At 38.1% G+C, this 144,179-nt stretch overlaps 3 protein-coding genes and 1 long non-coding RNA gene across 5 annotated transcripts; 3 read left to right on the forward strand and 1 right to left on the reverse strand.

Moving 5' to 3' along the window:
- The first annotated feature begins 9,701 nt into the window (after positions 1-9,701).
- mocs3 (molybdenum cofactor synthesis 3) lies at positions 9,702-23,175 on the forward strand. Its single transcript, XM_082143685.1, has 13 exons — positions 9,702-9,912; positions 10,270-10,402; positions 10,488-10,580; positions 16,361-16,481; positions 16,559-16,650; positions 16,754-16,854; positions 17,980-18,088; positions 19,006-19,068; positions 19,184-19,347; positions 19,760-19,807; positions 20,054-20,150; positions 21,512-21,613; positions 22,977-23,175. Exons 1-13 carry the CDS (start codon positions 9,820-9,822, stop codon positions 23,132-23,134), a joined length of 1,374 nt encoding a protein of 457 aa, XP_081999811.1. The 5' UTR covers positions 9,702-9,819; the 3' UTR covers positions 23,135-23,175.
- A 691-nt stretch (positions 23,176-23,866) lies between these two features.
- prkd3 (protein kinase D3) lies at positions 23,867-107,694 on the forward strand. The gene is made up of 19 exons (XM_082143453.1): positions 23,867-24,268; positions 24,653-25,312; positions 73,809-73,947; positions 83,888-84,019; positions 87,706-87,863; positions 89,842-90,034; positions 90,131-90,202; positions 90,293-90,476; positions 91,848-91,971; positions 93,263-93,340; positions 96,111-96,402; positions 99,612-99,664; positions 99,907-99,979; positions 100,298-100,404; positions 100,552-100,713; positions 102,238-102,336; positions 104,118-104,385; positions 106,190-106,275; positions 106,365-107,694. Exons 2-19 carry the CDS (start codon positions 25,025-25,027, stop codon positions 106,536-106,538), a joined length of 2,682 nt encoding a protein of 893 aa, XP_081999579.1. The 5' UTR covers positions 23,867-24,268; positions 24,653-25,024; the 3' UTR covers positions 106,539-107,694.
- On the reverse strand, positions 107,536-109,220 carry LOC309479515. Its single transcript, XR_014199253.1, has 2 exons — positions 107,766-109,220; positions 107,536-107,731 (listed from the first exon to the last, which is right to left on the reverse strand). It is a non-coding gene; the product is annotated as an uncharacterized lncRNA (long non-coding RNA).
- A 26,865-nt stretch (positions 109,221-136,085) lies between these two features.
- Positions 136,086-138,671, forward strand: foxa2 (forkhead box A2). 2 transcript variants are annotated; one of them, XM_082142656.1, is made up of 2 exons: positions 136,086-136,523; positions 137,213-138,671. In XM_082142656.1, the coding sequence occupies exons 1-2, from the start codon at positions 136,452-136,454 to the stop codon at positions 138,371-138,373; spliced, it is 1,233 nt and encodes a 410-aa protein (XP_081998782.1). In that variant the 5' UTR covers positions 136,086-136,451; the 3' UTR covers positions 138,374-138,671. The 2 variants fall into 2 exon arrangements, with proteins under 2 accessions (XP_081998782.1, XP_081998783.1); XM_082142657.1 differs by lacking the exon at positions 136,086-136,523 and adding an exon at positions 136,561-136,943.
- The last annotated feature ends 5,508 nt before the right edge of the window (positions 138,672-144,179 follow it).

Here is a 144,179-nt window from a genome sequence, read left to right on the forward strand (position 1 = left end):
AGCGTGAGTCACGCGTGCTTCTGTGTGTGTGTGTGTGTGTGTGTATGGAAGGCCAAAAGGGCCAAAACGTGTGAAACTGTCGCGTTAACGCGTATTCACGTGTTAACACGCAATTTACGCGTTAACACGTCATTACGCGTTAACGCGGATTTACGTGTTAACGCGTAAATGACGTGTTAACGAGTACCTAAATTTGGGACATTAGCACCACCTACTGGTTTGGTGCTGCTCTTGCTCAAACACAGAGAACCTAAATTAAGCTTGTAAATAGCAGTTTTTAAGGTGAAAATACATGTTCAACAATGACTTTTCAGAATAATTACAGCATATTTTAAATGGGCATATTTAGACAGTTAACTATAACTGTTCAAGCCCTAAAAGTCATGACCATTTTCACAATCACAATAGAAATTGTGTAATATATTTACACATTTCTCCAAACAGTATTTACATGTACACTTATACTGTAGCATATTTCTAAAGTATCTTTTTATAATTGAACCACTATGCATTATTTGTTAGAGAACCCCTTCTGTTAACACCATTAAGCCTTGAATCTGAGAATTTAGAAGAATCTGAGATTTGAGATGCATTGTTTTGCAGTATTTTTCGAAGATAACAAGCTCAATAAAATATAACAAATAATATATATATATATATATATATATATATATATATATATATATATATATATATATATATATATATATATATATATATATATGCTATAAAGGTGGTTATAAATTAGAATGTCTTGGAAAAGTAAATTTTTTCAGGAATTCAACTTAACAGGTGAAACTGTCCATAAGCAAAAGTGGCCCAAACCAAGTATTGAGTACATATGCATTATACTTTTCAGAGAACCAACATTTCTGTATTTAAAATCCTTTTTTTGTTGATTTCATGTAATATTAAAATTTTCTGAGATTTTGAATTTGGGGGTTTCAAAATCTGTAAGCCATAATCATCAAAATTATAACAAATAAAGGCTTGAAATATCTCACTTTGCATGTAAAAAGTGTATATTAGTTTCACCTGTAAAGTTGAATTCCTGAAATAAATGAACTTTTCCACGACATTCTAATTTATTGAGAAGCACCTGTATGTATATGTGTATATATATATATATATATATATATATATATATATATATATGCTATATTACAAAGTTATATTACAACACACACTACACACAAACACAAACACACACACACATGCGTAATAATAATAATCTAAAGTGATTGGCTTGAATTTTTAATAAATGAAATGAAACAGAACTTCTGCTTTTCTTTTTTTACAATGGATATTACATTGTGAAATCATGAATATAGGACCAAAAGTAATAATATATATTTTATTAATACTACACAGAACAAGAGATTAATCTATATTCTCGCCAAAATGTTGGATAGATTTGGAGTGCTAATACACTCGTGATCTATCTATTCAGTTTCCTGGAAGTTACCCTTCCATCAGTGTCGTTGCTCATGATGGCTCGTGAGGTATGTTCAGCGTAGTGCTTGAGTCACTCTATCATGAATAATTCAAATAAAATAAAGGTGTTGTGTCACGGTGACACCGCCTGTCGTTACTGTTTGTAATCATTCTCATGACTATTAATTTGGTGACGCACACCTTCGTTTTATTGTATTTATTCATGAGATTGCGAAAAAGCGCTTACCTCATGGATACGATGAGCCTACGTCACCTGGCATCTTCCGTTCGGTGCGCGCCCGTGATGAGAATCATATAGAGAGACGGGAATCCATACATCGTTTTTCCAAATTATATATTACACTTCTTTACAGGTAACTGTGAACAAACTAGCTTTCGGTTATAATAAACACTGTTAAACGGTGGGTTGAAAATAGTTTTTTTTTTTTACTTTATTTAAGTTTGTCATGAGATTGTTGCTTCGCAATTAGCGCGACAGCCTGCCATTATATGCAATACATCAAAAATACCGTTGCATGGAATCCATAAGAGTTGATGTTTCAGAGTTATGCATTTTCTTCGACTCACATATTTGGTCATTTAACCCCCTGTGATATGTCTATTAACAGCGAGTTATAGTACTAGAATAGGCTAGCCTATGTCTTAACACATTTAATCATTTTTTCCCCCAGAGTTTCCCCACATTTGTATGGTATTTACAAGATAATTAAATAATCGATATCAATTATATATAAAAAAATAAATACTTTAAGGCTTTTACTTTTATGGCACAACTAATCAAATAAAATGATGACACAATTACAAAAAATCTAGAAATTGGATGCAGTTATTATAAACTTTATTATAAACTGAATAACACAACAAATAAGTAAAGATAGATAGATAGATAGATAGATAGATAGATAGATAGATAGATAGATAGATAGATAGATACATGGTTTTACTACAGTTCTATTGTATCAATACAGTAAAACCATAGTAACCATCACTGTAGTAACCATGATCTGTTATAAACACGAAGATTGACATTTCGTTAATAAAATAAATAATAACACAATGTTGTAAAAAAATAAACAACTCTAAGTTCTGGCTATTGTCACAACGCGCTGAGTGGAAGACAGACTAGAAAAGGATGATGAAGAAAGTTTCTTTAATACTCAAAATAATTTCCAGAACAGAGAGATACTCACACACATGTAGCCAGGGCCGTTTCTAGGCATAGGCAAACTAGGCAGTTGCTTAGGGCGCAAACAGCCGGGGGGCGCCAGTAAGAGCCCTAGTCACACCAAGAGATTTTTTTCTCACCCAAGCAAGTGGAAGAATTTTTTTTTTACATTTCCAATAACAGACAGTATATTTGCACAAAATTCCTGTGTTTATGACAAAAGGACACCTGCCACTAAATATCTACAGTGGGTAGGTCGTTGGGCGCGAGGTGATTGAAAGTAGCTTTTTTTTACACATTATAATGTATAATGTGCAAAGTGTGTGTTGATATATATACGATATATATCAGTCAGATTCACAAGGCTTAATGTGTTATCAGAAGGGGCTCTCTAACAAATAATGCATAGTAGTTAAATTATAAAAAGATGCTTTAGAAATATGCTACAGTAGGAGTGTAGGCTACATGAAAATACTATTTGAAGGAAATGTGTAATATTATCCTAACACAACTTCTATTGTGATTGTGAAAATGGTCATGACTTTCAGAGGCCAATTTAAAATATGCTGTAATTATATGTAGGCCTAGTTGTAACCTATATTCTGAAAAGTCATTGTTGAACATGTATTTTCACCTTAAAAGCTGCTATTTACAAGCTTAATTTAGGTTCTCTGTGTTTGAGCAAGAGCAGCACCAAACCAGTAGGTGGTGCTAATGTCCCAAATGTAGGTACGCGTTAACACGTCATTTACGCGTTAACACGCAATTTACGCGTTAACACGTAAATACGCGTTAACGCGTAATGACGTGTTAACGCGTAAATTGCGTGTTAACACGTAAATACGCGTTAACGCGACAGTTTCACACGTTTTGGCCCTTTTGGCCTTCCATATGTGTGTGTGTAGTGGAGCACACTGAGCGCTCATTCCCAGAGACGCGTAGAACAATTGCAGTCTCTTTTAGCTTTAATATTCATAGACACTAGTCCATATCGAGATTTGATTCATTGTACAGCAGCTACTTTTGATTTATTCATTCAAAAATAGCCTAATTCCGTGACGTTCTGCTTTATATAGCAAGTTCCATTTGTGACTGGATTCCGCGATTCGATCCGTCGCTTCGCAAACACAGACGGGGTGAATTTATGAATGAAAGTGTGAAAGTTCTGACACAAAACGAAGTTGATACGTATCCTCACGCTTTTTTTAAGTGGGTATACGCAAATCCTTGGCCTTTTCTAGTGGGTATACGGCGTATACCTGCGTATCACGTAGACTACACCACTGCTTGCCACCCCAATCACATCAAATGTTATCATGACCTCAAAGTTACCTCTTCTGACCTTAGATCATAAGAGTTCGTAACAGATGTTACTCACGCAAAGTGACTGTGGCGCTAGCAATAACAACCCAGACATTATAGCTGCTTATTACCTACAGTGTGCCACTCAATTTGGAGTCATACCAAAGCTTCTTCGCACAGACTGTGGCACTGAAAATGGAAATATGGCTGCAATCCACTGTTCTGGGATCAGTCCACACAGATGATGACCTTGCAGGGGCTTCAGGCCATATGTACAGTGTGACTCCTCAACCACAAACCAACGAATTGAAAGCTGGTGGTCATACTTCAGGAAAACAAAGGTGTAATAGTCCACACAGTCATGATATTTAGGGGGTTTATTTAATATACCTTTTCTTGCAGAACTTTAAATTAGTTTGAATTTAATATTCAATTAAAACACGTTATAAGAAAATAGTCTATTAAATTTATACCCGGCTTCACAGACAAGGCAAAGAACACTCACACCATTAGGGCAGTTAAAGGCACACTACGCAGTTTCCATTTTTGTCAAACATCGACCCCTAGAGTCGCTGTAGAGTACTTGTGTTTAACATTACTGTCGTAAATAGCACTCACGCAGAGCCGTCTCTGCACTCTTCCGACCACGCTTTCTTCGTCGACTCTGCCATGATCACATCTGAGGGTGCTTTCACACCTGCCTCATTTAGTTCGGTTGAATCGCACTAGAGTTCGTTTTCCCCATTGGTGCGGTTCGTTTGGGCAGGTGTGAATGCGGCAATCGCACTCGGGTGCGCACCAAAAGCGGACCAAACAAACGAACTCTGGAGCGGTTCGTTTGTGGTGAGAACGTGATCCGACCTCGAACAGAACCAACTGCCAAAGAACTGCACATTTTTTAACTAAACCAGTTGCCGTAGTCAGCTGCGCTGTGCATTATGGGATGAGGAGAAATGTTTGTTGACAGTTTGCACTTTAAGCATGGCAGCTCGCGGACACACTTGGAGTTGTGAGGACTTGCGGAGCCTGATAGATATTTGGTCTGATGACCATATTAGGTCCCAACTGTCAAAACCCCACAAGAACAGCGAAATATTCGCTTTGTTTAGCAAGCAGCTCAGGGAAAGGGGATTTAACAGGTCTGTGGAACAGTGCCGGGTTAAAGCAAAGAAACTTCGCCAGCAGTACATACAAGTGCGGGATGCACTTAATAAAACAGGCAGCTCAGGTAAGGAGAAAGACAAGTTCCCCTGGTACGATGACCTCGACAAAACACTTGGGACAAAACCTGACGTTGATCCGGTCGATGTTGTTGAGTCCTGTCGTGGAAATTTTAAACTGTATATTAAACTAACCATGTTTCTAACATCTAACCTTATTTGAACAGGATGTACTGTACGAAACCAATGGAAAACTTGTGTCTTTGACTGTGTGCGTATGTATATGTAAAAATAACAAAGTTTGGGAAATGAAACTAGACAGTCTGTTAGAATCTTGTGATTAACGAATTAAGTCATCATTAAAACAAAGTTTGCTTGTGCCAGTGACAGAGGAAAAGGGTTGGGGCTTTTGAACCAATTGAACCAATCATATTGAAAGTGACATGTTAGTCTTATTTGTTTTCTCGATTCTATAAAAACTGTTGTATATGTGTTTTACGGTGGGATTTCTCAATGGAATTTGTCTGAGATCCTCCAGCCTTGCTTCTTGGGAGAGATTCCCTGAGAACAGCTAGAAGACTCTCTTGGCCGTTATTGAAGCATTTAGAGGACATTTGCTGATGTCTGTCTGTTCATTTCTGCTGTGCAGCAGGTCAGTTTAGGGAAGCAAGTAAATTAGGGTAAGAGACTCGGCCAGTTGTCGACTGAAGACGCAAGAGCTGGAGTATAAAAGTTGTTAGGTGTCGATTTGTAGACGCTCTGTGTCGATGAGTAGACGCAACAGTTTTATTCTAAATAGTTGGGTTAAGGGGGAAAAATCCACTACAGTCCCATGATAGTTCAACATTGCCATCGTCAGATTACAATGATGCTACTGATGCTAGCACAGTTGACCGGGCTATACCGCATCTGACACAGAGGTTGACGGTGAGTTTATTTAGTTTTTGCACTTTTACAATACCAACCACTTGTTTCAGAAGTTATGGCGTAACTTTAGGCATAGATAGTATACTTTCCCTTGCCAATATGACAGCCAGTTAGGATACTTCACATTAACCAAAAGCAGCTAAATAAACCTGTTGCTTGTTTTCATGTTATATTCTCTTCGTTATACTCACTCACTCACTCACTCACTCACACTGCATTGTGTATGTAGCAGCATGCATTGTGATATATTTTTTTCTGCATTAAAATGACATGAGTAACACAGAGAAATTGTGTATTTCAACAAACAGTGGGAGATTCAAGCAGCGTTTCCTGAGATGTCACAAACACCATTGCTGATGCAGGACTGTCTACTACAACATTTTATTTTCGAAATGGAGAAAAAGAATGTTTGTTCAGATGTGTCAACTTTACATTTGTTACTAATTAAACAGGAAATAAAACAGTATTTCAAACTAAAAAGTATTCCCATCCCATCCATTTTAAATCAGACAAAACTGGTTCAGTATGTAGTGGTTCCTATACTAGCACATAAGAATAAGTGAAAATGAACTCATCAAGGGAGATAACACACCTTAACTATTTAACATAGTGAATACTAAATGCAGAGTATTTGCAGGTGTTGGCCATTCATATAGTAGTGAAGTAGCTACACAATGCATTTCTAATGTCGTGTTGCTGCTGTGCGTGTCCCTGCTCATCATGTACAGATCCTTCTTCCTCTGCAACGGTTTCTCCCTCCAGAAATTCCTCCTTCTGTATCTCACAGAAATGATGCAGCACACAGCAAGCAGACACAATGCGGCTTACAAAAATGATGTGGGTCTCATTTTCTTTAAGAAGGCAACGCCAGCGTCCTTTGAGGCACCCAAAGGCACGCTCAATGGTCATACGGGCTTGGCTCAATCTGTGGTAGAAGTTGAGCTGCTGTGGTGTTACTGCTCCTCCCTCTGGGTAAGCTTTCATGAGCCAAGTTAGTAGAAGGTAAGCCGAATCACCCAAAAGAAAAACAGGCACGTCGACCCCCTCAAACGTTTCAGTCCAATGAGGTAAAAGAGTGCCTGCACTGCCACGCTCATACAATGAGGAGAGGGAGAAAACACGGACATCGTGTATCTTACCTGGTCGTCCAACATTAATGTCCCAAAATCTCATTCTATGGTCCACCACACCTTGCAGAATGATGGAATAGTCTCCCTTCTGATTGTAATAACAAGATGAGTTGTCAGGTGGAGCTCTGATCTTGATATGGGTTCCATCTATCGCACATGCCACCTGAGGGAATCTCCATTTGTCATGAAAACCCTGTATTATCTGCCTGAATTTATGGCAGTCACAGCCTCTTGGGTGATAGTGCAACATGTTGATAACCCAACACCAAACAGTTGTGAGATGGATCTGTACTCCAGGTTTGTGGATAACCTCCAAATACAAATTGCAACACGAGCCTCTATAGGCACAGCCTGTCTGAATTGAGTGGTCTCTCATGTCAGCCAGGGCCGGAGAGTGTCAGTAGTTTGAAACTGCCTCTTCCCATTCTGAAGTTTTTCAGCCAATCATCGTCTGTCCAGGTGGCGTTGATGTGGGGCCACCAACTTTCATTATGTGGGTGTGTCCAAATGGCCCTGTGTTTAACAGAAAGATGAAATTGGTCATCTAGTCATTATGATAACTTTCAGAAAAATAACTCTTAATTTAAATTATTATTATCATCATAGTAAACTGCTTTCATTAATATTGTTAGATGAATTAGAGCTATGTTATTTTTGCTATTAGGATTTTACACCTTTAATAAGGTTTCTCACTTAACAAAATTACTTTATGCTATAACATATGCCTGTAATCTGGACAGATATTTTAAACTGTTTAAAAATCTTAAAACGAGCTTATATAAAAATTGAGTGCACCTCCAAGAAAGCTGCCTTTTTCTCATCTGTTTTATCTTCAACTGTTCCATTAATGCCAACTCTCCCAGTGAGGTGATCGTCCACCACCTGGACCACCGTGAACAATAGAAACTGCAATCATCCGCCCAGCAAGGAAGTATTCATCTTCTCTGGCAGCTGTAGTAAACTGTTATTGTCCAGTTAGTATAAAACAAGACAATTATGAACAGGGCAGATAAAAGGTAGATGTACAGTAAGTAAATCATTTACTTGTGTTGTTAAAGGTGAGAAATCTCCTATTTTCTGGACCATCAAAGATTCTCCGTGCCCATAAACAGTCCATTAGGAGGGTTAGAAACTCACGTTTGGGAACACCTGTGTCCACTGCATCTTCAGTTGTGCCTTTGTCACCTGTGAATTTAACAAGCATGTTGTGTAATGGGTCGTACGATGCTTGAATCCACGAATTGCTCCATCCCAAACATTGGCTCTATTTATGTTGAATCTGCTGCAAGACGTTTTTATGATCTTCAATGAGAGATCTGACACAATATCTGCAGCAGTTAATACATCTGTGCTGTAATAAATAAAGAGGTTTTGATTAAGTTAATGATGAAATTAAAAAAATAGTCAATAAATTTGGGAACATGATATTGAGACGGAGTAATTAATAAATGAAATTAAGAACCTTTCTTCTTGAACATGTTGTCTGCTCTCATCTGACTCTTCCCAGTCACTTTAGATTATTATTGGTGCATAGAGACGTGTGTAACTGCTGTAAAAAGACAACGATTAACAGGAATTTACATCTATGGACATATAAAAGTAATTAGGCTACTTGTAAAGCAATCATGTGTGTGTTCTTGGATATTTGTTCAGTTTTTTCCTGCTTCCTAGATTTGTCAGAAATATAACAATTATTAAAATAACATTAGAACTGACCATTATAAAGACAGAATAAATTTTTTCATTTGTTGTAACAAAGTAACTTAGCAAGGTACGAACATTATGAACTTACTTGGTCCAAAAAAGGCAGAGAGAGATCAGGGGGTCTGAAAAACAACAACTATGGGTAACACTTTAGAATACTGTATCTTCACTCAAAAATGAAAATATTGTCATCACTTACTCACCCTCAAGTTGTTCCAAACATCTATGAGTTTCTTTATTCTGCTGAACACAGGATATATTTTAAAGAATGTTGGTAACCACTAACCAGACACTAACGGCACCCATTGACTTCCATAGTATTTCCATAGTATTTTTTCCTACTATGGAAGTCAGGTACCGTCAGCTGTCTGGTTACCAACAATATTTAAAGAACAACATTATAAAATAAAAAATAAATAATTATAAAGATAATTTTATAAACTGGCGCATTTCTACGCCAAAATAAAGCAGAGTAAAATAATTCAAAGCGTTTTAGTACCATACATATTCAATTACAAACAATACTATTTACGAAAACTCTAAACTGCATATTAGTGATGTTAAAAATAATGGCAGTGATCTGGTGACATGTCCATTTTCACCCATAAACAACTGTACTTATTGGACAGTTCGCCTGAAGCAAAATACAGCTATAAAAGAGCTATTGTTATGTTATCTCAGTAACTTTTGTTCAGCTGCACCCTCGTGTTACTTAATGTTTCAGATTGTTCTATCCCTTTAATACTCAGTAGTCTTTTCAAAATAAATGTAATAACATTGAGTGGGTTATATATCTACATTAATCTCTGGGTCGCGCGTATTATGGATCTGTTGTAATCACGTGTTACTTGCGCTACACGTGGTCGCACACGCGCGGAAACCCGGAAGTCCTGTACAGTGTGATTTCTATACACATAATTGCTCGTCATAATAACTGCTTCTTAATAATAATTTGATATCGAGGTGATTGTTCGTGATGGATGATACAATTTTAAGTTTGAAGACACAGCTCTTGGAAAGAGAGAGAGAGATTGCAGCTTTGAAGAAGAAACTTCATCAAATGGAAAAGGTCTGCAATAGTTATTCTGTTAACTCTGCAAATGTTCAGATGACAAAAGTATTTGTGTGATTCTGTACCGTTATGTATGTAATGACTTTAACAACGAATATTTAATGCCAATTTATATGTGTTGTTGTATGGAGTGAAAACAGTATGACAATTTTTAGGTTTAGGTCAGACACTTAAACTCTATTACTATTATCTTTCTGAAGATAAAGATTTAAAAGCATGGATTGATAGAACAGCTTAAATCATTTATTAATTGTTGGACAGAATAGTCTTTTGAAAGGCACCAGTGTCATATGACACATAATTATGGTCAAATATCTGAAAACTGAAAAGGCTTCTCCCCCCTTTTTTTTTCAGGGAAACTCAATATTAACAGAGTTACAGGAGAAGGTTACCAATCTTTCACCACTGAAATCAAATGTAACGCTGAGCAATGATGACATCATGAGATACAGCAGACAGCTTATCCTACCAGAACTTGGTGTTAAAGGTTAAACAATATTTTGACTTTAACCTTTATAATGTAACTCTTTTCTTTTCTTTTCTTTTCATAAACAATCTTCTTTTCTTCACAGGCCAGGTTGCCATAAGTAATGTATCTGTTCTGGTTGTGGGATGTGGAGGTTTAGGTTGTCCTCTTGCGCAGTATCTGGCTGCAGCTGGAATAGGTAAAGTGGCCATGTGTGTTTACTATGTTCATAATGCTGTTAAGTATAGGAGTTTATCTGTACAAGTTAGGTCCTGTTGACACCTGGTATTAAAGGGATTGTTCACCCAAAAATAAAATTTACCCCATGATTTACTCACCCTCATGTCATCCTAGGTGTATATGACAATTTTTCTTTCAGACAAACACAATTGGAGTTATATAAAAAAATGTCCTGGCCCTTCCAAGCTTGTTTTGAATTCCATAAAAGTGCATCAGTCCATGATAAAAGTGCTCCAGGCGGCTCCGGGGGGTTCTTAAAGGCCTTCTGAAGTGAAGTGATGCGTTCGTGTAAGAAAAATCTCCATATTTAAAACTTTATCGACTAAAATAACTAGCTTCCGGCAGACGACCGTACGCCACAAGAGTAACCAGTGACGCATGTATGATGTAGGATGTAAGTTTAGACGCCTCTCGCGGTTCAAACAAACATGGCTCGGCAACATTCAAGCTCCTCCGACATTTCTCTTTAAAAATTGTCGTTTTAGACTTCTAATTCGTGAGTGGTGTTTTGTTTTGCTCTATCTTCTGTGCTTCCGCGGTCGTCATTAGGTTGTGCGTCAAGGTCAAGGGTCACTCTCTCGCCATAAATCGATACATATGGCCGTCTGCCGGAAGCTAGTTATTTTAGTCGATAATGTTTTAAATATGGATATTTTTCTTACACTAACAAATCGCTTCACTTCAGAAGGCCTTTATTAATCCGCCAGAGCCACGTGGAGCACTTTTATGATGGATGGATTCACTTTGATGGACATCCAAAAATATACGGCCATTCACTGCCATTATAAAGCTTGGACGAGTCAGGACATTTTTTTATATAACTCCGATTGTATTCGTCTGAAAGAAGAATGTCATATACACCTTAGGATGACTTGAGGGTGAGTAAATCATGGGCTAATTTTCAGTTTTGGGTGAACTATCCCTTTTTCGTCCTTTAAAGAGTTTTCGTCAATCCGATCACAAGTGGACGACGCTAAATGCAGATGTAAACGGGGTCTAAATTGACCACTTCCAGAGGTAGTCGAAAATGCAAAATGTGTTTGAACAGCCACAAAAGACCGCCTTCTCCGGGATGGATTAAAACACCAGGTTTAAAGGGGTATGTGTCTCCCTTGTCTACTTGTGATCGACCAAAACGCATCTTAAAACCAGGTGTAAACAGGGCCTAAAACATTTTGAGCTTGTCCACATTCGACCACTTCCAGAGTTATTGCATTGGTAGAGTAGATGCTCATGTGGTTGAATCATTGGTTACAAGTAGGGGTGGCACGGTTCACAAAACCCACGGTTCGGTTCGTATCACGGTTTTAGGGTCACGGTTTTCGGTTCTGTACGGTTCTTGTTGTTGTTTTTTCTTTTAATCTTTAACACTCCAAAAATTTACTTCAGCATATGATATATAGCTGAATTATCTAATTATTAATTTATTTATTTCATAAATGGGGTGTGTTTGCAAAACGCAGCTTCTCATTTCCCGTGGGCTGTGTCGGACAGTTATTTGTCACCACTTTTTGCCAGGGTTGATATTATGTCCCAGCACGGATGTACCAATACAAATAAATAAAACATTTCCAGTTAACTAGCAAAGTATTCGTTTCGTTCGTTTGTTAAATAAGAAGCAATCTAGCGCTGAAATGTGTTTTTTTTAATCAAGTGATCAAAGTGCTCGTTGCCGTTGCGATCAGTGGCGCTGATACAGTGTTCTCGTGGCTTGCGCACACACCGCAGCGGCCGCACATTCTTCACTCAGACGCGCGCTTCAGTCCGTTGAGGAGACTCTAGGCTACTCTATTCGTTCCGATGAAATCACAAAACAAAATTCATACAAATCTGTCCCTGCTTGATATACAACCGCTGATAAACATAATCGGTTTTGATGAAAAAGAAAAATATATACGAGTGCAGATTAGAACTCAGAACCTTTGACACGCTTGGCAAGTTCTGCCACTGGACCATTAAAGTACATACCGGTACGTGGAACAGTCGATCTATGTAGCCTATTTATTCACGTGAAAAAAACAACATATAGCCTAGTGGAGTTGATCTCATTAAATGTCTAAGTAAACCCAGTGTACTATTTAAATCGATTGCTGGACATTGTAATGTTATTCTACATTTGTCTGATTTATGATTTAGCATTGTATTAGCAGTAGCACGGGCACAAGGCTACATTGCGCATGCGTCGAACCGCGCGACGCACACACGCACCGAACCGAGACAAGCGAACCGAACGGTTCGGATGTTTTTTCATGTACCGTGCCACCAGGGCCGGCGCGTGCACTTCTGCCGCTCTAGGCGAAAAACATTTGTGCCGCCCCTAGGGCTGGTCCGAACAGGGCCGCGGGAAGTGGGGGTGCTGGGGGTGCTGCAGTAAACACTTTAAGTGGGCTATTTAAATGTTTTTATTTATATGTTAAATTATCTTTTTAAAACATAAGCGCAGAGTGTTACGTAATATTGTGTGTGTGTGTGTGTCGAAAGAATTTGTCCGCAGCTGCTAAAAAAAAAAAAAAAAAAACCCGTCAAAAACCCCACTGTCAGTGTTTTGTAAGGAACAGGCAAATATGTAAAATATAGCAGGAGACATTTTAATTGTTTACTAATAAAACAGTTATTTTTTATGTCATTGTCGGCTAGACAGATGAAGTTGACGACTCGCGATCTTCGCAGCGCCAGAGAGAAATGCACATTTCATACGAATTACATAAGCAGCGCAGTCTGTTTTCTTTCGTTTTGAATTGTTCTGCTTAAAAGTAGACATTTCAAGCTATCTATATGTCTCAGGTCTGTGAGGCAATAGGCTACCTTATAGGCCCACGGTGAGTTTCGGTTCATTTATGAGACGAGCTCCAGGTTCGCCAGCGCCTCCGTGTCCTGATTATCTATTTTCTAATAGCTTATATATTCTTCTTATTTATTGAATCCAGACAATTGGTTGATGAAACATCGATTAAAATTAAGATACAATTAATACAAAACGAAATTAAATTTAAAGACAGACTTTGTGCTTTCAGTTTGAGGTCTCTGTGAAAGTTTTAAAACATTCTTTTAGTGCCGCTTTAGAGAAATACATGTAAAAAAAAAAAAGCGACTTAAGGCCAATTTATACTTCTGCGTCGGGTGCGCGTAGAAGGTGCGGCGTAGCATACGCATTGACGTGTACCATACGTCGTACCCTTCGCCGTACCCTGACGCGCACCTCCTCAAAAATGTAACTACGCGTCGCAGCGACGCGGACCGCAAGATCTGTGATTGGTCGGCTGGATAGCATCGCGTTTCCTCCTACACTCTGCACCGCCCGCCCGCCATTTTTAAATTCCGAAGATCAGTGAAGAGCCATGGAAAAAGACCAAGTGACTGAGAGATTGCTTGAAGAAGTGCGGAAATACAGCCATCTGTATGACTCCTTCAGTCGCCATTGCTCGTAGAAACCTAAACTCAAAATAGCCGCGAGGAATGTAAACACAGTGGAACTGGAACATTAAAACCCACCCGCGCCAACTAGCGTTTCGGCGGTGTAACTGCACATCAACACAGACATTCGCAGAAGTATAAATGCTCACGACGGCGTCGCCTACGTGCGTAGCCTACGACGTACACTACGGCGTACACTCGACGCAGAAGTATAAATTGGCCTTTAGTCCAGTGCGACTTAGGCTATATATGTTTTTTTCTTCCTCGTGGCGCATTTTGTGACTGATATGCGACTCCGGAGCAATAAAATAAAAGGGACTCCGGAATAAAAGCAGAATCAATAAAGTCAAAAATGTGATGTGCAGTCAGGTTTGAGAGTGTGCGCGTTTTTTGAGGAGTTTTATAGTCTTGATATTGTTTCTTATTCAAAAGTGGTGACGCCCCTATCCACGCTGCACTAGCAATATAAAACGCACACACACATGTCTGTTAAATTAAGCAATACTTTAAGGTAGTCTATATTTTTCTGACTAACAAATTACTGACACAGTAAAGGGTAGATTTAAATTAAGAAAAACAAAATTTCAATAAAGAAAAACAAAATTTCAATAAAGAAAAAAACTAAATGTAAAATTTAAATAAAGAAAAAACGAAATTTAAATAAAGAAAAAAAACATTTAAATAAAGAAAAAACAAAATTTTAAATTTAAATAAAGAAAAAACGAAATTTAAATAAAGTAAAACGAAATTTAAATAAAGAAAAACGAAATTTACATAAAGAAAAACGAAATTAAGTTAAATTAAAATCGAGATTAATTTAGATTGATAATAATGGGTAAAAATGCTAATTGCCTATATTTTGTTTCTATTATTCTATTTTCCACAATGTCAAAGCAACGCAGCTTAACCCAAAACACAAGCTCAGGCATGCACTTCTGTCCATACAAACTCCGCTGTTCTGCGCTCTAGCCAGAGAACACTCCCGTTGCAGGAACACTTTAGGCCAAGAGGAAGCAAATATATACATACCGGTATACTATGCGTAGGTGGATGTGATCGGGGATTTTGGCTGTGTAACATTTAAAGCCACTTAAATGAACGAAATGACTCAAATAAAGATTCGTTCATTTTTATGAACGAGATCGAACAAGAGAGTCAGTAAAATTATCCGAACTTCCCATCATCGTGAGAGCAGGGGGCGGGGCGGCGCGGGGCGGCGCAGGGCGGCGCAGCGGCAGCTCAGCAAATCATATAGCCTATTTTGTGAATTGTTCATTCCCGATTGGCACACATTTTGCCGCCCTTACAAAAGTGCCGCTCTAGGCAATTGCCTAGTTCGCCTATATGGACGCGCCGGCCCTGCGTGCCACCCCTAGTTACAAGGTAGTCTGTGACGTCAGAAACACCAGCGATGTCTTTGGTTCACTGCAGTTTTAAGGTGAAAATACTCAGCAATGGTGTTGATTCATGAGTTTGCACATGTTTTGTCTTAAAGCATATTAAAAACACCACATAGACATATAAACAACATTATAAACTTGATTTTCACCACAGGGGGACTTTAACAAATTAACAAACACAACTTTTGATTTAAAAAATGCATTAGTAAATGTTGTAATTACCATTGAGTAAGACTAGTAAGTGTAACTAAATAAACCAATGTTAACAAATTGTATAGTTTAAATTATATATACACTACCAAGTAAATAATAATAATAATAATAATAATAATATAGTAAAAATAATAATAATACTATATGATGCATTAAATGGATCAAAAACATGCAAATATTTACATTGTTACAAAAGATTTCTATTTCAAATAAATGCTGTTCTTTTGAACTTTCTATTCATCAAAGAATCCTGAAACTAATGATACCACAAAAATAATAAAAAGCAGCACAACTGCTTTTAAATTATAATAATATTTGACAATATTACTGTTTTGAGATCAAATACATGCAGCCTTGCTGAGCAGAAGAGACTTCTTTCAAAAGCATTAAAAAAATCGTACTGACCGGAAACTTTTGTACGGTAGTGTATTTCAAACATATTCAGCTGTAATAGTTAGAGAGAGTCTATTTTTTAAATGAACTTTTTAATTTAAAAGAAATGCACACAAAACAGAAGTTACCATAGTTACCAGTCTACAGTAAATGCTAAAGTAGAAGAGATGAAGATTGAATCTGCTGTTCATAATGGGTCCCGTGAAAACCTTCAAATCTCATTTTAGTTTGTGTCCCAAAGCAAACACTTGCATGAAGACTCGGCTGTAATTGTACTATGGCACTAGTTGGCAGTTGTTAATGTAGTTTGTGTTTTCAGGACGTTTGGGCCTGTTGGACTATGATGTGGTGGAACTGAGTAACTTACACCGACAGGTGCTTCATTCAGAAGTGACTCAAGGTCAGCCTAAAGCCCTGTCTGCCGCCCAGGCCATCAGCAGGTACCATCCTACCTCACGAAACCAGCACAGGTGAACGCCTGAACGACAGAGAGTTGACTGCTTGTGATCTCTTCCAGGTTGAACTCCACAGTTCAGTGTGTTCCCTATCACCTCCAGCTCTCCAGAGACAACGCCATTCAACTCATTCAACAATATCCACTCATGAAATGCTATTGAGAAGTTAATCTTGAGCTTTTCCACAGTTCTGTACAGTGCAAAACCCATTTATTTGTCTCCTTGACTTTGCATCTTCATGTATGACATTGTGGCAGACTGTTCAGACAACGTTCCTACACGGTACCTCGTGAACGATGCCTGTGTCCTGGCCGGCAAGCCTCTAGTGTCAGCGAGTGCTCTACGAATGGAAGGACAGGTGAGCTCATCTATTCAATATCTCAATCAAACCTGCAGACAGTGAGCTGTACATTGATATTTGACGTTTTTATTTACAGTGGTCGCAAGTATTTGGATTATTTTACACATTATTTTAAAGGCACACTATGCAAGATTTGTACCTTAATATAACAGTTTCGAATAGGCAAAACCAGCAATGCAAGTTTGAGAGGTGGCGCGCCGCCAAATCTCGCGAGAATCACGACTTGCTTTACGGCACGACGTCACATGCATCAACAACATATGAAGCAGCCTCTATGGAAGACACTAGCACGCATTTCAGACGTGAATCATGGCAGATTCGATGAAGAAAGCGCGGTCGGAAGAGTGCAGAGACGGCTTTGCATGAGTGGTATTTACGACAGTAACGTTAAATACAAGTACTCCACTGCGACTCTAAGGGTCGCTGTTTGAGGAAAACGGAAACTGCATAGTGTGCCTTTAAAGGGACAGTCAGCCAAAAATGAAAATATATATACTGTATATTTACCTATACAGGAAGTCAATGTGATGCAATGCTTTTTTTACCTCAACGTTCTTTAAAATATCTTTATTTGTGTTGCGCAGAAGAAAAAAAGTTGAAAGAAAGAAATGATTTTTAGTGCGTGTATAACACAGATACCCATACTGCAATCTTGATCTTCTCCCAATACAGTGAATGGAAGAGTTTCCATTTTAACTTAAGTTTTACATCCTAATATACTGTCTGTTCCTAAAATTAAGTGGCCGTTTGTCTTTAGAAAACCAGGAATATAGTGCATGAAAACGTTTATGGTGCATTTATAATACCGTTTTAACCACAGACACAATTGTTCATCCACTGACTTTTCACAAGAATAAAGGGGCAGCTTTTTTATTGTTATTTAGAAGACTTTTTATAAATTTTTTTGCAACCTAATTTTAGTGTGAATTGTTTTGAATAACACTGTCACTTTTGATTAATTTAATGCAGCCTTTCTGAATAAAAGTATGAATTTCTTTCAAAAAATAAAAAAACAATCTTACTGACCCCAAACTTTTGAACGAGAGTATATATGCAGTTAGATGTAGTGTGTCTTTTGAGTTAATTGGGAGATTTTGATTATTTCAATGTTTTCTCTTGTAGCTCACGGTGTACAACTACAGAGGAGGGCCGTGTTACCGGTGTTTGTTCCCCTCTCCTCCTCCTCCTGAGACTGTCACCAACTGCTCTGATGGAGGCGTCCTGGGAGTGGGTCAGTCTGACTCTACTTGATCTGCTTATACTCCAAAGCTTCTTCCTCTTCATCATCATCTTCTTCTCATCATTCTTCTCCACAGTGTTCTATATTTCTTTCTGCCACAACTACTTGCTTATTGTACAAACTTTGTTTTGTAGATAGTTTCAGTCTTCTGTAGTGGTTTGTTCAATTTAAAGAGGACCTATGCCCTTTTTACAAAGTCTTGATTTTGTTTTTGGGCTCTACTAGAATAGGTTTTCATGTGTGAAAAAATTCCTTATTTTTCACATATTTTACATTATTGCATCTCCTCTCTTCCCAGTCTGTCAGTAATGCTTTTTAGTTTCCTGCATGTCTCTATGAAGCCCCTCCTTCTGTGCTCTGATTGGTCGGCTGGACCAGTGTGTTGTGATTGGTCAACCGGTTCGAGTGTATTTCGGAAACACACTACTAATGCAACTCAACCAGGCCCCGCCCCTTTTTTGTATATGCCTTGTGCAGGAATCATTTAAATGATGTGACATTTTACATTCCTGCAAGAAAACTCAAGACTACAGTGACCCTGATATAGAGAATAACTCTTAATAACTTTGTGCTTTGTAACTTTCAGAGCTTTTTCATCCTCAAACAGCAACATTACACTATAAAGAAAGATGAACATGTTTTGAACATGAGTGTCTTGACAAAGACCGTCTCTCTCATTTTCTTAAAACTGAACCCTAAGTTCTTTGCTTATCTAAACCAACAATACTGTTTCTTTTTTACTGCAGATCTTACCTCAAAAAACTATTTTTAAGTTATTTCTGACTTTAAAAAAAGTGAATATGAATTCTTCTTCTGTAACGATCCCATAATCCCATAATTATACGTTCATGTTGCAGTGTTCAGCATTGTGGATATGACTGTGAAGTGACTTGTTTTGATACTTGCAGTTCCTGGTATAATGGGTTGCCTTCAAGCATTAGAAGTTCTGAAAATTGCGTCCGGTCAAGGATGTATCCTTTCTACCCTTAATGACATCCTAAACTGAAACAATTATGCTTTTAAGCTCACTTATTACCATACTGTAGGCAGCACATAATGAAGGAACTCCTTAACTGGTCTGTTCAGCCTCATTTGAGCAGCAGCTGCTGATGTTTGATGGCCAGGAGGGGCGTTTCCGGTCCATACGTCTGCGGGCCAGGCAGATCGAGTGTGTGGTGTGTGGAGAGAAGCCCACGCTCACTGAGCTCCAGGACTATGAGCAGTTCTGTGGCTCTGCTGCTACGGATAAGGTCTGAGCATGAGGAAATCTCACACTTTCCTTCCTATAGTCATCCTTGTGTGTGTGTCAATGATGCAAACTAATCAGCTGTGGTTAAACGTCCACAAGGCGTCACTCTCACACACTTATTTGGAGAGTGTATTTTGCAGAGACATGCTTCTCTTGAGCTTTGAAAAGCATGCAGTTATTCAATTCGTCCACATGCACCACACATTCAGTGTAACTGTATTATTAAACTTAGGGAAAGAGAACTCCTTTCAGCATTCAGTCAAAAATCAACTCCAAAACCAAAAAGGTTTTAGGTCACCTGATCAGACATGGCCTACATCAGCATTTATTTGTGGTGGTTTTGGTTTAAACGTTGTGTGATGAAAACCAGTGCTGATTTATTCTCAGTTATTTCTGTTTTATTGCATTTACAGTGTCGGAGACTGAATCTTCTAACCAAAGAACAGAGAGTCTCTGTGCAGGTAGTACAGTGATTTGTCATAATTCTGGGCATGCAGAGGAATGTAATAAGGGGTGTTTAAATTTCCATTTGGTAGTTTAGATTATATCTTTAGCAGAACCGCTCTATGTTAGCCAGTTCATTACTGAGCATTGTGGAAGTGTGTAGCTGGTCATTATATAAAGCAGATCTGATCTGTCATCTTGCATTTCTGTGCAGCTTCCTTCCTCAAATATTGCACATATATAATATTTGTCTTTCATTGCAGGAGTATAGAGCCATTTTGGACAGCTCAACCCCTCATCTCCTCCTTGACGTTCGACCCAAAGTAGAGGTGGACATTTGCCATATGTCAACCTCACTCAGTATCCTTTCCCATGATCCCTCTTTAACAGTTTAGTATTGGACATTCGCTTCATTAAAATATACATCAGAAACTCTACATGTGAGTCAGTGCACTGGAGTTTCAGATTTTCCTAAATTACCTTTATGATTAATGTTGTAGTAGATTAACTTTTTTTTTTTTTAAGCTTTTTATAATATCTACTCTCGTTAGCTACACTACAGTTGTCAATAATTGTAAAACTAATTTTTTATTACCAAAATGACATATTTAAAAGTTTTTTTCTGTGAAACAAATTCTTCATGCCTTAAATGTATAGCGGAGGATCTTTCCGAATTTTAGATAAGACCCGCCCTCTCCACTTTTTGAAAAGTTTGATTGATTCACCAGAATGATTGACAATTAGGAGGACCAATAGTATAGGCATTCCACCCGGAAGTAAAAAAATCCTCCGCTATACCTTTAAAATAACTTGAATATAACTCTATACCCTTGCTTCATTTAGTATATGTGGATACATGAATATGCAAATTAGCCCCGCCTCCACTCACTCACACCAGCTCAGAGATCCACTCGATGGATCCACTTCACTGAAGTAACCGCTGCACAGTTGTATCGCTCACAACGTATGATTACACAATATGATTAGTCTTTTGCTTGACTATGTAATCAAACATCTAATAATGTGTTTAGATTAGCAATGTTTATACATCAGGCCCCAGGTGACCAAATAGAACATTTAGCCGCTTGGCATAAAGTCAAGTCGAGTCACAATACAGATTGTTTCAAAGCAGCTTTACAGTGATAACAGGAAAATAATGCAACAAAGTTTGTTTCCAGAAGATAATAGCGTTATAGTCCAGCTTAAGTAAGTTCAGTGATGTTTCATTTTATTGTGAAAAATATATTAATTTAATTTATATATATTATATATATACAGCAGCTCTGGAGAAAACAGTGATGTCATCATCCAGCTCTAATGGTGTCAGTGCCGGCAGATCAATATTATTGTTGAATATGTAAGTAAATGTTCAATTTAATGTCCCCAACTAAGCAAGCCAAAAGCCAATGGCAACAAAGGCGAAAAAGGCGACAATGGCAAGGAACCAAAACTCCATCAGTGACAGAATGGAGAAAAAACCTTGGGAGAACTCAGGCTCAGTCGCTCAGTTCTCCTCTGGCCAATGTACGAACAGTGTATGATTATGATTCAGGCAGCATTACAGGTCAGAATAAACACTTGTTCATTTCTCGTGCTCTGGTTTGGAGGCACTAGCACTCGTCTCACTGCTGCTGACGTTTCTTCATTCTTCATATTTAGTGTGAGATTTAGTAAAAATCAAGTTAATTCCTTCAGTTTAATTTTCTTACCTTGCATGACAGACATTCCACTTGCTAGTTTAGAGGATAAAAAGGCTGAGCACATCACACTTTTAAAAGATACAATTAATAACCTCAAACAACAGACCAAATCTCAAGTCCCAGGTAAGAATCTTTTTTTGTTATATGCCGTTTTTTGTGATTAATGTTTAACACTCCCTTCTCCTGCACCTCAGTTCTTTCTGCTCTAATAAACGTGGTGCAGAAACACTAAACGTCACTATGCGCAGGCATGAACGTTGATGGTGTTGAGCCATACATAATGATCCTATCTTTATCCACAATAATCGCTCGTCTGAATGCCAAATGCCATTGGTTTTCTCAAGAAAGTCATCAGAAACAGCTGACCTCGTTTTTTAGACTTGTATATTTCGATTTTTTAATGAGATGTGAATCTATTTAAACTAATTGGATAAGCCTTGATTTCACTTGAGATAGATGCTAAGTGCCTAAGAAAAGAAACAGCCTAAAATTATGAAACTATATTACTTGAATATTCCACACCAACATCTCAAGGAAAAGGTTATAAGAAGAAATAGAAGAATATAATCAAAGAAAGAAATAACCCTTATCCAGCAAGTACACAATACATTGATCAGAAGTTATATTAAAGATATTCATAATGTTACAAAAGATTTCTATTTCAAATAAATTCTTCTTTTTTTTTTACTTTCCATCAGAGTACTGAAATAATTTCACGTTTTTCAGAAAAAAATTAAGGAGAAAAAACAGTTTTGAACATTGTTTGAACATTGTTAATAATAACTATTATTAGTAATTAAACATCAATAAAAATTAATAACAGAACCAGTTCAGCCAATTACATTTTTAAATATATTTTTTATATATTCATAAATATTCATTATAGTTATCATTATCCCATGGTAAAATGTATATAGTTTACATACACATTTATCAAATAAATGCATCCTTTGTGAGCATAAGAGACTTGAAAAAATTATTCCAGTTTATGTACGCATGTGTTTATTATTTATATGTATTTGTTTATACACACACACACACACACACACACACACACACACACACACACACACACACACACACACACACGTTTGATAATACATAATTTGGTATATATATATTATTTGGTAAAAGAAGCTTCTTTGTGTGCCGTATGATTGCTGTGAATAAGCTTACTTTGTAAAACAAATTTTTTACTTTTATAAAGAGAAAGAAAATGATACTTTTATTCAGCAAGGATGCATTAAATTGATAAAAATGTCAATAAAGACATTTATAAAGTTAGATAAGATTTCTAGATGAAATAATATATAAATAATTTAATTTGAGATGATTTTAGTTATTTTAAATGGCAATAATTTACAATATTTTATATATATATTTGGTCAAATAAGACTATTTGTATGATTGGAGTAAATGAGCTTGAATAGAGTGAATCAGCTAACTTTATCTCATTATCTGTGTGTTTACCTTTATTGTCTTGTAGTGTTTGTGGTGTGCAAACTTGGCAATGACTCCCAGAAGGCAGTTCAGCTCCTGGAGAACATGTCTGGCCTTGAAACTGAGCAGATCACTGTGAAGGACATCAGGGGAGGATTGATGGCCTGGGCCAAGAACATAGACCACTCGTTCCCTCAATACTGACTCATTAATGAACGAAAGCAATAAAGTTCTAATGATTTTCACTTTGTCTATTTATTTCCTTTATGCTATAATTGGTTCGATTTTTTATGGCACCTCATCACTCCCCTGCATTTTTGTGTTTCAATGCATCTTTTAATGTGTGTAATATAATCAGAGTGATTTCTCCATTTATAATGATTCTAGTAAGTTATTCCTACTCTGCACCTTTGATTTTTTTATTAGGTTCTCAAATAAATATTCATTATAGTTATCATTATCCCATGGTACATTTTATACAGTACACCTGAAGTGCTAATTTATAATATAATTGTGATAAGGAGTTTACATATTAAATGTTATACTAATATATTGAGTGTGTAAATTTTTTTTAGCTATAATGACTATTTAATTGTAGCTATCATTATTCATTATGTCATTACAAACATTATACAGTGCAGTCATACAGGTATATGACTTTATACAGGTCATTAGTTAATGTGAATTGAAATTATTAGAAATGTAATGCATGAACCCCCCCCCCCCCATTTTTATATTCCAATGAACTACTAAACCCTTCCGTTTACATAATAGTAATATATTTGTGATCAATGCTATAATTATGATGAGCAAGAACAGCTTGAGCTTTGTGGACAATCACAGATAAAGGCCGCTACAATGTATCATTCAGGACTCTATAATGCTATATTGCGTCATAGTGGCCGTGGAATGACGCCGCTAGAGGGCGCGCACACGCGGAATACTCACATAACGGAAACTGCGCGTGAGAGACATGCGCGTACGCCAGTGAGAGAAAGAAAAACATTTCTGCACTTTTGAAGCTCAACTTCACTTCTTCAGCTCGACAGACCTGCCATTTCCTTCAGCCTTTACTTTCTCTGTCTGTGCGGCGTTCGTTATTTGCCCGCGGAGATGGAGAGCGCATATTAAGACGCGTGTAATGTGACATGAGAAGAGGTTAGAAAGTTTTCAAATCGAGCTCATGTAACGGAGCCTGTAACCGAGCGATGGTTAACTGGCTAAATGAAACACCAGGAGCTTTAAAAAAGAAACCCCGAAGCTTTCAAGTCCTCGTTTTCCATTGATAGTAAGCTTAATCTCTTCACTTGTCAGGGAAACGCCTTTCCAGCATTAAAGGTATGTGTTCCTCTCTTTCCCTCCTCTGTTCAGTGTGTTTATTTCGTCTTGAGAATCAGTTGTTAATGATGCATGGTGATAAAGCTCGAACAAAGACATTGTATAACTTGTTTTGCTGGTATTTGTGGTCTTGTGCCAGTTATGCGATCTAGAGTGGGAGGGTCTCCAGATGTGTTTCCAGATGTGAGCTGGAGTTCTTCATAGCAAAAGACAAAAATGTGCAAAACTCCTCCAGAAAACAAGGAGTTTGAATTTACACTCTGATTTGGATATTCAATAACTTGCTATTCTTATAGATAATGGCCGAATGAATGAGGTCTGTAGGTCCCAGTCAGGGACTTGTGGAAGAAAGACTGAAATTAATCTTTTTTTTGTTTCAAACAGATATGAGGAGCTGGATTACAATGGAAAGCACTTTGTCAAGCATCATGCTGGCATCCTGATCGCTCAGCCGTGGAGTGACACTATCAATTCAACATGTGCTGGATAATGCACATACGGCCATGAATATGCTATCGGGAATTCATGTTTTTAGAGGGCGACGTAGTGAAAAATAGGCACCTTATTCCTTGCTCCAATTCTGCTGCCTGGTACACCACGGGTTGCACATGACTCTGCCAGTTCTGTTCACCTGCCTTAGGACAGAATAACATTGTGTTTGATTAAAAACACAACCTTTTCCCTCATCGGATATCGGCCACGGTTTCCAAGCTTGTCCGTTTTACACAGTTTACTCTCAACCTGTGGAGGTAACTAATGTCTGCCAGTAGTAGCACCTCTCCTCTGACCTTACCTAAACCCTTCGTCCACTCTCAGCATCAGACTGCCCCCCCGACCCCCTCTCCATCCCCCAGCCCTCCGGTGCCACTCTACGTCCGCCTCTCCAATGGGAATCACAGTGTCCCGAGCCCCACCAGCTCCCTTCACGGAGGAGTGTCCTTCCTCCTTCAGATCGGACTCACCAGGGAGATGGTCACCCTGGAGCCTCACGATCTGTCAATCAATTCTGTCAAGGATTTGGTCTGCTCCATAGTCGATCAAAAGGTAATAACGTTTTATTTGTGTGATGATCTCTCACTTTCATCAAGAGTCATTCTGAATCTTGCCTGGTCACACATCACAACATCATTTGAAAGAGTGTCCCTATTAAATCCCCACACATAGCCCACTGTGTTCTTGCTTAATATTTCGAGCACATGATTATTTATGAAATTGAATTCTCTTAATTTTTCTAAAAGGGTGAGACTAATTGACTGATGTGAGTTTATTCCTGTAATCGTCAGGAAGTTGATTTAGGTGGATGAGCATGAGGAGCATTAGTGATTGATTAAAGAACACATTTTCATTCAATCTCATCTAAATCTGCTTTTATCCACAAACACGGCAAATGAGGTGGGATGTGTGTGTTGTGCAGCACATTTCTGCTGGTCAGATGGTTAGGGCAATGGCTGGGAATTTTTAACCTCAGTCGTAATAGTATTATTACGTAGTATTACAGTAAACATCTTACTGGAATGAAATAGTTACACTGTAAAAAATGTCTAACCTCTCCAAGTCAAAATTTTCTAGTGACTGGTCACATCAAAATTTTTGAATTGGCCCAAGTGTAATTCTTGTTGCAATAGTCTGTTAACATTGGCTCAATGAGAAATAATACGTCAGACTAATTGAAAAATTTAGATGTAACCAGTCACTAGAAATGTTTGACTTGGGGATGTAATTTTTTTTTACAGTGTACTTAAGTTGTAGTTTGAAGAGAGACTGAATATTTGAAGAATGTTGAAAGCTGTGTGGTTGCTAGGGTGTTGCTAGGCCATTTCCATGGTGTGTGTTAGTGGTTTCTAGGACAATTCTAAGTAGACGAGAGAGAGAGAGAGAGAGAGAGAGAGAGAGAGAGAGAGAGAGAGAGAGAGAGAGAGAGAGAAGTGTTGATAGTTGATTAAATTTAAAAGGTCATATTTGTCATTGACCTATATGTTTTAGTGTTGTTTGCATTAAATGTCTTCAATTGTTGTGATGTTATAGTTACATATAGGCATGCATGTGTTATTGTTGATCAATTTGATATTGATATTTCAAACAGAGGTCTAGTGTTTTGGAAACACTATTATTATGTGGACAAATAGAACACAGTGACTCTCGATCTGATATTTGGATAGTACAAGCACATCTTTACCCTACGATGTGCTTCATGAGCTTGTGTGTCTCAGTGTCTGTGTGATGCATGAGGCAGATAAGTGCATGCGTGTAAAAATCTGTTAGAACGGAAACACACTTTTTCAATCAGACAGCAACCAAGAGGTTTTAAGCGTTTCTTTAAATAATGTCACACATTGTGTAAACATGCTCTTTCTTCAAAGATGTAAAAATGCAGCTATATTTTGAATGTCTTCAAAAAAAAAATATATAGGCATAGGCTATGTATATATATATATATATATATATATATATATATATATATATATATATATATATATATATATATATACAGTATATACACACACACACACACACACACACACACACACACACACACACACACACGTGTATATATATCATTTATTTATTTTTTGTTTGTTTGTTTTTGTGTGTCCAACAGTTAGGCTAGGTGCATATTTAAAACATTTACATTTATGCATTTAAGCGACTTACATTACATTTCAAGGTAAAAATGTATATATATATATATATATATATATATATATATATATATATATATATATATCACATGATTCAGAAAATCTAGAAGGTTTATTCTGGCCTGGGTAATTTTAATTTGGTCAGATATGACAAAAAAAAAAAAAAACATTACACTGATCAACACTTTGTGTCAGAACAGGCTGAAGGACTGTGCCAAATGTGTTTAGCTGTCTGTGAATGTCAATGCTAAATGGTCTGCAAAGTCGAATGTGCACGATACATATAGTTCTACTCTCCCAAAAGAAAGAATCAACTCTGAACATACGAGTCGTCAGGAATTCCATTCTCGCTTCCATGATACGTAACACGGTAACACATTTGCATAATGCTCACCTATGGTCTTCATTGGCTGCCCGCATGCCAGCAGGAACTAGGGGTGCTGAGGGTTCTGCAGAACCCCCTGACGACAGCTGTTTCACTACATTGGCATTTAAGATGACATGACTTTAAATAACTTTTTGTTTTTCAACATGTTTTTTAAGAACACCTTCTACCTTTTATAAAATTAATCTAAATATTATTTCATTTTTATATGTTGTCGAATATGGTTTTATGACTCTAAAAGAAATTAATAGGCTATATCAAAAGGCAAAAGCCGATCTCGCATGGAAGTGATGACGTGACACTGGTTGAGGACCAGCATCTAAGAACTCATTTGACACTCATTTAATGCATGTTCACTCAGACGTCGGTGAAAAGATTAAATGTAGATGTCTTGATTAAAGCATTCTTTGGCATTAGGGGCTGTTCACACAGAACGTGTTTTTCCATTCCACTCTGCTACTTTTCCATTGTTTTTCAGTGTGAACACACTAGCCGTGTTTAACTGTTGCGTTCGCGTCTCACGCATGACACAGCGTTCTCAAAACGCATCAGTTAAAAATAAGTTAAACTAAAACACGCCTCGAGACCTTGCGTTTTCGCTTAAAAAAATTATGCATTGTGTGTGAACCAACTCCTGAGCGTCTATCATAAGTTAAGATGCAGATTTTTGTGCTGTGTTTTTAAAATTTATCATGAGTTCTGAGCGTTCTCACATAACTCTGTCCTCATTCATTTGTATATTCATCTTTTTGTTTGGGCTGTTTAATATTAGGATTTTGTTTTAAATGCTCTACCAGCACCACCCTGCAATATCAAGCCACGCCCCATTAAGCCCCGCCCCCAGCACCCCCATGATAAAATATGTTCCCGCGGCTATGGCTGCCTGTGAACAACGTCTACTCTGGCCTGCCCTCAAACACTGTAGCTGGTGTTGTGTACATGTCGAGAGGACACTGTTTTCTGCGCTGCAAAAGTAAACTATCTTTGTAAACACTTCCAAAGTATGAGGATGTGAAGAGTCAGTGGTTATAATGACCACAGCGGTACAACAGCAGTATAATCTTTTATACTGCTTCTCAAATTTCCATGGCATCTCAATGAGATTTACAAAACTCTTATCCATTAAAGATGGGTCAGTAGCCACCAATTGGACCAACCCTCAGAATCACAATCTGTAAATATGATTAATTATTGATGTTTATATTTTCTACTGGGTGTTCAAAATATGTAGTTTTGTGTTTTATATTGTGTAGGTCTCCGGCTAACAGCTAATCAGCTGTGTGGGCCACTTTAACTTAAAATTACACCCATAAATGCAGATTGTCTGTTGTTCTTACTACTCTGAGGAATGATAAAGGATGGAGCAAGATTTGTTTTACAAACTTTAATGTTACATCAGTCATTAATGTTAGTGCTCAGCTAAAGTATGTGCTGTTATTGATATGGTTAATGATATGTTCCCACATGTGTGCACCACAATAAATTAAAAGTATACGTGATTATATGTAGAAATGTATTGGTTTGTTGTGGACATACAGTACACTTGTTAAAGGGTTAGTTCACCCAAAAATTAAAATGATCCCATAATTTACTCACCCTCAAACAATCCTAGGTGTATGACTTGCTTATTTCAGCCAAACACAACCAGAATTATATTAAAACATGCCTGGCTCTTCCCAGCTTTACAATGGGAGTGAAAGTTTTTTTTTTTTTTTTTTATCCACAAAAGTGCATCCATCCATCGTAAAAGTAGTCCATACGTCTCCAGGGGGTTAAAAAGGCCTTCTGAAGCGAAGCGAAGCATTTTTGTAAGAAAGATATCCATAATTTGAACTTTATAAACTGTAAATCACTAGCTTACGGTAATGCGATCCATGCGTTCACAAGAGAGTTGAGTTCCGGCGTATGACGTAGAAAGTAACAAACTCTAATTCGTGATCAGTGTTTTGTTTTGCTCTATTGTCTGCGCTTGGCTGTTACCAGAAGCCAGTGATTACAGTTTATAAAGTTATAAATATGGATATTTTTCTTACAAAAATGCATCGCTCTGCTTCAGATGGCCTTTATTAACCCCCTGGAGCATATAGATTACTTTTATGATGGATGAATGCGCTTTTCTGGGTTGTCAAGTCATACACCTAGGTGGCTTGAGGGTGAGGAATTACAGTTGCAACATCTCATAATGTCAAGTCAAGTCACCTTCATTTATATAGCGCTTTTAACAATACAGATTATTTCAAAGCAGCTTTGTAGTGATAATTGGAAATGAATGCAACAAAGACTGTCTTGGTTGTACAGCAGCTCTAGAAAAAAGTCATTGTACAGCTTAATTCGGTTTTTGATTGATTAAATTCTATTGTAAAACTCATTAGGCCTAGTTATTAACTTAGGGGCCACTTACACAACACTGTTTTCAACTGAAAGCAGAAAACTGTAGGCTATACATCAAACTGAGTAGAGTATTTCTGAGAAACGTCCTGCTTGAGTCATCCTTGCGATGGAGGTTCAGGTTGAATAACAGTTCTTCCAATGTTTCATCATCGGACTCGCGCTCGCATTGATATGGTAAAATTGACGGCATCGTCATTGTCTTTACAGTGTGAACAATCGCTGAGCTTTAAGAAGTCTCCGGACGGAGCTGAAGTTCAGTTATGTAATTTCAATGATGAAAGTGTTTATTGACCTTTGATGTATGTAAACCTGTTGTAGGAGACTCCAAACATCATAATAGCATAATAGGGGCACTTTAAAGCCGCATGAAATGGAAGTTGCTTTAGTCTTCCCTATTGTGATGTATATCCGTGTGAAACGGCCTCTCAAACAAGAAAAAATGTTTTTTTTTTTTACACTGTCTTGTTTTGGCCATTTTTAAACCTAAATCTCAGGCTTTGGCTTTTCCACCAACGCTTAAAAACTGTGTAAATAAAAGATATCCATTTGAAGTGTGAAAGCAGTGGCATCATATCATGTGGTGGTGGTGGCGGCGCAATGGATAAGACACATGCCTTTGGTGTGAGAGACCCGGGTTCGAATCCACTGTGAGACACCAATGTGTCCCTGAGCAAGACACTTAACCCCTAGTTGCTCCAGAGGCGTGCGACCTCTGACATATATAGCAATTGTAAGTCGCTTTGGATAAAAGCATCAGCTAAATGAATAAATATAAATATAAATATAAATATAAATATAAATCATATCATGCTCTTTTTCTGAGAGCATCTATACGGTCAGGTGACCTGTGAATGACAGTAGTTGTGCCATTACACTCTGGTAAAAGCCACTGAATATATGCCACATGTCAATATGCCACATAAGAGCAGCACAGTGTGTTAATGACATGCTTCATCTGGCTTGGTACAGTCTGTCCAGTGAAGTTTCCAGGGGTCAAGTTCACATTCCTTCAGGCCAGTGCACTGCTGCTGCTGCTGTTATTTATGAAGTTCATAGGTGCTGCAAAGTAATTATACAGAGGGGAAAATACTGCACTGATATTTTATGGAATCTTGTAAGATGTTGGCATAAAGGCAAAAGAATGTTGGACAAAGTCCTTGTACCGGCATTCTGAGCAAACATCTGATCTGAAAACAGTCTCGGTCACTTGTGAGGGTTCAGTTGTGCTTTCACTCTTTTTTTTTTGTAATTGACACCCCTACCAAATTCCACTTAACGCAAAAATGTATGAGAATTCTTGACCAAAATCAAAAACTCTGGACACACTGGGCCAAAAAATATTTTAAGTTTGTTTGCACTATTAGGAATAACTTAACAAATTCGAAATATTGTATGTATACACTTGCTCTTCCTTTTGGTAGCATTATTACCGCACATCTAAGCTCTAATAACTTTAAAAAAAATAATAAAAAAACAACAACTTTTTAAAAAATTTTTTTACACATTTTACTTGCTGAAATGCTTAAGAATTCTAAAGGAAAGATTTTAGAGTTTTCACATGTGAGAAAATCAAGAGAGCGATCGCTTCACTGCAGTTGGGACTATAGTGTGCATCTAGGAAACGCAAATGCTAAATTCAGTTGCAGTCGCTATTGAATTTTTTGTTTACATAAGCTGAAGTGATTTTATTATTTATTTCTGCTGTTGTGCATGTTTGCACGTTTGTTTGAATTTCTCTTCCACACACACAGGTAGTGCTTGTAACTGCCAATATATCATCCAATCATCAGAAGCTGTTTACATTAAATGAAATTGTTGTTCATTTCATGGCTTTTTCACGGCATCCCTAATATGAGAAGTTGTATTACACTACCGGTCAAAAGTTTGGAATAATTCCGATTTTTTAATGTTTTTAAAAGAAGTCTCTTTTTCTCACCATGGCTGCCTTTGTTTGATAAAAATACAGTAAAAACAGTAATATTGTGAAATATTATTACAATTTAAAATAGCTGTTTTATAATTAACATATGTTAAAATCGAATGGCAAAGCAGAATTTACAGCAGCCTTGGTGAGTACAAGACACTTTCATTTTCATCAAAAACATTTAAAAAAAATCTTAATTATTCCAAACTTTTGACCGGTTGTGTATATTGTGAATTTTCTCTGATAAAGTACTTTTCACAAAATAGCATGACAATGAGTGCATAAAAAAAGATTTTAATTGAATTTTTTAAAGCAGTCATTCAGATATTACTCGAAGGCAGCATCAGCTTTTATCAGTTAGGAGTCTAAAACTTTGACTTCATATTCAAGGTATGTGTCAATGTTTCAGTGAGCAGAACAATAAATAAAACCAAGAGAAGGTTGTTGTATTTATGTTGTTCCCTAGGTGTAGATTTCTGTTAATTTGCACCTTGGTCTCTACAACAGTAAATCCATTTTCTGATACAATCTTGGAAACACTGAGGAGAATGCAGGCCAGGAACGTTTTTCAGAGCTGTTCTGCATCACTCTCTCCAAACCCAAGGGATGAACAGCAAACGCCATCTGCTGAGATCCAGTTGTGCAGGATCATATGGCTTTGATATCGGTGGAAAATATGACTCTGGTTTCTCCCATCATCCTGGCCATCTTTACTCTCACACACACACACACACACACACACACACACACACACACACACACACACACACACACACACACACACACACACACACACACACACACACACACACACACACACACACACACACACACACACACACACACACACACACACACACACACACACACACACACTGTGTGCTGTTACTAATACAGTCACTCAGCCTCCCCAGTGCTCTGCTGGAGGAATTTGACCTGACTTGGGAAAGCATGAATTCTAGCACTCAGCAGAACGTAACGCTGCCACAGTCAACAGGGAGCAGACAGGAAAGTGTTTTATATGCTGATGCCTCATTAGATATGCTTTTGGATGAACTAAGTCTCTGGTGGCTATTATTTACACGAATGGAGGACACTCATGGAAGCCTTTACACAATACATTTATTCACAAATACAGCAAGGCAGATGTGCTGTCCATTCCAACTTCTTATAGTAATATTCAAGTCTGGTCAGGACATTTGCGGCCAAACTGATACTCAAATCACTAAAGGGCACCTATTGTGTTTTTTTATTTTATTCTAACCATCCTTTATTGTGTAATTTCATTGTGCTACTAGACCTTTAAGATCGTCTCAGAGTTTTCTTTTAAAGTCCCCCTGTAATCAATTTTATCCCTTAATCTTTGATCACCAAAATGACATATTGAAAAGTTTTTTTCCCCCTTAAAATAGCTTGAATGTAACTCATTATATTAAACGCGGTTCTATGAATATGCAAATTAGCCCCGCCTCCACTCACTCGCACCAGCTCAGAAATCCACACGTTGATTTGATTTGTGATCAAATCAGTTTGTGACGTCAGAAACACCAGCAATTTCAAACATGAAACACACAGTTTGTCTTAAAGCATATTAAAAAACACTACATAGACATATAAACAACATTAAAGTTTAACAGTTTAAAACTAAAGGAGATTGTGCCTTCTCAGTTCCTCTGGAATTGCCTCCCTCTATATTAGATCCTGTGAGTCTCATTTGAATGTGTTAAATCTATGTTGAAAACACATCTCTACTCTTTTGCATATAACTGACCTTAGGTGTATGGAGACTGAATAGTGATGAGTATTGTGTCTTAGGTCTATGTGTATCTGTTTTGGTAATTTTGGGAGTGTAAAGCACTTTAGTCAACTTGTGGTGTTTTTAAATGTGCCATAGAAATAAATGTTGATTGATTGATTGAACTGTTTGTGCATGGAAACGATCTGCAGAGTTAAAAAGCACAAAATCGTTCCAAAAGGACTTAATCTCTCTAGCAGAAAAGACCAGCCTTAAACGCCTGGTTTGTAGTTCTTCCATTAAGCCCAAAATATACTTAATTTTTCACACAGTGCACATAGACTTTTAAAGTATACTCCATTTGACATGTACACGTGTACAGGCAGGCTTCAGCCCCCCTAAACAAAATGTGTTAAGCTCTATTATCTGAACACAAATTTGTCATCGCCTCCTTTAAAACTCATAAAAACGGCGGCCGGCTTCAGCTCCTCCCCGTCTATTAGTCACTGTTATTCATCGTGTTCTTCAGTCCTCAGCGTCAGAAGGACAAGGTGTGTGCATTTATTGGTAGAGATAGTTATGAGATCTGCATCTGTGCAATTCTTTGTTATAAATGCAGTTTACATGATGTTAAGCGATACAAGAGTATAGAAGCTTGTTTCCGCCCACTGAAAAAAAAAGAAAAGAAAGGAATTTCAACTTTTTATCTTGCAATTCTGACTTGCGTCAATTGCGTGATATAAACTCGCAATAGCAAATTATAAAGTAAGAATTGCATGATATAAAGAATTTTTGTGAAATCTTCTGAATTTTATTCAATTTTAAAATTAAAACAACATTTATTTGCATAAAGATTTGTGAAAAGTTATGATAAATCATGAAAAAAACCCTGCAAACTGCCTTTCAGAGTGAATGACAGATGCAGAGAAACATCATGTGGAGTTATTCTGTTCTCCTAAATAATGACCCAGCTGCTGATTGTGGCATTTGGGATTTGTAGTTTTTGATGTCACTTTGAATTATAGAAGTGGCAAATTGATAGATTCATGTGCTGTTATTTTTTTGTGAATGAAAAACAAAACATTAATGGTTTAAAATAGGACAGATTCAAAACAATCTATAGACAATTACAGTATGGGTTTGTCTATATTCTAAATGAATATTAATGAATATGATCTGGTCAGTTAAAAATAATTTGAAATAAAATCAATATTCAGGGGTTGACTTGATAGGTAGTGTTGAAACTATTGTATGTATTGTTCCTTCCTATTATAGTATACAAACAACATATTTAATATATTTTTGAATCATACCCTCATTGGGGGCTGAGCCCCCTAATATTGAAATCCTAGGATCGCCTCTGGTTGATCAAATGGTATTTTCTAACCTCCTTGCACAATCTCTCATCCACGTAGCCATCCATTAATGTTGTCGCTTGTACGCATTTCTGAATCTTCCATTTATTCAGTTTTTTCTTTGACTACCTTTTGAATCCACGGCCCAGGGGCACTGCTGGCACATTGTAGACTAAATTAAATTCGATATCCTTGTATGTGCAACCTGCATACATGCAGTTAGAAAAATCAGGCTTCCCCAAATATTTTTCCCAAATATCCACACGATTGCAAATGTGACATTTATTTTATACAACAGTTCAACAAACAAAAGGATAATATTAAGTATTGTTTATTTTAAATACAGCATTGTTTGCTCTATTTTGCAACAAAATAATAGTTCCAACGAAAGCCACAGCAGAACTGCAACACAGCTGTGTTTGTGAACGAATCTGCGGCTTTGAACGAATTGATTCAATGACCCATTCATAAATACAGCCACTTGCTTCGTTATTGAATGAATGAATGAATGAATGACTTGGTGGCTCACTCATTAAGACTGTGACTTACTGCCACCTACTGGCGGTTTTAGATTAATATTTAAAAGTATCACTTTGTTTTTCCCCCCCAATTTTTTCTCTGTTGAACATTTTTTTTTATTTAAAACATTTATTGTACAAAGGTGTTTAATGCACTTTGAAATCAATTTAAGGGGGCATATATTGTCCCTTAATGGTAAAGGTAAAGAGAAGGATGTTAAATGCCTCAGGGGGTACGACACTTTAAACAGTTTGGAAACCACTGCATTATGTGTGATTTTCTTAAATGAATGGCCCAGAATCAGAAAAATTCAATTGCGACAAGTGAAAGGCTATTGTGTTCAGACCAAAACATGTCATCAACTCTTGGTATTAATTTTTAGATCTGTAGTTTGATGAGAAGGGCACTTGATACCACATGAGATTCTGCTCCTGAATGCAAAAAACACACTACTTGGCTCTCTATGGAGAGGGATGAGCAATAGGATCACTTATGAATTATGTAGGAATACGGTGATCTGCGCTCCGCGTCACTGTCACCCTATACTCTCATTACCTATCAGTGGACTCATTATGACTTTGACTAATTCTACACAAAGGTCACTGTTCATGCTTCTGCACTGCTGTGGCCCTTTTGTTTCCTGAGCTGATGGACGTGTAGTTCAGAATGACTTGTGCAATAAACATCTGATAGCAAGGCACTTCCTGTTTTGGTGTCACCCAGGCTCTTGTCTGCAGTCACGGAGGGAGGCATCGTAAAACAAGAGTTCATCGCTCTAACACCGGCATGCAATCAGCGTTCCTCACATTCCTGAGGCCTGATGTCAAATCCAACATCTCAAACTGACCTAGTGTGAATTAGGTCATTTCTTTCAACTGCTGCTCTCGTTTCAGGGACAGTCTATTGATTTGAACTGCATTTAAAATGTTGGGCTGCTGGACAGCTGGTGGATTGTGGGTTGCAGTTCTCTGCTCTGCTTCACAGTATAAAATAGTGAGTTTACAGTGTTCTTTGGCCTAGAATTTAACAGTCCGACTTCTCCTATCAGAGAATGATAAAGTAAGCTCAGGGGAAGAAAATGCGCAGACTTATTGGCAAATTCTTAAAAAATATATAAAAAAAATAGAATATGTCATTAGAATATGTGGGGTTATCTAGTTTGATTTTGGTCAGTAATATTCATGAGCTTGTTCTCTAGTAAATGAGTAAAGCCATACAGTTGATTAGGGGTGAGTAACATGACCAAAAATGATACGAGTAATTTTATTTCATGATGTATATATAGGCTACATATCACAATATAGTTCTAGCATGACAACTCTTGGAGTGTTTGGCATGGTAATGTATAGGCTCTCTCAGGTTTCATTAAAAAATATCTTTAATTTGTGTTACGAAGATGAACTAAAGTCCTATGGGTTTAGAACGACATGAGGGTGATCATTTTTGTTTTTGGGTGAACTATCCCTATAACCCTGTCAGTGACCCAGTCATCATCATTCAAATAATGATAGATGCTGAAGAAGAAATAAACTTGACGTTAATGTCCTGGTAAAAAAATCCCTCAAAAGTGTGTGTTTGATATGTTTCCAGAGGGGAACGTCGTTGTCTTTTCGCAATCCAATAAATCCTGACCTACTTTTTTCCGCTGACTATTAGCCTAATTTTTGTTTCGCTTGTAAATGCATCGCGTTACAGAAATCAAATTCATGCAAATTCATATCGTTGCCATGCTGTTTCAAGTTGACTTTGCTGAACGTCTTTTATGTAAAATGGTTACTTTTTAAGTGTTTGCGTACTTTACTGGTGCAGTGTTTATTTGGTTCTCAGTCTAATAGTTTTAAACACATCTGGTCATTTTAATTTCCATGGAAAATCCTTGCAGATATATAACACCAGCAGCTGACAGGAAAAAAAAAAAAGGAAATCTGTCTTGTGTTTTTTGAGTCACTTAATCATTATAAGTTCATTGGAGGTTAGTTGACAATATCACGGCGTTACCATGGTGACAGAGACCTGGACATGGACTGCAAAAGAACTCAAATAGTGAAAAAAATAGATAAATAGAGGGTGCACTTGGAAATTGGAGTATGCTGTGTTCCCACTGGCCAAAACTAACTGCAAAATGGGCAGGAAATAAATTTCCCCCAGCCCAACCCCAGTGGCCCATATAGCAAGCACACATCTGCTCTCTCCTATGGAAGAAACCATTTTTCATCTACTGGCCAGGCTGCTATACGGTTCCTGGAAACATCCACATTAAAGTAGTTAATGAATTTCAGTATTTCTTTTTTTATTCAGCATGTCCCCTTTTTGCTTTAATGACAGCATGCACTCAAGTTGGCACGAACTTGGCATGAAAAGCTGATGATTCATGTTATGCCAGCATGATGAGAAAATTTTCCAAAGGGCATCTCGGGCACTTCAGTGGAATTAAGGAAATGTGATCTTTTGACTTTCCTTTGTAATCATGTTAAAATGTCTCCTCCCCATTTACAATCACACCCTTATTCTGATTATTGCAAATAGGCCTAATTCATATAAAGCAAGGTCTGAAAATAACTGGGCAAAAATGCCACTAAAATTAACAAAAAATATTAAAATCATTCAAATCAAGGGGACATTAAATGCCCTTGCACAATTAAACTAGATCAATGACAGCATGAAAAGGGTTGATTGTGGCTTTACTTTTAGTTCTCTTTTTGAATGTTACACTCTGTGGATTAATAACAAAGTGCAGATATGATGTAAGAGATTCATTTCACATTTTAGGCTAAACACTTTCAGTGATTTTTTTTTTTTTTTGCGAGAGTACAGAACTCTTGCTAGACTGAAGTCATGACCAAAACCATTTTGCTTCTCATGCTACTAAAATAGTCTATAAAAATAAAAAGTGAAATCTTGATTTTCAAATGCGTAAAAAGCAATAAACTAGGCCTAATTCATAAATGGTTCTTAGCTTGTTTTGTCAAGAAAATGACTGAATAAGAATAAGAATATGTCCAGAATAGGAAGTGCCATTTCCCCGGGCACAATTATTATTTTTTGACAATACAAATTTTGTCATAACCTTGCTGCTGGACCTTGTTTTGAGTTCCTGTATTTAATTTTGTAATAATTAGGCTATTGTGTAAATATATATGCCACATTTGAACAGCATTAAACAGTCTGTGTAAATAAACATAAATGCCATGTCAGATGTAGCTTCTTATCCACCTTTGCAGTGTAACACTGTGTCCTAACCAGACGCGATGCGATAAGATTCTAGCGATAAATAATTTGTCCTGTCCACACCAGAAGCGATATGCAGACTGCGAGATGCAGACAAAATCAATCAAAACCCACAGCCAATCAGAACAGCGTGTGGGCGGAGTCTAAGATAAGTACATAATAAAATTCACAAATATTACACCATTTAAACATTATTAAAAATACATACTGAGTTACTAAAACAATGTTTGTTAAAGAATACACTTGTTCACAGTTTAAACGTTCTCAATCCATTGTTGCTTTTACAGCTACAAAGCTGGAGCACTAAATGATATTCAAAGTCACATTACATGCTTTTAACATTAAATAAAGCACATAAACAGTACCTGAGATTATCATTGCCACACTTTGTGTTTGTTGTTCCAGTGCGACGTCGCAGAAAAATAGAATCGTTGCGGCTAGTTAGGACAAAAACTCTGATTAACATGGAAAAGATACCTTTTATCACGCGTCGCGTGCAGTTAGGACCCGGTGTAAAGACACGGGCTTTTGTTGATGTTGATTATCTTATTTGTAATAATCTTTAGTATTTTGGTTGATTAAAATAACACATTAAATGTAAGTATTTGACATAAAAGACAACATACATACATTTAATAAGGTAATTATAAAAATGGCCCAAACAAAAAAAAGTTCCTTAATGGAAAGGTTCATTTCTGACCCTGGTGTGAAGGTGCAGTCACATTTACGGTTGTTTACTCTATTTTCGACTGTAAAATCAAAAATTTCAGTAGGAATCTGTGCAATCTGGAATTTGCATCTGGTTCAAGTTGGTTTGAAAGGAGCTGGTCTTCATATATCACTACGTTATTGTCAATAGACCATTTTTGTGATCATACCTTAAAGAATATGTTTACAGGACATGAGCAAACCTCTTCAATCCCATTTACAAGCTTGTCTTATTTTGGTTATCCAATATAAAGTTCTTGATTTATTTTGTAATATGTATAGTAGGGAGCTCAGGAAATAGTTTATGCTTGGAGCTTTTCATGACGGATGGACATAATGTGTTTTATTAATTGCCAAGAACATTTGAATTGAGACATTTTAGGGCGACATCGCACTGACTGGCTTTTTAGATGATTCTCAGATAAAAACCTTATTAATCATTGAATCTCTTTATTATTGAACTGAATTGAATAAAAATTTACCCTAGTTGAGCTAGCCTAAATAATGACACTCTTGTTTTCTGTAGAGCTGCTTACGGCAGAATTGAACTCATTTCATAATTGATTAACTTTACACAGCCAATGAACCAACACTGAACTGACTTGAGCTGAAAAATGACATTTGTCTTTTAGAGCTGCTTTAAAGCAGAATTTGAATTTGTCTTGTATCATTGCCTTGGTCATTCATGGTTTCATTGTCTAAAGCCCTATTAGTACAGTACTAGTTTAACATGGAGAGGTGGGGTAAAGTAATAACTACCAGAGCTTCTCTGTGATTTTAGTCCCGTCCGAATGTGCATCTCAGTAATCATTACGGACAATGTCAGTAAAGATTACGGCGACTTTTACCTTCAGTAAAAAGGTCCGGAAAAATTACCTCAGGTAATACTAGTCCCGTGCGAATAGACCCGCTGTAAATACGTACGTAAATATTTCGTCATTTCCCTTTTAAAAGTAGTTTTACTGAGATATCTTACCTCGTGCGAATTGGCCATTAATATTACAGACGTCCTGTGGTAAAATTACATTACATTAAAATTACAATGCTGTATTCTGCTGGCAGGCCATTAGATGAAACACTATAGACTGAGCACATAATACGCATGTGCATGACGTCATCGTCTTCAGAGATTCGTATTTTTCAAACTCGCACTTTGAAACCTGTTTTCAAAAGTTTGCGTTTTCAGGCACCCAAAGTCAAGTCAAGTCAAGTCAAGTTTATTTGTATAGCGCTTTTCACAATACAGATTGTATCAAAGCAGCTTCACAGTATTAAATTAAAATAATACAACAAAGTTTGTTTCAAGAGGAATATTATTGATTGATAAAATTAAATTAAATATCCCCAAAATATCACTGTTGTCGTGTAAATGAACGACCAAAACTAATAAAAAGTTGTACGTTTTTAGTTGAAAATGGTCGTGTCGTGTAAACAGCCCCTCAGTTAGCTTTGTCTTGTGTCAACATTGCTAACTGGATTGTATCTTCGTTTGTTATCTGGATTATCTTTGTTTCTTGGTTTCTGTTAAATGCTCCTAAACTGCTCTTCAAGCTTCATCACTCTGGATCAGCCAGCCAGCATTAAAAAAAAATGTAGTAATTTGTACAAAAACAGCAATATTGAATCCGATTCTGAAACTGAATATCGAATTGATGCATCTCTAATTTTGGCAGGGCAAGTAAAAATCTGAACAACTGGCTAGAAAAAATCCTTAGCATTGAGCCCTAATTTGGAAAAAGAAATGTACCAGTCACAAAGCCTCAAAAGTGGGTGCCAGCTGTGCTTCTGGAGGGGAATTCCCACCCTAAATTTTTTTTATTATCATTGACTACTGGTTTCTGTTTCATTGGTAACTGAAACTACTTCCAGTTTAGACATTGATTACAATCAGATTGAATTCATTTTGAGCTGTTTAGAGCTGTTAGTTTTCTGAAAAAGTCTGTGTGTGAAAGTGACTATATTGAAGGAATCTTCTCTGAATCAGAGATTTCTCTGGAGAATGTTCAGTCATCTGTAGCACAGGTGTGTCATGCAGCAAAACATGCAAGCAAATCTCAGAATGGTTGAACAACAGACAAAGTTTTTATTAAAAGTTTTTATAAAAGCCCGGCTTTTTACCTGAAACATGGAGTTCATGCTTGAAAGCCTGCAGATGTCACATGAGCTGAAGCAGTTCTGCTTGGAGGAGGGAGCCAACATTACAGGAAGTGTTTGCTTGCAGTTTTCGCTTCTGAAAGTGGTGCAGCATGTTAGTGACTTACTTACTTCACATGGGGGCACTGGGTGTTTTATAGTTTTCTTTAACAAACGCTTGAAACATGAAGTGTGCACTGTGCATTCAGTGATTCTGGTTTAAAATCTGATGACATTTAGCAGAAAATGCAAAAATGCAGAAAATCAGGACCGTGGTTCTCATTTGTATCTACCTCTCATTTTCGGTTGTTCTCCCCTGATGTAGCGGTAGATGACTCAGAGCCGATGGATCAGCCCAGTGTGTGTGTGTGTGTGTGTGAACAGGAGTTGGAGTTAGTATGTTTGGTCATGTGTGTTGCATGATGTGTGATGTGGATATAGATGGAGTGAAATGCAACTTTATATGCTTGTGTTTCTTACTAGCCAGTAAATCCTATAGGCGTAAGTAGCAGATTTCATGATGTTTTAAAATGATAGTTCACAAAAAATGAAAATGCTCTCATCATTTGCAACTCCACTCCAGCAACACGTTTGCAGATATGTATTTTAAGAATAATTTTTTGATGGCCGATACCAATATCTTATGGAGAAGGGTGGCCAATGTAAAGCAGATATGTGTGATATCACACTATTTTTTATTTTAAAGGAATGGTTGATTTTGATTATGATTTCACTTTTCTAACTTTAGTTAGTGTGTAATGTTGCTGTTTGAGCATAAACAATATCTGCAAAGTTACAACGCTCAAAGTTCAAAGCAAAGGAAGAATTTACTTTTAAAGAAATCGTTTTTTAAGGACAACAACAAGCGGCTGGTAGGGACTACACGACATTCCTCCTGGGTTAGTGACATCAGTAACCCGAAAATGTACATAAACCCCGTCCCCAGGAACATGCAGTCCAATGAGAAGAGGAAGAGTTGTTGTAGGAGAGCACATTTGGGAGTCTACTCAAGCGGTCGCATCCTCCTTTTCACATGCAATACAGCTGGGAGAAGCAGCTCATTTGCATTTAAAGGGACATACACAAAACGAAGCGCTTTTACTGACCCTCAAAAAGGGACAATTTTAACATGCTGTAAACAAAAGAACTGTGGGGTATTTTGAGCTAAAACTTCACATACACACTCTGGGGACAACAGAGACTTGTTTATACTGTAAAAAGGGGCATTATACCACCCCTTTAATATAGAAAATACAAATGCATAATAATTGCTAAAATGTATAGTTATTTTACATAATATTTACTAAATTAGAAATAAATCATTTAATAATGAATTATAAGAAAAAAAGTTGTGAAAAAAAATTATGATAAAAATGAATTCTGTAAAAACAAAAGATCTGTAATACTATTATAGCATTCATGCATTTACAAATAAATAAATTGTTAGAAATTTGTACAAAACTTCACCAGTTTGCAAGGTTTCTAAAATGAAATGTTTATTAGAAATTCAAAGACTTGTTCAAATTATTTGAATGCGTATTTGCTGAATTCTGATGGTAGGTGAAAATGGGTTTTAGTGTTTGCCTTTCTATTACAAATAATAGCAAAGTTAACGTTATAATAATATTATGTATACCATTTATTTTGTTTGTTTAATAGACTTTATGCCGAACAAACAGGAAAACAGGCTTGCATCCACTTTTTGAAGAAAGTGTTAATTGCAGTCCGAACTGACAGCGATATCTATGGACTTTTAAGTAATCAGCTAACATAGCTAGTTATTTTTACTGTTGGTGTTTTTTGTTTGACTTAAGTATAGAAATGTTAAGAGAAGAAAAAAAAAAAGCTCATATTTGCTCAAAACGGCTCTGTATTTAAAGCTGCATTCCGTAACTTTTTTGGGTTAAAAATGATCCAAAATAAGCAAGTACATAACCAGCCAGTGTTCAAAATTATCTGCTCGATTCAAAACGGTAAGCTTGTAATAATGTTTTTAATTCCAGTGGTACTGGTGGATTTCCGCGGGAAATTCGAGCATGTCTTTGCGTCATTACGTCACATCTGTACACATAAAGAAGATGTCCCGGCTTGTAAACTATATTGCGTGTGAGGATGTTGGAGGTGGAGATTTATGACCTTTTCTCGCAGCACTTGGTATAATTAAACTTATCAATTTGATTGTGGATCCAGAAAGGTTCAAACTACAATCACCAGTGACAACTGGAGATTCACCCGTTGTAAAATGCAAAAGACTTCGTTCGGACTTCAGAGTGGCTACAGAAAAAAAGAGACTGCAACCGGATCATGCGAAAACAAGGATAAACATCGGAAGGGCATTAAATGTAGTCACGCAATGCTGATGTTGTTTACATGAACAATTTGAGAACAAAGTATAATTTTCACGGTTTGACGTGATATGATAAGCGATCGGTAGATTTAATCAGCGCGATTTACTGCAATGCTTTTTTCCCCTTTGTTGGACAGAACAAAAGTGGATGTTACTTACTTGTTCAGACGACATTTGAAACATGTGAAAATTCTTATGTTGGTCATACTTCCAAAAAGTAGAATCTGTGATTGCGAATGACAGTATCCACACCGGCTGACAGCCGCACATTCTCCTCAAAACATTGGATTCGTCCGCGCTGTGCTGTGCCGAGGCACAACCCACGTAAAGTTGATAATTCCGCTAATAACTGCAATTGCAGATTTCGAACAGAGATGTCGATAAAGAGGAAAAATGTAACGAAGTTGAAGCTAAACCGGAAGTGATGCAACCTATAATCAAAGACTTTAGAAAGACTGCTCACTCCTATTACTTACGAATGGGAGAAACAGCAACACAATTCTGCAATATGGTTGAATACGTCCCACCTTCTAAGTAAAAGAGCCAATCACTGATTGGGAAAGTCATAGCATCACTGCAGCTGCCGTTAGAAGCTCCGGTTCCCATAGAAACCTGAGACTCGCGCTTAGGACTGCACATGCGTATTGACTGGTCTGGCCTGAAAAATACGCTTTTTTAAAGATATTTGAGCATAAGAAACAACATTTATGAGACAGTTCATGTCAGATTTTTTGCTGATTTGAAATGTTATGTCATTGTGAGTTTGGCCAGCAGTTTTTGAGATTTCAGGATTCCCCCATTCAAATAGACAGGACTTGGTCTTGGATGCCCGAAATGGCTGCCTGAAGACGTTGCAAATATGGCCGCCGAGTGAACAGACTTTCCTTGAAAAGGACATTGCTATAATGAAGAAACTAATGGAAATGTAAAATAGAGCTCATCCGCTGGTGTTCTCAGCACTGTCAAAATAAAAGTCCCATTTCCGACACAGGTCTAGCAGAAAAAAAAATGATGACGTTAGTTTGCACCAGGGGCGTAGCCGGAATTTTATTTTTGGGGGGGCCCCATCTTAAAATGAGGGGGCAACTAATATATATATATATATATATATATGTATATATATAGCCTAGGCTATAGCAGCCTACGACATAGCTCGGCGATTATTATCTTTTACATGATTCTACGAGAGCGATTATAAAAAGTGTCAATGATGTCATCTTACTTAGCAAATATATGAAGAGTTTGCTTCCAAAACGCGATAAACGTTATATATAGGCCTATATATAGCCTATTTAGTTCCCGCAAAAATCTGTATTGTATCTGGTCAGTGTTGAAAAGTCCATTTTTAATTTTACGTAAAATGCGATATCCGGCGTGTTATTCTGTCATGTTTTCTCCTTTTCCATTTCCCTTTCTCTGCAGAATGCGATACATCCGCTCAACTAATCACAGCGCAGTGAGCGCACCATTCCACGCTTTGTAAACCGTAACGACGGCGCTTTGAATAAACCCGGCATCCTAGTTTTCCTTCTAGGCTAGCCTACTTTGTGATCCACATTTTTTTTTTTTTTTTTTTATAATAATTTTGACGGCATTGGTGACCCTGTGGTGGTTTCTGCGGTGGGAAAGAAACGTAAGCCATCGAAATCTAATCATTTAGGCTACTTGAGGAGATTAAGATGAGGTATGCGGGAGGAGGAAAAATGCAGACTGTTGCTTGTTCTCACACGACAGCATCAAACTTCTGTCACGCTGACACGTTGACCCCAGGGGATCTTTTGAAAAACGTTCAATTGTTTTACTCAGTCAACGAAAACCGAGCAGGACCAAGCCATTTTACAGCTGATCGCCGTAAAAAAAGTTCAGGAGGTATTTCTTAGCGATAGTGATTTAATGTCGGCTATTTTTAGTCCAGTGTCTGTAAGTTATATAAGATTAGTATTGACCGAGTTCAGAGGCTGTCATATGTGGATCAACTTACTTTGTTGTGTATTTTCAACAGTTAAAATATGAAAAATAACTTTTATATTGATTCAATGGATTAATTGCTTCACTCGCTGTCGTCTTGTAGTAAGCTGAAGCAAGCTCAGATGTAGATGGCTTATTTTCTCCTTTTCGCTCATCTTTTCGTGTGTAATATTGTACTTTACACAACGCTGCCATTGTCACCGGCACCGCATGAACTCTCACGCGAAGATGACAGAGTAGGTTACGCACAACACGTCAAATCAAGTTTGAAAACAGCCGCATTTTACCGCGCAGTATTTTGATTGGTCAATCTATCAATTAGACTAACATATCAACAATTTCTTATTTTTATTATTTTATTTTAAGCAATCAGAAATCTGAGGGGGCCGGACATGTAAATGAGGGGGCCTAGGCCCACCCAGGCCCCCTCGTGGCTACGCCACTGGTTTGCACATCCATAAAACTAAGCTTCTACTGCCATGCGTTTGTTGTTTTACATCCTGATGGCAATGAAAGAAGTCCGAGACTATTCAAGTTCTGCGATCCTCTAGAATGTGTGTCAAGAATTCAGAAAAGCTCAACCCCTTCACAAAGTCATGGCCAGTTACAGAATGGAAAATATGATCAACTCTTTCCTTTGGATGTTCTCCAGAGGAATCTCAAGTCCAAACGCCTCTGAAAGATGCTCTGATGAAATGACATGTCCTTGCATCCAGCATACATATAGGACATTTTGTGAACTTTGACACATTGGGATGTTTACATTTTTAAGTACATACTATGTGTGTCTGAAAAAGAAGGGAAATGCATGCCAATTAATGACTTGACTGTTTTTTCTTTTGTTTGATTTTGGAGCCAGAAACCAGTTAAAACAGCTTCTAAGGCACCATATATTGCAGAACTTCAATGGGTGTCATGCACTGATGGCCAGATAAGTAGATCACAGGTTTTGGAATATGAAATTATTTGAGATGCATGATTTAAGCCAGGGATTCCCGATCCTTATTTGTCAGCCGGACTCCTGAAATATAATATTTTCTTGAAGTACTCCCTGAGATTTTAATTTATTATTTAAGTATTTAACAACAGCGACAAAAACAGCAAAAAATACGAAAAATTATAAATAATAAGGATAATTTTAACTCTAATTATAAAAAATTTATTTAGCAATATATTTATAATATTATAATGCATTAAATCATTATTAGCTTTTTATCAAATCACAAACCCCCTGCAATTCCCTCACAAACCCCCATTTGGGGAAACTGCTTTAAGCTAAATAAGCTAAAAGTGCTTTCATGATATAATGTCATCATTTCAGGCCATTTTTCTCTTTTACACATTCTCCAATTCCAAGCTTTTAGAGATACTCAAGTGCACTTGTAATGCCATTTATAATTGCTTGGTCTAAATACTGTAGAATTAAACAGTAGGGCCTAAACCTTTTTTTTTTTTTAAGCCTTTATATATAACACATTATAAAAGTATTTTAATGCATTAATTATGCCTTTTAATAATCATTATAATGCATTTTATGGTCTCATGAATAATTGTAACCACAGTTATGATACATTATAATACTTATCTATTAATTTTTACACCTTTAGAAAATATAATGCATTAAAACACTTAACAAACAACCAATTTCAGAAGGCACTTTAACTTTGGTTACAATTATTTATGAAAAGATATAATGAATTATAATGTACATTATGAATACCTTTATAATGCTTTATACATAATAGCTTTAATTAAAGTGTCACCAAAAATTCTGTCACCAAATTTGTATTTTTTCTCAACCAATTCGGAACCGCGTGCGATTATGAGATTTTATAGGCAATGCTGCCCTCAAAAATGTATTATATTAAGACATCTAAACAGACAGGATTTTATGTGAACATTGGATTCAGACTTGTTTTGATGTTTTCCTTCAGATACCGACAAAGCAGCATGTTAATTTTTTACCCATTAAAATTGTTGTCATGGTTTGCATATGCAGTCATCTTATCTGTGATTGGCAGATAAATGTTGCGTACATCTCAAATTTACACCATGCTATGGTGCTATAGTTTGAAATCTCATACAGATGGTGTGACACTGTCACGTTTGTACTCTTTCTGCCCAAAAAGAAAGACCGCTGTCAAGATTTTTGTTCCATTAATGTCTGTTTGCGGCTCAGAACCAAAGACAACAACAACTTCTAACAGAAAAATACCCACATATCACGGAGACACAACAATGGAGCCACTGTTAGTGCACAAAAAATGGAGATTTCCTCCTATTATGTTAATAGTGGCAGGTTCATACAATGAAAACCATATGGAGGCCTCACTTTTCTCAGAGTCCTGAAACATGCTGCTAACTTTATCGATGAGAGTAGTTTGCACAGATTGACTAAACTCTGTTATGAGGTGTTTGTGTTTCCTGTCTGTGATCTGCACAGCTGATAATCACACTACAAGGAAGTTTAAAAGGCCTTCAGAAGCTCAGACACAATCTGGTCCTGTCTGAAAGGGCGTTCACAATGACAGTTCTTTGCAGTGACTAAGCGACCCGAGGCCATTGGTGGTATGAGGGCATGTTCAGTGACGCAGCATAATTGAGAAAAGTCTATCTTTATACCAGTGGACGAAGTACACAAGTCAAGCATTTAAGGAAAAGTATAGATACCCTATTAAAATAGGGACTCATTTTCGGGTTTACTTTAGTAAAAGTACAAAAGTATTGTTTTTTAAACATACTTAAGTATTAAAAGTAAAAAGTACTGTTTGATGAACCATATATTTATTCTAGCCAGCACTAGTCAGTAAATAGTAAGACTTTTATTTTATTTTATTACGTCACATAATATTACTATCAAAACATTAAAGTTTAAAATACTTAAATGTAAATTTACTGATACTGCAAGTGTGCAAACTAGTGAAATAATAAACCATATAGGATTTTTAAAATGGAGAAAAAACTACATTTGTGTCTTATGTGGCAAAAAAATAGTTTAAAAATACTATGTATAGATGTCACATGGGGCCAAATGTGTTTACATTTTAAGAGGAACATCGCAATATGATGAGAAAAAACAGGAATGCTTGAGCATTAATGCTGAGTTACGTGCTATGAAAGCAAGAGACCGACAGCTGGAACGTCTTTATCGGAAAACCAATCTAACTGTACACTTTCAAGCATTTTCGGACCATATCAAGCTTTACAAAACCGCCTTAAATACAGCTCACTCTTCCTATATCGCTAAAATCATCAATAACGCAAACAACAGGTCTAAAACACTATTTAGCATTGTAAATAAGCTTGTGCAGGCACCCGCGCACAATGCCTGTCTACAAGAATCTGACGACTTGTGCTGTTCTTTTCTGCAACACTTTCAGGGAAAGCTGGATGCTTTACGTGGGACTTTTAGTGATGAACCAACCACTTCTAGTTGTGAGCAAGCTCAGATACAAACACTTAATAACTTTATGTTGACCAACCCCATCTTGATTAGTGAAATTATACAGAAATCCAATTCTTCTTCTTGCCGGCTGGATCCTGCACCTACAACCCTTCTGAAACACTGTACCTCTGTCATTTCTGCACCTATCTCACATCTTGTAAACATGTCTCTTCTCTCTGCCTCTGTTCCAGTCTCACTAAAGACGGCCGCAGTTACACCTATTCTTAAAAAAACAAATCTGGACCCAATTGACTACGCTAACTATCGCCCAATCTCCAATCTACCGTATGTCTCAAAAATCATGGAAAAGGTTGTTGCCACTCAATTGCAGTCATATCTATCTCTCAACAACAGTTTTGATTTATTTCAGTCTGGTTTTCGCCAAAACCACAGTACTGAAACTGCATTAGCAAGGGTTATCAATGACCTCTTACTCTTTGGTGACTCGGGAAACCTTTCCTTACTTTTACTACTCGACCTCAGCTCAGCTTTCGATACTGTCTGCCATAAAGTCCTACTCATGCGCCTCTCAGAGATTGGTATCTCAGGAGCCGCGTTATCCTGGTTTTCCTCCTATCTGACAGATAGGAAATACTACATCACTATGCACAATTACAAATCTCCCACTGTCACTCTCAAACAAGGTGTTCCACTGGGATCAGTTCTTGGCCCATTACTATTTATTATTTACATTCTGCCTCTTGGACAAATCATTCGCCGCCACGGTTTTCAATACCATTGCTACGCCGACGATATCCAGATATATACTGCTTGCCGACCAGATTCTATTCACCAGACCACATCACTATCATCATGTATTAATGAATTAAAGACCTGGCTCAACTCCAATTTTCTCAGTCTGAATCTGACTAAAACAGAAATATTAATCACTGGCCCCCCATCTCTAACAAAAAATGTAAGTAACATTCCCAGACTTGACCTTGAAGCTACATCAATAATTCCATCTACCACTGTCAAAAATTTGGGTATCATTCTTGACCCTGCACTGACGTTCGACTCTTACATTAGTCAACTTTGTAAAGCGTCCTTTTTTCATTTGCGCCGTATTGCCAAACTCCGTCCCTATGTCAGCCCAAAAGACGCTGAAGCACTAGTACACGCGTTCATCACATCTCGCCTCGCCTACTGTAATGTTCTTTTTTCTGGACTACCAGCACACTCTATCTCACGTTTGCAATATATTCAAAACTCTGCCGCAAGACTACTAACTAACACTAAAAAAACTGCCCATATCACTCCAATTCTGTTTAAACTGCACTGGCTAGCCGTGTCATCCCGGATCACTTATAAAATTCTTCTGCTTACCTTTAAGTCACTCAATGGTCTTGCTCCAGCCTATCTCTCTGACTTACTTTCTCCTTATATTCCCCCTCGAACTCTCCGATCTTCTGGCTGTGAACTCCTCTGTGAGCGGAGATTTCGTCTGTCGTCTATGGGTGGCAGGTCTTTCTCTGTTATAGCCCCTAAGCTATGGAACTCTCTTCCGTTGGCTCTCAGGACAACAACCACGTTGCATGAATTTAAGCATAAACTCAAAACCCATTTGTTTAATCAGTATTATCAGTCATGAAAATGTTAATTTGACATAACACAGTCACAATGTTAACCTAGGTACCAATAATCTATTGCATCTTTACTCCAACTGCCCACCATGCTGTCTCTGTTTTATGTTTGTATTGCAAATGTAATGCGATTTGCAACTGCAATCGCCCATTACTTGGACTGGGCAAATGTCCATTGTCCGTTTATTTGTAAATTGCTTGTTATTTACTGTCATTGTGAAGCGTCCTTGAGCTTGGGAAAGGCGCTATATAAATTAAACTTAAACTTATTATTATTATTCTGTCCTTTTTAGAGTCTCATCTTGTGACATTGTGTCCTGATTTTGGTTCGTTTACATGTCTTTGGCCCGTTTTGCATTCATATTTGTTTCAGACCGCATTAGAGTTCGTTTGAAAGTGGACCAAGACCCATCTTTCAGTGATGGCAGTGGCAGTGTTCACACTTATTCAACTGAGCCATGCTAACAAACACCAGAGTTTGTTTTATTTGAACCGGTGTGAAAACCCTTAATATAAAGTGGGACAAATGTTCCTTTAACATGAATCAAGCTCCCTCAGAACGTCAAAGAAGTTTTCTGCACACATTTTTTTAATATATCCCAGCATGTGAGCAGAGACCAATCTTATAAAAAAATTTTTAAAGTACATTGTTCAAGCATCTGTACTTTATCAGAGTATTTTTATTTTGTGAAACCTTTACCTTTCACTATATTCCAAAGCATAATATCATGCTTTTTACTCCACTATATTCCATAAAAAAACATATCGTTCTTCGTTATTTCGAACTGATGAAATTGCAACCCCCTCTGATGAGTGATGTCTGATTTGGGAATGAGTTGATTCTTTCCAATTTACCTGCTGAACTGGTTCACAAATAACACTGAAAAATGTATTTGCGAATTGGACTGATTCATTGCTGCTGCTCTTGAGTGAAGAGCAACTCACTGATTCAACGACTCGGCCAAAATAAGCCAAGAACGGGGTATCGTCGGAACGACATGGAAGCCTCCTTGGACTTGCCTGTTCAATGTAAATAAAGATAAGAAATAATTCACGTACGAGGAAAAGTCAGATGTTATTTTACACCAATGAGGATATATTTATGAATAAAGACATTGATTTTAGCTAATAAAATACTTTAAAAAAAAAGGACACAGTGTACCTTTAACGAAATGCAACGGTTACAGTTTTGACATTAAAAATTTAATTAACAGCAGCTGTACCGCGAACAGCCAGTCAGCAAACAAGAAGCATTCTTATAAATTATTTCCCACGGAGAATATTAACAGGGAAAAAGCAGAATGATTTATTTGAACTTTCAAAATTGATTAGAAAATTAGTGTGAGCCCTGTGCTTGATGTTTTTCTGCTAATTTCTTTACTGCGGGTTGCAGAGCCGTAGTGTGCCTGAATGGCATGCAAGTCCAAGCGATTGCCTATAGAGCTGGTAAGTCCCGCCCATCCGTAAAACCCCACTGGACCTCTAGGTTGAAAAATCGTCAATGCAAGTGAATATGAGAAAATAATTATTTTCTGGTCCCGTTTGAATTGTGCCATGAATGTGAACATATGTTGTCTGTGAATTTTTTATATAATTTTTCATGTTACGAGTTTGACAGTATATTGTATGATTCTTTGGCTAGCAGAAAAGACATAACGAGAAAGACTACATGTCGCCTATGTGACGTCACCTCATAACACATTTTCCCTCCACTTGTCAAATCACGGTGCTAATGCTGCGATAATCTATGGAGACAGATCGAGATGCCTGTGTGTTTTGTACCCAAATGTCACCATTCAAACCAAATGGGCTGTTCTTTCTTCAGATTCCCGTCTGATGTAAAAACTAGGTTGTAGTCCACAAAGTGCTCTCACACAAAGTCTAACCGTATCAAACTTCTACCCGCTAAATTGTAGCATTCTTCACATGAAAAATTATATAAAAAATTCACAGACAAGTATGTTCACATCCATGGCAAAATTCAAACGGGACCAGAAAATAATTATTTTCTCACATTCACTTGCATTGACGATTTTTCAACCTAGAGGTCCAGTGGGGTTAGCGGAAGGGGCGGGACTTACCAGCTCTATAATCTTTTAACAAGAATAAACACATATGAACAATTAAATTATTATTGTATTATTAATTATTTTTAACTATCTTGAATCTATCCAAGCAGCGTTTCGCGCTCAGATGTGACGGCAGAATTACAGAATATATTTAAACTATCCATCAAATTGTCATTTTCTCCTTACAGTCTTGCGAGTTAACAATAATGCCTGACCAGTAAATTACTTGGTGAACAAAGAAAACATTTTGGCATTAGTTGATGCCTAACAATTTTAGTTTTACCTTATAAATATAATTTAGTTTAATTAATTTAAAAATTCGTCACCGTAGTGAATGGGAACATGATTTATTGAAAATATTTGAAAATATATAAGTGGTTCTTAAGTCAACTTCTTTAATGGCTTGTCAACTTTACATTCCTCTGCTGCATGATTCTAGCCTCCACCGGACTGAAACACATTCAGAATGCTGATTCTTGTCAGCGCTGATTTCTAGTCAGTGCTTGAGCGCGCTGGTCTATAACTGGAAAAATAATAGATTCGTTGCAAAAGAAACGATACGTAGCTTATATCTCGCATTAAACTGGCAGATTTTAGAATGTTGTAGGCAATTATTTTGCTAGTAATTACATGTTTAAACACCCTTTCAAAAATCTTGCTTCCAAAACTGCATTTGACTGCTTTTAAAAACTGAACAAGAAAATAGCATTGAAGTTCAGGATGTGGAGGAGCATATCATTTTTGTTTGGAACTGAATGAATAAACCTTTCACAGAATGTTTAGTGTCATCTTTAATAACCAAACAGAATGAACTGGAATGCTGCCTTCATGAATGACTGATGCATCTAGTTTGTGAACAAGTATCTGCTGAATGTCTCATGTGAGTCAGTCTCATTAACAACAAGCGGGGGCTGAAGAACTAGGAATGTACAGTTTATGTGGCTAGCCAGGTATGAGTTTTAACCTTTTACACCCTGAAGGCATTTTTAATGATATCATGTCTAAGTGACATACTTAAAAGTAAGGACTTATAACTCTACAAACAACAACAACAAAACAAGTAGGGCTGTCACGATTGCTCGTTTAAATTTGAATACTCGTTTTAAAGAAATTCTCAATTGCAATTTACCAATGTTGAGTAACCAGTAAAATACCGGAAGTTGTGCATTCCACGGACAAGAATCCATGAACCGCATTATTAGACTGTTTTCTAAGGGTGTGTTCACACTTGGCATGTTTGGTTTGATTAAAACGAACCCTGCTGTGCTTGCTCTGTTAGTGCGCCTCAATAAGTGTGAACACTGCCATCTGAACCCTGGTACACATCAAACAAGTGGACCAAGACCGCTGAAAAGATAGTCCACTTCCAACCAAACTGGTGCAGTTCGAATGATATATAAACGCAAGACGGACCAAAGAAATGTAAACGAACCAAAAACAGGAAGATGCAACCCTAAAAAGGACAGAATGTTCACGCATAGTACCTGTTTTTTTCTCGTCAGAATTGCGATGTTTCCCATCACAAAGCCGCATCTCCTCGCAGCAGATCTTTGTATGTGTGTGCTGTCAACTGCATCTGGGCATTTTGTGTTGATATCTCAAAGCAATCAAAAGTTATGGCATTTGGAACCAAAGGTAGCCTTATATCAAAAGTCCCCAAAATCTCTCCAAATAAGTCATAAGTGTTTAACTGAACATAATAACTATTTACATAAAAAAAATGATTTAAGGGGTATTGAAATCACTTTTGAATGTGCGCTCTCTTTTCACTTTTGCATTTGCGGTCATATGTATTCTATAGAGAGTGACAGTACATAATATATTTGTCAATGACGCTCAGGATCTGTTGCGCACCAAATCCTCCGCCATCGTCATGTCAGTCATCTCTTTTATTTACTCTCTTCACCTGATAAGTGAAATCTGACTCCTGCTGCGACTCTGCATGGAGCAGAGTAGACACTTTTAAGTTTTTAATTGTAGCGTCCGTTGTCCAACTGAATAAATGTTTTTTATTTCTATAAAAAAGCAAAAGGATTAAATATTGAAGACTGCTGACATTAACATTGAACAGTCAGGGACTGAAGTTTTCAAGTTTCAAATAGAATGCAAATGCAACATAGAAGCATTATAAAAGTGTCCCATGCAATGTATTCTAAGTCTTCTGATTTCAGACAATATCTTTGTGTAGGAAACAGCCTAAAATGTGCCTCCATACCATATCCAATGACAATCTTCCCTTAAGTTGTTAACGGCTGCGACAGAGTCATGGCTTGGAACTCGAGAACCATATTGTAGCAATGTTAAAGGATCAGGGAAGGAGGCGGCGGGAGGCGGGAACCAGCAAACTTTCAACAACTCTATTATCATAAAATAAACACAAAACGAAAGTAAAGCAGCAGCCCCTGATGGACGACTGCTGCATATAAACATAATAAAACATTAAACACAACGTAAATAGTCCAGGCCTGGTCCTCTCTCATGAGGATCGCATCCTTCACTGTCGTCAATTTTCTTTTTATCTATCCGGAGCTCCTCCATGAGGCACTCGCTCATGGAGGAGCAATGCACACTGGCCTCGCTCCGTTCCCACTGCTCTCGGCCCCGCACTGCTTGCAGCTCAGATCAGCTGTATTCATGAGTGAACCAAAAACATCATTAGCAAAATATGGTTGCAAGCTCTGTCATTACCATTTGCAAACAGCCTTGTGAAGTTGTGTGGTTGGAACTACAGCCTTTAACCCAGCTAACAGGGAACGTTCTCAGAAAAGTAGCCAACGCTATGAGCAAACATCTTTCCACTAACGTTAATAATGTCTTTAATAATGTTCTCAAACTGCTGTTCTCAAACTAATGTTTTTCAAATGTTTCAGAATACTCAGAGAACATTTCAAAAGTAACATTCACATATTGTTTGCAAAATGATAAAATGAAATCTTCCCTTAGCATTTGCATATAAAAAAAAGGAATGTTTTGAAAGTTCAGAAAACTGATGTTTTCATGATGAACATGTATTTGCTATCTGGGTTGAAACATAGTTTGACCTACGTGACATAATTAATGACAGTTTTATACTGTTGAACCAACATGGTTCAAATGACGAATGTGCGACAATGTTACTATTATTACGTGAAGCAGATTAGCTAGTTAATAGCTAGTTCATCTTTCCAATGATGCATCGTACTAGTTAATCATTGAGTTATGTTGTAGTATGGGAAACACCCCAGAACATTTTTTTTTATTATAACTTTTGATTGTAATTACACAGAAAAAGGAAATTTTTTCTCTTTTGTGTGAAGTGAAGTGAAAGAAAGAATGTAATTTGGGTTTGGAACAATATAACACTCAATAAATTATTTTATTAAAATTTTTGGGTGAATTATTCCTTTAACCAAATTTTTGGAGTCATAAAACAGCCTGACTGTACAAGCCAGATTCTGTCTGATAGTAATACTGCTTTTTCACCAGCTAGCAACACCTAAGTAATGTCACTAAATTACCTATTGTTGGTTCGATAGCATGTATGAGCATTATCTGGCCCAACCCAAAAAGTACAGTTTTTTTATTCTGATTTGAGTTAGGCTAGAGAAGCAAAATTATAAAAATTTTGTCAGATGTAATTGCTGATCAGGCACCGTATGCCTACCAGGAGACATTGCCAAGACAGCCAAGAGCGAAAGGACTTGCCTTAAAGGGACTTTAGTCCTGCCCCAAACTCATTCTATTGGTCAGAAGTTGACATGTTAGGCTGCTCAAACATCTTGTTTTGAAAGCACTGCAGTGTTTACACTGTCTGGGACAATCAACCAACAAATGGCTTGAGACTTAAATTATTAAATCCCATGACTTGCACAGTGCTTATGAGTGGGTCTGCATCTATAAATCAGCTTTATAAACAACACACACACACAGCATAAGTAAGACAATTCTTTCCCTTCATGCAAGTCAGTAACCAGAGCATATTTATTCTGTTTTTACTAGGGATGCAACGAAATGAAAATTCTGGGCTGAAACTGAAACCGAAAATTCTGGATGCACTTGGCTGAAAACTGAAACCGAAAATAACTTTTTTTCTATAATTATTAATTTCTTATTTTTTATTTTTTTTTATAAGTGTATTAATATTAAACTTTTTAATTAAATTCAATAATTTTATTAAAAATACAAGCCAATAAAATAAATACTTTATTTAAAGTAACCAAAATATATTAAAATTAAATGTAATATCAATGTATTCTTTTTCATTCAGTTCTATGGAAAAGAATCAGTTTTAACAGATTTATTTTTTACCAATTTTCAAAATCAAGCATAGTCCTACAAAGCTATTATTATCAGAGCATATGAGCCGAGCATAGCTTGGGGTGGACCAGTGAACGAGATTGTTGCGTACATTTTTGCAGCCTTTTTTCTCTTTCAGCCAAATCCCGAAAATGCCATTTTCGGCGGGCAAAATTTCGGTGCATCCTTACTCTTTACGAATTTTTTGTCTTGGTATGGGCAACATTTGCAACTTCTTTGTATCTCTATGGCAGTAGTCTGGCTCGCTGCGGTCAGTGGGAAATGTAGGGTGGAAAGTGTGTGGGCCGTGCCAGCCGGAGGAAGTTGAAGGGTCCAGGTCCAGACTTGGGCACAGAGCAGAGAGGAAAGCTCTCAGTGACTCTTCTCTCAGGAAGGATGCATGTCAGGAGCAGCCTGTAAAACTTCTGCGGTATGACATAAGTTAAAGCTGTAAATGGAAGAAGGTTTGCTCTTTTAAAGGAATCATGACATGGATTTGTTTTTATTGTTTAATATACTACATATGCATCTGGCTGACACCTTCAGTGTTTATCAGTTCATGCATTCCTGAGAATTGAACCTATGACTGTCTTTGCCAGCATCCAGCAGAGAGTTAACAACTGATCTTCTGTTGGTGTCTGTATGTATCTTGTATGTTGTACAGACAACTCCAGCTTAAAAAAAAAGAGGCATTCAGACAGCCGAGGGATGCTCATATACTGTATGTGGATGAAATGGGATGCAGATTAGGTCCAGTGTCCAGCTGTGTGAAATGAGCTTATATAATTCAACAGAAAGACTAAGGCTTTCATGTTTCTTGTACATTAATGGATAAAGCAAGCCTGGCTGCATGGAATTATGCTGGTTTCAACATGACCAAGCCATTTTATGGATTTCAGCTGCATTTTGCAGATTAGTTATTTTAATGTCGTTTAAGGAGTGAAAAGGTATTATGAAACTAATGGCTATGTTCGGGATAGCATATCGCCATTGATTTTACTCCTGCTATTTCTGCAGGATCTAGTATCTATTATGCAATGCAATGCACTCAGTGTGTAGCCTATATGGGCTTTTCAGTGTTTGATGCCAATACCAATGTCTAGAAACCAGGATGACTGTTCAGTATAATCAATACAATACTTTCGAATGGCCATAAATTGGCCAATGTATCCACTTGGCTGATAAATTGTTCTATAACTACACTATTGGCCTTAAAAAATAAATATCCACAACATTTCATTCCTCTCTTGACTCATTACTATATATATATTTTTTTAAATACCTGAAGAGATCTATCATCTCATAAATAAATGTTTACATTTTTAACCTGATTTTGTGTAAAAATGTTTAACGCTCGACAGTTTGATCGAATTATGAGTCAGAGAATAAATAAACATTCTACATTTTTAATGATACTTTATTATTTATCACATGGAAGGCCAGGTCGAGCGCATTGCATTATGGCCAAGGTGTACTTTGCTTTCCACAATCTGCCCCATTTTCAAAGACAGAAGATGAATATGTAAATATGTGCTGCACACTATAAACCTGAATAAGTTGGCAAAGCTCAACATTTTTGAGGCAACTGATTGCCTTACATTTTTTAAGTTAAGAAATTTAAAGTTTAAGCAAGCATAACTGGCAGATTTTAATTTTGTACTTAGCTTGAAATATTTGAGTACACTAAGGGACCGTTCGGTATTTATGGAAGGGGCCACCGGAGGAAAATAGGGGAGGGTCATGTCTTTTTATTCTTTGTTGAGGGGAGGGTCATCCAACTTTTTTTAGTCTAGGGGGAGGGTCACCCAACTTTTATATTCATGAAAACAGCAACATTTCAAAGTGGCTTATTTGGTGTTATTTTTTTTCCATTTAGCTCCATGTTGATCTCGCGTTATCAGCCCCCCTTCGATATCAGATGGGTCTGACCCAACAAAAATCCAGTTTGGAGCTGTTTGACTGTGCGTGTGCGGCGCACTTCAGTTCCCGCTTAGAAAAAGTGCATCATGTCAGAACAAAATGCCAAAGAAATGTTTACCCGGCAAAGCTTTAAAGCACGAGCAAATAATGAACTTTTGTGATTGCGAATAAGTGCACAGTGTCCTGTGAGTGTAACTCTACCACTGCATTAACATGTGATGTGAACGTCGAGTTTTACAGTATTGGGACTGAGGCGCCAGAACTGCAGCTGATAGAATGTGCGCTGGTAGCGCGATACTACCATATTTTAGTTTCCATTTATTTTGTTTCCACGATGTGTAAGATGTAGGGCTGAACAAGAGGAGTAGCTGGCCGCACACTGATCAACTCAAGACTTGAAGTCTACAAAAGCATATTTTTATTTTTCAAATTGCATTGTGCAAATCAAGTGCAAAGTGCATGTGGATTAAAAACAGACTGGACACCAGCAAACGTTTCAGCACATTGCTATCTTCAGTGCTCATTTAGCTAACAACATTCACCCTTTTAAAGTAAGTCAGCAATTAAGGATAAACAGCTGAATACAATCATCTCAATCTCAATTGTCTCAAGTAGAATTACAAACAGATATAAGTTTCAAATGAGCAGCTTCCAATGATAATACAGCATTGTAGACATACAGAAAGAAAGAATGTGTTTTACAAAAAACAGGAAAATTCAAGTTCTTCATTCATGCCTTCAGGAAATAAAGTTTTAAGTTCAAAGATCCAAAAAGCCTCCCTTTGCCCTAATTTGTAGGGCTACCACATCTTTAAATTACTATTAGTATTATTTAATTTAACATAATAAAATACGTAGACCTACACCACAAAAACTAGTTGAGGATAAATTTGTTAAAATTGGGCGATTCCAGTGTTATGGACGTGACATTTGCAGTCAAAACTTGAATTATAAATTCTCCGAAAATGCATTTAATACCAATATTTTGAAACGTCTGAAAGGAGTCAAGACATTAGAAAAATATCAGTCTACACATGGGTTTTATATTTAATATGAGGGAAATACACATGTGACGTGACACAAAAAATCTTTAACTTTTAGGTGGCAAAATATTTTTTAGTAATTCTATAAATTACACTGTGCAAACCAAAAGATATATACCCACCAGATGAATAAAGATCGGCCTCCACAGAACATAAAATATTATTTTTATTTTATTTTTCGTGTTCGCATTTATGTGAAAAAAAAACAAGAAAAAAAAAACAATGTTACGGGCGTGACAGTTCTCCATTACGGACATGACTGCTCTGAAAGCGACTTTAAAAATTTCACAGAGACCTCAAACAGAAAGCACAAATGCTCAATGTTTCATCTGGATTTAATAAATAAGAAGTAAATATAGTAGAAAATAGATATCAGAAAATAGGCGAGTGAACTGGACTCTTTGATACCAATCTTTCATTTGAAAGTCACGTGTCTAGTATCTGTAAAACTGCATTTTTCCATCTTAAAAATATATCTAAATTACGCTATATGCTCTCATTGACAAATGCGGAACAATTAGTTCATGCGTTCATGACCTCAAGGCTAGATTATTGTAATGCTCTACTGGGTGGTTGCCCTGCACGTTTAATAAACAAACTACAGCTGGTTCAAAACGCAGCAGCTCGAGTTCTTACCAGAACCAGGAAGTATGACCATATTAGCCCAGTTCTGTCAAAACTGCATTGGCTCCCTATTAAACATCGCATAAATTTTAAAATATTGCTGATTACTTACAAAGCACTAAATGGTTTAGCTCCGCAGTACTTGAGCGAGCTCTTAACGCATTATAGTCCTTCACGTCTATTGCGATCTCAAAATTCCGGCCAGTTGATAATACCTAGAATATCAAAATCGACTGCTGGCGGTAGATCCTTTTCCTATTTAGCACCAAAACTCTGGAACAGTCTTCCTACCATTGTCAGGGAAGCAGACACACTCTGTCAGTTCAAAGCCAGATTAAAGACACATCTCTTTGACCTAGCATTCACATAATACATTATAGACTTCTATAATTTAATGTTAGGCTGCATAGATTAGGTCAGCCGGAACCGGGAACACTTCCCATAAATCCTGATGTACTCGTTACATCATGAGAAGAATGGCATCTACGCTAATTTTAGTGTCTGTGTTTATCCCGAGGTTTTCCTGCAGCCTGCCGGATCCGGGCCGTATCCAGATCTGACGATGGACCTTCGCCTGGACCCGATGACAACGCAGTGCTGAAGTTTCAACTAGTCTGTCCCTATGGAGGATCCCTCTACCACTCTACAGATAAGGCGTTGTCGGGAAAATTCGTTTCGCGTTCCTACCCCTAAGCGACAAAATAAAATAAAATTCTTTATCAAAATTTATAAGGAAAGACAAGTACTTTTACTTTGGCTTTTAGGCTTGGCTTGTAGGGAAAATCCAAACCTGCGTAATTTCAAATGCACATAACTATAGAACCCATTCTAAATGCGCATGTGAACGCCATCAGCGTTTCTCACAGGTTCGCGTTTAAAGTCTGTGTAGAGGGAATGGTGTCGTCTTAGCGGCCCCTAATTTAAAAACAAATGATCGTTGCGACGGAAGCAAATCAATCAAAACTAACTTTAGATGGAAAATAACTTAACTCTGCTATAAAGCCAAAACAATCTCTGTTACCTTAAATTATACGCTTATCTCTGTGAAGCTGCTTTGAAACAATCTACGTTGTTAAAAGCGCTATATAAATGAAGATGACTTGACTTGACTTGACTTGACTCTTGTCTCATAAATGAACCGAAACTCAGCGTAGGGTAGCCTATGCTACTTGCCTCACAGACCTGAGAACTATATAGAAAGCTTGAAATGTCTACTTTTAAACAGAACAATTCAAAACGAAGGAAAACAGACTGCTTTCTGCTTATGAAATGTGCATTTCTCTCTGGCGCGTTCTGAGAAGATCGCGACGCATCGTCAACTTCATCTTTGCAGTCGACACAGAAAACACTTGTTTATTAATAAACAATTAAAATGTCTCCTTGCTATATTTGACATATTAATAATCATTACTTTTGCCGGTTCTTTGTGACAGGTTTTATATGCTTTGTTGGCAGCGCCACCCACAAGTTGAACGAGTCACACCGCATCAGCACCGAAAACATTTGTTTTCAAATCTAAAATCAAAAAATCGTGATACGAACCGAATCAGTTTTGGTCTATCGTTACAGCCCTAGTAAGATGAGAAAGCAAGAGTTTATGGTTTAAAAAAAAAACAATGGCTATCTGAACATCTTTGCCAAGCGCAAACCAGTACAGAAGTAGGCTAATCAATAAATTATCGGGGAGGGTCATGCCTTTTTTCACAATCATTTTCCCCCTCCTTGAACTGCCACCTTATCGTGGTGGAGGGGTTTGAGTACCCGAACGACCCTAGGAGCTATGTTGTCTGGGGCTATATGCCCCTGGTAGGGTCTCCCAAGGCAAACAGGTCCTAGGTGACGGGTCAGACTAAGAGCGGTTCAAAAAACTCTTATGATGCCAACAAAATTGAGGACCGTGACGTCGCCCGGTATGGCGCAGCCGGGGCCCCACCCTGGAGCCAGGCCCGGGGTTGGGGCTCGTATGCGAGCGCCTGGTGGTCGGGCCTCCCCCCATGGGGTCCGGCCGGGCTCAGCCCGAAGGAGCGACGTGGGGCCACCCTCCCGTGGACCCACCACCTGCAGGAGGGACCGTAAGGGGCCGGTGCAAAGTGGATCGGGCGGCAGTCGAAGGCGGGGGCCTAGACAACCCGATCCCTGGACGCGGAATCTAGCTCTAGGGACATGGAACGTCACCTCTCTGGCGGGGAAGGAGCCTGAGATTGTGCGTGAGGTTCAGAGATTCCGACTAGAGATAGTTGGGATCACCTCTACGCACAGCTTGGGCTCTGGAACCACACTCCTCGAGAGAGGATGGACTCTTCACCACTCTGGAGTTGCCCATGGTGAGAGGCGGCGGGCTGGTGTGGGTTTGCTTATAGCCCCCCAGCTCAGCCGCCATGTGTTGGAGTTCACCCCGGTGAACGAGAGGGTCGCTTCCCTGCGCCTTCGGGTCGGGGATAGGTCTCTCACTGTTGTTTGTGCCTACGGGCCAAACGGCAGTGCAGAGTACCCGGCATTCTTGGAGTCTCTGGGAGGGGTGCTGGAAAGTGCTCCGACTGGGGACTCCGTCGTTCTACTGGGGGACTTCAACGCCCACGTGGGCAGCGACAGTGACACCTGGAGGGGCGTGATTGGGAGGAACGGCCCCCCTGATCTGAACCCGAGTGGTGTTCTGTTATTGGACTTCTGTGCTAGTTACAGCTTGTCCATAACAAACACCATGTTCAAGCATAAGGGTGTCCATCAGTGCACATGGCACCAGGACACCCTAGGCCGGAAGTCAATGATCGACTTTGTGGTTGTTTCATCTGACCTCCGGCCGTATGTCTTGGACACTCGGGTGAAGAGAGGGGCGGAGCTGTCAACTGATCACCACCTGGTGGTGAGTTGGATCCGATGGCGGGGGAAGAAGCTGGACAGACTCGGCAGACCCAAACGTACTGTGAGGGTCTGTTGGGAACGTTTGGCCGAATCCCCTGTCAGAGAGATCTTCAACTCCCACCTCCGACAGAGCTTCGACCAGATCCCGAGGGAGTCTGGAGATATTGAGTCCGAGTGGACCATGTTCTCCACCTCCATTGTCAACGCGGCCACTCGGAGCTGTGGCCGTAAGGTCTCCGGTGCCTGTCGAGGCGGCAATCCCCGAACCCGGTGGTGGACACCGGAAGTAAGGGATGCCGTCAAGCTGAAGAAGGAGTCCTATCGGTCCTGGCTGGCTTGTGGGACTCCTGAGGCAGCTGATGGGTACCGACGGGCCAAGCGGACTGCAGCCCGGGTGGTTGGGGAGGCAAAAACTCGGGCCTGGGAGGAGTTCGGTGAGGCCATGGAGAAGGACTATCGGTCGGCCTCGAAGAGATTCTGGCAAACCGTCCGGCGCCTCAGGAGGGGGAAGCAGTGCCCTACCAATGCTGTTTACAGTGGAGGTGGGCAGCTGTTGACCTCGACTGGGGATATCACCGGACGGTGGAAGGAATACTTCGAGGATCTCCTCAATCCCGCCGTCACGTCTTCCATTGAGGAAGCAGAGGCTGAGGACTTGGAGGCGGACTCGTCCATCACCCAAGCTGAAGTCACCGAGGTAGTCAAGAAACTCCTCGGTGGCAAGGCACCGGGGGTGGATGAGATCCGCCCTGAGTACCTCAAGTCTCTGGATGTTGTGGGGCTGTCTTGGCTGACACGCCTCTGCAGCATCGCGTGGCGGTCGGGGACAGTGCCTTTGGACTGGCAGACCGGGGTGGTGGTCCCTCTTTTTAAGAAGGGGGACCGGAGGGTGTGCTCCAACTATAGGGGGATCACACTTCTCAGCCTCCCCGGGAAAGTCTATTCCAGGGTACTGGAGAGGAGAATCCGGCCGATAGTAGAACCTCGGATTCAGGAGGAACAGTGTGGTTTTCGTCCTGGTCGTGGAACACTGGACCAGCTCTATACCCTCTACAGGGTGCTGGAGGGTTCATGGGAGTTTGCCCAACCAATCCACATGTGCTTTGTGGATTTGGAGAAGGCATTCGACTGTGTCCCTCGCGGCATCTTGTGGAGGGTGCTCTGGGAGTATGGGGTTCGGGGCCCTTTGCTAAGGGCTACCCGGTCCCTGTACGACCGGAGCAGGAGCTTGGTTCGCATTGCCGGCAATAAGTCAGACTTGTTCCCGGTGCATGTTGGACTCCGGCAGGGCTGCCCTTTGTCGCCGGTTCTGTTCATAACTTTTATGGACAGAATTTCTAGGCGCAGCCAGGGGCCGGAGGGGGTCAGGTTTGGGGACCACACAATTTCATCTCTGCTCTTTGCGGATGATGTTGTCGTGTTGGCCCCATCAGACCAGGACCTTCAGCATGCACTGGGACGGTTTGCAGCCGAGTGTGAAGCGGCTGGGATGAGAATCAGCACCTCCAAATCCGAGGCCATGGTTCTCAGTCGGAAAAGGGTGGTTTGCCCGCTTCAGGTTGGTGGAGAGTTCCTGCCTCAAGTGGAGGAGTTCAAGTATCTTGGGGTCTTGTTCACGAGTGAGGGAAGGATGGAACGGGAGATTGACAGACGGATCGGTGCAGCTTCTGCAGTAATGCGGTCGCTGTACCGGTCTGTCGTGGTGAAGAAAGAGCTGAGCCGTAAGGCGAAGCTCTCGATTTACCGGTCAATCTACGTTCCTACTCTCACCTATGGTCATGAGCTGTGGGTTATGACCGAAAGGACAAGATCCCGGATACAGGCGGCCGAAATGAGCTTTCTCCGCAGGGTGGCTGGGCGATCCCTTAGAGATAGGGTGAGAAGCTCAGTCACTCGGGAGGAGCTCAGAGTAGAGCCGCTGCTCCTCCACATCGAGAGGGGCCAGCTGAGGTGGCTCGGGCATCTTTTCCGGATGCCTCCTGGACGCCTTCCCGGGAAGGTGTTCCGGGCATGTCCCACCGGGAAGAGACCCCGGGGAAGACCTAGGACACGCTGGAGGGACTATGTCTCCCGGCTGGCCTGGGAACGCCTCGGGGTCCCCCCGGAAGAGCTGGAGAAAGTGTCTAGGGAGAGGGAAGTCTGGGCATCCCTGCTTAGACTGCTGCCCCCGCGACCCGGCCCCGGATAAGCGGAAGAAGATGGATGGATGGATGGATTTTGGAGGGTCATAGAAAAATGTATTGCTGGCGAAGGGAGGGTCATGTCTTTTTTGACAACAGATCTCAAAACTCCTCCGGTGGCCCCTTAAATAAAAAAACGAACAGTCCCTAATTCACGAAACTAATTCAACTTAAAATTTTCATGTAACGATGTGAACATTTTTATTGGTATAAACTTATTCATAAGTGACATTATAGGCTAGTTCAATACATGCTAACTTGCTAATTTGCTAACATGTTATCAATGGCATGTTATAGCACTTGCTGTATGAGTGCAGCAAATTTTTTTATTTTTTTGCAGCAAAAGTTTTGAACATACTTGCTCTAAAACCAAGCCACATGCACCACTTGTCACCATCATGGTAACTATAATAAAACCAACATTAACAGATTTTTTTTCTAAATTAGCATTACAAAACATTAATCACATTAATCACAAAAAAACAAACAAACATTATATTACACTTAATTTGAGCATTTACTCTCCCTTTTGAGTGCCATGGGCAAAGCATGCTGGGAAATAGAAATCACAGCCATTTCAGTTAAACTTAAGTTTGTCTAAATTAAAAGAAATAATTTCATAAAACTCAAAACAATGAAACAGTTCAGTTTACTAAAAATATATAATTTCTGTGAACTTGAAAGAAAAAGAAAGTGCTAAATACTCATAAAAGTTATTTTGACTGAACTAATTAGTTTAATTTAACTTTGTCCTACTCAAACCAATTAATTATTTTGAGCGTTAGCGTTTACAGTGATACGCTTTCCTCACAAACAGCAGTTAAGAAAGCATCTGATCAAGTCAAGTCAAGTCACCTTTATTTATATAGCGCTTTTTACAATACAGATTGTATCAAAGCAGCTTCACATTGATAACATGAAAATAATACAACAACGTTTGTTTCTAGAAGAAAATTGCATCATCGTCCACCCATAATAAGACAGATCAATAATATTGTTGAATATTAAATGTCCCCAACTAAGCAAGCCAAAAGCCAAGGCAACAGTGGCAAGGAACCAAAACTCCATCAGGTGACAGAATGGAGAAAAAAAAACCTTGGGAGAACCCAGGCTCAGTCGGGGGCCAGTTCTCCTCTGTATGATTATGATCCAGGCAGCGTTACAGGTCAGAAGTCAGATTGGTCGTGTCTATGAGGCCTTCACAGGGCTGATGAGGCTGGCACTTCAGGATGCGTCATGGTTAGGTCCACCATCTGATCTGGATACGGCCGAAGTTCTGTGCACGATATTAGCAGCATTGACACAATATAGAACATTTTCATACTACAGTTATATGATGGTATGCTAATTAGAAAAGAAATTGGCTCACGATGTGGCTGTTTTGCCAGGACATTGGTTGGTGATTGTTTTCCATTTTATGTGTACATCCATCTCTTCATGATACAGTGGTATGGAAAAGTTTGGGCACCCCTGTAATTTTTCATGATTTTTCTTTATAAATCATTGGTTGTCTGGATAAGAAATTTCAGTTAAATATATCATATGGGAGACAAACACAGTGATATTTGAGAAGTGAAATAAAGTTTATATGATTTATGGAAAGTGTGCAAGAATTATTTAAAATAAATTAGGCATGTGCATAAATGTAGGCACCCTTGTCATTTCATTGATTTCAATACCTTTAGCACTAATTATTAGAACTCAAAATTGGTTTGGTAACCTCAGTGACCCTTGACCTCCATACACAGGTGAATCCAATCATGAGAAAGGGTATTTAAGGAGGCCAATTGTAAGTATTTCTCCTCTTTGCATCTTCTCTGAAGAGTGGCAACATGGGAGCCTCAAAACAACTCTCAGATGACCTGAAAACAAAGATTGTTCAACATCATGGTTTAGGGGAAGGATACAAAAAGCTGTCTCAGAGATTTAAGCTCTCAGTTTCAACTGTGAGGAACATTGTGAGGAATTGGAAGACCAGAGGCACAGTTCTAGTTAAGGCCCGAAGTGGCAGACCAAGAAAATCTCAGATAAGCAGAGGCGCAGGAAGGTGAGAACAGTCACAGTCAACCCACAGACCAGCTCCAAAGACCTACAACATCATCTTGTGATGGTGTCACTGTGCATCGTTCAACTATTCAGCCCACTTTACACAAGGAGATGCTGTATGGACGAATAATGCGGAAAAAGCCTTTTCTCTGCACACGCCACAAACGGTGTCGCTTGAGGTATGCTAAAGCACATTTGGACAAGCCAGCTTCATTTTGGAATAAGGTGCTGTGGACTGATGAAACTAAAATAGAGTTATTTGGGCAAAACAAGGGGCGTTATGCATGGCGGAAAAAGAACACAGCATTCCAAGAAAAACACTTGCTACCTACAGTAAAATTTGGTGGCGGTTCCATCATGCTGTGGGGCTGTGTGGCCAGTGCAGGGACTGGGAATCTTGTTGAAGTTGAGGGTCGCATGGATTCCACTCAATATCAGCAGATTCTGGAGAACAATGTCCAGGAATCAGTGACAAAGTTGAAGTTGCGCCGGGTCTGGATCTTTCAACAAGACAACGACCCTAAACACTGCTCAAATTCTACTAAGGCATTCATGCAGAGGAACAAGTACAACGTTCTGGAATGGCCATCTCAGTCCCCAGACCTGAATATTATTGAAAATGCGTGGTGTGATTTAAAGCGGGCTGTCCATGCTTGGAAACCATCAAACCTGACTGAACTGGAGATGTTTTGTAAAGAAGAATGGTCCAAAATACCTTCCGCCAGAATCCAGACTCTAATTGGAAGCTATAGAAAGCATTTAGAGGCTGTTATTTATGCAAAAGGAGGATGCACAAAATATTGAGTTAATTATTCTTTTGTGGTGCCTAAATGTATGCACATGCCTAATTTAGTTTAAATAATTCTTGCACACTTTCCATAAATCATATAAACTTTATTTCACTTCTCAAATATCACTGTGTTTGTCTCCTATATGATATATTTAACTGAAATTTCTTATCCAGACAACCAATGATTTATAAAGGAAAATCATGAAAATGTACAGGGGTGGCCAAACTTTTCCATACCACTGAATGTTGTGGACTAACAATGAATCAACAGTTCACTCTTATTTTTATTTTTGCCTTTCTTTCATGATTTCAGCTGATAGTCTTTCTGATATGTTAGTCTCTTGATAGTGTGTTTAGGTGAATTCATTGTGTTGAGTAAGTCAGTACACAGCTTTTCCAAAGCCAGACAGGGATTTCTGCCCACAGGTGACATTGGGGCAATGCCAAAAACAGTGGCCGTGAGTTTCATTGGCCCTGGCATTATGGGCAGTATTGTTTTAGGTGCATTGTGTGTCGGGACCCAGCCGGGAAGCAGCTGTGCGTAACCCCATCCAGACCCTTCACCAAGGGGCATCTTTGATCCTCACCCATCTATTCATGTCTCCCCCTCTCTTCCTATCCACCATCTTTCATCCCCTTGTTTCTGATATCCAATTTTTCCATTTGGCCTGTTGTGAAAGGCTTCAGAAACATTTCCTCAGAGCTAGCAAACTCCCCCCTCAAAAAAACAAAAAAAAACAAAAAATGTTAGACACAGAATGCTGGTATTAAACTGAACAGTAGTCAACATTTGAAGTGGATCAAAAAAGTTCATTAGAGTTGTCCTAAGACAAGAACGGGTAATGTTCAAAATTCATGTATAACTTTGATGAAAGGTTTTGATTCACTTCAAATGTTGACTACTGTACTTCTCTTTTGACATTAAAAGTGTTAAAGAGGTCATTTGGTCATATTTCATGCTTGAATGTTAAATACATTATTTTTAAAATCTTATTTTTCACATATTTTACATTGTTACAGCACCTCTCTTCCCAGTCTGCAGTAATGCTCTGGGCTGCAAAAAGCTTCGTAAGCTTAAGTAGATCGTAGAACTATTTCTGATTGGTTGGCTGGACCAGTGTGTTGTGATTGGTCATCCGGTTCAAGTGTATTTCGGAAACGCACTACTAATGATATTCAACACACTATCAACGCAACTCAACCAGGCCCCGCCCCTTTTTTGTATATGTATTGTGCAGGAATCATTTAAATGATGTGACATTTTACATTCCTGCAAGAAAACTCAAGACTACAATGGAGGATTTCAGGGAGTTCAGAAACAGAGCGCACTGATATAGCTCCCGCTGGAGGGACTTTGTGCTTTATAACTTTGCAGGCCTTTTTCATGCTCAAACAGAAACATTACACACTAAAGAAAGTTGAAAATGTAAAAAAAAGCATAACGGTTCCTCTTTACGAAGATTTCTTCTGTCTGTCATTTACGTTAAAATCAAAAATACCAATCGCAATTTCCTATTTCTTTATCTAAAATTCGGTTATTATACCTTTATAGTACCCTAAATGCCATGGTGTTGTTATGTGGCTATAGGGTGTTTTGAGTGGTTTCTGGACCGAGTCGAAAGAGCCCACCCTTTAGTCTCTATGATCCATGTATCTTCGAAAAAAAACTTGTCATTTATCACATATCCGACCCTTCTCATGAACAAAAAATGAATCTCATGTTGTTTTTTCTTTATTTTTATTTTTTTATCACACTTTGTTCGAATGCACCAAATCTCTTTCTCATCAAACAACCAGACTGAAGAAAGGTTTGACACAAAGCGTACTGTGACTACAGACAGAGCTTTTTTCCGTCTGTAGTCTACACGTACCAGAGAAATAGGCTATTAGCCTATAGGTATTTATTTTAGAAATATGAATGTACCTTGCATCTGCTCCCACATTACCTATTAGTCTACTTCTTTGGCACACCGCCTGTTTTATTTAAATGACCTGCTCTTCAAATTTGTGTGGCAAAGCTGCGTGACACACTGAACAGTGCGGAACGAATATACTTTTACATTGTAGTTAATTACAGACTAGTATCAATTCAAGTATAAATACGCTTCAAAAACATTCATAACTTGTTTTAGACAACACACAATAAACTGAGTTTATATCATTAGTATTCAGTATTAATTGATGTTACACAAAACAGTGTTTTATTTTCTCTGCCAACTAAACTTCAAAAGCAAAGTCACAGAACCGTTATGCGACTGACCCGCAGCACAGAGTGGTGTTTAGTTCCTGAATGAATACGAGTCTTTGAAAGAATCGGTTGAGTGTGTGATTCAACGATCCATTAATATATACAGACACTTGATTTTTATACCTGAATGAATCAGCGTTTTGAAAGAATCGGTTGAATAAATGACACAATCATTCACACAATGACTTGCCGCACTTACTGGCCTTTCATAAATATTTGATTTTGTCATTCCATTGTTTTTTTTGTTTTTTTATGTTATTTTTAAAACATTAATCTCATTGTATTATGCAATTGTAAGTGTTGTGAAAATGCATTTACTGCCCCTTGAGCATCATTAAACTGTATAAATAATAATAATAAAGCAACTTCAGATGCAGCATCTTTGTCACCTCTGCAGTGCAAATACTGATTTAATTGGTAACAGCCTATAATGTCATATTATTCTAATTTAATTGGTTAACATTAACATTTAACATTAAAGATTTCATACATATTTAATAAGATATTAAAAATCTATTTGATGGGGCATATATTGCCTGTTATGAAAAAGTGATTTTCTGACAGTGATAAATGCCTATACATATAAAAAAAAAATCTTCATCTCTATATTTATATTTCAAAGTGTTAGGCTGAGCGTGCTGCATATTCCTTTTTCTAGGAACCACAGCCTCACATTGTGTGTAAATGTCAATGTAACTTCATATAATGATACATGTTGTTCTAGTTGAGGTCATTTGTAGAGATAGGTGTAAAATGTGTCAAACAATGACTTAAGCCCTTGCAGACCCCCAGTCTTCTAAGTCATACACATTATTATTATATATATAGCCTATATTTTTATTTATTTATTTATTTATTTTTATGTGTGTTAATTAAAATTTGCATCTCAAAGAGGTTCATTTTCTTAATCAAATCATGACTTTAAATTCACAATTCAATAAAGTCAATCACTGAAACAACAGTAGCCTACTGCTTTGAGGAACAAATAGCATGTGTACATGTGTAATGTGCCAGTGGGATAATGACATATGGTAGCCTGTATTTGTAAACTTCTTTATGGAATAAACTCAAAATATATGGTCTCTAACAAAACTGTGACCATTGATATGAAATAATGTCATGTAAATATTTTCATATCTGTCATTTAGTTTCTACTTAATCCCTTGTCAAAAAGTTTGAGTATTGTCTAAAATAAAAGTTCTGTTGCGTATTTAAACTTAAATTGATACTGGTTTGCGTTTTACTACAATGTAGCCTTAATGCATTCGCTGCGCGCTGTCCAACTGTAGCAGTGTATGACTATTATTCTGTTATGCGGAACTGAGGAAGAACTGATGACGGCATGGTTTGATCTTTGGTTGACCAATCAGCAGAAAGGAGCGTTTCATTCCCGCCCACATGTAAAGATCGAATATTCAAGCTGTTTATCCATTTTGGTTTTCTTGTATTTATATATGGTGCATTTACACAAAGTGTGATGAAAACAAAAATAAAACTAAGAAAACACGACATGAGATTTGTATTTTATGATCACGAGAAGGGTGGAATATGTGATAAATGAGCAGTTTCTTCGTTTTAAAGACAATAACTAGAAAACAAATTATCTGAAGGTACACTGACCCTAATCTGCTAAATGCCACTATATGGTATAAAGATATAAACATCAATCATCATTAACATCATGATGATTTTGGTGTAAAGCTGCTTTGAAACAATGCGGATTGTGAAAAGCACTGCATGTACATTATGACACAAATACAACTTGACTTGACTTGCCATATTCAATTATTCTTTCTCTAAAATTCTTTAGCTTTAAAGAAGACCTGATGTAGATCCCAGAGATTCCGGAGTACACTAGAGACATATCAGTGTGAAATATTCTCAATGGGAGGGTGTTTGGTGATTCTTGATAAGAGGAAATACCTCAGAATTGGCTGTGATCACCATTTCCTGACAGGACTTCTCACCACTCTGACTGTGTGACTATTCCACTTTGGAATGTTTATGCTTTCCTCTAAACTTAACTAGTGTCATCTAATATATCAGGTTAATTGCTCAAATTCTTGACCAACACTGAAAAAAGAAGAATAGGATTTAACAATTTTCACTCAGAAATTGCTAGTATATTTGAACAAACACTTGCAAAGTAACAGGAAGTGACATATTGAATTAAACATTACATTTTGGAAAAGAAAGTCTGACATAGTATTTTCTTTTAAAAACTCTTTGTTTTATGTACAACTTTGAAAAATCATTTTACTGTGCATTTTATTTGTAGAGACACTGCTTGCTGTGTGTGCAAATATTTCACTCTGTCTTTATGGATGAATTTAAATGTAACTGGTTCTACTCGCACACGGTCCGAACTGGATTTGAACCGGCCTCACCAGCATGAGAGGCGGGAGCATTAACAAAGAGACTAAAGACCAAAGCCTCTAGCATCAGTCGCTAGTGCGCCTCTTGAGGCCAACAAAATTCTTTAAAAAAGGTCATATAAGCAAGGTTAATGAGTCCTTTCTATCTTGCAAATAGTTTTCCTTTTTAGAGTTTGGCATTTCTTCCATGTGGAGAAGAGCTGTGGTGGAGGAAGTGGAGAACAGTAGTGTGACTCATCACTGTGGGCTTGATTTCAACAGATGTTTTACAGACCTTCCCTTTGCAGGGCTAATATTCCAGGCGCTCTGCTCTGCATGCCTCCCAGCTTTAGTAATCTCCTTAGAGGGGAGCCATTGCTGAAAAACAGGGCCTGGATGTTCCTTTCTGTGTCTCTCTCTCTCTCTCTCTTGTCATATTGTCTTTGGCTCTAGGGTATTAGGATTCATCGCACATCTCTTGAATACCTGATTCTTACTGGTTGTGGGTGGCATTGAGTACTCAGATATTATGTAATGAGTGCTAATATTCCATAATTTTCCATAGCAATATACAAATGCTACTTTCATATGCTAGTCTTTTATATCAACACTCTCTAGATAGATAGACAGATAGTTAGTTAGATAGATAGATAGATAGATAGATCTTCTCAAAAGTTTACTATATAAAATGCAAAGTTCTGATGAAGAAAATAAGCTCCTTTGATGTTTGATTTGATATTAATAACATATCCCATCCTCCCCTCCTCAGTTCCCAGAATGTGGATTCTTTGGCTTGTACGATAAGATCTTGCTCTTCCGCCATGATCTGAACTCAGACAACATCCTCCAGCGGCTAATGTCGGCAGAGGATATCCATGAGGGAGATCTTATTGAGGTCGTCCTGTCTGGTGAGTTGTGCTAGTTGTGCCTTTAATAATATGCATTGTATAAGGAAAAAGTATCACTTTAAATTAACACCAGCTTTACCATTCTCATAAATTTCATGTATAGCATTCTTATGTATTTCATCTATCATACACCTCCGTTCAAAAGTTTGGGATCAGCACAATGTTGTTGTTGTTGTTGTTGTTATTTTCTTTAAATTAATACTTTTATTCAGCAAAAACGACATTTACAATACAAAATATTTCTATTTCAAAATAAAAACTGTTCTTTTGAACTTTCTATTCATCAAAGATGAATTGACTTCCACAAAAAATATTAAGCAGCACAACTCTTTTCAACATTGATAATAAAAAGAAATGTTTCTTGAGCATCAAATCAGCATATTGAAATTATTTCCGAAGAATCATGTGACACTGAAGACTGGAGTAATGATGCTGAGAATTTTTATATCTCACAATTCTGACTTTTTTTCCCCTCGCAATTGCAAGTTTATAAACTCAATAAAACTCTTCCGAGAAAAAAACTCAAAAAAGGTAATTGCAACTTTATCTCACTCTGAATTGTGATATAAATTTGCAATTACCTTTTTGGATTTTTTTTCTCTTTCTAAGTAATTCTAAGAAATAATGTCTTAATTATGATATATAAACTTGCAATTGTGAGATTAAAAGCCAGATTTGTGATATTAAAAACTTGCATTAGCTTTTTCTTTTTTCTGTTGAGAAAACAAGCTTCCATAGACTTAAGAGATTTATCATATGAAAAAAATATTTGAACGTTTGAACTGTAGTGTATATGTATACAGTGCTGGGGAGATATTAACAAGCTAATACGCTTATTGTGTCTTCTTTTTTGGGCTCTTTGTATAGAGTGTATAACAAACAGGTTCTGGGAATAAAAAAAAACTTTAAAATCATATCTCTATAGCAAAAGTGGCAATCACACATAAAGAACCAGATGCTTACAGTAGCTTCCTTATTTTTTTTAAAAGCAATTTGTAGTGTTGCCAGAACAGGTTATCTTCACTCAGTTATGCATTGATTTATAGCTTTGCAGTTACACTGATGGCCATATATTGCTCACATCTCTGCAAGACAGAGCAGATAAGTTTCACTCTGTGATTAGATTGTATTCGGTTGTGGCACATGTGTGCCAGATGGAGGGGCCCATGTTAATCTAGTCAATGTGAACTTCAGGTGGTTTCCCTTCAAATGCCTGTTAACACCGGCATACCAATTCCCATAAGACCACCTATCACAATCGGTTTTCTAATTTTACGACATGCTCAGTGTACAGAGCCATGTGTTAAAAGATTTATGGTCAATCATGTTGGCTCACAGGGTTCTGTTTACAAGACAAGAACAAGTGACTTTGTCAGATACATTTATGTGATAAATATGTTGCAACCAGGTCTATCCAGTTCTGCTTTCACTTAGTACAGTAGGTCTCCACCACTGAGGGTTTGAGCTCATCTCTGTTCCTGTGCAGAATGCTTTGTGCATCCTGTGTAGGCCTGCTGTATAAAACTGATCTTCCTGTCGGTGGTGTGTTCACATGGGAGCTGTTCAGCACACCTGCTCCTCACATCCTCCTCACTCCTCAATGGCAAACAGCACTGTCCAGCACTGGAAATCAACACAATATGCATGATTGATTCCAATCCCAATGCGGTCTCCCAGAACTCAGATTCTTATTCATGAAAGTTTTCCTTACGGTTAGACAACCGTGCTGAGAATTCCCGGCAGAGAATGATTTGTAATTGTGCTGTATTGAACCAAGCTCAAGTGGAAATATAACAGGAACAGTTCCTGTTCCGACGGTGGAAAAGCAGCTTGTGACTGCTGCTTTGTCCAGTATAGAGTCATAAATTATTGAAAAAGGAAATAGATAAAACGACTTTTTGATTAAACATATGCAGGATTAGATTGACAATTTCTCCTTTGAGTCTTAATAATTGGCAAATGGACAAAAAAAAAAACCCTCTTAGGCTATGTTCACACTTAGCGTCTTTTTTCAAACTGCCAGCGTCTGTTCTACATTATAACCCTATGGAGTAAACCGTTTTTTCAAAAAAGTCCTGAGCGCTTTTTTAGACGCCACCGCCGGCGTCTTTTTCTGCAGCTCAGAGCGTCTTTTTAAGTTGAAAAAAGTTCAACTTTTCTGAAAAGAACGCCCTACGTCAAGCGCCTTTTTGACAGCTGACCAATGACAAGCGAGTAGCGAGACCTGTCGTTTCCATAACAACAAGAACAACTGTCTGTCGTGCACCCACAAACGTCTTTGTGAACCGACATTCTCCTCCCCGGTAACTTCAAAAGCCAACGCAAGAGCCAACTTTCTCTTTCTCGAAATTTTTTGCATCACACAGCACTAGGCTACTGTTGCAGCTCTTGTTATAGCAGCCCGGTCTCACCCCAAAACGTCATATACTTACGCGTCTTGACCATGCGTCAACATACGACGAAAAGGGTACCCCTTTAACGTCAATATGAGACGCAGACAGAAGCGCACCAGCAGCGCCTCCTAGCGGTACCCTAACGCATACCTAAACCTACCCATAACCCGAATCGTCACATATGGACGTTATGGGGGTACCCTTTTCGTCGTATGTTGACGCATGGTCAAGACGCGTCAGTATATGCGCCAGCCACAAAAGACGCGCTCGGCTGCTATTTGTAACCGAACGCTGCCAGCGTTTTTTTTTGCAAAAAAAACGCCGTTGTCAACTTTTTCTTGTCAAAAAAGACGCTAAGTGTGAACATAGCCTTAAGCTGTCTTTACACTATGACGTTATCATCAGAGTAGTCAAGATTTAAGATGTTGACGTGTATGGCCGTTTTCGTTAGTTTATTTGTTAGTTTGTCCTGATTTTAGTTCTTCTTATACAATCAGTTTCACCAGGGATGAACCGCTGAACATTCGGCAGAACACACCACCCAATCTTCTAATGGTTTTTGATTATTCTTATGTTTTGTTGAACGTTGTAGTTGGAGGAGCAGAAGTGATGCTCAAGCACTTCGAGACGCGCAAGCGTGGGAACCGAGCTGGCACGCTAGTCAAGCTCAGACAGCGCGGCTTTAAAACTGCGCTGCCTTGTATCCATCCGGCGAATCTCCGCTCTCTACCCAACAAAATGGATGAACTTCCCCAACAAGTAAGGACTTTTCAAAGTCTGCTACTCTGTGTTTCACAGAAACGTGGCTGAATGGAGCCATTCCGGATAGTGCGTTACATCTGCCGGCTTCCAGCTGTTCGCGACGCAGAATCAGTGGGGAAATCGCATGGTGCTGGGACATGTTTCCACATCACTGAAATGTGGTGTACAGATGTGACAGTGTTTAAGATGTGCTATCCTGATCTAAAAGCGCTCTTCGTTATCTGTAAACCCTTCTATTCTCCGCGGGAGTTCCCTCGTTCATTCTCGTAAGTGTTTACATTCCAGCGCAAGCACGCGTGAGTGCAGTGCTGCAACAGCTGGTTGATCAGATCACAGACACCCGGACTCTCTTACTTTATTCTTGGTGACTTTAATCAAGCAAAGCTCACCCTCGAACTGCCAAAATACAGACAACACATTACCTGCCCTACCAGAGACAAAAATATTTTGGACCACTGCTAAACCATAGTAAAGGATGCATATCACTATGTCCCTAGAACAGCTTTAGGACTCTCTGATCATTATCTGGTTCATCTTATACAGACCTACAGGCAGAAACTGAAATCAGCTGAACCTGTAATAAGGACTGTTAAAAGATGGACTAATGAAGCACAGCGAGATTTACAAGCCTGCTTCGAGTGCACTGATTGGAGTGATTTTGAAACTGCTGCCACTGATTTGGATGAGCTCACAGATTCTGTCACATCATACATCAGTTTCTGTGAGGATATGTGCATTCTTTACAGGACTTATTTAACATACAACAACGACAAACCATGGTTCTTTGTGAAACTCAGACAGCTTCGTCAGGTCAAAAAAGATGCCTATGCCTATACCTGTAGGAATAGGGCCAAAAGGCCAAAAACACACTGACAAAGAGATTGTGGCTACTCTAAAAAGCTGGAAAATAGGTTTTCAGCCAACGAGCATGCGTCAGTGTGGAAAGGCCTGAAAGACATCACAATCTACGAGACACCATCCCTCAATTCTGTAGGGAATCAACAATTGGCCAACGACCTGAATGATTTCTACTGCAGATTTGAAAATCCTAGTCTCACACCCACTCTGATGGTCTCTCTGCACAACTAACAACACCTCCAGCAAACCCCACTCTTTCCCCCTCCTGCACTTCAAATCAGTGAAGAGGATGTGCGTCTGGTCTTCAGGAAACAGAAGACATGGAAAGCACTAGGCCCAGACGGTGTCTCACCAGCCCGTCTAAAAACCTGTGCTGGCCAGATGGCCTTCATCTTCTCGCAGCTTTTCAACAGATCACTGGAGCTGTGCGAAGTCCCTTCCTGCTTCAATCGCTCCAACATCGGAGTTGGCCTACCTGAAGCATCACAGGACCCTTGCTGGACCCCTTGCTGGACCCCCTGCGGTTTGATTATCAAGCAAAGAGGTCTGTGGATGATGCGGTCGACATGGGAGTGCACTACGTCCTGCAACATCTCGACAGATGATGTTCAGCTCGGCCTTCAACTCCATCATCCCAGCACACCTCCAGCCTAAGTTAACTCAGCTCTCTGTTCCTAGCTCTATTTGTCAGTGGATCACCAGCTTTCTTACAGATAGGTAACAGCTAGTGAGAAAGGGGAAATTCAAATCCAACACCTGTACAAACAGCACTGGCGCCCCCCAGGGGTGCATTCTCTCCCCACTGCACTTCTCCCTGTACACGAACAACTGCACTGCCAAAGACCCTTCTGTCAAACATCTGAAGTTTGCAGATGACACTACCATCATCGACCTCATTCACAATGGTGACGAGTCTGCATACAGGCAGGAAGTTGAACAGCTGGCTGTCTGGTGCAGTCATAACAACCTGGAGATGAACGTGCTCAAAACAGTGGGGATGATTGTGGACTAGAGGAGAAACACCCCAGCATTACCCTCTCTCACCATCATGAACAGCACTGTGGAAACAGTGGAGTCCTTTAGGTTCCTGGGCACCACCATCTCTCAGGACTTGACGGGGGACAATCATATTTTGCTCTATTGCAAAAAAGACCCAGCAGAGACTGTACTTCCTTCACAGCTGAGGAAGTTCAACCTGCCACAGGTGCTGCTGATGCAGTTCTACTCTACAGTCATTGAGTCTGTCCTCTGCACTCTGCATACTATACAGTATATATACATACAGATGTGTATGTGTGCATTTTATTTTAATATCTGTGTGCTGTTGTTGTCTCACCAAAACAAATTCCTTGTGTGTGCGAACATACTTGGCAATAAAGCTCGTTCTGATTCTGGTATTCTGTGCCTCATTGAAACATAGTTTAATATTATGACAATTATGAGAAATGATTTGGATGGAACCAGTCTTGGGTTCAGATCTGGATCTGGTTTAGTCAAAACAACTGAATATGCTTTCACACACTGCCCCAGGTGCCCCTCAATATTGTCTTGTCTTTCTCCTCCCTGCATCCATCGGCTGTGCTAATAAAACACTCTGCATCTTTTTGTTGGCGGTCAGCTCAAAGGCAAAAGCTTGTTTTTGTTGCAGTAGGTGATGGTCGTGCTTCTGCTGAGAAGAAACGGGGTTTGTGCAGAGCAGCTCTGGTTCAGTGAACAGCAGGACGCCTATCACTGTGAGCTTTTGTCTGAGATAGTGTGTCGACAGGATCTGCTGTAGTAGATATTGTTGTCCTTATTTGTGCTGTGTATTCAAGTGGAGTTTCAAACTGTTTGCTGTGTGTTTTGGTTCGATTTCAAGTTCAGCAGTGGAACAGATCACACTTTATTTGAGGAACTACTGAAACTGTTTCTGAGGAGGACTTTAAAGGAATTCTAAAAGACTGCATGTATTGTTTCTAGAGTAAGAGTTTAGAGTTTATTAACCGTGTTTGGATATTTTGCCTGAAGACTAATAGATGAGTTTTGAGATGCCGGGATCCTCATTTGTCATAATGTGTGTATTGTCTTCATGAATGCCTCATTATGAGCCTGTGTTCCAGTGCTCTGGACTGCTGCCTGCCATGTGATTCACTGCAAGCTCAAATGATCTACTTTCTCTCTTTGATGTTCAAAAAGGAATGCACTCTTTTTTTTCGTACTTGTTACCCGGTTTGATTTGTTCAAGTTTTAGATTCTTTGTTCCTTTGGTTTGTATCCTAACATCAGAGAAGGCCATGGTCAAAAAACACATTTGAATATGTGGCCTTCTAATGGAGACAAACAGTGAAAGGAAGAATCATCATTGTACAAAAAAAGATTAACATGAAAAAAAATTCAGATCTAAATGATTTTCAAGACCTTTAGTTCCATAACACTTCTGGAACATCTGCATTCTTTCGCCAATTTGAACTTTGCGGCGAAATAAAATATGCTTAAAATACAGTATATGCATCAACTCTATCCTAAACTTTGGCCTTATCATAAGGGATAGGTCGCAATTATGGGTGTATTCTGGAATATTTGATGTGCTCCACCTGTCTGCAATAATGACCAGCTGACTGTGCATTATTGCGCTTATAACAGTAAATAAATGTCACCATGCTTATTTTAAATATGTTCATTATTCCCTGCACATGAGACTTAATTGATATTTTAAAGGGTTAGTTCACCCAAAAATGAAAATTCTGTCAGTAATTACTCACCCTCATGTTGTTCCAACCCCGTAAGACCTTCGTTCATCTTCGGAACACAAATTAAGATATTTTTTTATTAAATCTGAGAGCTGATCACTCCTCCATAGGCTTCTAAGTGATTGAAACTTGCTGGCCCAGAAAAGTTATTAAAGAGATCGTTAATATAGTCCAAGTGACTACAGTGGCTCAATCTTAAGTTTATCAAGCGACGAGAATACTTTTTGTGCGCAAAAACAAACAAAAATAACGACTTTATTCCACTATTCATTTCCTTCTCTCTGGGCCTCCCTCGAGTTAGTTTACGTAGTGTTTTTGCGCTACGCGTCTGTGTTACACGTCACCACGTAGGCTCACTATTGGTCGACGCTTGTCATGTGTGTGATGCGTGGTGACGTGCAACACAGACGCGCTACGCTTAAACACTACGAGGCCCAGAGAGAAGGAAATGAATAGTGGAATAAAGTCGTTATTTTTGTTTGTTTTTTGCGCACAAAAGTACTCTCATTGCTTGATAAACTTAAGATTGAGCCACTGTAGTCACTTGGACTATATTAACGATCTCTTTAATAACTTTTCTGGGCCAGCAAGTTTCAATCACTTAAAAACCTATGGAGGAGTGATCAGCTCTCAGATTTAATCAAAAATATCTTAATTTGTGTTCCGAAGATGAACGAAGGTCTTACGGGGTTGGAACAACATGAGGGTGAGTAATTACTGACAGAATTTTCATTTTTGGGTGAACTAACCCTTTAATTATTGATTTAGTATATTTTCAGTCACAATATGCAAATCTATCACGCATACTCATTCAACAACCTACTTGTGTTGTGGGTCAACCCACATTTGATTTTTAAACCGCTTGAAACACTGGTTAGTTATTTTTTTTTTTATTGGGTGGCCATTTAGGGTAAAAAATGTGCATGCAAAGTTTTGACACAGATGTGTTTTGCAAAGGCTGTAAAAACATTTGTGACTACAATTGTGTTCGGGGTCAAATGGACCCCCATTGGTTTTAATGCAATTATCCAAAAATCAACACTTTGAAAGATAGCAACGAGTCAGGTAAAAACTTTGTTGCTCGTCAAAGATTAATTATGAAATGCATGCATTAAACTTATGAAATTGAATACTGAAATGTGTCCTCTAAATCATCTAAGGAGAATTCGCTGTGAAGTCTGTGAAGAGGAGTTTTTGGTTGATAGTTTTCTGGATCTTCATTAGGACCTAGCCGTCTTTAGGCAACCCACTGGCTAGTTGATTTAGAAAATATGTATTTTGCGCATCCCTAGTTGTCATGACATTAGCTATGCTTCCATCCAAAGTTGCGAATTTAACTTATAAGCAAAATTGGAGTTTCACATAAAACATTTGTGAAAAAAACGCAGTTTTCTTCCCATGTGTTCAAAAGAACAAAATCTGCACTTTCTGGGAAATTGATGCAAAATATAAAAATAAAAAATGGAATTTGATGACAGACTTTGGCTCAGGCATTTCAGAATGACCAAACCAACATTTGAGATGCTATGCAATGAAATTGTTCCCTGGGTAGTCCAGTTATGCCGTCCCATCGTGCCCCAGTTCCTACAGAAAAATGCATTGCATTGCAATAGGGTGGCCACATGCGGCGAATACAGTTGTTGGGGGAGATATTTGGCGTCAGCTATTATTTTTTTAAGGGATTTATTCTGTAAATGTGTTTCGATCATAGTTGATGTGCATGTCTTCTTATCGGATAAAAAAAATGATATCCCAAAATTCGCAGAAAAATAGGTGGATGGAAATATAGCTACTGTGGCATTCTTACATCTCACATTCTATTGACTTTGAAGAAGAACGAACCATCAACTTTCAAGCATGCAATTCAAGGTTGCTTAAAGGCAGTTTTATGTTTTTTATGCCACTTCTGTGTGTTTTAGTGGAAAGGCGCCTTATAAGAGTGAAACATTCAGCAAGGTCAGCGTAACATCCAGCAATCCACAAACTAGTATGTGACATCAATCTAATATAGCACCAAATCCACTTGGTAGTGATTTTGATGGAATGGGAGTGAGTTGATCTGACATGTCTTCTAAAGAGGAGTACTTTAGAGCCATGATATTGGACCAATGTTGGTTTTTGAAAGTGTGCTGATTTATTATTTGTTTTTGTTTGTGGCTTGTTATTTTATTAGGGATGGGGTTTTAAAAAGCTACCCCAAAAATTCCCCTGTCATTATTTACTGTCTAGTCTAATTATGTCACAAAATGAGGAAAAAATGTAGGAACTCTGTCATGTAAATAAACTGGGTGTGTATTTATAGTTTTCAGCAATGGAGAACAAGTTGCTTTTGAGTTGCTCACAATTTTGAGGAATACCATCCACCTGTGATAGAAATCTAGGACAGTTTCTTTCTCCCCATTAGATATACTGTGTGTTTTTATCGGAAACAAGAGATTGCACATTGTTTTCCAGACCTTATACTTTCATTTTAGGAGTGCATTTTATGTCCTTGGCAGATGCTTTCTTACTGAACGACTGACAAGAAAGTGCTAATGGTTTGTGTGTATCAGACTAAACCTCAGGCTCTGCCAAAAACAGTAATACTGCATTGCCAGCACAGTCAGTGTGTGATTCACACTTAGAGTAGTGGCATATTAAGATAAAACCACAAACTATTCAACAGGAACTGTAGAAACACATTTGTTGCACAGTGTTGTTCTACAGGCTTAAATGTTCACTTTCTCATTACACACATGAAGTGATATTCAGTTCTTTCATCCTCTGAATCATACCTCATCATGAATTATCTAAATGAACTCATTCCATTCTGAGTCACATCAGTTAATCACTTACCTTGAATCAAACTAAAGGACAGCCTTGTGTAGTTTTGTCTACGATTTTGCCTTCAGGAGATCAAACTGCTCATCTCCCATTGGTCCATAGACCGCTGACTAAAAAAAAAGATAGAAAGAAGGTTGAACCAGTTGTTAAAAAGCACATAAAACAAGTAGTTTCATTGTTCTTTGGAATGTTATGAAACATTATGACTGCTAGACTTTTAATTATATGCTGCTAATGCTGACTAATGTTTTGTCATTTTGTTCTTTTTTTTTTTTCATTTTTTTTTTTTTTTTCATTTGTATTATTTTGTCCAGTGTATTTTTGAATCATCCATTCTTTGCCTGAGTTGTCCTTTAAGTTGCATTTTGATTCCAGCTCAAGCTACAGTGGAAGATTTCCAGATCCGACCTCATGCTCTTTACGTCCACTCCTACAAAGCGCCAACGTTCTGTGACTACTGTGGAGAGATGCTGTGGGGACTCGTCCGGCAGGGCCTCAAATGTGAAGGTAGCAGTCATATAAAAACATTTATATTCTAAATAAATATTTGCTCCAATGGTTTTCATCATTGTTTAAGCATGTGAATTTAAGTAATGATTTTAGTATTATTGTCTGTAGAATGCTGCAGTTATGACTAAACTAATATCTCTGTCAACAGTCTACCACTATTTTATACTTGCCATTGCCATGACAATCATTGCACAAGGATTAACAATCATTGCACAAGGATTAACAATCTCAACAATCGTTCATGCACTTGACACATCATGTCCCACAATAGTTATTACTAAGTGTATACTGTATTCATGCCCCTTCTGTGCAAAAAGGTTATAGTATTATTATTATTAATTTTGTAAATTTATTTTCTTAATTCACTTACTTTGGCAGGTGTGGCAATAATAATTGTTATCCTCGTATATTATAGCCCTTGGCTAGTATATTATTTTATTTTACTGGCCAGACATTTTACATGGAATGCAAGAACAATGCTAATGGAAAAAAATCGATATATATAAAATATAAATCTCAAACATTAAAGACAATTATTCCATATTTAATATTGGTCAAAAAGAACCAACCATCACAAAACTAAACACTTTATGGCATACCATAAAAATAACCTAGTTCTCATTTCCAGTAGATTTCACAATGACTGATTTCTCATCTTTTTTATGTACAGTGACAGATGCTGGCATGTCAGAAAACACAGGTGTTTGATCCGCATTACCTATCTGATCCAGGGGATATGAATGTTTTTTCCTTAGGCCAATCACATAAAGCTGAAAAGACAGCAGTTTCTCCCTGAAGTCGGAGGGCAAGTGCTGGGCAAGACTTGTTCTGTGGCGTAATACTAATCCATTGCACCGCATCATTCTTTAATCGAGGCTTTACGGTGCGTGTCCACTGGCGCGAAGCGAGCGGAGCGGATCGAGCATTTTCAGTTAAGTCCTATTGAAGTTGAGCTAAGCTGAATTGAAAACGCTCGCTCTGCTCCGCACCAGTGGACAAGCACCGTTACACCGTATTTCTTACACGTATTTGGCTCTCCCTATTGTTGCGGGTGTATTATTGATATGTGAAAGTCTAGACCCTGAATATGAGACGACCCATTCAGAACAATACGGGTATAATACAAACATTCGAACATATACATATATTTGATATAAATACACGTGCATGGAGTGGTGGATGATATGCAAATCCATGTTAAATTTGTTTGTTACAACATGTTTCCAAACTATTTTCTTTACACTATCAAAAAGCCAACAAAACAAATGATATCATATTCTTTTGCATGTTTATATTAACTTGCTGTTTATTAAAACAAAGTCAGAATCTCATTAAAGGAACACTCCACCGTTTTTTCATATTAAACTATGTTATTCCCCTAACTAAGACGAGTTGATACATACCTCTCTCGTCTCAGTGCGTGCACTTAATAGGATAGGTAAAAAGGATAACTATAATTTATGGTGGAATAGCACTGGGAGCACTTCGACTCGGCGCAGTAAAAAGTCACGCCTGAAAAATCCTCTCCCCCTCACTTCTGTCATTAGAACCAACGTGACTTTTTACTGCGCCGAGTCGAAGTGCTCCCGAGTCCCTGTGCTATTCCGCCATACATTATAGTTATCCTTTTTACCCGCTTAGAAAAGCGCCACGTTTTATTTTGTGTCACCATACTTGGTCGTGTAACTACTCGTGTAACTGTATTTAAATAGGGAAAACGTGGAGGTGTTTAGTCGCTTCTAACTTCATCTCTGTTTGGATCCTAATGAATGAACTGGGCTAAGCTAAGTGCTATCAAAGTGTCGCCGCGCGCCAGAGCGATTAAGTGCACGCACTGAGACGAGAGAGGTATGTATCAACTCGTCTTAGTTGGGAATAACATAGTTTAATATGAAAAAACGGTGGAGTGTTCCTTTAAGTTTTTAAAACCTTTTTTCAATGCTTCAGAAATAGTCAAGTCAAGTCATCTTCATTTATATAGCGCTTTTAACAATGTAGATCAGGGGTGCCCAATCCTGCTCCTGTCGATCGACTGTCCTGCACAGTTCATTTCCAACTCTAATCAAACACACCTGCCTTTAATTTTCAAGTGATCCTGAAGACCTTAATTGGTTGCTTCAGGTGTGTTTGATTAGGTTTGGAGATGAACTGTGCAGGACAGTTGATCGGCAGGAGCAGGATTGGGAACCCCTGATGTAGATTGTTCCATACAAGGATAGTTTAAAGTAACAGAGATTGTTTTGGCTTTATAGCAGTTCTTGAATAAAGTTATTTTCCAGCTAAAATTAATTTGATTGATTCACTTCCGTCGCAATGATCACTAGTTATTAACTTAGGGGCCGCTAACACAAGCGGTTCACTTAACACAAGCGGCACAATTCAATTAAAATATAACATAATACACGGGAAAACACATATTGGTTGAATATTTTTTAAAGCTATGGTCATGTTTTCTTTTCTTTTTTTGCCACGCTGCTTAGAATTCCCAAAATGAACTTTGGTTTGGCCTGATTTAGTTTGAAACCAGTTAATTCTTTGATTTAGCTTGAATTCTATCTGGGTTTTTAGGTGAAACATCTTGTTTTCAGTCTCCCATGTCCATGTTCGTATGAATTGAAGTCAGTATAGTGCAGTCTAGTGTGACTGCAGCTTTATTATTGATAATAATCACTTAACAGAATATAATTAACTCAATAAAAACCAGGTGTTCAGTAAAAAACAGCTAGGGTTAAGCAGCTAATCGTAGCACAATAGAAGCTCTCACAAATCATTACTACCATTGTTATGAAAAGAAGAAAAATTTAGAAAGGATTTATGTAATCCAATCTTTGTTTGCCGAGTGATCTAGGTGACTGATCTCCCTGATGCTCTTGTGTCTGAATGGGAGTGAATCCCTGCATTCATATTCCAACTTGTGGAAAACTACCCAAAGAAGAGGGAAAGCTGTTTTAGCAGCAATTGGATGATTAATGCTTTTTGCCTGTTACATTTTTTGTCATTTTGCATTTTGCACTTTTCAATTAAAATAATTTCAGTTTGAGTTGCTGAAAATTACATAACGAACTATTGAATGGTTGAAAAGACAGCAACAAAAGAACAAGTGACCTGAATCAAAGGATTCTTCTGGTTCAGAGTGTTCTTATTGAGTCTGCTTTAAAGATCTCTGATGGATTCAGGCACGCGGTGTGATGTGTCAGTGCTGCCATCAGTCTTTGAAGCTGAAATCAGGGGCTGTTTGAATGGAACCCAGTGTTTCTGCCAAGCGCTGGATGTGACATTCAAAAGCTGCACGAAGATTATGGGCTCCAGTTGTAAGAAGCCGCACTGATGGATACAAGCTGTTCATATGTAGAGGCATGCTAAAACACTTTACGATTCATGAAGTTTAGATCTAAAATCCCCACCCAGTCCTCAGGAGATTCATTTGGTTTCTCAGGAGGATCTGGCCACAGGTCTGTAAGTTTGAAAAGAGAAGCGGAGCCCCCTGCTGGAGGTCTGATGAAATTAGCCTTGTGTCTGTCTGTGTAATCTTATCTTGAGTCCTTAAACCTTATACTCGATTTGTATCTTCTTTACCTTATACCCGAACCCTAATCCTATTCCTGATCTTGTTTTAAACCAAATCTCATGCTTTCTTCTGACTCTAATCCTAAACACTAAAGCTTTCCTTGTGGATTTTTTAGGATGTGGCCTGAACTATCACAAGCGATGCGCCTTTAAGATCCCTAACAACTGTAGCGGTGTAAGGAAAAGACGCCTTTCCAATCAGTCTCTGCCCGGACCTTCGCTGTCTGTTCCCCGTCCCGCACCAGCCGAGCATGCTGTCGTGGGCCTGGAAGAGGTGAGGAAAGATCTGACTTACTATTTATTTATTTAGAAAATTCTAAATCATCTAGGAATCTTTCCATAGCACTCTACAGGGAATCAAAACAAGTGGCATTTATTAGGGTTATTATAAATTATTAGGGGTGTAACGATACCCTCCTGTCACAATTTGATACATATCACGATACTGAACTCACAATACGATATTATTGCGATACTCCAAGACAATTTAGGTATTACATTGTGGGTGTAAATGTATAGGCCTGGACTTGATGCATTGAACCCAATGCACAGGACAATGGTGACACCAGAATAAAAATATTCATGATTCTGAAGCTGAAAATACAGAATTATTTTAGACGAATATGCTTGCACTCTGACACTGACTAGATATATATTTAAAATAATGTAGGCCACTTTTTACTGGTAACATCAGACATTTGCCATTATCAGGACCCTCAAATATTCCGCCATTGCATTATTACACATTATATTCAACATTATATATATAGTAGTTAAATGTAGTACTAAAACTCTGTAAACTTGAATTGAAAACAGTCTTTTTTATTTTGGGTGAACTATACACAATACATATTGTTACAATCCACGATACATATTGTTGCATTTTTGTATTGCGAAATATTGTGACATGATATATTGTTACACCCCTATAAATTATTGATAAACATATGAAATATACATTTATTATATTTAATTTAAAATATAAAATATGACATGTTACCTGTGTAAACCTTAGTGGAACTGACACCTGGACACAAGCTTTTAAAAATTAATTTACCAAATTTTAACCAAAAAATTATTAGTGAAGAATATTAAGTTAGTTAGAAAATGTCCAGTATAATTTCTTGTAGATACTACTTGGTTTGATATTTTATGAAGTGGAATACATACTGTTTAAATGTGGGATAGGTATCCAAATACTTTTTTATGCTTTCACCCATCATTAATTCATAATGCTAGTTCAATTTAACACTGTTTTGTGACAAATGGGTTAAAAGATATGCATGTGATAAAGTGATGGCCTTGCATTAGCCGAAACCCAAACATGGCAAGGACATTATGTCCCTTTTAGTTGTCTCACAATATCCCCCTTGAACACTTTATTTTCCCTTTAATTTTATGCTCATTTTATTTCAAATAAACAACTCTTGAGGCCTGGCACTGTATTTGCTGTCCCCGCCAAACCTTGCAGCTGTATTTAAAGCATGGGTACATTGTGAAATATATCAAAATCAGGCTGGTTGCAGTTCAGACCTAATGAAACTTTTTCCACTAAAGTGCATATTTGCAACAAAAGGTGTTTTTTTAAAAATAGAATTAAGGCAAATCAGATCAAGAATTTCTGATTTCTCCCTTTTTTTGTTGGTCAGTCTCAAAAATCATCTATGTTTGTAAAATTGTCTATGGTTGGACAGGTTTTATTTTAACTAAGTGGTCAGTTTCGAAACATTCTTGAGATGACCGCAATGAAGTTCTCAGTTCTCTATTTATTTGCAGTAATGAATCTGAGCTGCCATTCCAGAATGTTGTTACTGTAATATGTGAAAAACAAATCAGTAAAGATAATTTCCACTCTTTCACATGCATCTAGACCAATTGCTGCAGCACTCTAAAAAAATGACACTTCAAAGGTTTCAGTTTCTGTAATGTTTTTGAAAGTTGTCTCTTCTGCTCATCAAGGCATTTAGTATTTGATCAAAAATACAAATAAAAACAGTAATATTGTGAAATATTATTAGTTTTAAAATAACGGTTTTCTGTTACAATGTAATTTATTCCTGTGATCAAAGCTACATTTTTCAGCATCATTACTCCAGTCTTCAGATTTCATATGATCATTTAGTGTATGTTTGTCATACTGTACTGCTTATATTATTCTGTGGTATGCAGTATGTGTATTGTGAACAGTATGTGAATTGCAGCTAGTGTTCTTTTCTGAATCTTATTTTTTCTTCCATTGCTCTCCACTGCAGCAGCGCCTCCTTCAGGAGCCAGGTAAGCGGATGCCATCGTGGAGCGGTCGGCCAATCTGGATGGAGAAGATGGTCCTGGGACGTGTGAAGGTTCCTCACACCTTTGTGATTCACAACTACACCCGTCCCACCATCTGCCAGTACTGCAAACGGCTGCTAAAAGGGCTTTTTCGCCAGGGCATGCAGTGTAAAGGTGTGTATCGCTGTCTTCCTTCACTCTTTCCAATAAATAAAATATTTCTAGTCAAATGTAGGGGAAAAAATTACCACAAAGTGTTTTCTTCAACAGACTGTAAATTCAATTGCCATAAGCGGTGTGCTTCAAAGGTCCCAAAAGACTGCCTTGGAGTCTTCAATGGAGGTATGGTCATTTCAGCCACAACCAATTAAAATGAGAAACAATGTTCTAACATTAAAAATCATCACATAATTCTACTGTATGTTCTTTCAGAGCCGGCCAGCCCTGGTCCTGACTCCGATACCACGATGGAAGTAGACAGCAGTGATGTGAACAGCGATAGCAGTCGGGGTCTGGATGATTCAGAGGAACCTACCACTCCAGAAGACAAGATCTTCTTTATGGACTCCCCCTTCATGGACCGTGAGAAAGATGAAGAACCTGTGAAGACCATCAGGTATATGCTTTGGACAATAAATATCTTGTGAAAGTTGGAGTTAAAGCATAAAGGAATAGTTTACCCAAAACTGAAAATGATATAATCAAAATAAAAGGCCTTTCTCTGGCTTCTCTGCTAGCTCCAAGGCACTCATGCCTGATCATTGGCTGAGAGCATGTTACTCGCATCTAGTTCCAGGGAACTATATGTGGAGTAAGTAGAGATGGATATTACGAATTGTTGGAGCTTATGACCCATGATATGGCCAGATTAAGTTAAAACTGGTCTGGTGTGACGCAGGAATCGCTTGTAGCCGGTTGGCCCTCTCCAGTGAGCCTTCCGTTTCTCCTGGACCTGCACACTGAGGTGACTGGATCATGGAAGAATCCTTATTCAGCTTGTGTAGTTACCTCTGCACAGTTGAATTATTCGAATGCGGAGGGACTATGCATGCAGAGATATGTGAGGATGCCCCGGGTTGAAGAGAACCTAGCTAGCCCCCGTCCCGTCTTGCTCTCTAAGCCGCGTCAGACAACATTGCGGCTGGTGGGCAAGGCATGCCTTGAAGACCTTCTTGAAGACCTGGACCGGGGTGAGGGGTTGTCCCCTGAGGCAGTCAAGGAACTGTGCACGTGTCGAGCATTTAGGGGTGTGATTAGTCCGTCCTCCTTGACAACCTCTGGACTTTTCGGCACTGCCATTGAGACGGTGGTGAAGTTAATAGAGGCGAGAGCGCAGCCAACTGCCTTAAGGAAGTTCATTCCTCGCCTGATCTGGCTCATCCTGCTCAGGCTCTCGACCTCTACAAATGGTCATTTGTGAGGTATATATTTTTTTGTTAAAAAAAAAAGGAGAAACTTGCAAAATAAGATGGGTTGATGCCCATTACTGGCTAAATGAAGGTCAGAGCGGGGCCTTTTGCAGAGCTGGATGGACTTTATCTTGATTAGCGATCTATTCTCTGTTGCCCTCTCCAGTTCATTTAGACTGGACAGATAGAGAACTGATGAATATGCCCTGCACACTCCCTTCGGTACGCTGTTCCCTTAAACTGGGGTGTTAGTGGCCAGTATGATGACATGTAGAGTTGCTGAGAGCGACCTCACACTTCATCTGTCACCTGCTTCGGCTGTGGACTTTGAGATTGACGTCATTTTACACATGCCTCTGACACCGGGTTCAGTGGTACACATACCCATAGCATCAGCAACTGATGCAGCGTCTCATTACCTTGTCAGGGAACCAGGATTACATACATAATCCTAAAATGTTTACAAGATTTCCATATCAAAGTGAGGATATGCGAATATACCAAAGTTCTGAGTTTTTCTTGATCACTGATCCACATTCACGCAATAGATCTGATGTTTTTTTCGTGTCTTTTTGAAGCCCCTCGACCAGCACCAATATCCCACTGATGCGTGTAGTTCAGTCCATCAAACACACCAAACGGAGGAGCTCCACTATGGTCAAAGAAGGATGGATGGTGCACTACACCAGCCGAGACAATCTTGTAAGATTTGATTTGATTTGATTTTTACATGTAAAGCTGCTGTTTTATTTATGTATGTGATGAATGCACTTTAATAAGAAAGCATCTGCTATGGGCATAACTGTATAACTGGATGAATAACTAACTGAAACTGCTAGTTAGTGTTACACCGGGTTCTAACTACATGTGACGCGCGATAAAATGTATCTTTTCCATGTTAATCAGAGTTTTTGTCCTAACCAGCCGCGACGACGTCACGCGACGTTTCTATTTTAGAAATGGTTTCTATTTTTCTGCGACGTCGCACTGGAACAACAAACACAAAGTGTGGCAGTGATAATCTCAGGCACTGTTAATGTGTTGTATTTAATGTTAAAAGCGTGCAATGTGACTGAATATCATTTAGTGCTCCAGCTTTGTGTCTGTAAAAGCAACAATGGATAATTCACCTCAGATCTTGAAATTAAACAAATGGAAACAAGAACGTTCAAACTGTGAACAAACAAGTGTATTCTTTGACAAAGATTGTTTTAGTAACTCAGTAGCCTTTGTATTTTTAATAATGTTTAAATGGTATAATATTTGTGAATTTGATTATGTACTTATCCATTTTCTTGTGAGTGCCGTCAAGATTACTCTCTGGTGCTGTGCACTCGCTGCGAGACTCCGCCCACACGCTGTTCTGATTGGCTGTGGGTTTTGATTGATTTTGATGAATCTTGCAGTCGTGTCGCGTCTAGTTTTTGTCGCTGGAATCTTATCGCATCGCGACTGGTTAGGACACTGTGTTAGCCATTTTTCAGTAGCTCATCTGGTTGCTCATGCAGTACTTTATCAGATATGTGTAAAAAATAAAATATATATATACCATGCCCAAAAATCTATTTCTAGTACATTGAGTTTACTTTATCAATATAGAAGACCATTTTAACAAGTTTCATTCTTACATCTACTATAATAAAATATATTGTTAGTTCCGAGATTCTTCATGTCAGTGACATAGATTCACTATGAATATTAGTGTGTTCTGATGGAATGGTGGTAGAATTTTTGTTAAGCGTTTCAGAGGTTCTGGGTTCTAATCCACCCTAATATAGTTTTCAGAAAGTGGTATGGACAATATCGACCCTGGCAAAAAGCGGTGGGAACATGTCCCACCTGTTCCACCCGCAAATGTCCTATCTGCCGTTACACATTATAAGTAGCATAAACCTTATACCATCGTCTTGTAAGTCAAATGAATTTGCATTAGAGTAAATGTACTGTATTGTTTGCTTAGTTTTGAAGTCAGTTAAATCTGTTTTGTCCTCAGAGAAAGAGACACTACTGGAGACTGGACAGCAAGAGTCTGACTCTGTTTCAGAATGACTCAGGAGCCAAATATTACAAAGTAAGAGTTTTACTCATATTTAACTAAAATACTTTGATTACAAAAAATGTGTGTTATAATTGTCGGGGTTCATGTATAAATTATATTCTCTGTTAGTTAAATTTTTTTTGTTAGTTTTTTTGTATATTTTAATGTTATTGAGAACAACCTTTAGAATGTCACTGGAAATTATAATATTGCTCATATACTTCTAACGAAACTGATTATGCTGTAGTTCATCTTTGATCTTTGTAATGTCAGAACATTATAATTAATTGCTCATCTAGAGCATTGCAGACAGCTAAAGGCAGTAGTATTTTCCCCTCTCATAAATACCACTGAGGTCTCTGGTAAGTACCACAGAATAACCCCTCCTCCTCCTCTGCTTCAGCATAGCCAAAAGCCATTTAGAAAGAGACAGGACGTGCATCAAATACACTGTGTAGTGATATGGTTATTGCTATATTTTACTGCTGTATTGAACAAACCAATATAATAACTTTTATTCTGAGACTTGAATGGCATCACTGCATTTCTGTATTGCATTATACAGTATGTGTTTGTACATTCTAGTAGTACAGCAAGTATGGTGGTAGATCATTTAATGCTCCTTCGCATTTTAAAGGATGTATGTTCACTTTTAAGAAAACTGGAATGCTGAGTTGACAAAATGTTATTATTAAACCTCATAAGTCTGCAATTTAATTAGGTACATACACTGAAAAAAACGTAGGATTTTCTTATTTCTTTACTTACTGTACAATTTTCACTCGAAATTGCTAGTACATTTCACCAAAATTACAAAGAAACAGCAAGTAATTTTTTTAATTAAACTTTAAATTTTTTAAGACTAATATAATATGTTTTTGTTGAAAATACTCTTTTATTTTATTTTTATTTACAACTTTGGAAAATTATTTTTAATGAGTTTAATGAGTCTGGATTCCAAAAAAATTTACTGTGAAAAGTTAACTTCACAAAAGTGAACAAAAAAGAACTCCACATACTGAGTATGATAATATAAGATGTTAAAGGTGCATTGATATATGTGTAGTTAGTTGTGTGGCTAGATATTAGTATAGTGAGTATAGGTTGTATATGCTCAGAATGCGTGTTTCAGATGCATTTTAATATAAGTGCCCCATGTATGTACACAATAAGTGCACTGTATCAAATTATATATTTTTTAAATGTTAGTACATACTGTATAGTTAAAGACACTTAATTTAAAGTGGATCCAAACTTACTATTAATCAAAGAATGCTGACAAATAAATCTATAATTTATAATGCAGCACAACAGCAACCATCATTTTAGAATGATTACTAATGGATCATGTGACACTGAAGACTGGAGAATTGATGCTTAAAATTCAGCTTTGCCTTTGATCAAAAAATGCAGATTTCTTTCAAAAACATAAAAAATCGTACCAACCTCAAACTTCAGAACCAATGACTACCTCTGGGAATTGTGCTTTGGTTACGTCTTCTTTAATGTGCGCACATCTGTGGATGTAAAGGTCTTATTGCCATAGATTTGAAGAAAAAAAAAAGTTTTGAACTTGTGTGTTTCTGTGATTGTTCCTGTATTCCCAGCTGTAAAACTGAAGTCTGGAAACCTCACCGCCCTGTGTGAGACTTCAGGGTGTGTTTAAGACTGTTTTACACACCACTTTATTATCATATTGGCACTCTGCTCGGGTCTGAAATCCTAAAAGAGATACTACTACTTTTAAGTTTTGACATTAATCCATACTCTTGGCAAAATAAGAGAGATTCACCATTATTGAAGCACTACTGTACATTATCCTAAAGAGTAACTTGATCAAATTGGTAACAAAGGCTCTCATTTGGCTTTATTGTAAAAAATGTGTTAGCTAAATTGATTGTGAGGTAAAGAAGCACAGACTTCTCAGCAAAACGTGTAAGGTATATGATCCTCAAAACAACCTTATGCTTTAAACCTTATAACTTAAAGTACAGCGTGAGACATGATCATGCATTTGATTTCCATCTATAACTTAACAGAACCAGTCAGATTTGCCCATTTGGAAATCATAGTGTTCTCTTTTGAAGATTGAAGCCCTCTACTTTTGGTTTTTGGGTAAGGGGGTTTCAGGCCTTTCTTGGGATAACCACAGCCCACCCCCATAAGTGTGGCCATCTCCTTCATAATGTATCAGTGGCTAGAGTAAGACTTGCCTACACACTCATACACGTATACACACGCGCTTCTGCTGCTCGGCCCTGTAATCATGGGGCTCTTCATAGGGTTGGGTCACATGATTCACCCACCAAACCACAAGCACTTCATCTCATATTCAGAGAAGACCGCAGGCGCAGCATTCACTCTGATTGGCCACAGCTACTGTTTTTCTGAGAGCAAGTTTGGGGGCTGAGCAGAAGGTGGACTCTTAAGAGACTGTCTTTATCAGACTTGGCACATTAGGCTTTGCATCGTCAATGAAGATTGACGCATAACTCTGGATGGCAACCTTTATCTGCGTTTGTAGATGGTGCTTTTTTTGACGTGATAAGGAAGATCTGTTTGACCTTGGAGGAACTAATTGGACTCTTTACATTTCATCAGCGAGACACTATTGAATTAATGAAATTTTCAAGCCAAACTTCAAACTAGACTGGAGATTTTTATTCAGCATCACATGGACTAATTTAATGACTCATCTGCAGACTCAAAGAGCAAAATCCAAGGTTGTTTAATTGTTTAAACAGTTTTATCTAACTGTCAGTGAGTCAGCGTCTGAATTTCTGACTCATTGTCTGACCCGCAGGAGATTCCCCTGTCAGAGATCTTGCAGGTGGAGGTTGCGCGTGACTTCAGTAGTTTAGCCCTGGGAGGCAATCCACACTGCTTTGAGGTCATCACAGCCACCATGGTGTACTACGTTGGGGAGAACACCGGCGGCCCCCACCTCCACATACACAACCCTGCGCTGGCGGCTGGAGGCGTGGGGCTGGAGGTGGCCCAGGGCTGGGAGAGGGCCATCCGCCAGGCCCTGATGCCCGTTCCAGTAACACCACAGCCCAGCGTGGGCGCTGCTGCGGGACAGAATAAAGATCACAGTGAGTAGTAAAGTCTTCAAAAGTCTTTAAAAACATGTGAAGTGTTCATACTGTTCTTTTCCATAAGTTAAAGTGGTTGCCAGCTTCTACCACCAAGCTCCAAAAAGGACCAAAACAAAAGTGTCTATGAAGAATTTGGTGCAGGATTTACTTTGAAACGATTTTCACTCAGAAATTGCTAGTGAATTACACAAGTTGTTGCAAAGATACGGCAAGTAACACAATGGATTAAACGTGAAATTTTGGAGTAAAAATGGCTGAAATGGTGTTTTCTTATAAAACGTACCGTATTTTCCGCACTATAAGGCGCACCTTCAATGAATGGCCTATTTTAGAACTGTTTTCATATATAGGGCGCACCGGATTATAAGGCGCATAGAATAGAAGATACTGCAGTCAAACGTTTGACTGGGTTTGCGTTATGCAGTGGTCACCAACCTTTTCAAGCCTAAGATCACATCCAAAGTCCAAATGTAAACCAAGATCTACCACTTGCAAAAAAATATGAACAAACAAGTGGCTGAGCTGTAAAACCTTATTTATACTCGACGCGTCCGCATGAGCGCGAAGGTAATAAAAAACTAATATCCGTCTGCTCGGGCAGATTCGGCTCAAAGTCGTGCTTCTTCGGATGCAGAGACGCGCGCGCGGCAAAATGACATCATTGTGACAGCGCGCGCGCCTCCGCATCCGAAGATGCACGACTTTGAGCCGAATCTGCCCGAGCAGACGGATATTAGTACATCTCATCACACCGGCACCCAGTTTGCGCGTCTAAATCAGTTGTATGGTCTGGTGTTCAGTCTAAAACAAAACAGTTGCGTCAAGTATAAATGCCTCGTCTGTTTGGGGAGGGGCGCGCGCAGTCAGCGGAGGCTCGCGCTCCGGTGCCAGGCGAAAGTATAAACAAGGTTTAAGTCAGCGGTTGTTTTACAGACATTAATATAAGGCGCCAGATCCATATATAAGGCGCTCCGGATTATAAGGCGCACTGTCGTTTTTTGAAAAAATTAAAGGCTTTTAAGTGCGCCTTATAGTGCGGAAAATACGGTACTCCAATGATCTTAGTTTTCTTTACAACTTTTTTTAAAGTGTATGTTTCAAGTCGTACGATACCTTTTTGTGAGGAAGAGACCAAAATTTAAGCTGTCATTGTATATTTTGTGCATCTGGCACTTTATGACAATTTTTTTTTTTTTTTTTTTTAGAAAAACAGTAACTTTAACATTCGTGACCGGCATTTTGTTTTACTCCATCCTCTGCACTTCTGCGTTCTTCAATTCTCACCTAAGCTTACGCTATGCCTACTTCATACGTCCTACCCTTCCACCTGAACTCGACTCTCTCGTGAACGCGTGTACAGCCGTTGCTGGAAGCCAAGTGATTATAGTTTACAAAGTTTTAAATGGGGATGTTTTTCTTACAAAAATCTTACAAAAATCTTACAAAATGTCATTACAAAGCTGAGAAAGACCCAGGATATTTTTTGATATAACGATTGTGTTCGGCTGAAAGAAAAAAGTAATATACACCTAGGATGGCTTAATTTTTTGGGTGAACTATTCCTATAATAAAAAGGTTCGGTTTAACATTTTGGTGCAGACATTATTCTCAGTTGTTTGTCAAAGCACTATTACACACCAACAAAGATAAAAGTGGCAAATAAAAAATCAGTAGATATCTCTTGTGTCCATTAATGTATTATTTAAAATACAGTTCAAGGTGTTTTGTTTTTGAAAGACATTCATACTTTTGTTTAGCAAAGATGCATTAAACTGATCAAAAGTACAGTAAAGTGACTATTTTTAATTAAGTCTGTTCTTTTAAATGTTCTATTCGTCAAAAAATCCTGAAAAAAAGCAGCTTTGATATTACATTGATATTAATGAGAAATGTTTATTGAGCACTAAATCCGCATATTAGAATGATTTCTGAAGGATCATGTGACACTGAGGACTGGAGTAATGATGCTGAAAATTAAGCTTTGATCACAGGAATAAATAACATTTTAAAATATTTTAAAATAGAAAACAGTTATTTTAAATTGTAAGAATATTTCACTACATTTACTGTATTTAATGGCAGCCTTGCTGAGCATAAGAGACTTCTTTCAAAAACATTATCAAATCTTACCAACCCCAAACTTTTGAACGGTAGTGTAATAGTGTTACCTTAATTGCTACATATTAATGATTAAAATGTTGTACACTCACATGTGATGAAGGCCTATGTAATGTGCTTTGGGTGTACAGTAGTACATATGAAAGCGCTATATAAATGCTTCATTCATTCATTCATACGTTTGGAAATCTTAAATGTTTAAACAAGCAGTCATTGATGAAGCAATGGTACAAACTGAGACAAGTGTGGCTTCCACACCACAGATTATGATTCATGAAGATTCAAGGATGCAATTTTTATTTAGTTTTGTATGAAATGGATTTTTTTTTAAACGTGGCAGCAGTTAATGAACAAAATTCGTGCATCTACATTGATAGGTGTCAGTATAAAGCCCAAGACAACAGAAAAGAAGAAGAGCAAGCGAAACAAAAACAGAAATGTACTGTGCCTTTAATCTGATGGTTGAGTTGTGACTCTCAGGCAGATTTGCAGCTCTATTCTGGAGAGTAAACGGCTGAGCTTTAGTCTTTAATATCCTGATGCACCTTCATTTAATTGTATTGAAAGACAGAAGATTAAAGAGGTTTGACAGGTCTGGATTAATGAAAGCTGTTTAGTTATGAAACAAACACACTTTTAATTCAGTATTCAGAGGAGATTTCAGCCCATGATGAATGGCATTCTTAATTAAGAGCTTGTCTGAAGACAAGCGAAGCCTGTGCAAATCCAACCCAAAAAATAATCAGAAAAAAAAACACCTTTACAATTACTATGTCTAGCTCACCCTTCTTGTCATTCTAGTAATGTGCAATTTATTATATACTTCAGATAGGATTTGCTTAAATTATTCTCACATTTTGCACAGGCAAACAGAAAAAGGCTGGTGGAAAATATGTCTCGGCAATCAAATTGATAAATGTTACATTACAATTTGTTGCATGTGTTGAATGTGATACTAATTAAAATTAAATATTTTTCGGCCTCACATTTTCCCACATACAAATTTGAAATCATATTACCTATTAAGAAATGTCAAGGCTAATCCAAATATCTGTATTTTGTTTTGTGTGTGTGCGTGTGCATTGCAGAGGAACTGTCCATCAGTATTTCTGTAGCTAACAGTCAAATCCAGGAAAATGTGGTGAGTTTTGAATGTGTTTACCGACAATATTTCACAATTACATCCCTTATTATACACACTTCTGCTTGTTCGGTCATGGCCACGGGCAAGTCACACCACAAGAAAACTATGAAAAGCTGAGAGAGAAAATTTAGGGTTATCAATATTTAGACTGAGAAATTGTTATTGGGTTGAATGTACTGGTAAAATTATAGTTGATTTTAATATTTGTCAATCTTCAACTTTGTTTGCTTTGTCTTTAGGACATTAGCTCAATCTATCAGATATTTGCTGATGAAGTGTTGGGCTCTGGACAGTTTGGCATCGTTTATGGAGGTACAGAGGAAAATGAAGTATTCTTTATATATATATTTATAAATAATGCACAGCACCAGGGTTAACATATATCTGCTAATTTCCCATATCTTACAGTGTATTATTCTTCTGAAATTCTAAAATCATTTCTCTCATTATAAATCTTACAATATAATTACATTTTATTTATAATATACACTGTACACACCAAATACATTTCGTCTCAATTTTGAACGATCTGTTGTTTTATAACTTAAAACCTAAAAGCATTTTTTGTTAAATCTTTTCCTTAAAATGTGTTTGTGCTGCGTTTCAAATGATTTTCTATTCTGTTTCAAGGGAAACATAGAAAAACAGGCAGAGATGTGGCCATCAAAGTAATAGACAAAATGAGATTTCCCACCAAACAGGAGAGCCAGCTGAGAAACGAGGTTGCCATCTTACAGGTAATCAGTCTTTTTAACGTGATTATGGCAGGATAAGAGTCGTGGATGTGGACACCACTGCAAACATGTTAATTACTTCCTTAATGCATTATGGTGGAGAGAGCTGTTCTCTTTAATGTATTTGACGTGGTTGTTCTTTTCTTGTAGAATTTGCACCATCCTGGTATTGTAAACCTGGAGCGTATGTTTGAGACTCCAGAACGAGTGTTTGTTGTCATGGAGAAACTCCATGGTGACATGCTGGAGATGATCCTGTCCAGTGAGAAGAGCAAACTTCCAGAGCGCAACACCAAGTTTCTGGTCACACAGGTTTGCAGATACTTTCCTTCTCCTCCTATCCCTTCAAATCAAATTTCTCCATTTTCTATTCTGAAGTGCATTTTGTTTAGATGAGGCAGTAATCTGGATGTCATCTAGAGCTAAATTAGAGCGGCGAGTCTGTGGGTTGATTAGAGCAGTGGGGCCCCTGAGGGCCGCGGGAGCTCATCCATTAGCCATGGATCTAAAGCCCCAGAGCTGCTGCCATGTGGTTAAGATGCTTCTGTCTGCGGTGTCAGGAGCCAGTGCTTCTATGAAAGTAAATGGAAACATTGAATGATTGTGATTTCACCCTGATAGTCAGTGACTTTGCTTTGGTTTAAACATTGAAAGGAATGAACATTGTTGTTGCTATTGTTGTCTATTTTATACCCTGTACAACCCAACTGTCATCCTATCAAATACACTCACATTCATACACTACTTTCAGAAGTTTGGGGTCAGTAAGATCTGTTAATGCTTTTGAAAAATGCTTCTTCTTGCTCATCTAGGCGGCATTTACTTAGAATATTGTAGAATATTATAATAATTTAAAATAACTGTTTTCATTATATATTGTAATAATATATTGTAGTAATATATTGTGAAATATTATTTATTCCTGTGATCAAAGCTGAATTTTCAGCATCATTACTCCAGTCTTCAGTGTCACATGATCCTTCAGAAATCATTCTAATATTCTGATTTGCTGCTCAAGAAACATTTCTTATTATTAATGAAAACAGTTAATTTTTTTTTGTGGAAACAGTGAAACATTTTTTTCAGGATTTATTTTAAGAATAGAAATAAATATTTTTTTATTTGTAAAAATGCAACTGTCACTTTTGATCAACTTGTAGCCTCTTGCTGAATAAAGGTATTAATTTCTTTAAATAAAATAAAAATGCAATTGACCCCAAACTTTTAAATGTAATGTAATATGAGATGGGACAAAGTCAATAATGGATAATGAACATGAGTTTTGTTTTGGGTACTTAATCTTAATCAAACATTTTTTATATTTCCTCTTGCCTGTTTTACCTTTTACTGTGTTGAACTAACGGTTTTCTAGCACAGCATGAATCTTAAACAAGAATTTACCAACCATCTCTCTAACCACCCATCATGTTATCGCTGTTTCTCTGCTTCTGTTGTGTTGAAAAAAATCGAATCTTTACATCTGGAACAGTACTATGATTAAGTGTAATATCCATGGGATGAGATGTTATGAATTGTTACTGTGTGTTACTGGCATTACCCTACGGCCTACAATGTCAGTCCAGAAAGCTAGAAAACTTGTCATATGTCAAACTGTCATATGAAACTTTTAGCTGCTCATCTAGAAATTCTCTGATTTATTCAATCAGATAGAGCAACATGACAGTGTTTCAAAGTTTCTGTTGATGATAATCAGAAACAAATCAAAGGTTTTTCTTGACATCTAAAGTGGATATTACATTGATGGCCAGTTAAAGCTTTAGAAACACCGTCCAGTTGATGAATGCATGGAATTAAGTGACTGCTTTACTGTCATAGATCCTTGTGGCTTTGCGACATCTCCATTTCAAGAACATTGTTCACTGTGACCTGAAGCCAGAAAATGTGCTGTTGGCGTCTGCGGAGCCGTTTCCTCAGGTAAACAACAGTGAATAAACCATGCTATCCTTGAGGAATTACTATATAATAACACCTAAGTGGAGTTGGTGAACCTCTGGGGGTTTTAAAGTGGTCAAAATTATTTGTAAAGCACTTTTCACATACACATTGTTTCATTGCTGCTTTACAGAAAATCATGATGTTAATGTTTATAATTATCTTCATGCCTTATAGTCACATTTAGCAGATTAGAGCTAGATGATAATATAGTTTAATTTTGGGACTACACAAACAACCAAGCTGTTGAGATTTGCTATAGTATATATCGCTTTAAGTGAGTATACTGTATGACTGCAGATAAAGTTCTGAACATACTTATATCTTTATATAAAGAGCTGGGTGATAATATAGTTACGTTTTGCAGCAATATAAATTATCACTGATATTTGCTATATAGTATATATTGATTTGCATGAATGTACTGTATGTATGAGGATAAGTTATGGGATAATGTACCTTATCTCAGAATAAACCCTGACAGGGCGATCAGGACGGTCTTGCATCACTCTGATGGGGGTTTATTCTGAGATAACAACCGACTGGATGTACATTATCCCGCTTATTACACGGCTACTTACCACATAAGTAAATAATTAGACGCATTATATTGATATGTTGAAATAATGATATGAGTGACAGTCTAAATATTTGATTAGCTCTAGCTTCCGCAGAGAGAGCAGTTGCTAGCAAGCGGCAAGTTCAAACTAGATGGACATTTAAGGGATACCGTACAGTCATACCACTTATTTATTACACAGCATTTCGCCACATAAATAATTATGGGGATAAGAGATATTGATTTGAGATTAAACTGTTTTTAAATGTTTGTTATCTTATAAATTAATCCATTAAAATGTACAAAACAATCGTTTTAAAATGGCAGCAGCTGCGTTTGTATGAAACGAGAGAGAGCGAGTCCACGATACCAGACATAATTAAACAACTGTACACAAAATATTGATTTGAGTTTAATATTTTATTAGCTCACCAAACGCTAAACTTCAATAAGGAAAAAACGTTCCTTGCAAGTATAAGCGCTGACTTCAGTAACCCGGATGAGCCTGCGTTATCTGTTTTTACCGGTTGTTATCAGGAAATAACACCGCTGGAAGGTGCGGTTGATCAATCAGAATCAAGTATCCCACAGAGCCGTGTAATAAAGCTGGATGCACCTGGAACATGTTTGATAAAAGGAAAAGCTAATAAAAAAAATGTATAAAAAATGTACAGTTAAAACGAATAAATAATTTAATATGAAAACAATCAAACTATTAAATCTTTAGTTTGTTTACCTGCATGTATTGTGGCCGTTAAACAACATCAGAAAACCGTAAACATGCAGTTTTGTTTTTAAAAGGGATGGTTCACCCAAATATGAAAATTCTGTCATCAATTACGCACCCTCATTTCATTCCAAACCTTAAGATTTTCATTCATATTCAGAACACATATTTTTGATGAAATCTGAGAGCTTTCTGTCCCTCCATTGACAGTCTATGCAACTACCACTTTCAAGCCCCAGAAAGGGAGTAAAGGCATCATTAAAGTAATCCATGTGACTCCAGTGGTTTAACCTCAATTTAATGAAGCGACTTGATTGCAATACATATTTTACCACTTTATTTGCAAAATATTATATTTATATTGAAGTGTTAACTTCTCATTTGAGTAAATGCTTTGGGTCACATCTGATAATCTACATTTTGAAATTCCCTGTAACAACACATGACCAAACTCGACCGCTTGCTCTCATGTTCCAGGTAAAACTGTGTGACTTTGGGTTTGCTCGGATCATCGGGGAGAAATCTTTCCGGCGCTCAGTGGTGGGAACACCAGCGTACTTGGCCCCGGAGGTGCTGCGCAGCAAAGGCTACAACCGTTCCCTCGATATGTGGTCAGTGGGAGTCATTATCTACGTCAGTTTGAGCGGCACCTTCCCCTTTAATGAGGACGAGGATATTAATGACCAAATCCAGAACGCAGCGTTCATGTACCCTTCAACACCCTGGAAAGAGATCTCTGCAGATGGTAAGTCCCCTGCTTTACTGGTTTACACCTGAACTCATACACAGCTACTTTCTAAAAAATGAATCTGTTTTCTCAGCACCACCATGTTTTTGCTACAAAAACTATGGGATAAAATAGTTGCAGTTGCAACCAAATAAAAACTGGTCTTAAAGGCAATGACTTTGTTTTACAAACGACTAAGGTGTTTTTCATTTGAATATGTCTGTGCTATACTGCGTGATTTCTATCTTCCGCCACAGTAGAAAGAGGGAGGTGTCTAGATGTGTGTCAGACAGCAAACAGACTGTCCACCCCCATGTGTGTTTAGAATAGTTCTTTCCGCCCGAGACCTGAGAGATTATACCAGCCTCTCCCAATTTCAGTCTGTCCTACTCCTCTACAACTCTATAAATGTCATTTCTCTGTCTCTACATTTCACATCATTACAAATTTAGTTTTATAGCTTGGTTTATTTTTGTGGGAGCAATTATACTTAAATTCATCATTACATTAGTTGGATTTAATGTTGAACTGTGTGTGAAGAAACCCTCTGTACAGCTTATATTTGTTTCCGTTCCAAATTTTGGGGGTCAGTAATTGAATTTTATTGTGCAATGCTTTTATTAATTTGATAAAAGTGCAATAAGACATTTATGATATTGAAAAAGATTTATATATCCAATAAATGCTGTTCTGAATTTTCTATTCATCAAAGAATCTTTTAAAAAAAGGATTACGGTTTCCGTAAAAATATTAGGCTGCACAACTGTTTTCAACATTGATAATAATAAGAAAGGTTTATTGAGCAGCATATTAGCATCAATGATTTCTGAAGGATCATTTGAAATTTCAGCTTTGCATCTCAGGAGTAAATTGCATTTTATATTAAAAATTTCACGGTATTGCACAATATTTCACAATATTGCTGTTTCTACTCTTGGCTATTTATCAAATAAAAGCAGAAGAAAAAACCTTTTGCACACAATCTACCACATGCCTTCTGTCATCTGATTATAGTTTATACGTTTTTAGCAAGTAAAAGGTATTTTAGTATAATTGTACAAACCTCCACCTTCACCTTCTTTTTGCTGTGAAATCTTTACTCAATTTTATAAAGTAAACGTAAGATTAACCTTTATATTGTTAGTAATATTTCAAAATAAACACCTGCTGGACTGAAGCAACATGGTTTACTTGATTATCCATGCATTATGTTTTAGAAAAATCTTGTTCAAATTTGAGGATCAAATATGATCCATCAGGCTTTTGAGGAAAGTTTATTTGTTCATCTCTCAATAAAAACTACAGAGCTTTGATCATAAAACTAAACATTTAAATATCATCTTAATAAGACAATAAATATTATTAGCAGATATAGAATGGAAACTGATATTTATATGCATTTTATGTAAGTGGTCTGTTATACTGCTATAAAGATCTAATTTATTTACATGACAGGCTATCAGCATTTCATCTTTTTTATATATATTGATTTTTCTATGGACTATTTTTCCATATGTCAGGCTTTACTAGGGTTAATTATACATTTCAAGTAGGCCAAATATATATTTTCTGTGTAACTGTCAGTATATTCTTGTCTTATTTTTCTATAATTTTACTAGAATTATAACTCTTTCTTATAACTCTTATAAGTATATCTCTGATATGTACATAAGACTAGACTGAAAGCGTACTGTCTTATTTTTAATTGAAAAGAAGTATACTAACAGCACACTTTTTTGTTATGTGTTCAGATAACTCTTTGGTAAATGCGGCCCAGATCTGTAATTCTGTAACATCCTAATCATGTATTTGAACTCCATAGCTACAGATCTGATCAACAATCTTCTCCAAGTGAAGATGAGGAAGCGTTACAGTGTGGATAAGACTCTCAGTCATCCATGGCTACAGGTAAGGAGCCTAGAGACCTGTAAAATCTCTTCTCTGAATGTTTTATTATAGCTTTACACCTCAACCTGTCCTTGTCTGCGCTGTCCCAGGACTACCAGACGTGGCTTGATCTGCGAGAGTTTGAGACGCGCAGAGGGGAACGCTACATCACTCACGAAAGCGATGACGCGCGCTGGGAAAAGTACGCTTTCGAGCACAGTCTGATGTACCCTAAGCACTTCATCATGGCTCCAAACCTGGACGATATGGACGAGGACCCCTAGTGGCCATACGGGCTGAACTGAGAACGGGGTCATTTGAAGACAGCAACCTGTTAATGGTGTGTCGCTATGGAGACTGAAACACATCAGCAATCTGAAGCGGACGATGAGGAGAGCAAACTGTCTCGAGGCCAGCGAGGTTGAGCGCTCTCGGGATGTCAGCGAGAGTCATGGAAACTGTGGATCCTGTTTCAGAGCGTGGAAGTATTCGTTGGAAGTGCATTCAAGTCTTAATGACTGTTCTTTTCCAAAAGGTGCTGTTATGTTTGTTTCTTATCGAGGTGTGTGTTCACTATGTCAGAAACTCACGTTACAATCATACAAAGGATAGTAACAGAGAGAGCGATGTGGTCGTTCACAGCCTTTCATTTTGAATGCATCAAACTGGAACATGCATTTTTTAATTCCTGTTATATTATTTTCTAATTCATTTTACAACATAGTTTTTACGGCAGATTGAATGATTTCAAAAGGGTCGTTTTTTTGTTGTTGCACTAAACAATACAACCACTGCAGCTGGTACAATTAAATGAATTATGTGAGATGACAGCACACCATTCTTCAAGAACCCAGAAGATCGGTGGATAAAACGAGAACTACACCTGCGCTACAGTGTGTTTAAACTCTGAATAAATGTCTGAATTGAATCTGTCAGATGGAATGGGAGATATTATCTTCCTCGGACCAAAGACATTTGTGTCTGTCGTGACTCTTGTTCTTACATCGTTTTAGAGCTGTTGTCCACAGCTGCATTCTTTACAGAGCCATTCTTTTTATTTATTCCTCATACTGCAGTCTTAAAGTCTAATAACAGCTAAGCAGTGCAGAGAGATGTGTTGGTCAAACGCCTACTGTGAGAAAGCTTTATGACCTATTAGCAAAGCTCTTTTTAATACAAAAAAAAATGATGTATTGAAAATAACTGCTAACAACTTTTATTAGAGAAAGAAGATGAACAGTGTTATCTTTTTTTCTTTCTTTCTTTTCTTTTCTTTAAAAAAAATAGTTTTTATGTTTTGTTGTTGTTTGTGGTATGTGCTGTACCAAAGAATGAACCTTTCTAACTATGAATCCCAGAACTGGAAAATCTGAAAAATATTTTTGGACTTTTTGTTGTAAATACTACCTACAACATTAAAATAAAGCTGGATAAATTGGGTTTCTGAAAGTGGGCAGTACATTGTACCCACGTCCCTCTACACACACACACACACACACACACACACACACACACACACACACACACACACACACACAGACACACAGACACCCTAGTGAGAATTAATGAATATCAGGGTAAAATAAGCCATTTCTATGCAGTTTCTTTCACCGTCCATGAACTGAAAGCTGTTCCATACATTTTGAAATCTGGGAGAAAAGAATTGAGGATTTCTCTAAATCATTGCATCTCTGTGTTGCCGCTGGATTGGCAAGTGTCAGTGTTCTGTATATTTTAGTACATCCTGATTCAATAAAAAAAAAAAATACACTCCATGAGTGTGGGGTGATTTTTCAGTTTAAAGGTTTTGGATTTGCCCCTTGTTAAGGAAAGATTGATTTTACAAATAGCCTCGGCAGGTCATAAATTGGTGGGAAAATACTGTGGACGAATATTTGAGGGACCGGGGTCGTATCATGTCTAAGGACCAGAATATCATAAGCTGTCAAGTCACCTTTATTTATGTAGCGCTTTTTACAATACTGATTGTTTCAAAGCAGCTTTACAGGGATAACAGGAAAATAATGCAACAAAGTCATAGTCCATCTTAAGTAAGTTCAGTGATGTTTCATTTTGTTGTAAAAAAGTTATTCATTTAGTTCACTTCATCTAGACAGCCGCTCTGGAGAAAACAGTGATGTCATCGTCCAGCTCAGTTCAGTTCTCATATAATGGTGTCAGTGTAAGCAGATCAGTAATATTGTTGAATATTAAGTGTATAATAACTAAGCAAGCCAAAAGCAAGGAACCAAAACATAATCTGGTGACAGAATGGAGAAACAAAACTTGGGAGAAACTAGGCTCAGTTTCACACAGTTAGTTCTTTCTGCAAAATTTCCACAAAATTTCTGTTTACAGATCTTGTGTGAACAAGACCTTTTGAGAAATACGGGTAAAACAGTTCTGGAAATCTGCAGGGATGAAGAGTTATAACATTACCAGTAAATTGCCATGTGTGAACAAAGCATAAGGCCAGAAATACTAGCTGTGAGTTCTCAGCCAATCTGTGTAATTGCATTCAGTTATTAGTTTCTAGCGATGCAATGTCCACTTTGCATGTTGTTGTGTTCAAGTATAGTCTAATTCAAGTGAGAGCATTGGCCACAGCATTTTTAAAATCACATCTCTATGACCCTTACTTCTTTGGACTTGTGCCAAACAACCACGTAGCAAACCACTAAAACCATTTAGAATATATTAGCAACTTCATTTTAATACCCTGGCAACTGTGGGCTAGCACCACTTTTTTTTTTTTACAAGAAGTGTATGTATTATAGAAATACATTTCTGTCATCAGTGTTTGGCATGGTAATGTGTATGACAATGTTGATATATTTGGTCTTTGTGGAATAGATCTAGTACGGGACTTGCTATTGCCAGTAAATACATGACACTGCTGTGAGCAAGTAACACATGTTGCTGCTTTACGTAAATGTATTACCAGATCTGTAGCAGATCTATATAGGTGGAGCTGGGGAAGGTGGAGGGTTTCTGAATAATATGAATATATAAGAAATATGCTACTGGAGTGCAAATCAGCGGTTACCTATAGAGAACAATGTGATAGCAAGCAGATTAAGTTAAGGACCGATCAGCCTGCGCAATCTAGAGTTTCATGACAGAACTGTGTAAGTGGAAAGATGAGCTAATCTCCGACCACATTTACCAGCCTTAACCAGGGCACACGTTTAAACATCATGGCATCACTGTTTTTACACTTTGTTAAGGAGCCTGTTTTTTGTGGGTGGTCTCTGCTTCTGTGTTGGTGATCTTAAAGTCCCCCTGTGGTGAAAATTAAGTTTGTAATGGTGTTTATATGTCTATGTGGTGTTTTTAATATGGTTTAAGACAAACCATGTACAAATGCATTATTTTCTCCTTAAAACTACAGTGAACCAAAGACAGTCTCATTTGCATATTCATAGAACCGCGTATACTAAATGAGGCAAGGGTGTAGAGTTACATTTAAGCTATTTTAAGGCATGAATCATTTGAAATATAATTTTGGTGATCAAAGATGAGTTTTAAGGGATAAATGTATTGACTACAGGGGGACTTTAAGGCACCCACACTTCAAGATAATCGGGCTGATTTCGTGCCCAAGTCTTCCATTCCAACAATCCTAGTTAAAATCCTGATTATCTTGATGGTTCTACAGATGATCTTATCAGATTTCCCCGTGGTGTGAGGTGTGTTGAGAGTGACTGAAACTACTCAGAAGAACGTTGGGGCCGCACTTATTTCAAAGCGTAAATATCCAACATGTTGAATATTTATGATGAGAAATCCTGTTGTGTGGGGGGGAGCCCCGAGGACAAACGTGCGCACGCTCTGTAGATCGTCACGTGGAACGAAAAGATACCAATCAGAAAGCGAGCTGTCGGAGGCATAACACAACATCGTCCAAACTTTATTCTTTTTTTCCGCGTATTTTCTGTAAAAAACAGTCTAAACTCTATTATCTCCATTTCTTCTTGCCTTTCCTCCACCATGTTTGTTTACTCTAGTCTAAAGTCACGTTTGATGGCAAGAGATTTTGCCAGATTTCCCTTGTTCACAGTCAGGACTGTGGTTGTTTGTCAAGGGACGTGTATGGTGTGCTGTCTTGATCACATCGCAGAACTCCACAAACGTGGAATGAATTTTTTATTTATTTTTTTTGTCATGTTTGTGGTCTCTCACATTTTGTAAATCTGATAAGATTTTAAAAATCTTTTAGTGCGGGCCAGCCTTTATCAGTGTGTGCGTCCTCCATAGCAGTTCTCCACAGTATAAGACACCACAAATCAGCTCCAGTCAACAGCAGCTGGATGCAGTTATGTACCCGCTGAGATCAAGCACTGTGGCTTTCCTCACAACACTCACATTTATGAAACAGAAGAGCACTGGCTTAGTTTACTTTCATATTTAAATCTGCTGGTATGTCTTCATGTTACTCAGAGATTAGCACATAAACTCAACAAAAAAAGAAACGTCCTCTCACTTTCAACTGCTTTTATTTCCAGTCAAATGTATTATCGTGTATGTATGGGCATAACAAGATTCAACAACTGAGACATGAACAAGTTTCAAAGACATTTGATGAACAGAAATGGAATAATGAGTCCCCGAACGGAGTGGGGGCCAATGTCACAAGTAGCAGTCAGGATCTGGTGTTTCCATCGGCTGATTTAAGCACAGTGCATCTCATCTTCATGGACTGAGACAGATTTGCCCGTTCTTGCTGTGAGATTTTATTCCACTCTTACACCAAGTCACTGCAAGTTCTCGAACACGTCTGGCATTTTGCATTATGGACATATGCTACATCTGCCGTCCTAAGTTATTGGAACTGTGACCTTAATTGTCTACCGCCTGTTAACGGTTAGTATCTTAAGGACTGTGCCACAGGAGCATATGCAATTATTTATGGTTCATTGAACAAGCTGCATGCATGAAACCCTTTCCAATAAAGATCTACTAACGCTTATTTAGATTTTGCTATCTTATCTTTTTTGTGCTGAGTTTATGGGCCCTTTCACACCTGAAAGTCCGCACCAAGGTCCGAACCAGAGTTCATGTTTTGATACATTGTATACATTTGGTTAGTTTTGGTTTAGTTTCACATTGCAATTATGCGAGCGCACTAAAGAACTTTTCATGACGTACTTGAGTCCTGTCGTCATCATCTATGTGGGCTGCATCTTGACATTGATTGGTTTGTAAACGGACGTGCGTCTGATGTCAGCGTGTTGTCAATTCGGCAGGTAACTTTGACAAGAATGAATGAACAGACGCATATCGTTGGCACTATACTGTTATTATTACGGCATTACGACCTGCAGCACTAACTATACTCGAGGCTAGTTCAAATTTGCCAAATGAACGTCCTCATTGTGCAAACATTTTATCATCGCCGGCAGGACAAATGTGTGTGTGTGTGTGCGCGTGTGCGCGAATCAGCTGGAAGAAACGCAGGACTGACAGATCTGCACATAAATATTCTTCTTCAGTTGTTTAGACCATAGATATCATATAAAAACGCTAGATGTCTTATGGCGCCGTCACTTCCGGCATCACCGTTCGGCCATCTTGTCACAGTGAAGCTGTGAATTAATGTGAGTGATCAGCATGCACACAAATCCTCTTATCTCGCTGAAATCTTGACGGATTTACAAACGGTTTGGTTTCTTACAAACTTTATTAACGTGGCTATAATTCCGAATGCTTGAACATGTATGTTATAATTATTCATATGTATGCAGTGTATGTATGCAGTGTCATAACTACATCTCTGACGTTTATAACAAACCAAACCGTTTGAAAATCGGTAGAAAATTGAGCAAGTTATGGTTATTTAAAAGTACATGCACTATTAAACGAGTGAGCGAGTGCCCTGTGATAAGATGGCCGCCACGTGCGGACGTCGACCTCCATTGGCCAGCAGCGCGCACGAGACATCTAGCCTTTATATATGATATCTATGGTTTAGACTACGCGGGAACCACCGGAACTTGCTGTACATGGTCCGAAAGTCCGAACCACACAGACAACGCTTTCACACTAGAAACGAACCAAACCTTTGCTCAGTTTGATCCGGACCGAGACTACCTCTTTTCGTCAGACCAAATTTCGTCTGTTTGGTCCAGACCGTGGTCCAGGGGAGGTTTCACACCTGTAATTTTGATTCGGACCAAACTGAAAAGTCAGAAAATCCGGACCAAACAAGGTACAGTAGGTGTGAAAGGGCCCTATAATTGTGTGAAATCCATAATGCCATGCCAATTAAACTATGAAAAAAAAGTTTGGTGTAAACTTACTGTAAGTAAATACAAATATTGAACATATACTACCATTCAAAAGCTTGTGGTAAGTAAGATTCTTTTTAAAGAAAGAAAGAAATTAACACTTGTATTCAGCAAGGATGCATTAGACTGTTCAAAAGTGACAGTAAAGACATTTATAATGTTACAAAAGATTGAACATTTCTTTTAAATAAATGCTATTCTTTTGGACTTTCTATTCATCAAATAATAAAAAAAGATGCAGCAAAAACGGTTTTCATCACTGATGATAATAATTTGGTGTTTCCTGAGCAGCAAATCAGCATATTAGAATGATTTCTGAATCATCATGTGACACTGAAGAATAGAGAAATGATGCTGAAAATTCAGCTTTTCCATCACAGGAATAAATTACATTTTACATTATATTCAAATAGAAAACAGCTATTGAAAATTTTTAATATATTTCACAATATTACTGTTTTTCACTATTATTATTTTTTATCAAATAAATGCAGCTTTGCTGAGCATAAGAGACCCCAAACTTCTGAACAGTAGTGTAATATGCAGATGTTTTACAAGGATTTAAAGGGATAGTTCACCACAAACAAACAAATAAATAAAAATAAAATAAAATTTACTCCATGTGGTTCCAAACCTCTGCATAGAAAAACATTGCAGTCTAAGCAACACTGAACCCCACTGGCTATTATTGAATGATTATTGGAATTGCATGAATTACAGGATGCGAATTTTTGGGTCAACTATTTCTTGAAAAGCTTGAATGGTTCAGCAGCTATATGCAGGTATTTAAGATCTATCAAAGCACGTTAAACGAGTCAGAACTAAAGCGTACTGAAGACAGCGCGCACAGAGGTCTGCTGTCAGTCAGTCTCTTAAGAGTGAGTCTCATCCACTTCCCCTGAGATGAAGGGACCCTGAATGAGCTTCTTTATCTGCTCTCTCCGCAAATGGCTTAAAGATGTGCGGCGTGCCACATGGCTGACTGATAAGTGTTCATCTTCAAGAGACAGGAAAACGGGGCAGATAAATTTTATTTCATGACCAGACCTGGCAAACCAAGGATACATTTGGTTTTATCATAAACTGGTTTAGATAAGTTACCAACAGGCCTGAGATCGGAAATAAGACAATCATTCTCAGAATAATATGAGCTAACATAAAACTAGACCTTTTTATTTATTGATTTATTGACTGCTTGTGTTGACATTAGTTTTTCTTTTTTTTCTTCCATGGAACATAAAGATATTTCAAGAAATATCTCATTGTTTTTTTTGTTTTTTACAATACAATGCTCAATGGCAACCAAAACTGTCTGGTTACAAACATTCTTCAAAATATCTTCTTTTGTGGATAAAGAAAAAAGGCAAACAGGTTTGGAATGGCATGAAGGTGAATGTGACACTGTATATGAAAATCAGTAGGTCCAGTACCTGCCTGTACTCCAAGAGAGCGTTTCTAGCCTTTCATAAGTACTGGGCCACAAGCCCTCATATAAACAAAACAAAAAAAACATTTCCACGTATTTTGATACTCCTTTTTTTAGCTACAGTTTTGGATATGTGGATATAAATACTGACTTTACCTGCAGTACAGAGCATGTTATTACTTCAGAAGCTGCACGCTCAATAAAGAGCTGCTTCATCGCAGACACACAACCGATATAATACATTTGCGAGTTTTGTTTCATACAATGGATTGTAAGTAAATATCACCTAATCCAGCGCTAGTTTTGTTTTCTGTCTTAAAGTGTCCTGTTACGCTCCCAGACAATAACAAAGTGTCAGCCCAGATCCAGACCACATCTGGTATATGTGGATTCCACATGGCCCAGATGTGGGCCGGATCTGGGCCAACACTATGTTGCTGTCTGGGGTGTGTGAAACCGCTACAAACGATTCAATGCGTGAGTGAACTGAACGGTCCGGATGAATCAAATTGAATCGCAAACGTCTTTATAAACCTGAAGGACCAATTATATTAATTAATTCACAAATCACTAGTTCTGATTCTAAACCACTGATAAATCATATTGTCTCAGGTTGCGCATATAACCATGGTTCCCTGAGAAGGGGAATGAGACACTGCATCCTCTAGAGGACACTATGGGAATGGCTCTGGCATGACTGATGTCTGAAGCATGTATCTAAATGCGACAATTGCACTGGCCAGCGACAGCCTATGACATCATTACTGGTGCGACTGCAAGTACAAAAGGGATCCTGAGAAACAAGTCATCCACTTTGTCTGAAGAAGACATAGCAGGCATCCCAGATACGTGCATTTAGACATGTGCTTCAGACATATGTCATGTCGGAGCTATTCCCATAGTGTCCTCTAGAGGACGCAGTGTCTCATTCCCCTTCTCAGGGAACCATGGTTACATGCGTAACTGAGAAATTCCCTTTCGAATGGGAACTTGCACTGTATCCTCTAGAGGACACTATGGGGAACAAATACCCACTCCACCAAGCTTAGGGGATTGCATGCCTTTGTAACATAAGCACTCAACATTGAATCAACAGTACCATCCTGAGGGAGTCAAAATTTCTTTAAAGGATGCACCAGCTAGCTGTCAGTGACACTATTCCCTACGGCAAGGAAGATATAGTTCCTTGCTCCCTCACTGGCAGGGCCATAAAAGGCTTGGCCCAAGGGTACAGCTCAGAAGCTTGGAATCATACTTTAAAAAAAGACATTCCTTAAAGGTGCAGTGTGTGATTTTTAGCGACATCTAGTGGCGAGGTTGCGATTTGCAACCAACAGAGGTTACGGTGGCCGACAGGAAAAGATGTTGTCGTCTGAGACAGCAGAGAGTAGCCAGTTAAGCAATGAGGTTTCTTTACAAAGATGAAGTAAGAAGTTATTATTCAGTAAAACTAAATGTTATTGCGAATATTTTTGTTACTTGTTCATCATTGTGTCAGTGTTTTATTTGCTGACTTTAGCTAGTTTCTTTGCACGAAGAACAACATAGTGACGATACGCGTTTGTCCGTTTAGGGCTCTTGTAGAAACATGTTGGCACATTCCAAAGTAAGGGGGACCCGTTGTGTATGTAGATAGAAATGGCTCATTCTAAGGTAAGAAAAACATAACAGTTCATAATGTAATGTGTTTATACACCACTAAAAACATAGTTATGTATATGATATTGCATTTCTGTCAACAGATCCTCCTAAATATTATACAGTGCACCTTTACAGGGAATATGTCCAGGGTCAAAATTACATTAACCAGCCTGTCACCTCAGGGGGATAACAGCGTCACCCCTAAAACCACCAGGGAGGCTAGTTCCACTATCTTGGCAGAAAAAGCCTATGACCTGTCTGCCTTAGCAGAATCTCTAGATTTAGTATTCTCACAGAGGACCCCAATGAGAAGGGATTGCATTTTTAGAGACAATGCCACTTCACACCAGAACCCAGAGACAACAGTCCTGGAAAGTAGAGCCTCTACTCATTTTCATTTTGCCCAGAGAAGGCTCTCCAGGATCTATACATCAAGGAGGCTCGCAGAGAGCCTAACAACTTGTTACTGTAAGTGTGCAGAACTCTAGGGAGCGGCATACTTTGCCTCAAGAGCGAGGGGAGACCTACTGTGCTAAACCATACTCGCTAAACAGAGCTCAAAGAGTGGAAGCCTCAGCAAAAACGTCTCTCTAAACCGAGAGGTGGCCTAACTACACTCTATGTCAGAGACAATCTTATCAAAGAGGCTCATCTTTCACCCCACCTAGCTAAAACACTGTCACACCAACAGGGGGAGGGGGGCAGGAGGATGAAAGAGATGTTATAGTCTTCGAACAGGGAAGGAGGGTGGATGTTATTTACCCCTACCAGCTCCGGAGTGCTGACCGCCGGAAGTGATCCACTGGATGAGCTCTCGTATTTTCTTCCTCGACTCGCGCCTCCTTTGTGACCTACTCCTTGGAGGAGGAGGGCCACGGGTAGCCACACCTGCTTTCTGGCCCTGTCTCTGATCCGCAAACTGAGAGGGGCCAGGTCTCCCCACTGATTTCTGCATGGACTGCGTGGTATGAATGTTTAAAAGATGCTAAGGAACCTTCCCTCCTTGAATTTACCGACCACTGCCTCAACGGATGTGCCGAACAACTCCGAAGGTGAAACTGGTGCACTTTCAAATGAAAGATTGGTATTAAAGAGCACACCCAGGTTCCTTACTGATGACGACGACTTGACAGAGCAGCCATTAAGTCTTAAATAGTATTCTAGGTTATTACATGCAGAGGTTTTTGGTCCAATAATTAGAATCTCTGTTTTTTTCTGAATTAAGTAGTAGGAAATTACTAGTCATCCACTTCTTCCGTTAAGTTTGTGAATTGGTAAGTTTCGTAAGGGCGCAAAGAAAAAGCTAATGCAATGCTTTCTAATTATATCTCCCAAGGGTAGCATGTACAGAGTGAACAGCAACGGTTCTAGTACTGAGCCTTGCGGTACTCCATACTGAACTTGTGATCTCTTCATTTACTGCTACAAACTGATATCGGTCACAACAAACGCAAATCCCTAAAGACAAAGAAGAGGACAACGTGTTCCTCAGGCGCCCTTTTATACTCACAGTCACACCGGTAATGATGCCATAGGCTGTTACCGGCCAATGCAATTGCCATGTTTAGAGAAGTGCTTAAAGGGGTCATCGGATGCCAAATTCACTTTTATATGGTGTTTGCATATAAATGTGTCTTTGCAGTGTGTGGACACAACCACCATACAATGGAAAAAAAACATTCACTCCTTTTTTTTAATCCTCAAAAAGTCTAAACACTCTCAATAATCAAGCCGTTCGGATTTTCTGAGCTATATGATGTCAAATTGCTCATGCTCCGCCCAGGACCACTGACGGACTGTCCCGTATTAACATATTTCCGTCCTCAGTCATTTGTATACTGTCCGCCAAGGCAGCACTTTATGTGTCTTGTGTCGACACCCCCCATGGAAGAGAGGGGTGGGGTGAGCAGTTGCTCATTATCATTTAAAGAGAAATGCACCGAAACGGGTGTAAAAAGGGTGTTGTTTTACACAACCATTGAGGAATTTTAACCAAAGTATGTTACAAACTTTACATGAAGACCCCCCCAAAAAATCATACCAACTTGTGGAAAAGGGGCATCCGATGACCCCTTTAAGACACCGGTCATGCCGGAGGCATTCCCCCATAGTGTCCTCTAGGATACAGTGTGAGTTCCCATTCGAAAGGGAACAAATGGTATTTATAAAGTAATAATAGTTGACCGCTGTGCTGTAGCTACAGTTAAACTAAAATAGACATCAAAACATTGGAAAGTGCATTTAAACTAAAACACAATGGAATGCAAAGAGGAAAAATCTAAACACTTATTAGAGGTTCAAACTTGGACTCTATGAGCAGATATTAGCCTTCTCAATGAAATTACCCAGAGGAAACCGGAAGATTATTCCACAGTTTTGGCTCAGCAATGAAAAAAGCACTGTCACCCCTCAACTTTAGCCTAGATCTGAAGTCAGTCAATAATTTTTGCTCAGATGACCTCAGACGACCTCAGACATCTAACAGGTGTATTTGCACTCAGAAGGTCAGAGAGATAGTTTGGTGCTGAAAAAAAAAGGTACAAAATCTGTCACAGGGGCCAAACCCTTTTAAAAGGTAGCCTAATAATATACCATTGAGGTACTAATATGTAAACTTTAGGTACACATGTAGGATATCTTTAAGGTACTAATAGGGGGTATATAAACATGTACCTTTTGAAAGGGTACTGCCACAGGGACAGCTTTTGTACCATTTTTTTAAAAGATAAAATCACAACTTGCACAGCAGTTTCGCCATTTAAAAAGGTCCATCGATGCCCCTGGTTGTATCATCATCATTCATCCCAACCTGCTCACAGTCATCATGAATGATTGAATGTTCACTTCATTTTTACTGCACAGGAACACACACACATGTGGTCTCACTTTCCATAAAGCCTGGAATATACCATCTTTACCATGCAGACTGCAGCCACAGGGCTTGGCACGGCCCCAGACAGCGCTGCTTTGACCAGTCCTTTAGGAAAAGTACACCCATCCAATGCCACACAAACCATGAAGCACTGAGAAGCAGAGCTCTGCGCTTGCGGTCGTGAGGAAAGATTTATTGCTGTAGATTCAGCCTCAATCTAGATGTAAGGCTTGGCAGTCCATTAAATGCTGGAAAGATTGAGGGAAAACGTAGAGATCAAAACGTGCTTAAATGCACATATTGTGTAAATATGGGTTAATGAACTCCAGATGCTGCTCCAGAAGGGGAAGCAGAGTTAAAGGGGAGCCTGGAGGTCTTATTCATTCTCATCTGCATTACCTAAGATCTTTCTAGACACATTGGTTATAGATGCCATTGAGGGGATTAAAAGCTCATTCAGTCAATTATGAGACAACATGATAACACATTTGCATATGTGTGCTGGTTAAATCACAGCCCATTAATCTTGATTTATGGCATCACATGAAGGCATATGTGTGCTGGTTATAGCATACGTGCAACGATTCTTATGGAAATGTAGAGTTGAGATCTGCAGTAATCTTTTTAAATGATTACATGTATATTATAATAACATATGATAAAATTATATAATTTTTTAATTATTCGTGATCATGTGTGCATGAACTCTTAAAAAAAACGTTTTACTGTAATTTGATCATTTGAAAGTGATGCAATGCACCATATATATCCTATCTATAATTTATGCGGTTGATAAAGCTAATAATTACAAAATATACGGATATAGTTAAACCCCAGAGGAATACAACCAAACTCGTTTTTCTGCAGCCTAACTATCATCTATTCTTTTTGGAAGGGTTGGACAGACCTCATTTCATTTTCTCGCCACTAGAGGGCATTCTGCTCATAGAATTCAGAGAAAACTTTTTGTGGGCAGTGCGTCTTTCTGGTGTATATGCCTATCATTAAAATGTTATTTTCGCCAAAGCCGTTGTGCTCAGGTTCGAATCAGGACTTTGTAATGTTGCAATCCTATACCTTCTCCCTTTCTGCTTTTTGGCTCCGGTTTCATTTAAGATTATTAATGCAGATGCCCATTAAAACAAGTAAAATAAATAGGCATAACCCTCAATGTGAAAAAGCGAATGTTGTTTGGAAGGCTGAGTTGTCATGAAAAAAAAGAAGACTATCATTGGAGTGATCCATGTGCTCATGCCTAAATCTGCATCTAACCTCCTTCTGCTTTATGTGGACTAGGAATAATGTCATGAACTCTAGAACATCAGCTAAATGACAACTTGCTATACTTGCAAATTACATACAAATATGAACATGAACACTGTTTTTAACATTTGGGTAACTTTTTCTTACATAGCAGATGGAAAATTAAAATGAAAAAATGCATTACCAGAGTAATGCAAGTTTAGGTATATTGTGCACCATAGCATACAGGGCATGTATATGACCCACAAATGTGCATTAGGGCTAGTGATGAAAACAACAACAACAACAACAACACTATATGTTCAAATAGTTCCCATGATCAAAGACACCTTAATTGAGGAATTCCTGGAGTGCAAAATTTTAGGTTAAACAGTCAGATTTTTGGTCAAATTAAAACAAGATAACCTGCTGATTTAGATTAGTTCTGTCTAGTGCAGTTTCTTTCATTTAATATTCATTAAGATGATCACAAATCAAATTATTGCACAATACACTCTAAAAACAAATGTTTTGACTCAAAAAATAATTAACACAGCAGTTTGCATCATTCTTTTTGAACTGACAACTTCTAATGAAATCATGTTCAACTGAGAAACACAAATTTGTATTAAAAAAAGTTTTAAATAATCTTAACCCTCTATGGGTCTAGAAAATGCACAGCTAGTTTAAGGCTAAAATCAATTTCCAATTTTTTTCCCCTACATCTGACCTTTGACCTTTTTTAGGTTGCCAAGAAGTTGTGATGCAGTTGTATTGCTACTTTTTATGTCAAATAAACTCAAACTCAAGCTCAATCCCTGTAATGCTTGTCAGTGTAATGAGGCCAATAAGCAGTGGCAACAGCCTGTGTGCTAACGTCTCATTCACTTTCTTGTTGCCAAAAATGTCAAGAACATGGCACAAAGATTTAAATTTTATTGGCTGGAAGGGATGTCATATGATAATACTAACATGTAAAAAATTTGGGTTGGATATTGTTTATTTATTTACATTTTTTCTTAGCGTCATTAATAAATGACGATGCCCCATGAGTACCCTGAAACCAATTCAGCTTAAATGAAAAATTACCAGTTAAAATTCTACTCTTCAGCACAATGGTAAACTTCAGCATTGCGGAAACTCTTTTTAAATGTCAAACATAACAGCTTTACAACACATAAAATAACACTTAATTTCAACATTCACTATCCACTATTGGATAATTCACTATCCAATAGCAATGAAATTTGATTCATTCATCAAATGGAGAGGAAGAATTTTCTAAACTCGTTAAATCATCTAAAAAGACAACATGTATTTTAGACCCTATACCGACTAAGCTAATAAAAGAGAAAGAGATGCTTCCAGTGGTCATAGATCCTCTTCTTAATATCATTAATTCATCTTTGTCATTAGGGTACGTACCAAAAACTTTTAAGCTGATTACGATTAAACCGCTTGTTAATCTCAAATCTACCTTTTCTGTCAAAGATACAAGAAAAGGCAGTATCCTCACAACTATGTTCCTTTTTTGAAAGAAATGATATCTGCGAGGATTTCCAGTCAGGATTTAGACCGTACCATAGTACTGAGACAGCTCTCATTAGAGTCACAAAATGATTTGCTCTTATCATCCGATCGTGGTTGTATCTCTCTATTAGTGTTCCTCGATCTTAGTGCTGCATTTGATACTATTGACGACAACATTCTTTTAAATAGACTCGAAAATTATGTTGGCATTAGTGGAATTGCATCAGAATGGTTTAAATCATACCTATCTGACCGTTATCAGTGTGTAGCAGTAAATGAAGAGATGTCTTATCGATCAAAAGTTCAGTATGGCGTACCACAAGGCTCAGTACTAGGACCGTTGCTGTTCACTCTGTACATGCTACCCTTGGGAGATATCATTAGGATGCATGGCATTAGTTTTCACTGTTATGCTGATGATACTCAGCTCTATATTTCTTCACACCCTGACGAAACTTACCAATTCACAAAATTAACGGAATGCATAGCTGATATAAAAAACTGGATGACTAGCAACTTCCTACTACTTAATTCTTAAAAAAAAAACAAAAAAAACAGAGATTCTAATTATTGGTCAAAAAACTTCCTCACGTAATAACCTAGAATACTGTCTAACACTTGATGGCTGCTCTGTCAAACCTTCGTCGTCGGTTAGGAACCTGGGTGTGCTCTTTCATTTGAAAGTCACATGTCTAGCATCTGTAAAACCGCATTTTTCCATCTTAAAAATATATCTAAATGATGTCATATGCTCTCAATGACAAATGCAGAACAATTAGTTAATGCGTTCATGACATCAAGGCTAGATTATTGTAACGCTCTTATGGGTGGTTGCCCTGCACGCTTAATAAACAAACTACAGCTGGTCCAAAACACAGCAGCTCGAGTTCTTACCAGAACCAGGAAGTATGACCATATTAGCCCAGTTCTGTCAACACTGCATTGGCTCCTTATTAAACATCATATACATTTTAAAATATTGCTGATTACAAAGCACTAAATGGTTTAGCTCCGCAGTACTTGAGCGAGTTCTTAAAGGATAATTCCGGTATTTAGCATTTTGAGTCTCTTTTCTGGTTTGTTTTGGATGAACTAGAGTGGTGGACACAGAAATTTTGACGATGGGTCCTGTCTCGACTTTTTGACTCGTTTAGAATCGCCTTTGACCGCTTCAGAGTGGCTGGCTACCAGCATGCACAAACATGTCCTTAAAACAACCCTTAACGTTCGTTTTCAAAACTGTGCCACTCAGCGAGTGGTTAGTGATGTTCGTTGATGTTCCAAAACAAGTAGCGTAGCGAAATACAGTTTCTGTCGTGTTTTATTTGCCATTTTGTAAAATCCCATTGATTTCTGTTGGAGGACTCATTGCTCGTTGATATTACTGCGCTACCGGGAGTGTGCTAACGCTTCAGACTCAAATATCGAGCGGAAGTTTATACGTGGTTGTGAGGTATCTGAAAAAATAGTTCCACTATAGCAAATAACACGGATTGAAATCATACATTGTGCCGATATTTTTGTTTTTAATCATCAACGAACACCACTAACCACTCGGTGAGTTGGACAGTTTTGAAAACGAACGTTAAGGGTTGTTTTAAGGACATGTTTGTGCATGCCGGTAGCCAGCCACTCTGAAGCGGTCAAAGGCGATTCTAAACGAGTCAAAAAGTCGAGACAGGACCCATCGTCAACATTTCTGTGTCCACCACTCTAGTTCATCCAAAACAAACCAGAAAAGAGACTCAAAGTGCTAAATACCGGATTTATCCTTTAACGCATTATAGTCCTTCATGTCTATTGCGATCTCAAAATTCCGGCCAGTTGATAATACCTAGAATTTCAAAATTAACTGCTGGCGGTAGATCCTTTTCCTATTTAGCACCAAAACTTTGGAACAGTCTTCCTAACATTGTCCGGGAAGCAGACACACTCTGTCAGTTCAAATCTAGACTAAAACACATCTCTTTGACCTAGCATACACATAACACATTATAAACCTCTATAATTCAATGTTAGGCTGCATAGATTAGGTCAGACGGAACCGGGAACACTTCTCATAAATCCTAATGTACTCGTTACATCATAAGAAGAATGGCATCCACACTAATATTAGTCTCACTGTTTATCCCAAAGGTTAACCGCAGTCTGCCGGATCCAGGCCGTATCCAGATCTGATGAAGGACATGCGCCTGGACACGACGACAACGCAGTTGAAGTGTCAACTAATCTCTTTATTAATCAACTAAGCCTCCTTCCCTTCCCTTTACCTCTGTACAGATAAAACGTTGTCAGGATAACTCTGGTTCACGTGGCTACGTGGAAGCGATAAATATTCTGTAATATAAATTTTAAGGCCAAACAAGTAATTTGTTGAGGGTTGGTTTGTAAAGAAAGACTACACGCCTGCGCACATATAAATTCAAACACGCATACCTATAGACTAAACACATACTACGCACGTGCACGCCATCAGCGTTCTCACAGGTTCACGTTTTTAAAGTTTGCGCAGAGTTCTGTTAGAACAGTGTTGTGTTAGTGGCCCCTAATTTAATAACTAATGATCGTTACGGATGGAGGTGGTTATGTACCGTATGATAGTTCTTTCACCCCTGTAGCTCATTTCTCATAAGCTTAACTGAGGGTGTTACAGCTCACCCTAATGGCAGTGATGCGACGTAAGTCACATGATAATGACAACATGGCGAATATAGTACTTCCAGATTACATAGCCTACTACACACACTCATATTATATAGACCATACTCTTTTAGCAGTCGCAAAGTAAGTACTTATTCAAAATAAGTGTCTACTCAAGAGAGTATGCGATTTCGGACGCAGCCACAGTGGTACATTTTATGTCACTAAATGATTAATTAACAATTGTTTAATTATTGCTTAATTGCTTAAAGCTGCAGTCCGAAACATAGACTGTATATAACACTGGACGTTGTGTTTGTGACATCACCCGTAGTTTTCTGAAGAGCATTTTTAAAGCCCGAAGTGGGCGGATAACTGAAAATAGGCAAAGAGGCGGGATTAGCTGAGGTGACGTGACGCTAACAGACAGCAGACGCTTACTAGTAGTGACAGCAGCGGCAATCCACCTGTCACTCAGGTGGCCACGCCTTTAACTATGCAGAACTTTAATATAATTTAAACGGAGGAGTTATAAAAAAATCACCCCTCCTCACAGTTGTCATGAAGAGCAAAGTTAGCTATATAGACCAAAACCACTTTTTGTACCAAGTCAAGTCAAGTCAAGTCAAGTCAAGTCAAGTCAAGTCAAGTCAAGTCAAGTCAAGTCACCTTCATTTATCAAGCACTTTTAACAATATAGATTGTTTCAAAGCAGCTTGACAGTGATAATAGGAAATTACAGTAACAGAGATTGTTTTGGCTTTACAGCAGCTCTAGAATAAAGTTATTGTCCAGCTAGAATTAGTTTTGATTGATTGATTCACTTCCGTTGTAAATATTATTAGTTATACCAGGCTGTAAACACATTTTTGCTGTAAAGTTGCCATTTTAACATGGGGGGTCTATGGGATTGACTCTTTTTTGGAGCCTGTCTCTATTGGCCAATCGATGAATTGCAGTTTAAGTCACTTAATAGATTGGCTTCAATAGAGGGACTGGAAAGCTTGCCGCTTGGTCCGAAACTATTGGTGCTCTAGAGGTTAATAAACAGAACTGCATGCGTCTTGCAGAAGAACATTGTAAAATAGTCCCAATATAAACACTTATTAATTAAAGGTGTGTGGTGTAATGATTCAGGATACTTGCTAATTATATACATTTTGTACACAAAAAAAGTTACAGACTGCAGCTTTAAATATTAATTGATTGCTTAGTTATTTAATTATTTCTTAATTGCTGAATTTCCTCTCAGGAGTCAATAAAGTACACCTGTCTGTCATCAAATTGTGCCGTTTTCATTGCATTCTGTTTAATAAACTTTATGTCATCAGATATCAGAAATAACTATGGCCCAAATATTAAACATCAGTGAAATAACCTGCTCTATTGCAATCAATAAAATATGTCTGTCGGATTATCTTGAAGTATGGGATCTGTGAGTTACTCAGTGTATGCAATTAATATTATCTGCTGATAAACATAACTTTCTTTCCATTCCAGAACTCTGCTTCTGATCAAGCATAAATGCATATAAACCACCATGATCTAAGTATAATTCGGTCTAGCATCAGCATTCCTCAGCCAACTCCAAGGGTGGTCCATGTGGAGCGTCGTCTAGCTGCTGTCTGCCTTCACAATGCAAGGCATCGACAGGCATTATAGCAAACAAACAAACCAACAAACAAGCAAACACACAAAGAGTAAACAGGATCAGGAGCAGATTCATTTGAGGTGTGAGAGAGCTGATTATAGTAGAGAAGGGTCTTTTTCATGGACACCCCCTCTAGCCTGTCTTAGATTGACCACAGAGGTATAGCTCTCTCCAGCTGTGTGTCTTTGACGTTACGTCTTGTTGGAATGCATTGTCTGAGCGCTGCCGTTCTCACGTGACATGCTGCTGGTTTTGTTGACAGGTCGACATTTGGCTGTGGGTGTCGGTATAGATGCATCTAATGTGAACATAAATTCTGTTTTTGTTAATTGATTGATTCTTACTTGCCATAATCTTGAGAGTTTATTTTCTCCATTCTGTCACCTGATTGAATTTTGGTTCCATGCCACTGTTGCCTTTGTCTTTTGGCTTACTAAGTCGGGGACACTTAATATTCAACAATATTTTTGATCTGCCTGCATTGACACCATTATATGAGAACTGAACTGAGCTGGACGATGGCATAACTGTTTTCTCCAGAGCGGCTGTATATATAATTGTTTTTCAACAAAAATGAACCGAAACAAACTTTGTTGCATTATTTTCCTGTTATCACTGTAAAGCTGCTTTGAAACAATCTGTATTGTAAAAAGCGCTATATAAATGAAGGTGACTTGACTTGACTTAAAGAACCTTTTGTGCAATGGAAAGACGTTCTTCATGTAACAATTAATGCCAATAAAGAACCTTTATTTTGGAGGGTCCAACGCTGAATATAAAGCCAACTGACTGGTGTTTCGTAAACTATGGGCACTTTATATGTTTTTTAAAACTCTTTTAACAGATTTCATTCTTGTCTTGTAAATATTTCACTATGTGTACCTTTACTACTTTTAAGTGTGTGTGTCGTATGTAGAAATATAAATACTGTCATAGTGTCTTGTGTGTATAATTTCTGCCGTGAAAATCTAGATGGCGCTCACAATCACATCATTTCTCTTTAGGGCACAGCTGATTGGTTCCTGCTGTATCAGTAGCCAATGAGCTTGCTGCTCAACCTTCAAATTCTTGGTAAGAATTTGCTGTGGCAGTCACAGCTCGCTTTCAGAAACCCTTCATCCTCCCCAGCTCCACCTTTATTGATCTGCTATGGGTAATTTATTTTGTAGTTGTTATTACACACTTCATGATTTATTTTACACTAAGCCTTAAATTCCTTTATTAAAACAAAATACTTTTAGCGTGACTGTCCGAATTAGTCCAATTTAGTGATGACATTTCCTTGAAATGATGAGTAGCTATCAACGTCGTTTACCTAGCTGTTGCCGATAGCAAATTTTACAGAGGGAAATGTCATGAGAAACAGCCGTGGTTTAATGTTATGTCAGAATTAAACCAGAAAGAAGGTATTTTTAGTTCATCTCATTATAATGGTCGAGTGATGACGCTAAACGCACATGATTATTGTCATAAAAAAGCTGCTTGAACAGGAGAGTTAAATATTAAAAATGAATACAATACTGTACATAAAAAATTACATATAATAAATGTACACTTATTGATGTGCTTATTCTTAATATGAGTTTTTAATGATTTATGATTCGTTTTAATGAAATGAACAATATTTATTAGTATATATATACTAGCATATATTTATGGCATTAGCATAAACAAATAAATAAAACTACGAAGGAATGTATAATTACAAATTAAAATAACAATGACTGTTATCTATTTCTAAAGTAAGCTATTTTAGGATAGAAGTATGTGACAAAAGTAGTTTCTGCGACAGCTCCAGCTCTCAGACGCACTGTGTAATACATCAGTTTCTAAATTCCTCGTTCACTCCTTGCTGATATAGTGCACCCAACGGCCATGCATACGTATATAGGGATTAGATTATCAGTGAACAAGTGAGCGATTTCGGACACAGCAACAGAGTCAACAATGAGAGTTGATTCCTGTGCTGGAGTCGACCCCGACTCTACAGGACTATTCAGAGTTGAGGAATTGACTCCTCATCACTACAAGTGATATAAGCATTGCTTACGTGTAATCTAATGTGATCATCAGACATGAAACAGCATATATGAAACAGGTCATTTTGTGGGTAATATTGCATGGTCAGATATTCATAGAACAAAATATTCTGGGGGCCAAGAAAGTTTTATGAAAATGATCAAAATGCTGGTGCCGGCTGGAAATGTAAAAAAATAATAATACAACGCTTCCCGGGGAAAGAGTTAAAGTACAGTTAAAGGTATTTCAAGTATAAAAATGAATACATAAATAGAAACATAGTAGTATAGGCCTACGTGAAGTGCAAAAATAATATATAAATATTAACCTATAAGTTCAATGTTAAGTTCACTTAAAGAAAACTTACAAGTAAACTTGCATTAAAAAACAACTAAACTATAGTAGTTTACTGAGAGTATACTTCAAAGAGTACTTTTCTAAACTAAAAAATGTGCTATAAGTATTTATCTAGTAAACTATCAGTATACCTATAAGTTCACTTATAAAATAAATACAAATAAAAAACCTACACTAGTTGTGTACTCAAAGTTTACTACTGTTACACTTACAGTATATTTAAAAGTATACTTATATACACTAAAAACTGGACCAAATTAGTCCCAAGTAGTATTGAAATAGTACACTTACAAGTATACTACTAGTACATCGATATTAGTATACTTAAAATTAACTTTTTACAAGGGACCAAGTTGACAAGCTGCTGAACCCTAAAAGATAAAGGCAAAAAGGACCTATATACAAATATATATATATATATATATATATATATATATATATATATATATATATATATATATATATATATATATATTATTTTAGCACTTTACTTCTATGTTCCTATTTAGGTTTATAATGTTTAAATTCACAACTTTGGATGGAAACATAGCTAATGTTACCATTTCAAAATTCTGCAGGCACCAGTACAGCGCTAGTGAAGTATAAGCGCAAATGTATTTCTTTATTAATTTATTCGTTTTTTTGTGCTAAAATGCTAGATAGTTTATCAAGTTCTCCTAGCAGGGTTTGGGATAAAAGACTATTATTAAGTTGAAGGTTGGGAGTTTGTTTCACCACCAAGGAACAGTGAGTGTGAAGGCATTTGAAAATGCTTGAGGTCACAACCAGACTTTTTAATATGAAAAATAAATAAATAATAATCTTTCACAATATAATGTTGTAACTAAAGAGAACTAATGCATTCCATTTGTTCGTCACTGCAACAGGAACTGTTTTAAGTTCTCTCTGAAACTGTTCTGTATGTGTATACTGTGCGCAGTTTCCTGTCTGTAAAAGTGTGTAGATTGTTGTACTTGTGATTTGTGACTTGATTTGGTTTGAAGAGAGAACTAAAGTAAGTTCTTCTCTGTTCACTGAAAACTTGAACGATCAAGCTCCTTATTTAGTGCCTATTCAGCTCAGTCACTTCAAATGTCTTTGCATTAAGTTAGGAGCTAAATAGCCAGTTGGCACTTTTATTAATGCTTACTGAGGACAAATGTGTCTCAAAAACAGCAGGTGCTTGATTAGGTCAGTCCTCCGTTACTGGGAGTTATGGAATCGACCATCCAAAGAGTGTCCGTTTCAGAGAAATGACACTTTCCCTTTCCAGCGGTCCATACGTCAGAGTTAAATGAGCCCGATAGAATCCACAAAGAGGCTGAAATCTAAGGGCCAATCCAAGAATGGACTGATTGGATGACTCCAGCTGTGCTGAGAGGAATTCCCAGAGCTTCACACCTACTTCCTGCAAGCGAGTGACTGCAATACGCAACCTCTGAAGGGGGCAACCATTGAACTCTCAAGCAAGTGGCAATATTTGCTCACCTGAAATACACACAACTCTTCAATTGGGCCACAGGGCTGGAGCAGGGCTTGGTGGCTCAGGCAGCTGTGAGGCAGAGAGAAGGGGAAGGTCAGGAAGTTTAGTGAGGGGGAATCGGACCCCCGCTGGGGTGTTGTTTATCGCCGGCAGTCCCATTGTATTTTACGGGAGGGAAGGCTATATTTGTCCTTAGCCACGGGAGGCTGATGAGGTGCTAATCTGTTGAGGGGCTTGCCATTGGAGTCTCCTTGTTAGCGGGCTAGCTTGTTAGCTATCCGGGCCTGTAAAACAGAGCTTGAATTTATGGGCTTCCCTCCCTGAATTCTGCCACTGTTCATGGGTAAGCAAACACAGATTGGGCACTGATGTTGGGGCGGTGGTGTCTGGGGGACCTTTGAATGAACGGCTGGGATGACAAAAAGATTGAGCTTCCCTGGTTCCCCCATGCTGTTTTTCAGTAAACATTACAAATTAGCCATCTGCATATGGATGGATCTTCAGGTGAGGCAGGAAGGAATTGCAGGGCAGAATTCTAATAACATTCTCTCATGAGTCTGACAGGTGACTGCTTAGATTTTGGGCCTTAAATGTGTTAATAAACACTTATAAGTGCTGATATCTACTCAGTCATACTTACGATTTACCCTGTAATACCTGACATATGAAATAACAAATCTAATTTTATGAAAGGGAACAGTTTATTGAACCTTTAGAGAAATTATAAAAGAAATATTGGCCAAAATCTAAGCATTCATACTTACGATTTACCCTGTAATGTAATAGTCAGAAAAATCTAATTTTATGAAAGGGAACAGTTTATTGAACCTTAAGAGAAATTATAAAAAGAAAACCTAAAAAAAAAAAAGAAAAAAAGTCTGTCTTTTATGTTTTGCATCATATTTGATACATTTGGCCCATATAGGGGAGAATATGGATCTTGTACTCAAGGACAAAAACTATGAAGCAAAGATATGCAATTTGATGCAGTTGCTGATATTTATATGACCAAAAAGTAAGATGAAATTCTGATAATGTAAATCAGTGAGATCTTTATAGCAGAATACTTACATAAAATGCAAATAAATATCAGATGTCACTCTATATATTTCAATATTATGTCTTCGTAAGAAATTTGAATGCTTAGTTTAATAATCAAAGCTGTTTTAAAACATAATGCAATACAATATAATAAGGACTGAGAGATAAACAAACCTTCCTCAAAAGCCTGACGGATCATATATGGTCATACTGAATTATTAAAAACAATGTAAAAGTTATTCTTATGTGTTTGAATGATAGAAATCAGATTTCACAGCAAAAAAAAGACACGTGAACCATGACATGAAGAGGGACGTTTTTACAATTATACTAAAAGACCTTTTCACTTGGTAAAGTATGAACTATCAATCAGATGATAGAAGGCATGTAGTAGATTGTGTACAACAGGTTTTCAGTTTTGCTCATGGAGATAATTTAGAGGTCTTACAAATGTATGTATCAAATATGATACTGTGGTCTTTATAGGGATAAAAACAACATAAGGCTTAAATGAATTTTGCAACAATCATTATATTTATTAGGCATATAGAATGTGTTAAAGAAGTTAGTATATGAATACGTGAAGCTGAAAAGAGAGTAAAGCTCTTGGTGATGGTTGTCTTGGGTCAGCCTTCATTCCAGCTACATTAATCCCAAACTCACTATCAGCCCGGAATACAGATAAGACTGCCCTCTGGCAGACACGGGAATAATGGAAAATGGGAACAGTCAAATGTCTTCTGACTGATGTAAAACGAGATACGTGTCTGTTTTCTTAAGGGGGTCTGAACGCCTGCATCGGTCAGTTCAAGCAATGGAAACACTGGTAATGACTGGCATTGATTTACTGAATCTACCAATTAAGACATTTTCTGGGCTTTCTAGATACATATTCTTATATCTAAAAATCTACTTCTGCTGGTCTTAAACTGAAGCGTACTAATGAAACGAGAGAAAGAGATTGCAAGGAAACACAGGAAACTCTAATCTCTGCCTAACTTAACTTTACACATGCTGTCACCTCTTTAATAAGTTTCCCTAATGAATTGATTTCAGTCAAGCCTGTGTTTGCTTTACTGCAGCTCGGAGGTGAAAATGTGTCAGGTGAGTGTGAACGATGGCAGCTCGTAGTGCTCAATCTGGACTGATAGCAGTGATATTTAAGAGCTTCTCTTCCCACGGGAGCCTGCCATTTAATTAGCATACTGACGCTTGTCCTCACGTTTAATTGCTTTTGGCTTGTAATTAAAACGTGTGTTGACTTTGCAGTTCCCTCACTGATGAATAGCAATGGAGGGTTATGTGATATTACATTTTTGCTGTGGCATACATTAAAATGGAAGGATTAAAATAACAGATTTAATCCGAACCTTTTTGTCCTCAACGGGGTAATAGTTTGTCAGACATGCCAAAGCATTATAATGCATTAATCTGATCAATTAAGAGATTTACCATCTCAAGCCTTTCGATAGCCTTTGTTTTGTTCCCTCTGTCACCCCGTTTAACTTCTGCCATTTAGCTGAAATGAAGAGATGTTTGATTTTGTGCATTCAGACCCTCGCAGGACGTGGATTGGCACCTTGTTTGAGGTATGCATGATTGTGCTGTGGTCTTTTTGCATTACAAGAGAAGTGTATTGCAGTGGGCCTTGGTTACAGACCAAACAGAAGTGCACTACGGGGCAGCCCTCTGCGAATGCTTCTCAATATCAAAATGTGCGTATTTGAGGAAGTCCTTTAGCCCATTTACGCCACTGTTTGCGCCCCAGGCCCCTGTGCAATATCTTCCGTACCACCCCTTTGGCTTTGAATGGCATTTCAATGGCGGGCCTGCATTCCCCCCCCTCTGCATCCAACCAGCGTTGTGTGCGTTCCCCGTCGCAATACTTTAGAGATTCATTTCCAGGTAAACATGCTTTGGTTGGCCGCAAACCTGCAGCCAACAGGGGTTGTCACAGCTGTGCCAGATAATAGCCAGAACAAACTCCTGCCTCGCTCCGGAATGTTTACTGTCACCACAGACATTTTTGCATCTTTTATTTGGAAAGAAAGAGATCCAGTTATCAGTTTCACACAGATGAGTCATAAGCTTAACCTGTTGGCCCTTTTTTACTTCAGCAGATAAATGAAGGGGTAAAAGTGCAAATGCCAAAAAAAGAAGAAGAAATTAGAACAAACACACTTTTGTTTAAAGACCTCTTTTGTGGTTTAAAAGCTTTGAAAGAGGAGCTCCAAGTAACACATTCCTGCAAACAGCAGCAGGGAATTAACTGAAATCCTGCTTCCTCATTTACTGATAAATGAGTTTCTATCTATCTATCTATCTATCTATCTATCTATCTATCTATCTATCTATCTATCTATCTATCTATCTATCTATCTATCTATCTATCTATCTATCTATCTATCTATCTATCTATCTATCTATCTATCTATCTATCTATCTATCTATCTATCTATCTAAGACAGGTTCTAGAAATGTAAAAATATCCTGACCTCTCTACGATCTCAAACATGAATTCCTGGTGACAAAAAGGAGAATGGAGGTCAGTGTTTGGAGATTCCATGGCAATATTTACTGAGAATACATGCCCTAATGTATCAGATTCAGGAGGATCACCAAGGCGCCACCCACAGTGACAGTACATTGCAGAACCGCATGATGAATGATCGAGCAGAGAAGCAGGGAAAATCCTGAAGCTATAGAGAAAGACAGTGCTCCTCAATAAAACCAAAAAGTTTTGCCATCTATTGTTTTAGAGCTCAATGTTTCGAAAAACGTGACGTATGCCAACCTAAGTTCAGAGGCGATCAAAGTTTATACCAATGCTCCAACGTGGTGTGTTTACTCAAAGACATGGTCCTTTTGCATTTTCACCAAATACAAGATAGTGACCTTCTACACAGAATGCGTTCACAGTCTGTCCCTTGTCTATTAATAATTAACTTCAAAATAATCCAGGAACACACTGTGTCATGTAATTTAAAAAATAGTTACATCGTTTTCTCAAAATGTAAGCCTATTACTTAGTTTAGTCTGGATTGGCAAAACTTGATAAAAAAAATGTCAATGCGTATTCATGTAAATTGTGTGATTTAGATTTGGACAGCTGAACAATGCTGTAGGATTCTTTGTATTAAGACAACTGGTCTGACCATTTGTCTCAAATTTGTGAGATGATCCATGCTTTCTACCAGAGACTGATAATGAAAAAGTGGCTTCACTGTTATTGAAATTACTGTTATGATGTTATTTGTATGTGTATTTTATGACCTAAATTAATAGTTAGCAAATGTAGTAGCCCACCACACACACACACACACACACACACACACACACACACACACACACACACACACACACACACACACACACACACACACACACACACACACACACACACACACACACACACACACTTGTGTTGTTATGTTTTATGGGGACTTTCCATAGACGTAATGATTTTTATACTGTACAAACTGTATATTCTGTCCCCTTTCACTACCCCAAAAATGTCCCCACAAGGACAAGGATTTCAGATATTGCCATCTTTGTTTTGTCCCCATAATGTAGGGTTTACCAGGACACACACACACACACACACACACACACACACACACACACACACACACACACACACACACACATGCTTCAATGTCATTATTTGAAGATGTAGCAGCTTGCTGAAATGATAGGGCTGTTAAATTTATTTATTTTAAATCATAAAATAAATTCTAGAAACATAGAATGAACATACTTTATGAAAATGATCAATACAATTGACAAGTGTTAAGACCACTACAAATGGCAGCAATGTCAAACTTTTCTGCCTCTAATAATTTAACTGCCACCTAACGGCAACTAAACACAAATATTTTAATGACAGGCCATTTTCATTTAAACAGAAGGAAAACAGTTTCTTAATACTCAATGCGTTCTCCAAACAAGGTACATATATTCAGCAAATATAAAGCCTAAATTTCCAGTAATTACCCAGTTTTATTTGAGAACGAGTTAGTAGGCTACTGTTACAATATTTCATCGAACGTTGTGAAAGAAGGTTTGCCTTCATAACAGTACCATCTTATAAGATGCCAGTGCCATACAACATGACAATCCACAATAAGAAACTGCGACGAATTTGCAGAAGGTTTTTTCTTCGGCGACGTTCCACGCGTTTAGCGGTGTCTGTGAGCACGTCAAACTTACACCGTTTACACAATACACACAGGTCCAAATAAACTCCGTGATTATATTTGCAAATGGTTATCCCTGTTATACGCAAATACACACTATATCTGATCTCATTACGATGCTGGTGAGGCACGTGTCACGTCGAATAAGAGTTGACGTCTCGCTGATTATTTAAAGAAATTGTTTGATTAAAATTATTGCCTAAGGAATGCTCAGTCTACAAAATTAGCTCAAATCTAAATATATCAAAGAAATTGAAACCAAACTGTAACGTTTATGGTTTTGATCATTTATAAATTGCATTTTTCATTAGCCTATGTAATGCATAAAACATCAGTAGCCTATATTTAATGTAGGCTACACGCTTGCTTTGAGCATTGATGAGGCTACATACAAATATATTTCGTGACATGTTTCGACTAGCCTATTTGAATGGCACTAACTGAAGTGATCTGTTAAACATTAAATAATGTAATACGGTGATAAAAAAGTAAATAATCATGAACGTTATTTTAAGGTGATTACACCTGAGCGCATCCACGTAGGCTATTTCTGTGGAAAAATCAATTTGTATACCAAGAGAGGGCGCACTCTTTTTTTTTTCTTTTTTTTTTAAACCAAATCGCATACCATCAAAGGCCAAAAGAAGGATATGAAATGTAGGCTTAAAAAGTATCTAAGCAGTTAAGTTGTATAAAGTATAAACTGTTATTTCGTTGTCTTCAGCCTGTGCGCCAAGCCACCACCAGCTAAATATCGTGGAGAGTCAAACAAAGTGAATAAATGTTAGGATACTTTGTTTAATGAAGGCAATCAAATCTTGCCACTGAGCTTTGCAGAATCAACACCGATGACCTGCTCTTACATCAGCAAACTGTGTACCGCTATTAGTTACATAAACTAGAGCGCAGGCAAACAAATTAATTCAAAACATCCGAAAACATTTACGTGTTTTGATCTATCCCTGTATCATTGGCATCCTTGTTTCTCTCATATTTAATCTTACTACAGAATTAAAGGCTATATTTAAAAAAAAACAGTTAGCTGTCCTTTTTCAATTAGGCTACTTTTAAAATGTAATGAACAGTTAAACATTTTGTTAAATGGAAATGTTTGGGCTTTAAAAGAAAAATAACTAAATGAAAATAATAATAATAAAACAAAGTGAGATTGATTTGCTTATGTCATGCATTTAACATCAATTACCATTGGCTGTGCATAATAAACGCTGCTTGTGAATTATGAAAAACAAAACAAAACTGAACTAAAACAAGACATGTAGGCAGATGATTCATCTGAATAAAGACTATACTTGAACCAAGAGCTTTTGGCGTTCTCCTCAATTTTATCTGGATGTGATTTCAAACCACTCCTCTCACGGTAGTCCAAACTTCTATTCCCCCCTTTCTCCCGCTGGAATACAATAAGATTAGGATATAATGAATCTTTTCAAATGGGGCTGCTCTTTTCAAGCTGCGCAGGTGTACAATAGGGGGGCAAATGGAGAAGTCTCACGCCTAGGTGTGAGCAGATTATTCAAATAGGGGCCGAGTGAAGCAGTAGGGATTGGAGGCTCGCCCGGGCGCACAGAGCTATATCACAGCGCTAAGAGCCAGCAGCAGGCGTCATTTCAACCAGAAACACACACACACACACACACACACACACATGCGCCAGCTCTTGACAGGAGGAGAGCACAACGACGACACGAGTGTATCCCGTGGTTGTACCACCTTTGGCTGCCAAAGGACACACAATACCAGCATTTCTCGTGTGGGGAAGCGTTTTGAAAAGTAGAAGGAGTTTTTTCCAGGATGCTCGGTGCTGTCAAAATGGAGGGACACGAACACGCAGCAGACTGGAGCGCTTACTACGGAGAGCCCGAGGTGGGTAACTCACCTAAATAAATATATATGTATTTTTTTCTCCTCGTCGAAATCCGATCCGGTTTTATACAACTCAATATTAGCCCTGAGATAATATTAACTTTGAGATCAAATATTGACTTGAGGCGCCTCCAAATCCTCCCCCATCATCTCGACGCCCTGCACTATCCTAACAAAGTTGTGCTTGACATGCAATGCAAACTTTTCATTTCCAATTATGGATACCGACGAATACATGGGTTTTATTATTCAACAACATCGGGCGTCCAGAAGCGAAAATAACCGCGGGCGTTTGACTTTTGAACAGATCCAGGCTACTATTATTGGTTTTTAATTTCTGAGCGGCGGTAATATCGACTCAACAAAAGCGTTTTGCTGTAATATGTTGGAAATCTAAAACTGACCAAACAATAAATAAAAGTGAATATCCTCCTGAAAACAAACTTTCACTTTATCCTGACGCATGGTTCTAAATATCTAGCAGTTTTATAGTTTTTAAAACCCCAACTAAATGAGCTATTTAATAAAAACAGTTCTGATTTGGCTATGATTAAAGAACCATTAGGGAACCTCGTTATTTTTAAATTACTTTAATGTTTTTATTTTTATGTTAGCCAAGCCAAATGAATTTTAAACGTATACAACTTGGAGTTGCATTAATTAATCGCATTATCTGATTTCTTTCGCAGTGTTACACCTCGGTCAGCAACATGAACACTGGACTGGGAATGAACTCCATGAACACTTACATGACTATGTCCGGAATGAGTTCGACTGCGAACATGACAGCAGCAAACACCATGAACATGTCCTATGTCAACACGGGTATGAGTCCTTCAATGACAGGCATGTCCCCCGGTGCGGGAGCGATGGCCGGCATGGGTGCGGGTATGACGGGCATGAGTGCAGCCCTGAGCCCGACCATGAGCCCAATGGCAGCGCAAGCACCCTCCATGAACGCCTTAACCTCGTACAGCAACATGAACGCTATGAGCCCCATGTACGGCCAGTCGAACATAAACAGATCGAGGGACCCGAAGACCTACCGAAGGAGCTACACGCACGCCAAGCCACCCTACTCGTACATTTCCTTAATAACCATGGCCATCCAGCAGTCCCCGAGTAAGATGCTGACCCTCAGCGAGATCTACCAGTGGATAATGGACCTTTTCCCTTTTTACCGACAGAACCAGCAGCGCTGGCAGAACTCTATCCGCCACTCGCTGTCCTTCAACGACTGTTTCCTTAAAGTCCCGCGCTCCCCGGATAAGCCAGGCAAAGGTTCGTTCTGGACCCTTCATCCCGATTCCGGGAACATGTTCGAAAACGGCTGCTATCTGAGAAGGCAAAAGCGCTTCAAGTGCGACGTTAAGAAACTTAGCAAGGAGCCGGGTCGGAAAACATCGGAGGGCGGATCGAACAGCAGCTCCGAGAGCTGCAACGGGAACGAGTCTCCTCATTCCAACTCGTCTAGCAACGAGCACAAAAGATCCCTGTCTGACATGAAGTCGGGTCAGGGTCTGAGCCCGGAGCACACAGCCTCTCCGACCTCCCAGGCGCAGCATCTCCTGGCGCAACATCACTCTGTTTTGGCGCATGAAGGACACCTGAAGCCAGAACACCACTATTCCTTCAATCACCCCTTCTCCATCAACAACCTCATGTCCTCGGAGCAACAGCATCACAAAATGGACCTAAAGACATATGAGCAAGTGATGCATTACGGTTACGGCTCTCCGATGGCCGGCGCGTTATCCATGGGCTCCATGGCCAGCAAAGCGGGCCTGGATTCCCCGGACACATCCTATTACCAAGGTGTGTACTCCAGGCCCATCCTGAACTCTTCCTAAACCCGCACGGACCTTGTGACGATTTGTACATTTGTAAAATGGTTGTGTATATGTATTCTGCTGATTTTTTGACGTTTCCCGTTCATTTAGATGTTCATTAGTAATTATTTTGTAAAAGAAATGTTGACAATGTGACGAACTCTTCGAGGCGGCTTTTGAAAATGGACCAAAATCACACCGAAGGACTGCGGACGGATTGAACTTCTTCAATCACTTGTGTAAACTTATTTATGGCTTGTAAATGTGTATTCTTGTAGTTGATGACAAGAACAGAATCTATATTAAAGTGTTATTTGGATTTTTTTCTCAATTCTGATTTTCTCTCTTTTGTGTTATTGTGTTGTCAACAACGACAATAATAATAATAAGTGTCATTTTGCTCAACTGATTATCAATGCATTTGCACATATACGAACCACTTGTTACTTGTGAAGCTACACATTTATATCGAATCATGCCACAGATAAATTATATAGATCGAATTAATTTGATTACAATGTTTTTGAATTTGTTTGCATTTCAACCCTGACCTAAATTAATATCAACAATAAAGAAAACAGAAAAATAGACCATGAAATATTTTTTTTGATGAAAGAAAAAAAGGTGAAATGCGCTTAATTATTAATATTTCGAAACATTCATCAATGCCCTAAATATTCAGCTTTAAACTACTTATAAATTATGCTTTTAAATTCTTGAAAGATGTGTTGCATTTTACGTTAAAAAGCGGTAACTAGCCTTTGAAATATATTTTCCCCATCACATTCACGATAATAGTGTTGTGTTCATAAACCCATTTTAAAAATCATATATGGCTTCGCAAATTATTTGCATATAATATAAATATAATATGGCCTACACATTTTTATATATACTGACTATGTATAAATAAACAATGTGTACTGTATATTATAGCTATTGTATATTTTATATGCAAATAATTTGCGAAACCATATATATACGGAACCTCCCTTGTCTGTCGTTACAATATAATATAATATATATATAATATATATATATATATATATATATATATATATATATATATATATATATATATATATCATATATATATATAACGACAGACAAGGGAAGTTCCGTTTATACATACACACACATCCATATATATATATATATATATATATATATATGTGTGTGTGTGTGTGTGTGTGTGTATATGTGTGTGTGTGTGTGTGTGTGTATGTATAAACGGAACTTCCCTTGTCTGTCGTTATAAAGCTCTCTATCTCTCATATAGTTTAATGGCAGTAATTGCAACAAATATAAGAATATAAGATGAGCATCATTTAACAAAATGAGGCATATAACAGACATAAATAAAACTCTGAAAACTTCTGAACTGAGAAACATCTTCTGTCATGTTTATGAAGTCTCTCGTTTCTTTCCAACATATGAATTAGACGTGAGACCCATTTGATGTAAACTGGAAAAATACGCCCTATTAATTAAAAACTGAAAAATAAATATTTGAGTGGAGGGGTATATATTAGACAGGCACAAATAAGGAAGTTGTGTTACAGGCTTCCCCATTTAATAGTAAACTTGCAGATCAAGAAGTCACCTGTGTGATACAGATCATCACGAGTGCGCGCGCGGACAGAATTATCCCTCAACTTGAATAATGTCAAAGAAGGCCTGGTTTCGTTACCTCTGTGTTTTTAGTTCTCAGTCCATTCCATTGTATTTCAAACCCCCATGATCTGCGAATAAACACAAACTGGTAAACAATGAAAAAGGCGGTATTAATACATATAGGATGTGTACATGAGCAATCAAATCACACGAGTGTAAACTTTGAATAAGAGCACGTCACTTCTAGGCAAATTTACACAGAAATTAAATTTCGGTGCCCCTCGTTTTAGACATAATGCTAGGCTGAATTTTTATAGCGCACTGATCGATATCTTGGTAAAATAATCATTTTTTTAAACTAGCGGGGCAGTGAAATCTTTGCTTTGTTGCTAAAGTCAACAGTGACAGAGTTTGAGCTCAAATAAATGCCGTGAGGCTTCCAGCCCTGTGCAGAAGGCAGCGGGAGAGACTCCAGGACAGGTACGAACATTTTCCTGATTAAATCCAGCTCGCTTCTGCTGAGGCTTTCGATGCATGCTGTGTGTTTCGCGTAATGGGGATTTCTGCGCGCAACTTCGATTTCACGGCAATAGTGTTGGACGCTTGAACAGACACAACTCAAGTGCTGATGTGAAGGGGCTCTTTCAGCCGACTGTCAGATGCCTATTCCAGCTGATTGATGCCAATGATACTGGAGAAGAAATGCATTGGTTTCGCCTTGCCAATAACTGATGCCCATCAAATGGAGTTCAGGTACATAGCAATGATGTTTTTCCTCCGGCAAACTTGCTGTCGGGATGAACGCGCAGGCAATGCGACGAAATTATCAGCGCGGATAAATGATTTTACGCTTATTCGCATTTTACGAAAGAGAAAAGTTCGACGTATTCAATTATTTTCGCCAGCCAAGACGGAAATTTTGCAGACGAATTTCTGGTGCGTAAGAGACACAAATGACAGCAGACACAAACGTGAGGATAACATTTAGCAACACCCTAGGTGCACTTCATGCTTGACAAAAGACAAAATAAGTGTTAACATGACAATCTACAGACAGATGAGGGGCCGGTTGCAGAAACTGCTAATACTAGTCTTACAAATTAGTCATCAATTTTTTTTTTCTTTAAGACTGTTCATTACTTTTTTAAGTAATTTACATAAAAACATAGATTGGTCTAATTTGATACAGAAAAGTAAGACCGATTACCTCTAACTGCTAGTTGGTCAGACTAGTTCTAGTCATAATAATGGTTATATGCTACTGGCCCCAGGTTTAATAAAAAGATAAACAAGAATGGTAGCTATACTCAAATTGTTTCCCTTATGATTTTGCACAATTCTAACAAAATAAGTATCATTATTAACAACAACGATGATGATAATAATAATAATAATAATAATAATAATTATTATTATTATATTAGTGGTTATTTAAGACAGGAGGCCTCGAATGAAAAACTCCTAGATGCTTGTATACTTTCAAGGATATAGAATATGAAAGTGAGATCTAAAAAGAGTTATATTTCGATTGTTAATACCTATATATAATTTGTTTAATTTTTGGCAAACATTGTGGGCATTTTTAAAAAGCTATAATTTAAAAAGAATTAAAACAAACTAGCCTATGTCTGTTGTTATAGCAGCGAGATCAGCTTTTCCCTAGTGTGTTTTTTCCCTTCTCATTTAGGTAACCCTGTTTAATTGGAGTCGTCCAATTTGCATATCATACTGCAAATGAAAGCCAGAATGTAAACAACTGATCCTCAAAATTCTCATTAAGAGTATGAAGTTTCTCAAGGAGAGCAATGGGCATCATCACCTAAACTTTTAAGTGCGGCACATACAAACACACTTTATAATGCAGGCCTAATGGTTAACAAATCGTTAGTTATTGTACACTTAAATCAATGGAAATAAAACTTTATATTTCCTCATTTGAATACACATTAACTCCTGATATTGTTACATAAACTATACATTTAGTGTTAGCAAATTTCGGAAAGGAAACAAACATTTAAATAGATAAAATGAAATAGTTAATTGGATGGACGTGTATATGGTGACATTTAAATTAGTACATCGGGTCATCTAATGATTTTAGCCCGTGTTTTGCTCTATACTCAGTGCTGGAACACCCAAGTGGAGCTGGTCTCCAGGGAGATCTGCGGGACACCCATCTTACAAGCTGTAATGCCGCTTTAACCCATTGCTGGGGAGGGACCGTTCACACTACCCGATTTAAGACCAAATACTCTTAATCCTGCTGCTGTCCCACACTACATTAAGGCTCAACACAGACGCCTAATCTACGCCCTAAAGTTAGAAAGGCAGTTTCACTGCAATATGCCGAATAGGATTAGATTAGTCTTTGTAATAGTCTTTAAGGCATTTTAAACGCTGCGCAATGCGATTACATGTAAAACTAGTCAAAATATCCCCCCCCCCCCAAAACAGATTATGAAAAATAGTTATAATGCATATAAACAACAACAGTCCTCACAACAATAATAAGACTAATAATATATCAAAGTAGGCTAATATTTCAATGAACATTTCTACGTTATGTAGCCCGCTGAGTGAAATGAAATGTCTCCCCCTCCCCCCAAAAATAACCATATTTTCTTTTTCTTTTATATACCATAAAATGTGAAGTATGCTTTGATATTACATTTACACTACTTATTCTAAGATAATAAATAAAATTATATTTTCAAATATAAAATATTATCTGCATAATATGATAAGCATGAATAGACACGCCTCTGTGTCTTTAAGTCAATAACCTGATCAAATGTACATTTAAGATTCATTCCACAGAGTAAAAAAATCTCATTCATCTTGAGCTCTAATTCACCACATTTCATTGGCTGGAGTTATGCATATTTTCTGACATTTGATGCAGTGCATAAATACATTGTTGGAGATTACTTTATCAATATGATATGAGCTGATTTATTTTCTAAATAAAACACTCATGAGCATTTATTGAGCAATTTACTATCATGCAGATTAGATAATTAAAGGATGAGTAGGTGGCATTGTTATGATATGAATCATCACCAGATGTTTTTTCTTTTATGTGTGTCAAATTGCTTTTAATGTCATGTACATGCCCAACCCTTCAAACTCTGAATAGGAACATTGTCTGTTATTCTTTAGCGCTATGATATGGAAGCTGTTGTTAAATGGCCTGCATGCTGTCAGGGTGTTGTGGTCGGAGAATCTGGCCGAATGCAGCGGAAGTAGTGTAAGAGAGTGACGGGTCAGGCCTGTGTTCACACACATCCAACAGCTTGGTGTGAAATTCTTGCTGAGACATATAGGCCAAACCACATGTCCATTCAACAAACCCATTCGCCCGATTCACTGCTTAAACATAAGCATCTTTTAGGGATAAAATGACCTGGATAAATGCCAGAATCTGTTTTATGGCTAAAATAAGTAGGATATTAAATAAGAAATGACAGCGAGAGGCTCTTAGCTGTCTCACGTACATTAACATACATATGTACATGGTATGGATGCCAATAGTTCACCGACTTGCCCGACGTTTCATGCGGTCAAATGACAAAATCTAAGTCACTGGGAAGGACACTTGACTCATTAAATCTTAATGAAAGCAATAAACACAGACGCCAGCAATTCATTCAGACCTCCAAACCAATCTCCATTTCTCACCAAAGGCAAACAAGCCCAGATGCCCCGGCGTGATTCCCTGCATAACAAAAGCGAATCAGATTGTGTCCTGCATGTGTTCCCAGTGCCGAAATGGTAAAGGCGATAGGTTATTCTAAGATAGAGCTTGTCCAATTTATTGTACGTGAGAGTGGTATGTCACAAAGGTGATTTCTGCATTTTTTTTTTTTTCAACATTGAGGAGCTTGTAGTTTAGAGGGTGATGGACATACTCATTCAACATTCATGAGAATCTTTTCCCTCAAGCATTCATGGGAAACGCACACACAAAAATCATCTGGATTTATGAGTTTTGTGGTTATGCCTCCTTATGTTTATTACAGCGTCTGCAATGTGATACTTGATGAAGATGGCAGTCTATAAAGCAAATTTATTTCACTTCTGCATTCAAATCATTTGTCTGGTAAGCCACTTAACAAAAGCAGACATGAGCAAACGTGATGGGAGAGCAAATTCCAGCTGATGTTCTTTCATTTGATCAAATATCTCTGGATGCTGTTCTCGGCCACGGGCAAAT

The sequence above is a fragment of the Leuciscus leuciscus genome (assembly GCF_965113295.1).
Source record: "Leuciscus leuciscus genome assembly, chromosome: 17".
In the NCBI taxonomy this organism is placed as follows: Eukaryota; Metazoa; Chordata; class Actinopteri; order Cypriniformes; family Leuciscidae; genus Leuciscus; species Leuciscus leuciscus.

What these genes read in the sequence shown, in the direction of transcription:
- mocs3 (XM_082143685.1), top strand. Translation starts at nt 9,820, where the DNA reads ATGGATGATACAATTTTAAGTTTGAAGACACAGCTCTTGGAAAGAGAG. An exon ending in ACCAGAACTTGGTGTTAAAG is followed by an intron (nt 10,403 to 10,487) that starts GTTAAACAATAT and finishes TTTTCTTCACAG; the next exon opens with GCCAGGTTGCCATAAGTAAT. An exon ending in CCATATGTCAACCTCACTCA is followed by an intron (nt 20,151 to 21,511) that starts GTATCCTTTCCC and finishes CTTGCATGACAG; the next exon opens with ACATTCCACTTGCTAGTTTA.
- foxa2 (XM_082142656.1), top strand. Translation starts at nt 136,452, where the DNA reads ATGCTCGGTGCTGTCAAAATGGAGGGACACGAACACGCAGCAGACTGG. An exon ending in CTTACTACGGAGAGCCCGAG is followed by an intron (nt 136,524 to 137,212) that starts GTGGGTAACTCA and finishes TTTCTTTCGCAG; the next exon opens with TGTTACACCTCGGTCAGCAA.
- prkd3 (XM_082143453.1), top strand. Translation starts at nt 25,025, where the DNA reads ATGTCTGCCAGTAGTAGCACCTCTCCTCTGACCTTACCTAAACCCTTC. An exon ending in CAGGAGCCAAATATTACAAA is followed by an intron (nt 93,341 to 96,110) that starts GTAAGAGTTTTA and finishes TCTGACCCGCAG; the next exon opens with GAGATTCCCCTGTCAGAGAT. An exon ending in CTGCGGAGCCGTTTCCTCAG is followed by an intron (nt 102,337 to 104,117) that starts GTAAACAACAGT and finishes CTCATGTTCCAG; the next exon opens with GTAAAACTGTGTGACTTTGG.